Below are 106,489 nucleotides of genomic sequence, written 5' to 3' on the forward strand. Positions count from 1 at the left end.
TTCTTTTGTAGATCCATTTACACCCTATTGGAACAATTCCATCGGGAGGATCCACTAAAGACCAGACTTGGTTAGTATGCATCGAATCCAATTCTGATTGCATAGCTTCAAGCCATAAATTCGAATCCGCATCAGAAATTGCTTCCTTGAAGCTTCTTGGATCACATCCAATGTCGGGTTCATCTTGACCCTCTTCAAGAAGAAGACCATATCGAACTGGAGGTCTAGAAGTCCTCTCGGATCTTCTAGGTGCAGGCGTGTCCAGCAATGGTTCCTGAGGTGTGGGATCGTTATTTTGTATTTCGGGTTCTTCTCGAACTTCTTCGAGTTCCATCATCTCGCCTTTCTTATCCAATAAGAACTCCTTCTCCAAGAAGGTGGCATTCCGTGAAACAAACACCTTTGTTTCAGCAGGATAATAGAAATAATATCCGATTGAATTCTTCGGATACCCCACAAAATAACACAAGCTGGATCGACTATCCAACTTATCTCCCACTGTCCGCTTCACGTAAGCAGGACATCCCCAAATCCTCAAGTATGAATACTTAGGAGCTTTGCCATTCCATAACTCGTATGGTGTTTTGTCCACTGCTTTAGTGTGGACGTTATTCAACAACAATACCGCCGTTTCAAGCGCATAGCCCCAAAACGAAGGTGGAAGCTCAGTGAAGCTCATCATGGATCGAACCATGTCCAACAAAGTTCGATTACGACGCTCCGATACACCATTAAGCTGTGGTGTCATAGGAGGAGTCCACTGAGAGAGAATCCCATTCTCTTTTAGATAGTCCAAAAAACTCGGTACTCAAGTATTCTCCACCTCGATCCGATCGGAGTGCTTTAATGCTTTTACCTAGCTTGTTTTCTACTTCAGCCCTGAATTCTTTGAACTTTTCAAATGCTTCAGACTTATATTTCATTAAATATAAATACCCATACCTTGAATAATCATCAGTAAAGGTAATGAAGTAGGTGTGGCCATGTTGAGTCCCTACTCTAAATGGACCACAAACATCTGTATGGATCAAATCCAACAGATTCTGACTACGCTCAGGTTTCCCCTTAAAAGGAGATTTAGTCATTTTTCCTTTTAGGCAGGATTCACAAGTAGGTAGAGAATTAATATCAGACATATCAAACATGCCCTCTCCCACTAGCTTGTTCATCCTCCTTGAGGAAATATGACCTAGCCTAGCATGCCAAAGGTTTGCCGGGTTTTGACTATCGATTTTCCTTTTGTTTGTTGTCGCCGGTTTATCAACATAATTCACTGGAACGTCTTTTAGTTTTAAGTTGTATAGATCGTTTTCAAGTTGTCCATTTCCAATTAAACATTCATTCTTGTAAATATTGCAAATCTCATTCACAAAATTGCAAGAATAACCATCTCTATCAAGCATAGAAATAGAAATAATGTTTTAATTAAATCTGGAACAAATAAAACATCTATCAAAAGTAACTTAAAACCGTTCTGCAAAAATAAATATTTCCCATAGCTATGGATTTAACTCTGGAACCATTCCCGAGCCTTGACTGGGTCTCACCCATCCTTATCCTATTACTTCTTGTTATCATTTGCAACTCATTGCGAATATGAGATCTACATCTGGTATCCAATACCCAAGAAGTAGTATTAAGAAAAACATTTATTTCAATGTAAAACATACCCTTTGCAGTTCGCAACTGCTTGGGGTATTCCTTGCAGTTACGTTTCCAATTACCGGGTTTCTTGCAGTGATGGCAAACTTGTTTAGACTTGTCCAATTTTTCATGTAACATTTGGCCTTGAGATCATGGTCCAACCATTTCTCTAATTCGGCCAACCTTTCGGCAGTTACATTAGCCGGGGCTGTTTTCGGAGAAGCCTTTTCTAACACTTAGAAAATCTTTTTCCGAACTTAGGACAATCTTAACTTATGGAATCATTCTGTATTGTTTGCGTCAATAAGTTTGTTTTGTTGGAGAACAGAAACATGTGGATTACTGAGATAAAACAGACAATTATCGATGATTGTTTAAATAATTTACTAAGACATAAAATTGGCGAATTTATTTTATGAATCTCACTCCCACTATTTTAAACGATTTCACCACCCTCTAGTGAAAACGGGAAACTTTTTCCTTAGTGAGAACATGGAGTCCAATTGACAAACTTATGGTCCCGAATAATATCAGCCAACCATAATTCTCAAAGGTAGAGCCCAATTGCTTCCAAAGCAACCCCCATGTGTTTACCTCATGTCCAATAAGGGCCCAATAATATGACGCCGTTTAAAGTGACATGTCAAGATGACCCATCAATATTAAGTTGTGATGGACGGTCGCCATGTGGATCCCCCAATAATATGAGCCGATCCCATGGGAGTTCCACCCAACTTACAACATTTGTCGATCCAATGTACAGCTTTCCGACGGACGGGCCCCCCCAATAATATGAGCCGGACCGTATCCGCGGGTAGCATCACATACATTGACCGTTGATGGAAGGTAGGAACATTTAAACAATATTTAAATTTCCTTTATTTATCTTGATATAAATTTTAAATCATATTTAAAATGAGGGATTTTATTTATAAAAATATTTGTCTCATCATATTTAATTTATTGCATGCATTGCCGGATTCACGCAATTTATGTCTAAACATGCATACAATCATAATATCACATATTATATAGGATGATCGATTCCATTTCTAATTGACCCGTGGTTGCCAATCACGGGTCTTAGTCCAATCCTAGGTAATATGCAGTATGCAAATGCAATCCTATTACATATGCTTCCAATTTACATTTCTTCAGTCTTCATTGTCTGCTGGGCCCACCATCTTCAAATCTTGATCTCCCACTAAATCTAATGTATTTACAATAAATAACAATGACAAGTAGGGGATACATTTTTTAGGGGTGGGAACGGGCTATAAACCAAGCCCACTTTTATTACATATGACATTCATATCGGGCCATAAACCAGGCCCATTAATAAAACCAACAATAAAGACAAAATGTAAATTCCTAACATACACCTACAAAATTGGTCATGGCAATCGATCATCCTTATCCAATAACATTTAATTCAAAATTAATTTATTGGATAACATGCTGTGGCAATTCAAATTTAAACAAGATAAAATCATATTTTATATATAAAATCACATTTCACATATAAAATCATATTTATCTCCATATCAAATAAAATCATATTTTATCTATAAAATCCAATTTTACAAATAAAATCATATTTTATCTAATATATCATAAGATCATATCTTATCATCAATTGTACCAAAATAATTGATTTCAAAATTCAATTTACGGATAAAATATTAAAATTTTCCAAAAATTCAAATTTATCCAAAATCAATTTTAAAATTTACGGACTCGAACAATTCGATCCGAAATCTCGTGAACCAATCAAAAACAATTTTTGACCGGACCAAAAATAAAATTTTAACATATTAAAATTAATTTTTAATAAAATATTAATTTTTCCCGCGGGCCACCCGGGACACTCCCGGGTGGGCCCGCACCCGGGGCGCGGGCCGGGGGCAGCCCGGCTGCCCCCTTAGGGCAGCGCCTGGCGCCGCCCCTGGGCGGCGCCGTGCGCTGCCCTGGGCGGCGCCGAGCGCCGCCCCTGGGCAGCGCCGAGCGCTGCCCTGCGCAGCGCCCAGCGCTGCCCTGCGCAGCGCCCAGCGCTGCGCTGGGCAGCGCACAGCGCTGCCCTGGGCGGCGCCGTGCGCCGCCCGGGGCAGCAACAATTGCTGCCCCACCGGGCAGCGATCCAATCGCTGCCCGGGTTTTGCCCCGAAAAAATTTTTTTTTATTTAAAAATATTTATTTTGTTTCATAAACCGAGACTCAAAAATTTTGTACAATTGATTAATTCAATCGATTGATCTGAGCAACCTGGCTCTGATACCACTGTTGGAAAACTGGCGAGTTCCCAGACCAATTACGATTGATACCCGGTGCAGCGGAAGTTTAAAAATTTTTCATGGAACGTTTCCATGGTATGGGTATCAACCGTTCATCAATTGAATTACGTGTGTGTAAAATTTAAATAACAATTAAATAAATTTTACCTCAAATCTCGCAACGAGATTAATGGACACCAACAGAACAATTCTGCTCTTGTTGTTCTCCCTGGAACCGATGAACGCCTTCAATCAGGTCCACGAACAGAGGTTTAATCCCTCTGATAGATTGCACTAGAAAATCTATCAGAAGTTTTCTGCGAAGAGAATACACGAATTTGATTCGTTATTCCTTACTGCGATTCAAAATCACAGACCGGAATTTCTCGGGCAGAGGGGGAGGGTTCGGCCGATTTGTTGAGAGAGAGGCTAGGGTTCGAATTTTTGCTCTGTCTCAAAAATTATGACCTGTTGTATGTAATTTCTGTACTGAAATAACTTATTTATAATGCAGGCCACTAACACCTTAGGGCCCATTAGTCATAAGCTGGGGCCCGACAAGCAAAGCCCGCTCGTTCAGAAATTAATATAAAATTCATCGTGACTCCGATTGATGAAACGATTTCACCAATGTGCACAGAAACCATTTCTGCACGTTTTAAAGTCAAAATAAATTTTCCTGAATCCGAATTCAGTGGTTTCCAAAAATGTCCATCCCTATGTCATTTTAGGAAATCCTACTCCCTTACTCTTATTTAAGAAGTCCAACTCCTTAGTTCATTAAATTTAACTCTTTAAATTTAACTATCTCAACGGGGATTAAAACTCCATTACACTGTGTGACCCTCAATGGTTCAGGGATACAGCTAGCCGTGGGCTCACAACTCCTTGTGACTCGGAACAACACTTTCCGACTTGCCCAACGAATCATGGTAAAGCGCCTAGCAACATCGCCCCATGATTCCCTAGGTATCACTGATAGTGCCTACAAGAACCAGTAGATTTTGGTTAACGTACAGTACAGTACGGTCCCTTCATCCATATATCCCGATCGAATCAACAACCATTGGTATATCGAGAGTCGCTCAAGATTCGATAACTATGCAATACATCTTGAAGATCAAATTAGTGACATCGCATGTGCTACTAAGAAACCATTTCTTAAATCACATCAATTACTCTGGCCAGAGATTTATCACACTAATATCTCCTCAGATCGCATAGGATATCCACACTCGCAAGTATGTGGTGAATCCTTGACAACAATGCATTGACTCCTATATGTGTCGTAACTGTACCCAATCTCGACACCTGATGACCCCCTCAGAGTCGGTAAACGAGTCAAAGCACAGTACTAGCATATAGAGTCTCCATGATGTTTCAAGTCGTAAGGACTAATGGTGTACAACCAAAACCGCGGACTTTATCCACTCGATAAGTGATAACCACTTGGAAAGTTCGGATAGGGTAGTTCGACTATTCATCCTATGAATATCCATTTGCATGCTTCGAACATCTCCATGTTCCCTACCAATGAAACGTGGTACTCCGCATCGCAAATGCTAGTCTCAAACTCGAGCGATCCTTATCCTTATTATCGGACGGCTCAATCGACTAGGAACGGTTTTAGAATATACAGTGACTATAAGATGTATTTCATGATAGACATCTCCATGTTCTACCACATCTTACATACACTATGGTATATTCAAGGTCTTTATCAAAACAACAATAGTATATCACAATATAACAATATGAAGTAATATAAAGTCATTGCCATAAAAGTGTAAATAATATTAAACAAAAGATTGTTTATACAAAGAGTCATCAAAGCCCATAGCCACACAGTTGGCTCACTGGGCACCCATTCTTACAAGCGCCACCCCCCTTCCGAGCAAGGCAGCAGGTTGCTATCTTGGCCTCACTCGGTCTGCTATTTTTAGCAGACCGAGCGCATCCCCTGTTGAGAAGAACAGTGGGATGCATGGATTAGAGGCGCACGGTCTGCTGTTTTTAGCAGACCGAGCGCACCCCCTTTTAAAAAAAAAATTCTTGCATTGCTTTTAGTCTTGGATCTTGTATGCTTAATTATTGTTTAATCCGAGATTAGTTGTTTAGAACCGAGGTCTCACAGATTTTGTCTTCGGTTTTTGGTGTCTCCTTACCATGTAAATGTGTTATTTTGATCTTAGGAACAGCTAAACAATCTCTTGGATTTCATCTTCCTTCAGCTACCTTTTTTGCATTTCTCAATTCCGTTTGAGTAAGGCCAGGTCTCTACAAGTCCATGTTGATTCCGTTCTTCTGAGATCAAAGACAAGTGCAAGTTTTTAAAGCTTTTGAAATCCATTCAAGCTATTATATATTTTGATAGAAATTGATGCATCGTGATTTTATGAAGAGAATATTGTGTGATTGTAGTGACCCAGCATTGAATCACCTACTAACTGGCAACTATGGCATGCATTAAACTTTATTAAAGCATAATTACTAAACAGGGAAAAACGTGCAGAAACATAACCCATAATTTACATAACAGCTTAGTACAAAAGTTCAAGGCTTAATACTGTAGTGATACAACCATATCGAAATAACTTAAAGTAAACATAATACAGCTATATTGAAATCCTGCTGCATAAAATATCCCCTGTAGGCTCCAGCTCCCTAGTCCTGCCTCGAACTACCAGCTCCGTCCATCCTGCGACCTGCCCCGTGGAATGAGATGTCCAAGATAACAACTAGGATGCTGACGCCCAGTACATAAACATGAGTAAACAATTGAATATGATGCATGCAATCGTGATGACTGGTAAAGGGTCATCTGATAAGTCATGCTCAGTACAGGCGCCACATGAGTGATGTAACCTCGCGGATCAACCTCTAGTTACAACTACACTCGTCTAGCACACCAGATTAGTCAGACATACATGTCCCCGCCGTCGCGGTACTCTCAGTGACAGACTAACAAGTATAGAGCTGAGCGGGTCTATAATCAGGTATAATAAGTTATAGGCTCAAAGTGTATATGCACATGACATATGAATATGGAAAGCGGTAAATCATATATCATGCCATATAATAATGCCAAATAAATGCAACACATAAACTTGTATACTTGCTGGCAATCACAGTCAATGTGTACGTACCTCTAGCTAGTTCAAGTCTAGTAGGATCCTAGGTTCCAATCCTATATTCAAAAGTTCACTGTATCACTACACAAGTTCTATAAGCCTTAAATAAGCTAATAAATACTCCCAAAAGTTAAATAGATTCTCGGGCCATACCTTCATCCGTAGTAAGCCCTTTGGAGTCGCTAGTCCCGGATGACTATAACCACGCCTTGGTTATTTCAGAACTTCTATAATAATCGATAGGGTCCTCAAGTGTATATCTCACACTATAAAGCTGAAGAAGGAAACTCGGAATTTGTAATCAGAATTGAATCTGAAGGCCCCTATTTATAGGCAAAATTCCTGGCCACGTTCGGATCTTCCGAACTCGAGTTTGGATCGTCCGATCCAGCTCAATACCTGCATGCAAACACGTCGAGTTCGGACCGTCCGATCTCCACTTCGGACCGTCCAAAGTGTTCAAAGTTCAACACTTGTCAAACTCCATGGCTGAGTAATCCTGCCTGCTTGGCATAAGGGAGTTCGGATCGTCCAAACGGGCCTTAAATCCGAAGTCAACAATCCCTCTTTGGAGATCCCAAACTACTGAGTTCGGATCGTCCAAAGTCCTCTTCGGACCGTCCGAACTGGCCCAAACATTGGAAGCCCAAATTCTTAATTCTGAAGTCCGTTTAAGCCCCGGAATCAATTAATTACCAATCTCTAATTATGTTTAACATATTATTTCCTTAAAATGGAATCTGGGTTACTAAATTTTCCCCACCTTTAGATATTTCGTCCGCAAAATAAAATCTAAAGACAAAATTAAGATAACAATATGAAACATCAAACCATGTTTTATTACAACAACTGTAATTACATCTTTACTGAAAGAGTGGGTGCCCGGTGAGCCAACTTGTGGCTAAGGGCTTTGATAACTCTTTGTATAAACAATCTTATGTTTAATATAATTTACACTTTTATTAATGGCAATGACTTTATCTTTTTTCATATTGTTATATTGTGATATACTATTGTTGTTTTGATAAAGACCTTGAATATACTATAGTGTATGTAAGATGTGGTAGTACATGGGGATGTCTATCATGAAACACATCTTATAGTCACTGTATATTCTAAACTGTTCCTAGTCGATTGAGCCATCCGATAATAAGGATAAGGATCGCTCGAGTTTGAGACTAGCATTTGCGATGCAGAGTACCACGTTTCATTGGTAAGGAACATAAAGATGTTCGAAGCATGCAAATGGATATTCATACGATGAATGATCGAACTACCTTATCCGGCCTTTCCAAGTGGTTATCACTTATCGAGTGGATTAAGTCAGTGGTTTTGGTTGTACACCATTAGTCCTTACTACTTGAAACATCATTGAGACTCTATATGCTAGTACTGTGCTTTGACTCGTTTACCGACTCTATTGGGGTCATCAGGTGTCGGGATTGGGTACAGTTACAACACATATAGGAGTCGATGCTTTGTTGTCAAGGATTCACCACATACTTGCGAGTGTGGATATCCTATGCGATCTGAGGAGATATTAGTGTGACAAATATCTGGCCAGAGTACATGATGTGTTTTAAGAAATGGTTTCTTAGTAGCACATGCGATGTCACTATTTGATCTTCAAGATGTATTGCATAGTTATCGAATCTCGAACGACTCTCGATTTACCAATGGTTGTTGATTCGATCAGGATATATGGATGAAGGGACCGTACTGTACGCTAACCAAAATCTATTGGTTCTTGTAGGCACTATCAGTGATACCTAGGGAATCATGGGGCGATGTTGCTAGGCGCTCTTACCATGATTCGATGGGCAAGTCGGAAATTGTTGTTCCGAGTCACAAGGAGTTGTGAGCCCACGGCTAGCTGTATCTCTAAACCATTGAGGGTCACACAGAGTAATGGATTTTTAATCCCCGTTGAGATAGTTAAATTTAAAGAGTTAAATTTAATGAACAAAGAAGTTGGACTTCTTATTTAAGAGTAGAGGAGTAAGATTTCCTAAAATGACATAGGGATGGGCATTTTTGGAAATCACTGAATTCGGATTTAGAAAAATTTATCTTGACTTTAAAAGGTGCAGAAATGGTTTCTGTGCACATTGGTGAAATCGGTTTATCAATCGGAGTCATGATGAATTTTATATTGCAGTACAGAAATTACACACAACAGGTCACAAATTTTCGAAAAACCTAGTATTTTTCTCTGACAGTGGCCGCCCCCTCCCCTCTGCTCGGAAAATCCAGTCTGTGAATTTTGAATTACAGTCTGGTTTAACGGATCAAATTCGTTAACTCTCTTCGTAGAAACTTCTGATAGATTTTCTAGTGCAATCTATCAGAGGGATTAATTATCCGTTCGTGGACCTGATTGAAGAACAGTTCGTCCATCAGTTCCAGGGATATACAACAAGAGCAGAGCAATCTGTTGGTGTCCATAATCTCGATTCGAGATTGGAGGTAAAAATTTATAATTGTTATTTAATTTTTACACACACAATTTAATCGTTAAGTTTTGATACCCATTATGGAATCGTTCCATATAAAATTTTTAAACTTCCGCTGCACCGGGTATCAATTCTGATTGATCTGATCGCCGCGTTCTCCAACAGTGGTATCAGAGACAGGTTGCTCAGATCAAGCAATTAAATTAATCGATTGTACAAAAATTTTTAAGCCTCGGTTTTTGAAACAAAATAAATATTTTAAAAATAAAAAAAAAATTTCGGGCAAAACCCGGGCAGCGATTGGATCGCTGCCCGGGGGAGCAGCGATGGTCGCTGCCCCGGGCAGCGCAGGGCAGCGACGTGATCGCTGCCCTAGGGGCAGCCGGGCTGCCCGGTCCGAGCCCCTTTGGGGCGCGGGCAGCCCGGGAGTGTCCCGGACGGCCCGCGAAAAATTATTTTTAAATTAAAATTTTAATATGTTAAAATTCTATTTTTGGTCCGATCGAAAATTGTTTTTGATTGGTCCACGAGGCTTCGGATCGAATTGTTCGAGTTCGAAAATTTTAAAATTGATTTTTGGATAAATTTAAATTTTTGGAAAATTTAAATATTTTATCCGTTAAATTGAATTTTGAAATTAATTATTTTTGGTACAATTGATGATAAGATATGATCTTATGGATATACTGAGTAAAATATGATTTTATGTATAAAATTGGATTTTATAGATAAAATATGATTTTATTTGATAGAAAGATAAAATATGATTTTGTATGTAAAATAAGATTTTATTTATGGAATATGATTTTATCCTTTTAAATTTAAATTGTCATTGCATGTTATCCAATAAATTAATTTTGAATTAAATGTTATTGGATAAGGATGATCGATTGCCATGACCAATTTTGTAGGTGTATGTTAGGAATTTACATTTGTTTTTATTGTTGTTGGATTTATTAATGGGCCTGGTTTATGGCCCAATATGAATTGTCATATGTAATAAAAGTGGGCTTGGTTTATGGCCCGTTCCCACCCCTCAAAAATGTATCCCCTACTTGTCATTGTTATTTATTGTAAATACATTAGATTTAGTGGGAGATGAAGATTTGAATACGGAGGTGGGCCCAGCAGACAATAAAGACAGAAGAAATGTAAATTGGAAGCACAATGTAATAGGATTGCATTGCATACTGCATATTACCTAGGATTGGACTAAGACTCGTGATTGGCAACCACGGGTCGATTAGAAATGGAATCGATCATCCTATATAATATGTGATATTATTGTTGTATGCATGTTTTAGACAAAATTGTGTGAATCCGACAAACATACAAAAATTTTAAAAAATGATGAGACAAATTTTCAAAATTAAAATCCCTCATTTTAAATATGATTTAAAATTGATATCAAGATAAATAAAGGAAATTTAAATTTGTTTAAATGTTCCTACCTTCCATCAACGATCAATGTATGAGATGCTACCCGCGGATACGGTCCGGCTCATATTATTGGGGGGGCCCGTTTGTCGGAAAGCTGTACATTGGATCGACACATGTTGTAAGTTGGGTGGAACTCCCATGGGATTGGCTCATATTATTGGGGATCCACATGGCGACCGTCCATAACAACTTAATATTGATTGTTATATTGACATGTCACAATAAACGGCGTCATATTATTGGGCCCTTATTGGACATGAGGTAAAAACGTGGAGGTTGCTTTGGGAGCAATTGGGCTCTACTTTTTGAAAATTGTGGTTGGCTGATATTATTCGGGACCATAGTTTGTCAATTGGACTCCATGTTCTCACTAAGGAAAACAGTTTCCCGTTTTCACTAGAGGGTAGTGAAATCGTTAAAATAGTGGGAGTGAGATTGTCTTGACTTCGGAGAAGATGCTCTACGTGTTAGAAAAATCTCCTCCGAAGGAAGCACCAGCTGACATAAGTCCGGAAGAGTTAGCCAAACTTGATACATGGTGGGACCATGATATCAACGCCAAATGCTATATGCAAGCCTCGATGTCTGATGAACTCCAGAGGCGATTTGAGGACACCGTGAATGCTGCTGACATTCACGTACAACTCAAGGAACTTTTTGGGGCTCAATCGAGGGCTGAAAGGTTCGCTACTGTAAAGGAGCTAATGACGTGTCGCATGCGTGAAGGGACTTCGGTCCGTGATCATGGGGTACAAGTGATTTGGCTCATACAGAAGTTGGTAACCCTTGATTTGGTGTTGGAGCATGAACTCAACGTGGACTTGTTGGAAAACTGGCGGTCTGATCAATCACGATTGATACCCGGTGCAGCGGAAGTTTAAAAATTTTATTATGGAACAATTCCATAGTGTGGGTATCAACCGTTCAACGATTAAATTATTAGTGTGTGTAAAATTAAATAACAATTATTAAATTTTACCTTCAATCTCGAAGCGAGATTATTGGACACCACACAGATTTCTCTGCGCTTCTTGTATCTCCCAGGAACTGATGAACTCCTTCAATCAGGTCCACGAATGGGGTTTAAATCCCTCTGACAGATTGCACTAGAAAATCTATCAGAAGTTTTTCTGCGAAGAGATTAAACGAATCTGATTCGTTATTCCTGACTGCAATTAAAAAATCACAGACCGGAATTTCTCAGACAGAGGGGAGGGTTCGGCCGATTTCTTTTGAGAGGAGGCTAGGGTTTCGAAAATCTGTCTCAAAAATTATGACCTGTTGTGTGTAATTTCTGTACTGCAATAACTTATTTATAATGCAGGCCACTAACACCTTAGGGCCCATTAGTCATAAGCTAGGGCCCGACAAGCAAAGCCCGCACGTTCAGAAATTAATATAAAATTCATCGTGACTCCGATCGATGAACCAATTTCACCAATGTGCACAGAAACCATTTCTGCACATTTTAAAGTCAAAATAAATTTTCCTGAATCCGAATTCAGTGGTTTCCAAAAATGTCCATCCCTATGTCATTTTAGGAAATCCTACTCCCTTACTCTTATTTAAGAAGTCCAACTCCTTAGTTCATTAAATTTAACTCTTTAAATTTAACTATCTCAACGGGGATTAAAACTCCATTACACTGTGTGACCCTCAATGGTTCAGGGATACAGCTAGCCGTGGGCTCACAACTCCTTGTGACTCGGAACAACACTTTCCGACTTGCCCAACGAATCAAGGTAAAGCGCCTAGCAACATCGCCCCATGATTCCCTAGGTATCACTGATAGTGCCTACAAGAACCAGTAGATTTTGGTTAGCGTACAGTACGGTCCCTTCATCCATATATCCCGATCGAATCAACAACCATTGGTATATCGAGAGTCGCTCAAGATTCGATAACTATGCAATACATCTTGAAGATCAAATTAGTGACATCGCATGTGCTACTAAGAAACCATTTCTTAAATCACATCAAGTACTCTGGCCAGAGATTTGTCACACTAATATCTCCTCAGATCGCATAGGATATCCACACTCGCAAGTATGTGGTGAATCCTTGACAACAATGCATCGACTCCTATATGTGTTGTAACTGTACCCAATCTCGACACCTGATGACCCCCTCAGAGTCGGTAAACGAGTCAAAGCACAGTACTAGCATATAGAGTCTCCATGATGTTTCAAGTCGTAAGGACTAATGGTGTACAACCAAAACCGCGGACTTCATCCACTCGATAAGTGATAACCACTTGGAAAGTCCGGATAGGGTAGTTCGATTATTCATCCTATGAATATCCATTTGCATGCTTCGAACATCTCCATGTTCCCTACCAATGAAACGTGGTACTCCGCATCGCAAATGCTAGTCTCAAACTCGAGCGATCCTTATCCTTATTATCGGACGGCTCAATCGACTAGGAACGGTTTTAGAATATACAGTGACTATAAGATGTATTTCATGATAGACATCCCCATGTTCTACCACATCTTACATACACTATGGTATATTCAAGGTCTTTATCAAAACAACAATAGTATATCACAATATAACAATATGAAGTAATATAAAGTCATTGTCATTAATAAAAGTGTAAATAATATTAAACAAAAGATTGTTTATACAAAGAGTCATCAAAGCCCATAGCCACACAGTTGGCTCACTGGGCACCTACTCTTACAATCTCCCACTTGCCCTATAGCCAACTAGTCATACTACGTAGACCCATTGCTTCGCGATGTTTGTCAAACAATGGTCCTGGCAAGGGCTTAGTAAGCGGATCAGCGATATTGTCTGCAGAGGCCACTCGTTCGACAATGATGTCTCCTCTTTCACAATCTCCCGGATTATGTGGTATTTCCTCAGTACGTGTTTGGATCTTTGATGAGACCTTGGTTCCTTTGCTTGAGCAACGGCACCCGTGTTGTCACAGTACACCGGGACTGGACCAACAAATTCAGGAATGACGCCCAACTCTTGGACGAACTTCCTCATCCAAACGGCCTCTTTAGCAGCAGCTGATGCTGCAATGTATTCAGCCTCAGTGGTGGAATCCGCTGTGGTGTCCTGCTTGGAACTCTTCCAAGAGACAAGCACCGCCATTGAGCATGAACACAAATCCAGAGGTTGACTTCGAGTCATCCACATCACTTTGGAAGCTAGAGTCGGTATAGCCTTCCAATGTGAGATCTCGTCCTCCATACACCATGAAACATATTCTTAGTCCTTCGCAAGTACTTAAGAATGTCCTTCACGGCTTTCCAATGCATTTGACCAGGATTAGACTGATATCTGCTCGTGACACTCAGAGCAAATGCTACATCCGGTCTGGTAGATATCATCCCATACATGATACTACCTATAGCTGACGCATATGGTACATGTGTCATATTCTCTATCTCTTCATCAGTCTTGGGACACATAGACTTGGATAGAGAAACTCCATGACACATGGGTAGATGTCCTCTCTTGGACCCATCCATTGAAAACCGTTTCAATATGGTATCGATGTAGGTTGATTGAGTGAGTCCTATCATTCTCTTAGATCTATCTCTATAGATCTGTATCCCAAGAATGTAGGATGCCTCACCCAAATCCTTCATCGAGAATCTACCTGATAACCATATCTTTGTTGACTGCAACATCCCTACGTCATTCCCAATGAGTAGGATGTCATCAACATAAAGTACTAAGAATGTCACCGCATCCTTAACTACTTTCTTGTACACGCATGGTTCCTCCGGGTTCTTGATGAAACCAAAATCTTTTATTGTTTCATCAAATTTCTGGTTCCAACTTCTTGATGCTTGTTTTAGACCATAAATTGATCTCTGAAGCTTGCATACCTTATGCTCGCTTCCCATGGATGTGAACCCTTCAGGCTGCTTCATATAGATTTCCTCCTTAATGTCTCCATTAAGAAAAGCAGTCTTCACATCCATTTGCCATATCTCATAGTCATACCATGCAGCTATGGCAATTAGGATTCTTATGGACTTGAACATTGCAACTGGTGAAAAGGTTTCATCATAGTCAACTCCTTGCCTTTGAGTATAACCTTTAGCCACCAATCGCGCCTTGTAGGTCAATACCTTACCATCAGGCCCAAGCTTTCTCTTGTAGATCCATTTACACCCTATTGGAACAATTCCGTCGGGAGGATCTACCAAAGACCAGACTTGGTTTGTATGCATCGAATCCAATTCAGACTGCATAGCTTCAAGCCATAAATTTGAATCCGCATCAGAAATTGCTTCCTTGAAGTTTCTTGGATCACATCCAATGTCGGGTTCATCTTGATCCCCTTCAAGAAGAAGACCATATCGAACAGGAGGTCTAGAAGTCCTCTCGGATCTTCTAGGTTCAGGCGTGTCCAGTAATGGTTCCTGAGGCGTAGGATCGTTATTTTGTATTTCGGGTTCTTCTCGAACTTCTTCGAGTTCCATCATCTCGCCTTTCTTATCCAATAAGAACTCCTTCTCCAAGAAGGTGGCATTCCTAGAAACAAACACCTTTGTTTCAGCAGGATAATAGAAATAATATCCGATTGAATTCTTCGGATACCCTACAAAATAACATAAGCTGGATCGACTATCCAACTTATCTCCCACTGTCCGCTTCACGTAAGCAGGACATCCCCAAATCCTCAAGTACAAATACTTAGGAGCTTTGCCATTCCATAACTCGTATGGTGTTTTGTCCACTGCTTTAGTGTGGACGTTGTTCAACAACAATACCGCCGTTTCAAGCGCATAGCCCCAAAACGAAGGTGGAAGCTCAGTGAAGCTCATCATGGATCGAACCATGTCCAACAAAGTTCGATTACGACGCTCCGATACACCATTCAGCTGTGGTGTCATAGGAGGAGTCCACTGAGAGAGAATCCCATTCTCTTTTAGATAGTCTAAAAACTCGGTACTTAAGTATTCTCCACCTCGATCCAATCGAAAGTGCTTTAATACTTTTACCTAGCTTGTTTTCTACTTCAGCCTTGAATTCTTTGAACTTTTCAAATGCTTCATACTTATATTTCATTAAATATAAATACCCATACCTTGAATAATCATCAGTAAAGGTAATGAAGTAGGTGTGGCCATGTTGAGTCCCAACTCTAAATGGACCACAAACATCTGTATGGATCAAATCCAACAGATTTTGACTACGCTCAGGTTTCCCCTTAAAAGGAGATTTAGTCATTTTCCCTTTTAGGCAGGATTCACAAGTAGGTAGAGAGTTAATATCAGACATATCAAACATGTCCTCTCCCACTAGCTTGTTCATCCTCCTTGAGGAAATATGACCTAGTCTAGCGTGCCAAAGGTTTGCCGGGTTTTGACTATCGATTTTCCTTTTGTTTGTTGTCGCCGGTTTATCAACATAATTTATTGGAACGACTTTTAGTTTTAAGTTGTATAGATCGTTTTTCAAGTTGTCCATTTCCAATCAAACATTCATTCTTGTAAATATTGCAAATCCCATTCACAAAATTGCAAGAATAACCATCTCTATCTAGCATAGAAACAGAAATAATGTTTTTAATTAAATCCGGAACAAATAAAACATCTCTTAAAAATAACTTAAAACCGTTCTGCAAAAATGTCTCCTATAGCTTTGGATTTATCTCTGGAACCATTCCCGAGCCTTGACTGGGTCTCACCCATCCTTAGCCTATTACTTCTTGTCATCATTTGCAACTCATTGCAAATATGAGATCTACATCTGGTATCCAATACCCAAGAAGTAGTATTAAGAAACATTTTAATGTAAAACATACCCTTTGCAGTTCGCAACTGCTTGAGGTATTCCTTGCAGTTACGTTTCCAATGACCGGGTTTCTTGCAATGATGGCAAACTTGTTTAGACTTGTCCAATTTTGCATGTAACATTTGGCCTTGAGATCATGGTCCAACCATTTCTCTAGTTCGGCCAACCTTTCGGCAGTTACATCAGCCGGGGCTGTTTTCGGAGAAGCCTTTTCTAACACTTTAGAAAATCTTTTCCGAACTTAGGACAATCTTAACTTATGGAATCATTCTGTATTGTTTGCGCCAATAAGTTTGTTTTGTTGGAGAATAGAAACATGTGGATTACTGAGATGAAACAGACAATTATCGATGATTGTTTAAGCAATTTACTAAGACATAAAATAGGCGAATTTAATTTTATGAATCTCACTCCCACTATTTTAACGATTTCACTACCTCTATGTGAAAACGGGAAACTTTTCCTTAGTGAGAACATGGAGTCCAATTGACAAACTTATGGTCCCGAATAATATCAGCCAACCATAATTCTCAAAAGGTAGAGCCCAATTGCTTCCAAAGCAACCCCCATGTATTTACCTCATGTCCAATAAGGGCCCAATAATATGACGCCGTTTATAGTGACATGTCAAGATGACCCATCAATATTAAGTTGTGGACGGTCGCCATGTGGATCCGCCAATAATATGAGCCGATCCCATGGGAGTTCCACCCAACTTACAACATTTGTCGATCCAATGTACAGCTTTCCGACGAACGGGCCCCCCCAATAATATGAGCCGGACCGTATCCGCGGGTAGCATCACATACATTGACCGTTGATGGAAGGTGGGAACATTTAAACAAATTTAAATTTCCTTTATTTATCTTGATAAATTTTAAATCATATTTAAAATGAGGGATTTTTAATTATAAAAATATTTGTCTCATCATATTCATTTTATTGCATGCTTGCCGGATTCACGCAATTATGTCTAAACATGCATACAATCATAATATCAAATATTATATAGGATGATCGATTCCATTTCTAATTGACCCGTGGTTGCCAATCAGGGTCTTAGTCCAATCCTAGGTAATATGCAGTATGCAATGCAATCCTATTACATGTGCTTCCAATTTACATTTCTTCAGTCTTTATTGTCTGCTGGGCCCACCATCTTCAAATCTTGATCTCCCACTAAATCTAATGCATTTACAATAAATAACAATGACAAGTAGGGGATACATTTTTAGGGGTGGGAACGGGCTATAAACCAAGCCCACTTTTATTACATATTACATTCATATCGGGCCATAAACCAGGCCCATTAATAAAACCAACAACAATAAAAACAAAATGTAAATTCCTAACATACACCTACAAAATTGGTCATGGCAATCGATCATCCTTATCCAATAACATTTAATTCAAAATTAATGTATTGGATAACATGCAGTGGCAATTCAAATTTAAACAAGATAAAATCATATTTTATATATAAAATCTCATTTCACATATAAAATCATATTTTATCTCTATATCAAATAAAATCATATTTTATCTATAAAATCCAATTTTACAAATAAAATCATATTTTACTCAATATATCATAAGATCATATCTTATCATCAATGGTCCCAAAATAATTGATTTCAAACTTCAATTTACGGATAAAACATTAAAATTTCCAAAAATTCAAATTTATCCAAAAATCAATTTTAAAATTTACGGACTCGAACAATTCGATCCGAAATCTCGTGAACCAATCAAAAACAATTTTTGACCGGACCAAAAATAAAATTTTATCACATTAAAATTAATTTTTAAATAAAAATTTAATTTTTCCCGCGGGCCGCCCGGGACACTCCCGGGCCGGCCCGCACCCGGGGCGCGGGCCGGGGGCAGCCCGGCTGCCCCCTTAGGGCAGCAACAATTGCTGCCCTGCGGCGCTTGGTGCCGCCGCTGGGCGGCGCCGTGCGTCGCCCTGGGCGGCGCCGAGCGCCCCCTTTGGGCGGCGACGGTCGCCGCCCTGGGCGGCGCCGTGCGCCCCCTTTGGGCGGCGCCGTGCGCCTCCCCCGGGGGCAGCGACCATCGCCGCCCCCTCCGGGCAGCGATCCAATCGCTGCCCGGGTTTTGCCCCGGAAAAAAAAAATTTATTTAAAAATATTTATTTTGTTTCAAAAACCGAGACTCAAAAATTTTGTACAATTGATTAATTCAATCGTTTGATCTGAGCAACCTGGCTCTGATACCACTGTTGGAAAACTGGCGGTCTGATCAATCACGATTGATACCCGGTGCAGCGGAAGTTTAAAAATTTTATTATGGAACAATTCCATAGTGTGGGTATCAACCGTTCAACGATTAAATTATTAGTGTGTGTAAAATTAAATAACAATTATTAAATTTTACCTTCAATCTCGAAGCGAGATTATTGGACACCACACAGATTTCTCTACGCTTCTTGTATCTCCCAGGAACTGATGAACTCCTTCAATCAGGTCCACGAATGGGGTTTAAATCCCTCTGACAGATTGCACTAGAAAATCTATCAGAAGTTTTTCTGCGAAGAGATTAAACGAATCTGATTCGTTATTCCTGACTGCAATTAAAAATCACAGACCGGAATTTCTCAGACAGAGGGGGAGGGTTCGGCCGATTTCTTTTGAGAGGAGGCTAGGGTTTCAAAAATCCTGTCTCAAAAATTATGACCTGTTGTGTGTAATTTCTGTACTGCAATAACTTATTTATAATGCAGGCCACTAACACCTTAGGGCCCATTAGTCATAAGCTAGGGCCCGACAAGCAAAGCCCGCACGTTCAGAAATTAATATAAATTCATCGTGACTCCGATCGATGAACCAATTTCACCAATGTGCACAGAAACCATTTCTGCACATTTTAAAGTCAAAATAAATTTTCCTGAATCCGAATTCAGTGGTTTCCAAAAATGTCCATCCCTATGTCATTTTAGGAAATCCTACTCCCTTACTCTTATTTAAGAAGTCCAACTCCTTAGTTCATTAAATTTAACTCTTTAAATTTAACTATCTCAACGGGGATTAAAACTCCATTACACTGTGTGACCCTCAATGGTTCAGGGATACAGCTAGGTCGTGGGCTCACAACTCCTTGTGACTCGGAACAACACTTTCCGACTTGCCCAACGAATCAAGGTAAAGCGCCTAGCAACATCGCCCCATGATTCCCTAGGTATCACTGATAGTGCCTACAAGAACCAGTAGATTTTGGTTAGCGTACAGTACGGTCCCTTCATCCATATATCCCGATCGAATCAACAACCATTGGTATATCGAGAGTCGCTCAAGATTCGATAACTATGCAATACATCTTGAAGATCAAATTAGTGACATCGCATGTGCTACTAAGAAACCATTTCTTAAATCACATCAAGTACTCTGGCCAGAGATTTGTCACACTAATATCTCCTCAGATCGCATAGGATATCCACACTCGCAAGTATGTGGTGAATCCTTGACAACAATGCATCGACTCCTATATGTGTTGTAACTGTACCCAATCTCGACACCTGATGACCCCCTCAGAGTCGGTAAACGAGTCAAAGCACAGTACTAGCATATAGAGTCTCCATGATGTTTCAAGTCGTAAGGACTAATGGTGTACAACCAAAACCGCGGACTTCATCCACTCGATAAGTGATAACCACTTGGAAAGTCCGGATAGGGTAGTTCGATTATTCATCCTATGAATATCCATTTGCATGCTTCGAACATCTCCATGTTCCCTACCAATGAAACGTGGTACTCCGCATCGCAAATGCTAGTCTCAAACTCGAGCGATCCTTATCCTTATTATCGGACGGCTCAATCGACTAGGAACGGTTTTAGAATATACAGTGACTATAAGATGTATTTCATGATAGACATCCCCATGTTCTACCACATCTTACATACACTATGGTATATTCAAGGTCTTTATCAAAACAACAATAGTATATCACAATATAACAATATGAAGTAATATAAAGTCATTGCCATTAAAAGTGTAAATAATATTAAACAAAAGATTGTTTATACAAAGAGTCATCAAAGCCCATAGCCACACAGTTGGCTCACTGGGCACCTACTCTTACAGGTGATCAAGTTCAAGATATGAAAATTCCAGACATTCTATGTTCCATCCTCATATATCTTACGTGCCGACGTTACTTTGCTTCCTCGCACGTGTGTTATTTTCACTGTAAAAAAACAGTTATGGTATATGAAATAGACTGGTCCATATTGCAAGATTTGTACTATGAGGAATGTTGTTTCAATGTTAAATTGTTAAACCGAGAACGCCGATTGTCAGCCTAGGCCCGGTTCCGGGGCGTGACAGAAAATTTCAGATGGATTTTTTGTCCTCTCCAAAAGCATATGCAACAAGTTTCTGCTAGATCGTCTTTCGTGAATGGGGGAGTCTAAGGCAGTTACATCCTCCTATGAAACCTTGCTTGATGTTAACCAAAGAATGGAGGGAAAATATTGGAAAGATAGCCAACAGTTTTTCGACACGTTGTTGGAGAGTTTTATTTTATTCAACTAGCACAAGGCCTGACAACTCCGTATTCCTGTGGGAGTTTGTTTCTCAGTTTATGAGCAAACCATGCGGAGAGTCACCTTCATTGCAGCAAAGAGGATTCTGCGCTACATAAAAGGAACTCTAAATGTTAGTTTATTGTACAAGAAAAATTCATCATTCCCTTTTGACTGGTTTTGTAGATTGTAGATTGGGCTGATTACGTGAATGATAGAACCTCCACAACAGGTTATTGCGTTTAATACCGGATCAGCAGCTATAAGCGATGGTGTAGTAAAAAGCAAAGTACGGTTGCTCTTTCAAGTTGTGAAGCGGAATCTCGTAGATGCTACCATGTGCCACGTCAAGAGTGGTTTTGGCTCAAAAGACTCATTTAAGAAATATTTTCTATCCTGGATTATCCGGTTCCCATTCATTTGTGACAATGAAAGATTGCGATCAAGCTTGCTGGAAATCCAGTATTTTATGCACGTACAAAACATAGTGAAACAACACATCACGCATTTGTATGTCTCTCGATAAAAGATTTTGACCCAGGACATTGCAGCTGAAAGGGGAAGAAAAAGAATGGAAAGGTCAAGTTGCCGATATATTTGTCAAGGCACTTAGCAAACAAAAGTATTGAGATGAGTTTCTAAGTGACCTTGGTGGTCATTGACAGTAAGCTTGCACTAAGTGGGAGTAATGAAAATTAGTGAAACTTACTGTCAATCTAATTGTTGAATCGGTCTTTCCAAATAATTTTAGTTTGTTATTTATTTTCATTTATATGAACTATTTCCTTTTATTTAGGATTTAATGGATTGAGTGCTCTAATATGCACGTTAGAATTTGTTGAGATTTTCCTTAGGATATCTTTTGAACTATTAAAGTGCAGTTTTTGGTTTGTATGTTCACAGAATAAAAAAGTTTTAGACTCATCAATCTTTTTCACAGGCGTTCTCTCAATGATTTTCTACTTCCGTCCATAAGTTATTTCACATTGCACTAAAAACACACACGCATATATATCCTCCAATTACTCATCACAAAATCATTTTCCCAAGAAACTTCGCAAGCGCTGTTCCCGTCCCTATTCTGCAAACGTACTATACCACAAAACAATGTTATCGATTCCATTTTATTTAAAGGGAATCCATTCGTAAAATATATAGCAAGCTCACCTCCAAAATCCAGCAAATGCTCTGAGGCACATGAAAATGGTGAGCGCAATCCAAATTTCCCCCACAAATCCATTACTCCACTCACAGAAGGAACAAAAACACTATGCTCGTTTATTGCTACTTTCACCTGCGCCCCCCGATTGCTTTAGCTGCTTCAATCATAAATTTTGTATGCAGTTGAATATAACGCACTGGAAAACCACGATCGAGTATGCAGAATATGCACAAATCAAGAAGCCACCCACGCTTTACACCATGCCAATACGGATGCTAAGGCGTTGATCGGTACTTGTGTTGCCGCCACAAACTGACCTTGTTTTATATATAATTCTACAAACAATGTAATGTGTTGGAGAGAAATCATCATATAGCTACGGTAATTTAATAATACTGTACCGGGATTCCAACACCAATAAGACAGAATAACGTCAGACATCATTCGTGAACAATCTTGCTCCGAAATGTAGACCAATTCCAAGAAATGCAGCTAGAAACAATCCAAGAACTAGTCCCAACTGCGTACGTGTAACAATATATTTTAGTTATGGCTCTAGAATTTTGTTGGAGGACGCGTGGGTTTGATTATTACCTGCAAGACTCTTGATACAGTGACAGTTGCACAATTGTAATTATTTCTTGCGAATGCACTTGCAAGAATTGCCTGGAAGAATTAAGACGGCCACTTGCTCAACGTTAGTTTCTTATTTACATGAAATTAATGTATGTTTTTCTATATGAAAGTTGCAGCATCACCTGTCCAGCAACCGCCAAGCCGTCGGCTACAAGAGACGCGGCTAGCCAGATCTGCAAGCATACTTGAAATGCTGCCATTTGAGTCGATCCCATTCTTGCAGCCATTGATGCAGCCAGAGTTACACAGAATGTAACAGCTATGACCCTTGTGAGTAACAAGAATCCTATGTTGTAAATTAATACAAGATCGAATGTTGTAAGAACATGAAACCATGTGCCTTAATACCAAGCCTGAAGCAACAAAAGATCACACCCTTTACCATTTTTTAAGAAAACGACCAAATGGAAGGTACTTGAGATTCGGTGGGATAAGATCCACTTGTTCTTTGAGTCTCCAGAAGAGTATCAAGGAAATTAAATACCTGAAAAAATAGTCACGTTGTATGTGTTAGCCAAGACTGAGAAAATCGAATCACAAAAATTTATTTTATGTGATTCCAATAATATCATAAAAACAGGATCATGATTGTTTCATGTATTTAACACGAATTAATTAATTTACACACAAAGAAATTGAGATTACCCTTGAAGCGTACTTTACGTTGTCTTGTCTGAAACAGAGCTTGCAACTCAAAGCTTCAAACCTTCAAGCCTTCTCCGGTGTTCTCTCAAACTCAATCGTAGGAAAATTGTACGTGGTATACAACTTTTTGCCAGACTACGTTATATCAAATAGTCTAGAAAGATAAGATAAATTCAAAATGAAGTTATCTCTTTTCCATAAATTAAAAAATTATCAACCGTATCAAATCTTATCGTATCGGTAAAGTTTTAATTCAAACTTTCCATAGATAAAGATACTATAATCATATTAATTTATTCCTACGAGTTCCATAAATTATAACTCATATAATTTATTTGAGTTTATATTTGAGCCACCAAAGGGACCTGATCGGACCCAATTAAATTAAGCTCCAATAAATTAATTTGATCTAATCAACTCATGATTAATCAAGATAATTTATTAATCTTATTCTACTCCACTAAAAGAACAAGATTGCACTCTTAATTTAATTGAAATTACTGAAGCATAAAATCAATAATTACATCCTCAGATTGATCGACCCAAATATATCACCCCCGTCGATCAACTAAAACATCTAAAATAGGATACCATGACCATGTTGCCTATATTAGATATTCATAACCACTCACCCTCATCTTCTATTTGACAGCCACATGTGATCGCATCACATAATTAATTCAACAAATAATATTGAATTACTGAGCTCAGATTTTACTGTCTTTTAGAAGAACTCGTGAGTTCATGATCATGTAGGTGACGGATTTCATCTTGCGAATATATGTTCTTTGTTATTTTACTTTGATTCCCAAAACATCGATATATTGATCAATGGTCTGATCTCACTCATTGATGTCTCAAAGAACTTCAAGTTAGTAATCAAAGTTCGTTACCCGCTCAGGATTAAGGTGCTATGTACGATAACCTAGTGGATTTGAATTAGTATGGTCAATTCAAATTCAAATCTCACGTGGTCCAGTCCAATACATCAAAAAATATCTCCAATTTTAGTACCAAGTCAAAGATAGACTTCAATAAAATTGAAAACGATCTTGTCAAAATAATTTGTCCCTATTTATTTTCCGATCGTGGACATTAAAAATATGAATTGAATTATAAATTGAATCTTTCTGTGTTTAACAACATAAACACTCAATTTATAATAATACAACAATTCAATGGACATATGCATTGATCAAAACAATTTATTTAAGAATAAATAAATAAAACATTATTATAATTTCAAAATGTCATAATACATGAGAAATTACTCGATGGGCAAATACTGTTAAACATTCTTCTCCCACTTGCCCTAGAGTAAATGAGACATGTCCAACACTCCCATATTTTGAATATGTTCCTCAAAAGCTCTAGCAGGTAAGCTTTTAGTAAAACGGATCAGCAAGATTTTCAGCAGATGCTATCTTGCACACTGTCACATCCCCTCGTTGAACGATATCTCTCACTAAGTGATACTTTCGTTCAATGTGTTTTCCACGTTGATGGTTTCTGGGTTCTTTTGCATTTGCCACTGCACCACTGTTATCACAGTATAAAGTAATGGCATTTGATGCAGAAGGAACAACCTCGAGGCTGAGCAAAAACTTTTTCAGCCAAACGGCTTCTTTTGCTGCTTCACAAGCCGCCACATACTCCGCTTCCATAGTGGAATCACAATGCAAGATTGCTTGATACTCCTCCAAATAACGGCACCACCACCCAATGTGAACACAGATCCTGATGTAGACTTACGAGAGTCTCTGTCAGCTTGAAAGTCAGAATCAGTATATCCCACAGGTTCCAACTCAGAAGCTGTATAAACAAGCATATTCCCTTTAGTTCGACGAAGATACTTGAGAATATGCTTTACAGCAGTCCAATGCTCTGGTCCTGGGTTTGACTGATATCTACTAACAATCCCAACAGCATAACAAATATCTGGTCGAGTGCATAGCATAGCATACATAAGACTTCCTACAGCCGAAGCATATGGAACTCTTTTCATGTATTCTATTTCACTTTGAGTCTTAGGATTGTGGTCCTTGGACAAGTGAATTCCATGTCTAAAATGTGTTTGACCTTTCTTGGAATTTTCCATTGCATATCTCACCAATATTTTATCAATGTATGAAGCTTGAGATTAAGGCAATCCACCTGTTCTTCCTATCCCGAAGGATCTGGATACCTAGAACAAAATTTGCTTCTCCCAAGTATTTCATATCAAAATGTTGAGCCAACCATCTCTTAGCAAATGTCATCACCCCCACATCATTTCCAATCAGTAGGATGTCATCCACATATAACACGAGAAAAATCACCTTGTCATCTAAAACTTTCTTATAGACACAAGGCTCATCAAGATTTTGATCGAAACCATAATCCTTCACAGTTTGATCAAATCTGATATTCCAAGATCTAGACGCTTGCTTAAGTCCATAAATAGACCTTTTAAGTTTGCATACTTTATGCTCTTGACCGTTTTGGATAAAACCATCTGGTTGCATCATATAAATGCTTTCCTCAAGATTTCCATTTAGAAATGCTGCCTTGACGTCCATTTGCCACACCTCATAATCAAAATGAGCTGCAATGGATAAGAGAATCCGAATAGACTTTACCATAGCCACAGGTGAGAAGGTTTCTTCATAATCGATTCCTTCTCGTTGGCTAAAACCTTTAGCTACCAATCTAGCCTTAAAGGTTTCTACTTTTCCATCTATTCCTCTCTTTCTCTTGTAGACCCACTTACACCAATAGGTTTTACCCCTTCAGGCATATCTACAAGATCCCAGACAGAGTTAGTGTACATGGATCGCATTTTCGAGTCCATAGAACTCCTCCATTGGTCAGCGTCTATATCCTCCATAACTTCTTTGTACGTAATGGGATCCTCCTCTTGTTCTATAGAGACTGCCTCTAAGGACTCTCCATAGAGCAAGTATCTAGAAGGTGGTCGGATGACCCTTTCACTACGTCTAAGTCGTGGAGGTTCTTGGTTGATTGGATTTGATTGTTGGTTCCTTGAGTTTGCTTCTTCACCATGTACCTCATTCTCCATGTCGGTACGGTGAGGTGAATTAACATTAGAAACATTATCTTCCACCATATCAGTTGTTCTAAAAACAGTGATTAATGGTGGTATAGATGTGAAATCAAACTGAGTAGGTTCAGTGCAGATCTCTGGAGTAGATGATGTTTCAACAATCTCTTCCAAAAGAATCTTACTCTTTGATTCACGATCTTCTATGTATCTGTCCTCTAAGAAGGTTGCATTTGTACTCACAAATACCTTCTTATCCTGAGGACTATAGAAGTAGTATCCTCTCGTTCCCTTAGGATATCCAACAAACACACATGCTTCTGATCTAGATTCCATTTTATCCATCTTTCTCTTGAGCACATACGCAGGACATCCCCATATCCGAATATGTCTTAGATTGGGTATACGCCCATTCCACATTTCTAGGGGTGTCTTAGAGATAGACTTAGAAGGAACCATGTTCAATAAGTATATTGCAGTTTGAATAGCATATCCCCAAAAGGATGTACTGAGCGTAGAGAAACCTAACATGGATCTAACCATGTCCAACAAAGTCCTATTTCTCCTTTTCGAGACACCATTTTGTTGAGGAGTATATGGTGCACTCAATTGGGATAAAATCCCATTATCTGATAAGTATGCTCTAAAGTCACTGGATAGATACTCACCACCTCGATCTGATCGAAGTATTTTTATGCTCTTACCTAATTGTTTCTCCACTTCATTTCTGAATTCTTTGAACTTTTCAAAAGCTTCAGATTTGTGGGACATTAGGTAAACATAACCGTATCTAGAGTAGTCATCGATGAAGGTGATGAAGTACTGAAATCCGCCTCTAGCTTGAACACTAATTGGTCCACATACATCAGTGCGCACTAATTCCAAAACTTCATTGGCTCTATGTTCTTTAGATTTGAAGGACCTCTTAGTCATTTTACCCTTCAAACAAGATTCGCATATAGGCAAGAATTCCACCTTTAAATCACTTAAAGGACCATCCTTTGCCAACTTTTGAATCCTATTAAGGTTGATATGACCAAGCCTCAAATGCCACAAATAAGTTTCATTAGTGGGAGATAATTTTATTCGTTTGTTGGATTGAGTGTGATACAAAGAGCTGTCAACGGGTTTTAAGACATACAAATCATTATTCAAATATCCTTTGCATATAGGAGCTTTATTTAAGGAAATATCAACCACCATTTGTGAAAAATGGACGAAATATCCTTGTCTAAACAATAAAGCAACAGAAATCAAATTTCTAGTAATTTCAGGAACATAATAACAATTTCTCAAAATCAAATGTTTATTATTCTGAAAATAAAGATAAACGACTCCAACAGCTCTTACAGATACCACAGCTCTTGTGCCAACTCTAAGAGTATGTTCCCCTTCATTGAGCTCCTTGGTTACTTGGAACCCCTGCAATGAATTGCGTATATGATTAGTGGCTCCAGAATCTACAATTCAAGTATCAATAGAATCAACCACTAAACAAGACTCAATAAATGATAACTCACCACCACCTTGCTTTTTGGAAGCTAGGTATCCTTGGCAGTTCCTCTTCCAATGACCCTTCTCTCCACAATGAAAACATTTTCCTTTGGGTTTGCCATCTATTTTGACTTTTTTTGCTTTTTGTTGTGGACCCTTCTTGTTGGGCTTCTTCCTCTTATTATTTCCAAATTTACCTTTCGATTTGGAATAGGATGGTCCAACAGAAGCAACAGCAAGTGCATCACCACTTTGAGTTTTAAGAACACTTTCAGCATTTTGGAGTTTCTTCATCAATTCAGTCAGGGACATGTTTAGCTTATTCATATTATAGCTAACCTTGAATTGTGAGAACATCTCAGGGAGAGTCTCAAGTGTCATGTCAACCTGAGTCTATGATTTGATTTCAGCCCCTAAAACCTCAGCCACATTGAATTGACCGATCAATGCAAGCATATGATCCCTCACTGGAATCCCAGGTTTCATGCGCATGTTCATAATACTCCTAATGGCCGCTTGACGTGCCTGGCGTCCCTGATGCTCAAACATTTCCTGAAGGCTTTCCATGATTTTTACCGCGGTTTCCAAATTCTGATGTTTTTGTTGCAACATATTTGAGATGGATCCCAAAATGTAGCAACGAGCCATCTCATCAGAACGGACCCACTTATCATAAGCCTGCTTTTGGGCAGCAGTGGACTCCGCCGTAGGCACCGAGGGACATTGTTCAGTAAGCACATATTTATGTTTCTCCACAGTTAAGACAATCATCAAATTGCGTTTCCAATCAATGTAATTTTTTCCAACTAGTTGGTTGTTTGTTAAAAGCATGGACAGTGATAGTGAGTTTGAAGACATTTTTCTGAAATTAAAATAAATTAAATGAGCAACACATACAATAATTAAAATGACATGTGTTATGCAAAAAAAATGCATTAGTAGACCCAAAACTACTTACAACACAGCAATGACCTAAAAATCCAAAATCAAATTATACTCTTCTTTAGGAAAAGTAAACACGATTTATAGCTAGCTAGGCTGGGACCCTCCCACTAAATTCAATATATCTAGCATCTCATGCAATATTAATTTTGTATTGCTTGATTTTTGGCCATCAAAAATACATTGTTTGACTATTCTATAGGAATATCTCACAATGTTATTGACTTAAGTGTATACCCTTATATTGATTATTTTTCAAGTACTTAATTAATTATGTCACCTATAGGATGATCAAAATTAATTTTACTTTAAAAAATTATCACCATGTCGGGTCCAATCAAGTAACCGAAACAGTGCAGCCCTCCTATACTCCACCAATGAAAATTGGCACGAGGCATACACAAATTCTTACTAATTGACTAATAAGGGAGACCATGGGCTCATATAAAATACACCCATCACACTTAATATTTTTAAAAAATAATTTTGGGTTTTATCCGATTAATAATATCCTAACTATTTTAACTCATAAAATAGTTCAATTATTAATCAAAAATTTATTTTCTATATAAAAATAGAAAATAAATAAAATTTTGAGTTTAGTCCAATTAATAATATCCTAACTATTTTAACTCATAAAATAGTTCAATTATTAATCAATAATTTATTTTCTATATATAAAAATAAAAAATAAATAAAATCTTATTTTTATGCATGACAATGTAGTATCTAAAGCGGTGTTTATCCAATCTACATGGCATGATACATGAATGACATATAATGCACATAATAATTAAAGCAATAAGCAATAATTAAACAAAAACAAATTTATGGCTCATCCTGGACACAAAAGTACAAATAAATTAATTGAATCACAAACTGGCCCAATCCTTCAATTTAAATATTTGTGTCCAGCCCGGTCTTTATTTGGCCCAAAACAATGATCAAGGCCCAAAGTAGAAATCCATGAGTTACGACCCGGTTATATCCCACGACCCGATAGTCCATGAACCAAACCCGCAACCCGACCCGGATCTCTCCTTTAACCCTAACCACGCCGCCTTCCTCTTAGCCGCTGCCGCCTTGGGAATTCGCCGGAAACATTGTGAACATCACGCAGCGACGCACACAGAGAAGATCACCATGACTTCTCTGCCGATTCGAAAATGAAACAGCAGCCAAAAATTTTCTCCGATCCAGCGAAATTGAAGGTCGCGTCGCCATCTTTCAGGCCACGCCGTCGAGTTTATGCAGTCGTGCAAAGTCTTCCCGAGGTAGAGTAACGGCTTGGCTTGCTTCTGCGTTCAGATCTGGAGCTTCCATGGAGAATTCCGAAATTGCAGAACAGGTCCTTGAATTGTTGAAGAAGATGCACTCTGGTCCCTAGTTGCTTTGGACGAAATTGCAGAATGACCAGTTTGAAACAATAGGAGAAAATTCCAATTTCGAAAATTACAATAAAAATTGCAATAAAATAAACAAGGGGAAACATGGAGTCGTAATCCACCCCCTTGGTTACAGACTCGATAATTACGAAGTACAATTTCACCAAAATCTAGGGCCATAAATTGTTCAAAAAAAAATATTCATTCAACCAAACCATAATCATATAAATCTAACACCTCTTTAAACTAAAACATGCATACAAAATTAATTAATTCGAAATACGCAAAACACTATCAAAATCCGTGGCTCTGATACCATATGTTAGCCAAGACTGAGAAAATCGAATCACAAAAATTAATTTTATGTGATTCCAATAATCTCTTAAAACAGGATCATGATTGTTTCACGTATTTAACACGAATTAATTAATTTACACACAAAGGAATTGAGATTACCCTTGAAGCGTACTTTACGTTGTCTTGTCTGCAACAGAGCTGCAACTCAAAGCTTCAAACCTTCAAGCCTTCTCCGGTGTTCTCTCAAACTCAATCGTAGGAAAATTGTACGTGGTATACAACTTTCTGTCAGACTACGTTATATCAAATAGTCTAGAAAGATAAGATAAATTCAAGAATGAAATTATCTCTTTTCCATAAATTAAAAGATTATCAATCGTATCAAATCTTATCGTATCGGTAAAGTTTTAATTCAAACTTTCCATAGATAAAGATACTATAATCATATTAATTTATTCCTACGAGTTTCATAAATTATAACTCATATAATTTATTTGAGTTTATATTTGAATCATCAAAGGGACCTGATCGGACCCAATTAAATTAAGCTCCAATAAATTAATTTGATCTAATCAACTCATGATTAATCAAGATAATTTATTAATTTTATTCTACTCCACTAAAAGAACAAGATTGCACTCTTAATTTAATTGAAATTACCGAAGCATAAAAACAATAATTACATCCTCAGATTGATCGACCCAACAGTATGATTATCATTCAGTTTCTAGAGCCGCCAACACCCGAATAACCCGTTCTTGAGGTTGGTTTGAAGGGACAGTACTTACTGAGAGATAACATGCGAAATGGCTGCACCTCTAACGCCCATTTTGAATACGAACATGAATATGGGGTCCAACATTATGTTAGTGATATCTCCTGCCACTGTTTTACATCCAAAATTCGAGCATGATTCAAGATTGATAAAACCAGAGTCTGTGATCTTGTAATACATCTGTTTTATGCTTATAATATGCTTGCCTAGCATAAAGTGGAGTTTTTGTGTCCTTGAATCCCCGAAAAACGCCTTGCATAGCCAAAGACAGTAGCACAGCAGGAGCACCTAGTGACCTTAGTTTTAAGTACTGTTGGGCAGGGTACGACATTTTTGAATCCTAAATAGGAAACGTGAATATATTCTTCAAAATAAAGTTTAAGGGAACGTGAAACGAAGACATAAATCAGATTGATATTATTTAAATTGTGTACAATTTTTTGAAGTATCTTGATTTCATTTTAACTTACAGACTTGACTCCCATGAAGCTCCATAAAGGTTTTGCTGCAACAATGAGAAATGCAGCTTGAATGAAACCTAGAGCACCACCAATAATCAATGCTGAAGAAGCCGAGGGTATCCGCTTCTTTTGATGCTCTATTTGTATTGCAGCTTCAAAGTTGTTGTCAACTGGTTGCATCTTGTACATTCTCTCATCCAAATCTAAGTGCGGAAACGTGCTACAAAAAAATTATAAAATGTGGGGAAAGAATGTGATCTTTAGTAATCTAGTTTAGTACCTTTCCGTGGTATCAAGATTTTATTTTCAGCATCAAGATTGGACATTAATCCATTAATCTCCGAGATGTCACAATTATCATCCGTGTCTTGAATGGCTTTTGTTATTGTATCTTCCTCGGCTACAAAAGAGGTGGTCACGCTGACAAGAGGGAAAATAGCGATTCTTGATACTTGATTGAATAAAGCAATGGAAACTCCCACAGCAGCAAGCTCAACTGGACCTGTACACAAGGGGGATCGGAGAAACATTTAATTTGGAGGGACGACTAGACTCTCTAGCTATAGGGACCATTTAATTTAATCTTTCAAGTTGTTACCTATTTGGCCGATGAATGCTGTATCTATAAGTGATGCAATAGGATCAGCTGTCAAAGCTAGTGCAGCAGGGACAGCGATTCTTGCTATTTCTGTACCGATATCATCCAATTTAAACACTGATCTGCTCCAAAAACATGCAAACCCCCAAAAAATCATATTCCAAGATTAATGAAGAAAAATTAGCATCCAAATTCATTCTCAGGAGTACTAGTAGCTAGCTTTTCTGCTTCCACATGAAACTCATCCGCTCATATGACCATGCATGCTTAATTATATATAGTGTGAACAAAATCTAGCTTGACTTCTTTCCCCCTTATACCGGATTAGAACTCATGATCATTTACAAATTCATAGAACTTGAAAGATCACAAGGGAAGATTAAAGAATTAGTAAATACCTCGCGCCATCGAAGAATATTGAGAGATGTATTCTCCAATTCTTTTTGTCATCCATTATATACCCAACTTGATCGAACAAATCAATGGCTGGCTTCAAGTACTGTGGGAAAGTTCAAAAGGCTTCTAAAAGTTAGCCCAAATTAAAGGCTTTCTCTCTTCGATTATATATATCAGTTTCCAGACTTTCGAAGTGCTACCATATATAGTTTAATAAGTTTCAACAATATATTACTTTCCAATGACAAAAGATGTATTCAATTCAAGTTCAAGAATAATATAAAAAAGTGCCACCAGTACCCCACTAAATGAACAAAAATTGAAGGTGCAAAAATTTACTTGTTTTTGCGATTCTTTGTGTCTGCTCCGTGATAATGAAATAACATACAAATCTAGTTTCACGTATATATACATATATATTGTTATATTAATTGTTCCTTCTTGTACAATCCCATTCGGAACATGGTTCAGGCCAACTTTTCATTAGTGGTCTCCAGACAGTACATGCATGGGAGTTTTTTTTTTTTTTTACCAACTTTAATGGTGATAATTTTCTTGAAATCTTGAGTGACATATGTCGTTTTGTACTGAATTAAAGAGGAAAGCGAAATTGATTGATGACAGCCTCACCTAATTTTAATTTATATATTGAAATATTGTTCAATAATAAATATTTGATTCTCCGCAAAATTAAATGTGCAATTTACATGATTTATTTATTGGATTGTTCTAATTTTTAATTTCATCTTTTCTTGACATCTCCCTAATTGGTATAAATATACTATATATATGTTATGTTAATTAAAGTACAACCCCTCTATTGGTGAAATCGTAATTAAAATTACAATTGTATTCATCTATATACACAACATATTAAGAATGTTAAGGGGATTAGTTTAATTAAATTATTTGCAATTTTATTACATTTCTTATTTACTTTTTCATTCCGAATCAATTGCAAAAGACGTTAATTTCAATCATAAATAAACGCATCAATTCCGCTTCCGACTTGGAAATTCTGTCGTCTTCTTACAAGCTCAATTGCGTAATTTTACCAACTTCAGTTTTAAACGTAATCAATATTTTCTAATACATCCTTACATTATTTTAAAATTCCTAAAATACCCATTTTTAGTTTCTACTAATTTCCTAGCTAGAAATTGGTAAATTTTATTCCATTCTATATTTTTCCGTTTGATAAATGCATAAAAATAAAAAATACAATAACAAGTAGGTCTATACTTTTGCCGTTCCGATTGGTAAATGCATAAAAAATAAAAAAATAAAATACACATATATACTAGTAGGTCTCTTGTGAAACAATCTCACGGGTTTTATCCGTGATCCGGATCAACCTTACTCATATTTACAATAACAAGTATTAATACTTTTGCCATAAAAAATAATATTTTTTTTCCGTTTCGATTGGTAAATGCATAAAAATAAAAAATACACATCTATACTAGTAGGTCTCTTGTGAAACAGTCTCACATGTCTTTATCCGTGAGCCGGATAGACCCTACCCATATTTACAGTAACAAATATTAATATTTTTGCCATAAAAAATAATATTTTTTTCCGTTCCGATTGGTAAATGCATAAAAATAAAAAAATACACATCTATACTAGTGGGTCTCTTGTGAAACAGTCTCACAGGTCTTTATCCGTGAGTCGGATCAACCCTACCCATATTTACAATAACAAGTATTAATATTTTTGCCATAAAAAATAATATTTTTTTTCCGTTTCCGATTGGTAAATGCATAAAAATAAAAAAATACACATCTATAATAGTAGGTTTCTTTTGAAACATCACGGGTCTTTATCCGTGAGTCAGATCAACCTACACATATTTACAATAACAAGTATTAATATTTTTGTCATTAAAAATAATATTTTTTCATAGATAATCCAAATAATCTAGAGATTAGTCTCACCAAATTAACCTGTAAGACCGTCTAACAAGAGTTTTTGTTATATACTTTATATATATAAGGCTCAACCCACTAGACCTATAGGCTATAATTGCGCTCACATAAAAGTTCATGTGAGACGGTTTTTTGGATCAATTTTAAGACAGATCTCCTATTTGAGTCAACCATAAAAAATATTATTTTTTATATCAAAAATATATTTTATTATAAATATCGAAAGGATTATCTGGTCAATTGCATAATATCCTTGGTGATCAATTTTATAGTTGTGATATGACCTATAGTTTAATATAAATTAAACTAATTACAAGAAAATTTATTACTCAAAAAATAAATAAAACTATACAAGAACGTAATATATACACGAGACACTAGTTCATGATTAATTATAGTATGGGCAATATCTGCCGTAATAGCCTTATCATCCACTTAATTAACTCAATTTCAAAATATCTAAATTAAAGAAAATTTAATGGGAGAAAATGAAAATATCCTTGTCAAATCAAAACAAAACAAAGGTAAAGAAATGAGAATTCGTGAATAAAACGAAGCGCTAAAAAAATCAAAATCAAAATAAAAATAAAAATAAAATTAAAATGAAAATGTTTGATGAAAATATCGATGTTTAGAGTTTTCTCATGCCAAAAATGATGGGAGAATAAACTAACTAGCATTTTGAAATGGAGAAATGATGGTGAAAAAAGGAAAATGTTTTAAAGGATAGATTTGGAATTTGACGTAATTAGAAAATTTTTATAGTAGATTTCCCATCTTTTATTTTTTATTTTTTTGAAAGACCATCTTTTATATTAAATTCACCAAATATTACAACATTCATCCTTAATATTCGTTATTTTTAAAAAGTATTATTAATAATATAAATAAATATTATCAAAATATAATCAAATTGTAAAAGTCATCTCATAAAATATTTATGAATTTAATTTAATCAAAATTTACAATTTTTATGATTGTTAAAAAAATGTGCACATCAAACCGAGAAATATAATCAATTGAAATTGTAGTATGACTCTTCATTTTTTTTTTCAATTATGATATTACCTCAATTTGAATTTAAATCAAATTAATGGTAATAAAAAAACTATGATATATATTAGACTCCTTGGTCATGATGCTCCTCCCAAGAGGAAGACGGAGTGTGGATATAAGTCATTGAGTCATGATGGCCCTCCACTAGACGAAGTGTGGATGTAGGCTCTCAGGTCATGATGCATATCTCATGAGAAAGACGGAGTGTGGACTACGCATTTGAATCATGATGCCCCTTCAAAACTTAAAAGAAAGATGAAATTTTCTGACCCACATGTCAAAAGAAAAGGAAAGTATTTTGAGGTGTGTAAGGCCCCAAAAATATTTATATGTCAGGAAATAATTAATTTAAGAATTATTGGGATTGAAATTTAAATTCCAATAGTTTAAATTAATTATAGTTGCAAGATGACATGACGAATTTACAGAATTGAAAATATAATTTCCGAAGTGAAATTATAAAGTTTTGAGATTATTTAATTTTAATTCAAGCATATTTAATTTGAGAATTTTGGAGTTTTGATTTAAATTCTAATATTCTTAAATTATTTAGGATTAAAATTGAATTAAAAAGATTTGCCGAGGACTGAATTATAAATAAGCAAGACTTGAGGGGTCAAATTACAAATAATAGAAAATTACATGGACACATGGCTTTTAAATGAGTTTATACGTGTATTATATGCATACATATCAGAATTTCAAACCCAAAAATCAGCAGCTTGTCGAGAGCTTATCTTTCTCTTTGAATTTTCATCTTCAATCTTGAATAACTTTTGCTCCGGTTGTCTGAATTCAATTCCGAAAAGAGTTCCGGATTTCTTGTGAGAAGGGCTATCTTTTGATGTAAGTATTATCTTGATCTAGATGATTTCGAAATTATGTTATGGGGCAGAAGTCAGAAGTGAGCTTGGTTTTGTGTTCTTGTGCTTATATTGATTGATATATTGAAACCGGTTCGAAGAACGGATGTTGTTTGCATTTGATATGAATTTCCAGTTAATATTTCGAGATTATCACCTCTGATTATGCTGGTTTTTATTGATATCCTGTTGGTATGAGGTTTATTGGAAGTTAATATGGTGTGTAGAAATGATATGTATTACGGTATCGAAGTTAACTCAAAGAATAAGTGTCGTTCGTAATTGCTATGAATTTTCAGAAGTTGGATTCGATCCTATGCTTCTGATTGAGCTGATATATGAGGATATTCAGCTGATATAATATGTATATGAAGTTGATAAGAATGATAGAATTGTTGGAAATGAGTTGCGATTGCCGACTTGTAATCGTTATGCCGTTGAGTCAAGAATTGACTAGTTTTGGATTCTCTTTGATTGAGCTGAACATGGTTTGAGTTTTTGCTGATGTTCTTTAATATATATGATGTATTTCAAATTGAAAACAGGGGACATCAAGCTCGGAAAGTTCAGCTTCGAATCGAAAGGAGTTTGATCAATGTTTGCTTTGAGGATTAGCTTGCAAGACCTAGTTGTTGAGCAGATTTTATTGAGCTTTGTAAGAGCAGAATTTATCAAGAGTTCAAGAGCAGAATTGTATAAGTTCATGAAGATGGTGAGTGGCTCGAATCGAACACGTCAAACCAAGAATGAGGTAAAAGTTGATATCGATTGAAAGGGCTTGTATACTCGAGATTGTTATGATCTTCGAGTCCCTAAAATCACATACTTGTATGCTTAATTGAATTTGATAGTATTTAAAATATACTTGATGAATTTACTTGAGTTTATTGTTTAATTGGTTGTTTGTTGTTGAATAGCAACTATCTTCATGATTGTTGAATACTAAACTTGATGAATAGCATGAGAATGATGAGTTGGTTTGTTGATGATTGTCACTTAGTGTTATTCTTGATATTGAAGCTATAAGTGACAGAAATGAGATTTGAAAGAATGATGGCTCGGATTGTTATTCAATATATGCTTTGATTTGATATAATGAATGTTTTCTTAAACTAATTTGCATTCATCTTGAGCCTATCTTCCTTGATTTGAAACTGGACTGAATTGTCCAAAAGTCGAAAGGGACTAAAGTGTTCAATTCGATATAGACGATTTGAGGAACTATAATCGAGTGGCTTAAGGTGTTGATGTACCCTATTGCCGGAATAATCCTTATGGTGGCTTCAAAGTCTAGAGGACTAAGAAACGTAACCCCACCTCGATCGGGGAAGTTGGTGGTAAGTTATGTGATCTTATCCCGGGATCCCAACCAAATAACCGAGAGATTGATTGATTAGTAGATTGCCAAACCTGTTTTAAATCATGCATTTCATTTATTTTATGTCATGAACTTGATAGTATATTGATTTGCATGTATGTCGCTTTTACTGGGAAATATATTTCTCACCGGAGTTATCCGGTTGTTGTCGTGTTGTATGTATCATGGCAACAGATGGGACATGAACAGGGCAAAGATTAGCGTGATAGACGAACTTGAAGAATAGAGGTTGAGAGATTAGAGTGGTGATCCGGAGTAGATAATGAAGTGCTGTCAAGAACATGATGTTTAGCTTATGATAGTTGTTGATATGAACTTTAGCTAGATCATGTAATTGTTAAACTTGATTGTATGTTTAGAGGTCTTACTACTTGAACATGTAAGCACAATTGATCATATTGTATCCACTTTTGCAAAATGTTGAATATTATGATGTTGATGCATTGACAATATATGAGAGTTGATAGCACATATTGAGATTCATATTGATGTCTTAAATCATGCATACAACTTAGTGAAGATTTGACATGAAGTGCTTTGATGATGGTATGCTTGAGAAATATGATATTTGACAGCAAAATGAAGAGCAGATTTTCTGCAAGCTCTGGCTCGCTCGATCCGCTATTTCCAACCGATCGAGCGAGAGGTTGAGAGCTTGTTTTCTGTTTTGAGAAAACCTGTTCTCGCTCGATCGGTCATAAATGACAGATCGAGCGAGGCACAGTCTTTGAAAAAAAAAATTCTTTTGGATTTTGAGGCTTTGGTTGCTTGATTGATTATTTGTTTTTTAATTTCTGAAATTGGATTAGATATTTTGATTTGAGAAATTAAGATCCGGGTCCCCACAACATGTGGTATCAAAGCGAGAAAATTCTGGACTAAGATAGAAGATTAGTGAGCGGGTAGATCGAGTCTTCTTCCTTTCTTATTTGTGTACTAGTATGAGATGATTTATTTACATGTTGAATTACATGTTTTAATTTCTAGTATGATACGTGTTTTCTTATTTGCGAAGATATAACATGATTTTGTGTTTTTAATTGAAAAGCATGTTTTATTATTGAATCATCACATGCTTACCTGAATCTCTGAAGCGAGTGGAAGCATGTGGAATTGTTATAGTTAAAATTGAATTGTTTTCAATATTTGATCAGAGGTAAGCTGATCAAAGGAGGACTGAGATAGAATTGAGGAATTGCATGTTTTTTTTTAATTATGTTGTATTGATTTGATTATATGAAACGCAAGTGTGATTTAAAATTAAGGACCATGAGCATCAGTGCAATGGCTAGACAGCCTAGGAGATGAATTGAGCTTAGACTCCTGATGATTTGATTTGTTGTATTACCGTAGAAGAACAAATATGCTAATATGTTAGGCGATAAAATGAATGATTTTGAATTTTAGAACCTGACTAGATGATATTACTCTAGACTATAATCTGACTTGTTATGAGATTGTGGATCTTTGTTTGAGATTGACTGCAGGGTTAGCTTTATTGAGGGATGATGCATTGTTTTACATCTTGAACAAAAAGTAGTAGAGCCATAGCAAACTTGATGTGTTTGGCTATTAATGTCATGAGATTGAGATGACAATAACGCTACTTCTTATCAAGGGAATTGATCTATCAGCGCATAGAGTGTATTGAATCTGGGATGGAGGTAAGATATGGTGAATCGACTTATTTCTTCTTGATGAGAGCATGAAGTTTGATTGAGATATATCCAGGTAAGGCATTGATTTTACGATGTCCTTGGGGTTATGATTGATGCTCATAGCAGTCGGATTGTAGCAATATAGATTTTATTCGATCACCTAGATCTCCAATGATATGATTGTGCTTGAAGCGGAAATCTCAAGAATTGACTTCAGTATGCACTACATGTGAAAATTATGTGAACTGTATTGAGATTTACTGAATGATGAGATATAGCTTTTGCAAAAATAATACTATGATTGAGTGTTATAAGAAAATGTATTAACTGAATGGACTTGATTAAAGACGGAAGGACATGGGCGAATGAATCTGATATATTTCTCTCTAATTCTCAAGTGTAAGAACATGAACTTGGATGTCCTTATAAGAAATGAAGATTGATGGGAAGAGAAGTAGGAAATTCAGTTACAGTTGAGCCTTCTTTTGATTCTTTTACAGATATTGATGCATGCAATTTCTTTTATTCGCGTGTTATTGGCTCATTGCTGATTTGCATGATCCTAATCTTGAAGCTTCTTACTATTCGGTATCGATTAATAAACTTATACTTTCAGCTTTCTTGACATATGAATTTTAATTCTGGACCTTCATATGAATTGGAGTAAGTTTGAAGTCTTTGTATTTTTCCTTGTGATCTTAAGGTCCTGTTGTACTATCTGAATATACTTTAGGAAGGTGTCCTAATTAATTAGCATGTGTAGATATCTCATCGTAAAACCACGCTATTAACCTTGATTTGGGGTTTATTGAGAATAGTGCTGATATGGACTTGGATCACTGATATGATTACTCTTATGTGACTTGTATCTTTTGATTATTCGAGCCTTGTTTTAATTCCTTCACCTCGAGTTTTAGAATGAAATGCAAGTGAGTTCTTTTCACGTTGCACTGATTATGGTCCAGATTATTGCCTCTTTTAATGATTTGTAATTGAGCAATATCCTTCAGTATTGAATTGTGAATAGCAAGTTATTGGCGATTTATGGTCTATCTTAAATTTTTCTTGAGATATCGATTTAAATCTATTATTCATACTAGCTCGTAACTGATAGAGATTGATAGTACTGATCGACGTTAGTGTTTGAGGAATATCAGGTAGAAGCTTGAACTAGCTATGATAATGGATTTATGAGATGTTGAGTGAAATTTTGAAGTAAAGTTGCAGGAAATTCGAATAGATGCATTATATTTGTATTGCAAGCATGAACAGAGTCAAAGACGGTGAATAGCTATTGCAGATTTTCAGAATTGGTTGCTATAGTTTACACATGGGGATGTAAAATAATGTGATATTATGAATTCTGAATGAGAAAATGAAATGAAGTAATCAGCCACATGTGTTTCGTTTGCTTTCTTTACTGACACTTGAAGTCTCGTTTGCTTTCTATACTGACACTTGGAATCAGAGGATGTGCATGATGGTTACAGATATTGAAATGACTAATATTGATTCAGAGAGAAATGATAGTGCATATCAATTTCTACATCTGGTATAGCGGATACATATTTCTAATGCACAAAGATTAAATTGGATTTGAGGAATGTGTTACAACTCCGACATGATGAGTTAAATTGGAAGTTGCAAGAAAAATTTGATATTCATGTAAAGAAATGGGTCCTGATATTGAAATTGATGCAGTAGAGGAACAGTTGAGTATTTTCAAACCAAAAATGGAAACATATCATACTCGTTTTATTGAAAAAACTACCGCAATTATTGAATACAAGACGGTTTATGAAGGTAATTGTTGACAACTGAATAAAGTCTGCATGCATAATTCCCTATGGAATGATGTCCTGATATGGCCATGTGATCAATGGTTTGCCTGTAACGTGTACGATTGCACGGTGTGTCAAAGTTCTTGTGTCAAATTGAATCATTTTTCACTTTTGGCACCATTGCACGAAGCAATCCAGTACTCGTTTGAGTTAGAATCCAAGATATCTGAGTCTGATTATCCAAAATTTAAGGGATAGAGTGAACCTTCTATGTGATCCTTTGCAATAAAAGAATCTTACTGCTGAGTATTGTGAGTGTATTCTGACATGAATACAAAGACTCAGAAGTGCATTATTGATGTATGATAGAACTAGTGCGGAAATTGATACGGTTAGCATTTTAACCGGGGTTATAGAAGTGAAATTGATACGGTTAGCATCTTAATTGAAGTCAGCAAGGAGAACTGGAGATTCATCGTTGATAATCTTGAGACAGAATCTTTATTCTGAATCAAATTTGTGTTTTATGCCGCTATCAAGAGAGCACTGATAGAGATTTATTTGACACCTTATGCAGTAAGAAAGACAGAATTTTCTAATTCTGAGACGATATTTTGAGAAATGATTGATTGAACCACGTCAGATCCTGAAGAATAAGGATTGAGATGCAATGAATTCATGCTCGAGAACAAGCAGAGTTAGATCAACAAGCGGATGTAACTGAAATAAATTGAAATGATGTATAAGGTTGAGATTTATATATAGGCTACCGTATTATTGGAACAGAATAATACGCTCCAGCTATACGGAGAAAGTTGAATTAAATTCTCCTTTCATACTTGAGTTAGTTGAGACAGAACTGAGTAAGATTTTGAGTTGGAAGAACCGATTATGGATAGCAGAGTAATTATGAAGTACTGTGATCCAAAGCTACTACACGGAAGTGAGGCTATTGAAAACGAGTATCAACTTTAGTCAATGATTCATTTCATAGCTTTTATCGTTCAAGGTAATGCTATACGATTTCGAGGACGAAATCTATTCTTAGAGGGGGAGAATTGTAAGGTCCCAAAAATATTTATATGTCAGGAAATAATTAATTTAAGAATTATTGGGATTGAGATTTAAATTCCAATAGTTTAAATTAATTATAGTTTCAAGATGACATGACGAATTTACAGAATTGAAAATATAATTTTCGAAGTGAAATTATAAAGTCTTGAGATTATTTAATTTTAATTCAAGCATATTTAATTTGAGGATTTTGGAGTTTTGATTTAAATTCTAATATTCTTAAATTATTTAGGATTGAAATTGAATTAAAAAGATTTGTCGAGGACTGAATTGCAAATAAGCAAGACTTGAGGGGCCAAATTGTAAATAATGGAAAATTACATGGACACATGGATTTTAAATGAGTTTATACATGTATTATATGCATACATATCAGAATTTCATACCCAAAAATCAGCAGTTTGTCGAGAGCTCATCTTCCTCTTTGAATTTTCATCTTCAATCTTCAATAACTTTTGCTCCGGTTGTCCGAATTCAATTCCGAAAAGAGTTTCGAACTCCTTGTGAGAAGGGCTATCTTTTGATGTAAGTATTATCTTGATCTAGATGATTTCGAAATTATGTTATGGGGCAGAAGTCAGAAGTGAGCTTGGTTTTGTGTTCTTGTGCTTATATTGATTGATATATTGAAATCGGTTCGAAGAACGGATGCTGTTTGCATTTGATATGAATTTCCAGTTAATATTTCGAGATTATCACCTCTGATTATGCTGGTTTTTATTGATATCCTGCTGGTATGAGGTTTATTGGAAGTTAATATGGTGTGTAGAAATGATATGTATTACGGTATCGAAGTTAACTCAAAGAATAAGTGTCGTTCGTAATTGCTATGAATTTTCAGAAGTTGGATTCGATCCTATGCTTCTGATTGAGCTGATATATGAGGATATTCAGCTGATATAATATGTATATGAAGTTGATAAGAATGATAGAATTGTTGGAAATGAGTTGCGATTGCCGACTTTTAATCGTTATGTCGTTGAGTCAAGAATTGACTAGTTTTGGATTTTCTTTGATTGAGCTGAACATGGTTTGAGTTTTTGCTGATGTTCTTGAATATATATGATGTATTTTAAAATTGAAAACAGGGGACATCAAGCTCGGAAAGTTCAGCTTCGAATCGAAAGGAGTTTGATCAATGTTTGCTTTGAGGATTAGCTTGCAAGACCTAGTTGTTGAGCAGATTTTATTGAGCTTTGTAAGAGCAGAATTTATCAAGAGTTCAAGAGCAGAATTTTATAAGTTCATGAAGATGGTGAGTGGCTCGAATCGAACACGTCAAACCAAGAATGAGGTAAAAGTTGATATCGATTGAAAGGGCTTGTATAATCGAGATTGTTATGATCTTCGAGTCCCTAAAATCACATACTTGTATGCTTTTAATTGAATTTGATAGTATTTGAAATATACTTGATGAATTTACTTGAGTTTATTGTTTAATTGGTTGTTTGTTGTTGAATAGCAACTATCTTCATGATTGTTGAATACTAAACTTGATGAATAGCATGAGAATGATGAGCTGGTTTGTTGATGATTGTCACTTAGTGTTATTCTTGATATTGAAGCTATAAGTGACAGAAATGAGATTTGAAAGAATGATGGCTCGGATTGTTATTCAATATATGCTTTGATTTGATATAATGAATGTTTTCTTGAACTAATTTGCATTCATCTTGAGCCTATCTTCCTTGATTTGAAACTGGACTGAATTGTCCAAAAGTCGAAAGGGACTGAAGTGTTCAATTCGATATAGACGATTTGAGGAACTATAATCGAGTGGCTTAAGGTGTTGATGTACCCTATTGCCGGAATACTCCTTATGGTGGCTTCAAAGTCTAGAGGACTAAGAAACGTAACCCCACCTCGATCGGGAAAGTTGGTGGTAAGTTTTGTGATCTTATCCTCGGGATCCCAACCAAATAACCGAGAGATTGATTGATTAGTAGATTGTCAAACCTGTTTTAAATCATGCATCTCATTTCTTTTATGTCATGAACTTGATAGTATATTGATTTGCATGTATGTCGCTTTTACTGGGAAATATATTTCTCACCGGAGTTATCCGGTTGTTGTCGTGTTGTATGTGTCATGGCAACAGGTGGGACAGGAACAGGGCAAAGAATAGCGTGATAGACGAAATTGAAGAATAGAGGTTGAGAGATTAGAGTGGTGATCCGGAGTAGATAATGAAGTGCTGTCAAGAACATGATGTTTAGCTTATGATAGTTGTTGATATGAACTTTAGCTAGATCATGTAATTGTTAAACTTGATTGTATGTTTAGAGGTCTTACTACTTGAACATGTAAGCACAATTGATCATATTGTATCCACTTTTGCAAAGTGTTGAATATTATGATGTTGATGCATTGACAATATATGAGAGTTGATAGCACATATTGAGATTCATATTGATGTCTTAAAGCATGCATACAACTTAGTGAAGATTTGACATGAAGTGCTTTGATGATGGTATGCTTGAGAAATATGATATTTGACAGCAAAATGAAGAGCAGATTTTCTGCAAGCTCTGGCTCGCTCGATCCGCTATTTCCAACCGATCGAGCAAGAGGTTGAGAGCTTGTTTTCTGTTTTGAGAAAACATGTTCTCGCTCGATCGGTCATAAATGACAGATCGAGCGAGGCACAGTCTTTGAAAAAAAAAATTCTTTTGGATTTTGAGGCTTTGGTTGCTTGATTGATTATTTGTTTTTTAATTCCTGAAATTGGATTAGATATTTTGATTTGAGAAATTAAGATCCGGGTCCCCACAAGGTGTGTGATGAGGTATAAGAAAGTTGAGGTGTCAAGAGTAAAATGTATTTTTTTTAAAAAAAAAAAAAAAAGTGGAGGTTTGTGTGTGTGTGCATGCTTAAAGTAATATAAGTTTTAAAGAATTTAAGTTGATGTTTAAAGGGTTATGTTAAAAGTTTATAGAGTTATTTATTCTTGTTATGTTCGGATATATATTTCTTGTTGAGCCATTAGGCTCACTAGACTTTATCGATGCAGGTAATGATGATTAGGTGGTGCAGTCTGGCGAGTGGCAGTGGTCGTGTGGCGGTGCAATCGTGATCATACTATTTACGCAATTATTTTTAAGAAATATTTTTAAGAACAAGTTATGTTTTTTTAGTTGTTTGAGAATTAATCAGAATATTTATTTTATTATGTGTCAGTTACTTTTCTTGGTTGTCGGTTTATTTTTAAAGATCACTTGGGAGGTTTATTTAACATAAGCAATATTTAAAGTTTATTGAGTTAAGTTACTGGATTTTTGCCAGTTATTTTTAAATTTTCATGTATTTCCCTACCTCAATTATTATTATTATTAATATCTATTATTTTATCTTAAAAAAATATAGTCAGCAATTTTAATTATTTATTACTTTTAAGTTAAGAAATTAGAGGATGTCACATTCATGATGGCATAAGTGACCATGTAATCGTGGATGTGAATTATCTTCCATCATTCAAGGAAATTCCTGATGATGTTGCAACCCGACCTATAGGAATACTTTGAAGAAAGAGATAGTTTCGAAGAAAAAAAGTAACTAATTTTATCATTGTTATATATGTATATACTAGCTAGTTTGTTGGAGAATTCATATCTTGTTTTGGATCTTCAAACTTTTTTGTTTTGATATAATGAAAAAACAATTATTGTTATTAATTTTGTGTATGGATTAGACTTAAACATGCACTAAATTTGTTGTAAAAATTTAGTTTATCGTTTTTGTGAATAATTTTTTTAAAAAAACGAATTTGTTTTATCAGCTTGTAAATGTATGCTGTAGATAAGAACATCAACAGCGCGCCTTTGTGTGCTGCGGATATTGCGGAAGCGCGGAGGTGGCTGTGAAATGTATTTTCCGCAGCACGCAAATGCCCGCTGTCGATACTATGATACTTTCAACAGCGTGAAATCCACAGCCTGCGTTTGCACGCTGTGGAATGTATTTTCCGCAGCACACAAATGCCCGCTGTCGATACCCATAGACTTTCAACAGCCTGCGTCTGCACGCTGTGGAATGTATTTTTCGCAGCACACAAATGCGCGCTGTCGATACCCTGCACAAATGCGCGCTGTCGATACCCTGAGACTTTCAACAGTAGTCGGTTGTGCAGCGTGTGATCCGCAGCGTGCGGCTGCGCGCTGTGGAATATATTTTCCGCAGCACTGAAATGCACGCTGTCGATACCCTGAAACTTTCAACAGCTGTTAATTATGCAGCGTGCATTAGCGAATTTGCACGCTGCGAATGCCGTTTTGTTGTAGTTAAATGAATATTGTTATATAGATTAAAATAATATTACATGATTTCTTTAATTTCAGATCCTCTCTGTTAATATTTATAAGTTGACAATTGTTTTTTTTACTATACATATAAGTAGTACTCATAATATAATACTCCCAGGTATCGTTTGGTTTGAGTGATGAGATAATTAATATATGTATAAGTAATATTGTATTGTAATAATAAATAAATAAAAAATTATAGTTATTATATTATTGGATTTGATTGATTGATTATAGTATATTTGATTTGATTGATTAAATATTATATTAAAAAATTAAATTACTATTTTATCCTTTTAAAAATATATAAAATATAAAATAATATTATTTATAAGGGATAAGATAGTAATTTAAATTAAATAATTTGATTGATGATTTTATTGATGTAAAATTAATAATTAATAGATTGATAAATAATATGTCGAGAAGAACGCGAGATTGGATGAGATAAGTTATACATAGATTGATAATAATGACTACAAACGGTGCCCCAACGTTGTAACGCCCGGAAATTCGATTACGTAAATCCACATGTATTATTAAGAAAATAATTATTTAAAAATTAAAATTTTGGGTTAAATGATTTTATGTGAATTATATGCATGATTTAAAGTTTTTTTTTAACATTTAACCAGCAATTATGAAATTTTTATATTTAGTAAATGATTAATTTTATCGCGTAGACGGGACTGTGAACGGACGAAATATTAGTTTTTCATCCAAAATATTTTATGAGATTTTTTAGGAGCCTTAAAATATTATTTTAAGGTATTATTTCATGAAAAATTATAGTATTTATTATTATATAAATATATGTGCCCATTTTTACCCAAAATAAGTCATTTTATGACTTTTATTAGCTTTTAAAAATTCCTTATTATGTAATTTCGGGATTTGGGTTAAGTTTTATCAGAATTATATTTTTATTATTAGTGTTAAATGTATTAGTGTTAAATGCACTAGTGTCTACCCTAAATCCCTCCCTATCTTACGTTTCTCCTTCTAGTCGCCTCCTCCATCTTCTTCCACCTTCCCCCACGTTTTTTCAGCAGAAACACAAGACTCCATAGCCTACTTCAAGAAATTTTATTGAGTTTTCGTAGATTCGTCGTTTTGGAGTCCGTACACTCGTTAAAGCATCAAATAAAAACCAAAGGCATGTTTGAATTCTCTTTTTGCTCACCATATAAGTGTATTATACTGATTTTACCATGTTTTGAATGATCTTGCATTGAGTATGTGTTTTAGATGAAGAAAAGATGCCACATGCATGAGCAGTTCACGTTTTTGCCTTCTTAATGGCTTAATATTCACGTTTTTTTTATATGGCTCGTCCAAGGTTGCTGTTCCATGGCTCAGGGGTTGTCTTAGGGTCCCTAGGGTTGAGCTTGATCAGGGTTTGGGGATGGAATGGGTTGGAACCGAAGCCATAGCTTCTGATGCACAGCAGATCGCGCAGGTTGAGCGAGGTTGGGATATTGACTCGTTCTCGGTCCACAGAGCATGTTTTGGGGTGATTCCAGTTGGGTTAGAACCATAAGACATAGGGGAAGGTTTTATTGGTGGTTTCCTAGCCAGTGATGGCCGGAGCTGGGCGGCCGAATGGCCGGAATGTGAGGGTCGCGCATAGCGCGCAGCTAGGACTAGGGTTCTTGGAAGATTGGTTCTTGGTTTTGGGCTGGGCTCGGGCTTGGGTGGTCCGGGTCGGTCTAAACTATGTCGGGTCAAGTTAGTTGGGTCTGGGTCCGGGTTATGTTAGTCGGCCTTGGGTATTTTTATTTTTAAGTAATTATTAGATTAAGTATTATTTTTGGGCTAAGTTAATTATTATAAATATTATTTGGGCTTTTAAAATATTTATTTCAGCCTTGAAATATTAATTTAAGTGAGTCCAATAATTTTTACGGGATTGGGAGCCCATGTGAATTATTGGATCAGTCTGTGAATATTTGGGTCTGTCAGTGGTTTATATTGGGCTTGTGCTAGTTATTGAGCCAAGAATTTTATATTGGACTTAAATATGCTATTTGGGCTTAAACTAAGCTAATGGGGTCAGTCTTAGAACTTATGGACTTAGGTTTAGGGGACCAGCAGTCTGGACAATCCCATGAAAAATAACTAAGTCCGGAATATATATTTAATTTATTTTATGCATGAAGTTTATTTTAAGTATAAGTATTTTTATTATGAAAAATCAATTAAATATATATTACGAACATCTTTTCAGTGCATGCATACGTGAAATATTCAGATATATATGATCATGATTAAGAGTTGAACAATAAAATATTTTTTTTATGATGAAAGTTGAAGTGGTGTGACAGCACAATTCAGAGGTGGTGTACCACCAACACAGTTCAAGAGGTAGTTTACTACCGACATAGAGGTGACTTGTCACCAGCACGTACGTTGGTTTAAGAGACTGATCAGTCGGCACAGATTTAGTCACGCTCACAGATATAACCATAGACTGTTTAGAAAATAATTTGCTCAACTATATTCAGTAAGCTTAGTATGTTCAGTTATGATTATGTTCAGTCAGATACCCATGTTATTTTATCATGCATGCATTTTCATGTAAGTATATGTATTAGTATGATTGTGTGATTACATGATTTTAAACCTTGTTATTATGAGATAAAATATGTTGGGCCTTTAGGCTCACTACGCTTATATGGTGCAGGTGAGTATGATGATTTTGTTGATGACATGGTTGCTCGGACCGACGGTGAGGGTCTATGAGTTCACACGCAGACGGCACCCGTGATCGATGCTATTAGTGTTTTTATGTCATGAGATTTTATCAGTTCTTTAAACAAGTTTTCCGCATTTACATATTTATGATGATATCAAAATATTATTATTATTTTTATTATGTATGCATGGCGTATGGATTATTATTTTTGGGATTTTATTTTTAGTATTGCATGTTGCAAGAGTTTTACTATATATTTTGACAGTAGAAATATTTCCGTAATATTTATTTAAATTAGTTGTCAAATTTTAAATTAAATGTTTATTTTAAATGTTGGGCATATATGTATGTGCATATATGTATTATTATTATTATTTACAAAAAAAAAATTCTAATATTTTATTAGATCGAGTTGTTTCAAACGTGATCTCTAGTACTACCAAATTAATCTTATATCGAGTATCACTTAATTGATTAATTATAACATGGAAATGGCCAGGTCATTTCATACAAAAATATACATGCACAAAGATTATTAATAAAGACGGAGAATATATATGAAATATATATATATATATATATATATATATATATATATGATCACCATCTCATTCAATAGGGGCTAGCTTTATTTTTATTACAAATTACAACAAGTACTAGCTAATTAACATCCCAAATAGGCGCGAGCTGTGGTGATATTTTCTTATGTTTAATTGGATTAAATTGATATGATTAGATGCATTTAGAGTAATTAAATTGATTTTATAATTGTTAATCATTGTTTGCGCTTTGAGATAAGTAAAAACGTAAAGAAGTATTGGCGCTCGAGCATGCAAATCTTATCGCTCGAGCGCGCAAAAAGAAAAAGTTTTTATGCTAGACAGTAGTATTCGAGCTCGAGCCGCCAAATATTTCTGCTCGAGCGCGCCTATGTGAAGGAAAAGAAGAAATAGGGCAACGCCCCCTGCGCTGCCGAGAGGCGCGCACCGCTACGCTGCGAAGAAGAAACAAAAGACAGCTTCCCTACGCTTGAAGAAGGGCGTAGCTGGGCCCTGGGAAAGAGATGATGTGTTGCTAAGTGGCGCAACCGCGCTGCTGTGCGAGAAAAAAATACTTGGGCAGAAAGTTCCGTGCTCGAGTGAAAACTTTTACCCTCTCGAGCACGCCGCGATGAATAAATTACCCACTCGAGCATGCCGCGATAAATAAAATTTTTAAAAGGAAAGAAAGATTGGAAAGACTCTAAACTATAAAATTAGGATCATTTCAACCTACTTATACAAGTATTATCTCAATGATAAATATAAGGGTGATCATTTATCAATACTTGTGGGGTCCATTAAAAAATAATGGACCCCGCATTTATTGATAAATGTCAATCATTAGATGTATGTCAAGGTAGTGTCTGTATATGTATGATCTAACTGACCAATTAATTGAAAACACGGAAATCAGAGGTTTTTGGACGGCATAAAACATGCATATATATATATACAAGCTTAATTGGTGGCTAGGTTTCTCTCCTTGTTCTTATATTTTTATCGTTCTTCAACTTTTAAATTTTTCATGGCCTCTCGTGACTAAGTTTTAATTGTTGGTTGAGTTAGAAGGATCGTTGAAGTTTTATTTTCCTTAATTGTGAGATTTTGATACGTTCATTGTTTGATTTTTTTATTTGAATATCAATAGTTTTTTGAATATTATTATCATGTTTGTGTGTTTGATTATTAGCTTGATCACCTAATAATTTTTCATACAATCTAAAACTAAATTAGATATCAATTATATAATTTTTTGATCCCTCTAATTTGCGATACAACTATGATTGATAATTTGGACGCGACACAAAGCTAAACGGCGCTATATATCTTAACTGATTATTTTGGAAACATGCACATTATAATTAGGCTCAGGAAAAATATCACATGCAGGCACTACAACAAATATAGTCATACACAACACTATAAAGACAACGGTTTTCAGCAAAAACCGTTGTTGTTTACTCTTTAACAACAATTTTATTTAAAACCGTTGTAATATGTCCAAAAAGCACGCTCATACACAACGGTTTTATGAAAACCGTTGTCTTTAATAGGTCAAAGACAACAGTTTTAATTAAACGTTGTCTATGAGCGGGTTTTTTTAGTCTACGACAACGGTTTTTATTAACCGTTGTCTATGAGCGGGTTTTTTCAACCTACAACAACGGTTTTTATTAACCGTTGTCTATAAAAATTTATTGTGTGGTATACGACAACGATTTTTCCACACTTTACTAATCCGTTGTGGTTTGGTTTTAATATTAATATTAAATTAAGGTTTGGTTTTAATATTAATATTAATTAAAAATTAAATACACTGATTTTCTCTCACTCTCATGACTCTCACTCTCACGCTTAGTCTTCGCCGCCCCGCTTTGAAACCCAACCCTAGCTTCTCCTCACAGCTCACCGCCCTCTTCTCCGCCCCGCTCCTTCCAGCTCCTCCACCCACCTCCGCCCCTTACCCGAGCTAAAATACCACCCACCCATCACCGCCAACTACCTCCCTGGCATTCACCGCCTTCCCTTGAATTATCCCCCTCCTGTCTGTGCTTGCGGTTCATCGTTAAATTTTTGAAGTAAAATTACGCTTCGGTTGTCCTAACCATCGCGTTGACTCCAATGTAGCGAGGAATTTCGACCTGAATCTTCAAAGTGGTCCCCCTGTTCGATCGTAATTGCGTGAGAAGTTTGATTTTTAATTTTTTTTTTTCATTTCTACTTTTATGTTCGACCGTAGTTGCATTTGATGAAATTTCGACCTGAATCTTCAAAGGGTGCAGTGTTTGTGCGAACATGACTTTTTCCTTTTCACGTTTTTGGCTTTTGGGGGAATCGGTTTTTGAAGTTTTGAAAGATCTTTCTTTATTTAATTTTTTTTATATATTCAATCTCATTTTGTTTTTTTTTTGGTGTTCCTGTCTCGTTCTTGCTTACTTTATTCCTGTGTATTGGGCGGCACACATCTCAAATTATTCAAATTCCTGTGCGTTTTTTTTTTTGGTGTAATAATGTAATGTGTCCGTTTTCCGTTTTCCACATGGTAATGAGCTTGGTGTTGTTCAGGAGTTGACATATCTGCATTTCGTCTGGGCATTTTTCAATGTGAGGTAAACAAAGATATTTTATAGGAGTGTTTTTGTTAGTTTCTTGAAGAAAATGTCAGTCAGGATCTGTGCATTTTTTCGGTTCTTGGTTGGGTTTTCTCGCCTTTTTTGCAAGATCCTGGGTTTTGTTTGTGGTGAGTTGATCTTCACAATGCGGTAGAGGTAGTTGATTGTTTTGACGTTTAGATGTTATGTGCGGTTTGGGTTTTGTGTTTTTGAGATTCTTGAACTGTTTATTGAAGGGTATTTCATACCTATATGCTATCAGGTGAGTGTTTCAGTGACTGCAGACGTTTCAGATTTGTAAACTTATTTTCTAATTTTCTTGGTATGAAGATGGTAGCCTCAAATGAGTAATGTAGCATTTTTTTTGGAGGACATTTCGTTTTTTTGCGGTTCATGTGTTGTTTTTTCCCCCTTAGTCCTTAAATTGTGCTTGATGAGGTTCTGTTTGTCATTTCTGCTTTCTTGGGCTGATATTGCGTGACAATGTTTCCTATACCTTCTCTGTTGATTTTTGACAATAAATATGCTAATCGATTATATTTGTCTTTAGTAGGTGGATTTGGATTACGATATTCCGAGAGATATCATTAAGTAGCAGCTTGAAACTTGGAAGTGTATAAAATGGAAAACTATGATATATTGGAGCAGATCGGCAAAGGATCTTTCGGTTCTGTACTACTTGTCAGGCATAAACAAGAGAAAAAGAAGTAAGGGAACTTTCTAAGCCTTGAGATTACTTTGAATTAAGCAGACGATGATGCATTTTAGATCAACTGTTAGGTTTATGATTGCAATATATGTAATGTTATTCATTGGTGATTTTCGTGTTTTGTAATCAGATTGGTGCAATTATTATGTGAATTTGAATGTATCAGATTTTACTGTCGGAACACGCCGGACAGGAGAAATTTGGTGGCCTTAGAGATGGATACTAGTAAGTGAATTTTGATCTTATGAACTGTTCCTATAGTTGCTATAATTCTTGTGATTTTGCTTCTAGGTCATGGTGCATCATGAGTAACTTGGTTGATGAGAAAAACCAATGTAAAATTTTTTAACTCAACTTGGTTGGATGTGGGTATAATTTAGGATTCTTAGAGTATGACATCACATGGTGCATCATGAGTAACTTGGTTGATGAGAAAAATCAGTGTCCATTTTGTTAACTCAACTCGGTTGGATGTGGGTATACTTTAGGCTTCGTAGAGTATGGTATCGCTATTTGTCTTGTTTTTGGCTGATCATTTGAATATATAAGAATGATGTTTATATTGTGTTGTTGGACTGTTGCAGCATCCATGGACAGTGTTCCATCATCATGTTTGATGTAACAGCTCAACTTACATACAAAAATGTCCCCACATTGCACCGTGATCTTTGTCGGTATGTTGTATTCTTTATTTAAATTGTGTTATGTTTGGATTAAAAATTCTGGTGGCATAATAACATATGCGATTTTCTGCTACCCATATTCATGGTTTGTGAGAATATTTCTATGATAATGCTCAAGGCTCTACTTGAAACGACGGCGATTTGCTTGGGTTTTCCCCTTTGGTTGTAATCTTATACTGTTATTTTGTTTTGGAAAATCGATTTGCTGCATCTGGAGATTTGCTTAGGGCTGTTATTGCGATAAACGTTGCTGCTCTAAATTGATTTCCTGCTTGGGCTCTGGTTTGACCGTGAGTTTCACTTGATTATAGGAGTGTTGTTGCTGGGTTTTTGATCTTTTTTGAGGCTGCTAACTTCCTACTCTTCTCCTGATTGGGTTGCTTACTTCTTCCCACCGTGTGTTTGATATTTTGCTGCAACCAGCGTTTTTGCCACTTCCACTACTACTTTGAGGTAATTTGCTTGAAACTCTACTGGTTTTTAGTTCTTATTTGTGATGTGTGTGCCTCTTCTCCTCCTTGCCTGCTGTTCTTGTGGTGTATTGAAGGGGAGTGGTGAATGTAATGGGATTTATGTGGTTATTTAGGCTGATACAATGAGTACCAATAGCTTGGATCAAGCTTCGGCCATTGGGGCTTCTTCGAGCAATGCGTAAGTCTTCTTTGACTAACCAGAGAGCCTTCCTTTGCAAGGCATTGAAGTAATCATTGTCGAAAGTATTTCTTGTTGAATCCAAAATTTGCTCTGCGTTGTCACCTGCACTGCATGTTTTTGAAAGTGCCCTTGCAAACTGTGCATTCAAATTGGGATCTGAATCATGAGTAGAGTCGAAGTTACTCAATCGACTCTTGAATGATGAACACTTTGCCATTCCCAGTGTGTGCCCCTGCCAGATGGTATGATAAAAAATGATTTAATTAATGTTTCAGTGTGCCGTCTGGATGACGATCATTGTCCCAACTAGCATGACAGCATATCTGTATCTTTATTCTCATGGAGAAGTTACTTTGGCTGCATCCCAACCAGTGTAATAGATGATTCATTTCCTAGATATTATTTTAACGTGTTCTCCATTTCAGAATTTCTTGCTAATGATTTTATAGGCCCGAACAAATGATGTGGATTGAGGAGTTCGGTTGTTTCTTTAACATATTCTCTCGTTATGCCCTCTTGTGGAATGTAGCTTCTTCCACTACAGTGTGCCCGAACAAAACATTATCAGAATTTCTTGCTAATGATTTTTATTAAGGACCCTCTGGCGTATACTGTTGCCACTACAGGTTAGATTGATCTAATGTTCAGTTACATTTATTTTTCTACCCAGGGAATCATAGATTCCATTATCTAAAGTAGTTTTACATGCCTCGGGAAGTGGAGGACCTTAGGTGATTTTCTTTCCATTGTACGTGAATTTTGACAGTTATGAATCCAGTGTGGGAATGGTTGTTATGTTGTTTCTTCTATCGTCCTAGAGAACTAGAGAGAAAAATTGAACTTTGGAAGCAATCAATTGGGGGCCAGCGACCCCTGTTTCTTGCCTTTCTGTCATGGAATCTGACAATGTTCAATTTTTTCTCATTATATTCTTTCTAATGGTGGGGAGTTGCATAAGATATTCTTTTAGTAATTGGTTGCCATGTCTTGTTTTTCTTTCAAGTTTGGTTGTCCAAAAACTCAGATCTAACACAAAATCACTTTGTCATTATCGGTCATGGGTCAGATTAAAAGTTTCTTCTAGGCTCTTTTTCTCCTTGCATCTGAAACAGAGATCTATGAATGTTAGGGTTTTATTGTTTAAGCAGCGGGTTTCTTGTTTTTTCCCTTATGCAGTTTTACTTTCTGAAACAGGCAATCACATTTGCTGATTTCTTTTTAGCTGATATACTGACCTCTATGTCAAAGGTAGACATCTTCTTGTTGCTCATTGTTTCTTGACAAAGTTATCTGTAGTACAGGAAATCTGTACCTTTGTATGTGATTTATCTGTGTTTCATTTATACAAGTGGTAACTACTGTTCTCTTAACACACAGATTTCTGGTTAAATTTTTTGTCATGGTATCTCTTGTAAGCTGTTTTAACTTTGGTAGTGTTATGCCTGCCTATCCATGCAGGTTTTCTCAGATTTGGAGCGTTCTGTATGTCGAATGGTCCATCGTCAGGTTAGCTTTTCTTTGATCATCCAAACTTTTCATCTTTTAATGTTGAATATAGCTTACAGGATTCTTCTAGTTTCCTGTTTCTTGTGGCCGCTTAGATGTGGTTTATAAGGCTCAGATTTCTAATGTGGTCAACAGAATTTCATTGCTGATTTAAATTTGATTTCTTAGAATTTCAACCCGCTACATCTGTCTTTGCCTCTCTGAGTTCTTGAATTTATTTTTCGCATGTTTGATGATGGAATTTTGTTGAAATTCGATTTGAAATTTTTGAGTACATATTTTACCTTTTGCTTTCTTTTTCCTTGAAAGCTTACCCCATTTCTTAGACATGGCCATCAATTACAGGTTGCTACTATTGCATGGTTTGAGGCTGATTCAGTCTGTGGAAGTCACTCTGTTGCAATACCTATAATTATAGGTTCATAGAAAAATAGATTTTCCCTAGCTAGCAGTCCTCTACTTGTTTCCCTTTTTTGTAGCACTTGTTTTGGTTTTTCTTGTAGTGTAATTACTGTGGGATAGAATGTTGATATAATAACGCTTGCATATGCTTTTATGTGATATTTTTGTTCTTGTGCTTTCATGGCAGATTGGAGCAATACAGGCTGTGTCCCGGAAAGCTTATTTTATAGCTGTAGAAAGTGAGATCCAACCGAATCGGTTTGTTTTGAAGGAACAAGTGAATTTTTGTAAGGTGACAAGAAGTTGCCGTACATCAAGGCTTGGGAGGAAAAATAAAAAAGCAAAGTGGAGAACATGTAAGGCTCTGATTTCTCCGGATATCACTTCTAAATTTCTTGTGAACAATTGTAAGAACTCGTGTTTCAGCTATGAAATGTGGGGAAGAATGGATTCCGATGGGGTGAATTCTTGACTTTGAGAGATTTATGTAAATTTTTTTGTATGAATTTACTTGGAAGTGTTTGAGATTGTGATCACAATTTAGTGTGATGGAACATGGCTCAAAAGAAGGTAGCAGATGTAGCTTCAGGATTCCATTGTAAAGTTTGTTGCTTTGATATGATGTTTTGTAATACTGAAAAATTGTATATTAAATTTTATTTTAAAAATTTTAAATTTTGATTGATTTATAGTATTGAAAATTTGTATATTAATTTTTTTTTAATTTAAGAAACGACAATGGATTTAACCAGTTGCAAAACTGTTGTCGTAAGCCTCAAAAGACAACGGATTTAAACTGTTGCAGAACTGTTGTCGTACCTACATAAGACAACGGGTTATAACTGTCATAAAAGGCAGCTTAAGACAACGGTTATAAACCGTGGTCAAATAGTATGTACGACAACATATATTCACTATTGCAAATTCGTTGTCGTATGTTGGAATTCACAACGGATATAAACCGTTGTCGTATGTTACAAACCATTGTCAAAGAATGTGTACGACAACAGATATTTACTGTTGCATATCCGTTGTCGTATGTTGGAATTCACAACGGATAAAAACCGTTGTCGTATGTTATACATACCACAACACCTAAAAGTACAACGGTTTTTCGACCCCTATATATCCGTTGTTGTATCCGTTTTTTCTTGTAGTGAGGTCTCTATTCGATGAAGAAACCGGGAAAGCAAAAATTAATTGACCCTAGCTAGTTATATAATTGATTTTTACGAGGATACACAAATAAGGGAATTTAAGAGTGTGTATGGAAAATTAGAACAATATATTAAAATGGGAATTAATTAAGTGAAGAAAAGGATTAAGAGAAGTCTTTCATCATCAAATTAATATTCCTCCAGTACTGCTCAACTATATATGTTGTTCACATTATTATTGACAAGAAGCTAGCCCATGATGCATGATTATTATCATTTTGATACTTAAGGACAAATTCTTGCATTTCCCTAGCTACCTCGTATTATTAATATGATCAAAATTCATATATTATATATCAAATAGGTCAACGTCCATGCAGCTAGCCAATGACTTCCCCACCAAATATTATGATCTGTTATATGAATAAATGAATATTTGTCCAATTTGTGTGTAAAGGTTATTGAGATGAGATGGGACTTTAATGAAATTAAGGTTTGATGAAGAGGTTTGTACTGATGCTTGCATGATTTCTACTTATAACTGATTGCAAATTTTATAATTAACCTCATTAGAGATTCAGACATTCAGTGTACGTGTGTGTGTGTATATATATCCCTCGATTATATTTATATAGGGATGGAATATATAGATGTGGAAAACTGCCAAGGCCTATTTTATACATGGGTGGAGTCCACTAAATTGTACATTTTTTTATCCAATTACGATTGGGCCTCGCTTTACTTTCAGTTCTATTTTTTTTCCCGTTTGTTGGGCTTTAAACAAAAGCCCAAACGTATTATTAGTCCTATAATGATCATCCTGTTAGAAACCTTTGAATGGAGCTTCGTTGTCCAATATGCTCTTGAGAAGTACACTTCCCTTCCCTCTCTACTCCCTTCCAACTAAGCCATACCGCCGCCGTATATTCACCTCCTCCGCCGCTCTTCTCCGGCGAATAATTGTTTCTTTATCCTCCAGCTCAGAATCTTTGTCTTCATCACTAATTACACCATGTGCTCGGAATCCCACGACCATTGTCCCCGGATACCTGTCGTGTTCCTTACCCGACAACAAACCGCTCAATGTGGCCGTACTTCTCAGTGGGGGCGTCGACAGTAGCGTCGCCCTCCGCCTCCTCCACGCTGCCGGTCATTCCTGCACGGCTTTCTATCTTAAAATTTGGTTCCAGGTCTTCTCCCTCTCTCTTTTTTATGCTGCTTTGCTCGTGTTCCTGGTTGGCCACCTAATTCAGTATTGTGGTAATTGATATGGTGTCAGGCTTTGTTAACTATATTGTTAAGGTATTGTAATATTAAAGACTTCAAATGAGTTTGCCATGTTCTTCAACAACTACCCATTATTAAGTATTAATGAATGACCAGAAAATTTCTTATTTTCTTTCACAACTCTTGTAACACTGAATGGTAAGAGTTGGTTTATGATGTAGCATCATAATGAAGGCAGCATCCAGCGAAATTGGAACTTATGTACGAGTATAAAACTTGCTGATAGTATGCAGATATCTTAACAGAAGCTTAGATGAAACCTGTTATGAATTTCAGTGTTACTGCTGCTCACTTGTGTTATATTCATTAAAGAAAACAAATTTATTTGTTTTCCGTTTGTAAATGATATGCCCATGAATTGTTGGTCCGTCAAGAATGATCTCTTGATGGTCTCAAACATCTGAAGGACGAACAGGCTTTTTCTGACAGGAAGAAACCGTCTAAATTCTACATTAGAACTTTTTAATGCAGATTCCAGAAAAGCATGTAATCATAAGTTCTCTTTGGGTCTTGTATTTTAACACTAAACACTGTAAACTCTAATTATCTCGTGGTAACTGCATTCTCGTAGGAAGACTTTGAGAACTTTTGGTCTGAATGCCCATGGGAAGAAGATTTAAAGTATGCAAAAGCTGTTTGTGATCAGGTTATACCTTTTCCACTCGTGTATATTTGCCGTTTGTGCATCTTCCGATTTTTCTGAAGTTTCCAATAAAATGAATTTGTCCTTCGATTGCCGGAAAATAATTTTGTTCATCTTTGAATACTCTGCTTGTGGCTACAATTCTGAAATAGTTGACCATTCCTGGATAGTTCCTTGTTCGTAGTGAGATGTATTCCAGCAGCTACATGAACAATTCAATATGCTACTTGACCTATAAAATGTGTATTTATGTTAATAGGAAATGACGGAATAGCTTTTCAGTAGTTATCTAGTAAGTTCATTATGCTAAATGTGAATCGTGGTGTTGAAATTGAAAACATTCCATTGGGGCCCAAAAACTCACAATTTGGTATTCCTTTAAGTCTGTTATCAATCTATGTCAACAAATCCCATCAGTATTTTTGATATAATCTGAGGTCGATTGTTTCAACTCCATATTTTTATTTAGGAGGACATTATTTTTATCATTTAGTTTATTGCAGGTTGATATACCTCTGGAAATTGTGCATTTAACAGACGAATACTGGAGTAATGTGGTAACTATTTTTTCGCTTTCAGCAGCTCAACTGAATGTCATATCAAATATGTCCGAAGCATCTAAACACTTCAATCTTTATTTTGATTAATTTTTGTCCTAGATATCCACTTTTTTTAAAAAAAAAATAATCTTGGAAGTGAGACATACCCAAAACGCAGCTGATCTTTTTGCTCAGCTTGGGGCTGGTTGAAGGTAGTTGGAAGGGAAAAAATTAAATTAGAAAAGTGTTATGAACAAATGCAATATTTTACACCATGCACTTCTCATTATCCCACCTGCAGCTCATCAAATTGGTTTTGTTTTCTTTTCCTTTGACTGGTGACATGCCTGACTTTACCAGATTGTCTGGTACCTGTCCAATTAATGAAACAACAGCCTCATACGTTTCTGATTCTAAAATTTTATGCGTAGTCGTGCTTCCAAACTAGTTCTTGGGCTCGCCTTTATCCGTGGATGTAATAAAAACAATATAAATGAAAGTTATCATTTATCTAATCATTTCTGTTCGAAAGTGATCATTACGGTAACAGATGCTGTATATGCCAATGAAACTGGGATTGTCATAATCTACTTGCAGTTGTTTTATCCACCCATCATAAATTCAAATTTCTCTCGAGTCCTTTGTGCACTTGCCACCTCTCACCTTCAAACGTTTCTATCTCCCAGACAACAGGAAAAATATAAACTTAAGATATAGATATGTAAGGCAAATTGATCTCCAGCCAAAGGAATTTTATGATTTTTGGTTCGATGTTGCAGGTATCATATATCATCGAGGAGTACCGGCAGGGTCGAACTCCAAATCCGGATGTCCTTTGCAATACGAGAATCAAATTTGGTCAGTGATTTAAATCCTCGCCAGATATTCTCTTTGGCTGTATTGTGGAAATCATATATATGATGTCTGTGTTTTGGTGATAGGTGCATTTGTGGATGCCGTAGTTGGCAGGAAATTTGACTTTGTTGCCTCTGGACACTATGCAAAGGTTGTTCATCCAGATAGTGGTAGTAAAGACGAGCCTTCTACTTTGGAATTGTCAAAAGATATGGTACATAAACAGCGTCACTTTTTCTCTTATGTTTTTGACATTTTGAATATTATTTTGTTATTCTTAATGCTCTTTGAATAACCATGAAACCCTATTACGATGTTTCAGGTCAAGGATCAAACTTATTTTCTTTCTCACCTTTCTCAGTCCCAGCTTAAAGGACTCATTTTCCCCCTTGGGTGTATTTCAAAGGTCAGCTGGGGATTTTGTATAATTTAATGCAAGAGCACCAAGCCGGTGCTTTTTTTTTTTTTTTTTTTTTTGCCTGCAGCTGTGTATACTTATCCATGTTATTGGAAAATATGATATAATGGATATTAGTGTCTATAGATCAGATTTGCCATGATTCCTTCCATTACTTTAGTATAGAATATGTATATTCAGGTCTTAATTCATTTCAATGTCAACTTTTCAGGAAGAAGTCCGCAGACTCGCGAAAATGTTTGAATTACCAAATCAAGATAGAAAGGATTCACAGGGGATATGCTTTCTTGGAAAGGTTCGTTTTGCCACCACCACCATGGCAATGAATGATGACATGTAAAATAACTTCAGAACTATCGGGCTTTAAATTTTCCGAGTTTTGACCATTCATCTCATCAAATTCTGACAAAACTTCTTGCTATATTTCTATATCAGACTTGTTGTTTTGACTCTTTTGACAGATCTTAAATTTCTGGCATCTAAAGATCCATATGTGTTTTGGTTACAGATAAAGTTTAGTGAATTTGTTGCTAGACATATAGGGGAAGAAGAAGGTGTGATATTGGAAGCAGAGACAGGAGATTTCCTTGGGAAACACCGAGGTTTTTGGTTCTACACAATTGGCCAACGTCAAGGATTACGACTTCCTGGTGGACCTTGGTACAATTTTTCTGTGATATTGTACTACTTTCATGTCCTAGATTAGTGCTAGTGATCATACTTATGTATTGTGCTTACATTGTAACCCAGTACACCATATTCCTTTCACTTGCAAAGTTTGTACGCCTGAAAATTGTCTTGGTTATTTATATAGGTATGTTGTGGAGAAAGACATAAAAAATAATGTGGTATTTGTGTCGAGAAATTACTTTTCAGTTGACAAAAGAAGGCGCATATTTCGTGTAGGATCCTTAAGATGGTTTAATGGTTCTCCTTCAAGACAGATCCCTCAACTCAGATGCAAGGTACCGTACAATGTTCCGTCAGTTTTGTGGACACTTTTATCTGCATTATGTTCCAAGTCCTCTTCATAGAACATCAAAGATCAGCCATGAGTGTGTCATTGTTTTATGAGCTGGACTACTTTTTAAGAATTAACAAAAATCATCTAGAACTATAATTCGTATCAAACTTAGAGATTTTACTATTGATTTGACAACTGGCCCGTTGAATACCATTTCTGGTGATCAAGGCCTATTGAGAATCAGCCCTTGCGCCTAGACATGAGCCAAGGCATAGCTCTTCAATAACCTTGTGAATTTCTGTTATGTGATGAAATATTCTGGAATTATATAGATTCTAGCATATCATCCAAGGGTTGTCGCATCACCTGTAATAACTATAGTTGAAAATAAAACTCACAATTTTATTTTATATTTACTCAAATATTTGTTTTTAATCCTTGCATGATGTGATTTTCTTAATTCCTTTTTATTGGCAAACTAGTTGCCGTTGGCCGCATGGTTTTCTTAGTTGATTATAGTGTATCTCCCATTACACATGCGTAGTTCTGGCTAGACACTTAGTTTGGCAGTGTCTTTTGCATCATTTCAGGTCCGACATGGTCCTGGTTTTTACAATTGTGGTTTGGCAATAGAAATTGACGAAAATGGCCATGAAATTGCCGTGGTCAAATTATCTGAAGATGATCAAGGTCTGGCAGCAGGGCAATTCGCTGCCTTTTACCAAGATTCAACCTGCATCGGATCTGGTGTGATCTTGGAGTCATGGAATGGCCAAGGCTTTCCTGTTTGTGTTAGAGCACTCGAGATTTCTAGAATGAAAGACAAATCGAAACTTGGGAAACCTGTCAAGATTAAAGAGAGAGCAACAGAGAGCATGAACGAGGAATCTGAGTTGAAAGAACGCGCGAAGCTTAATGTTATATCACACCATGCTGAGACAGGAGTCTCCAATGAAGGCATGGTGTCTCAAGGCTCAAGAAAGTCATTCTATCTTCTAAAATGGGTGCGACTGCTTCAGGAAAACATTTTTAGGGCATTCAAGGAATCATCAAGTTGATTTGGTTTGAATACGAATGAAGTGCGCTGCTAGGAAGTGGTAAGTGTCAATATGGTTATTTCAATCGAGAAATGCAATGCACTAGAGTAAACATGCCTTCTTGGAACAACACCGGGAGAAATCAGTGATTGATGACCCCATGTTAGCTGACGGGCAGTTTTTGGCACGATCTCAGTCACACCTCATGTGGTATGCGTTGTGTAAGAACAGCTAGGTGTATTTTTTGTTTCTCAAGCCTTGGTAATGTCACTGAAATCAAGAAACACCGCGGCATGAAACATGGAGAGAAGAAATGGAAATGTGAGAAATACTCCAAGAATTATGCAATCTGATTGGAAAGCTGAGCAAATAACATGTCGCGCTTAGGAATACTAATGGAACCATTTCCTCAAGCTATGATTGGCTTTTAATGCATTTGTTCATCTTGAGTTCTGAGAGTGTTTATCAAACTTTTAGTTGGAAGATCTCGTGATTTCATATATGTTGCCATAAGAATGTCATTCAGCATTGTGTTTGCATGAGCATTTGTGAATAATATATTTTGAGAATAAACTCGAATATTTTAAACCGACAAAATGAAATGAATTGATTATTTATCGGATTCTTTCTAATCGAATCAAAATTTGTGTGACATGTTTATTTCCACGAGTTTGGTATTGTTTGACCTATTTGTTTTGAAAATCGAATGATCTACATTTGCAGAACTCAATAATCCATTTTAAATCAAATTAACCACAAAACTCATTCCCTCAAGAAGCCCATACCATCTAATCCGTAAGTTGGTGTGGTATCCAATTTCCACGTTATAAAAGCCTCAATCGGTCCTAACAAAACATTGTTTAATTTGTTTATCTTATCGTCAAATTAAAGTTTTGGTAGTTGGAAGTTGGATATAATTCTGGTTGGGTGAAGGTTATTAGTTGCACATCAATGCCACTAAATTAATTATTTGCATAGCACATACTTCCACCTTACGTGTGTGTGCCTCCACTCCAATACAATCAAAATTATTATTATTATTATTATTATTATTATTATTATTATTATTATTATTATTATTATTATTATTATTATTATTATTATTATTATTATTTTATGAAGTATTTACATATTTTTTGTACACAACACTTATTTTTATTGTTATCCAAGCTCATAGCCATAACTTTGGCAACAAGGCAGCTTTCGTTTTTAATATTATCAGTTTCAAATCCAATACAATAATTTTTTTTTTTAAAATAGGCTTCAAATATCTCAATAGTGATGACTTTTCTCACGCCTTTGGTTTCATACATTGCAAGTTGCAACCACGTGCTAGTTCAAGTTTCATTCCATGGAATTGTGTTCTTTATTTTGTGCGATATGCGGCAAAACATGCATTGAGACGTGTCACTAATTTAACTCTCATTCCATGGAATTGTGTTCTTTATTTTGTGCGATATTTCCTCTCTGTAATTAACCTTAATTTACAGTGGATTATTTACATGATTAAAATTAGAGTAAAAATTATTTTGGTACATGAACTATGGATAAAATGTCAGATTGGTACATGAACTATTGAAAATGGTTTAATTGGTATATGATCAAACTCAAACGTCAATTTTACCCTTTACTTAAATTACTTTTAAATTGAATATTGTTATTAAATTGATTAATTGAACTATAAACATATTTTTATCTTTTAAATTATTATATTAATTACAATTGTTAATATAAATTCATATTTATTAATTAATATAATATAAAAAATATTATATATCATTATACGAAAAAATACTCAACATAAAATTTATAGATTATAAATGAAAGACACACACATATATATAATTTTTAATTTGATTAATATAAATAATAATATTATAACATAGATAAACAGAAAAATATATATTTTTTATTATATATTTTTAATATATATTATTTTTGAATATATAATTTATCAATTGTTATATATGTGTGTATGTGCATGTTTGAATTAATTAATATTTACAATGTTTCGTACAATGAGTACGATCTCTTTTCTATAATATAAAATTTAAATAAATATAAATTTATGTTTATAATTGTATTAATAAAATAATTTTTAAAAATAAATTGTGTATCTATTTTAATTTATAAAAAATATTAGACTTTAAAATAAGGGGTAATTATTTTAAAATCCCTAAACCTAAACATAAATTTCTCCTAACTCCCTACATTCAAATTTTTTTAGTTTGCACTCTCTAGTGGTCCCCAATTTTGATTAAACAAGTATTTAACTAATCTTTTGTACTTTGGCATTGTTTTACCTATTGAACCAGTTCATGTTGTGAAGAACTATTGGTTGCGCAAGGTTTCCAGCCTATATACTTTAGATTAGGGTCCAACATGCTTCCGTAAAGTAAATCAAATTTAAATACCTCTTTGACCATAATGTCGTCGGGTCATACCTGCCGAGTTTTACGAAGTGCTCCTCACACTTCAACCACGCAGTCGCAACAGATGGTTTCTGCACAAGCTCCTTCAACGACACCCAGCACAGCCTTAATTCGTTTTCTACCGTAAGGCGTATGGTATATAAATTTAATTATAAAATATGAACATGAAAGAACAAGAGACTTTAGAAAAATTATTCAGACATAATATTATTACATAAATCAACTCATTTGAAGAGGAGAAGACAACTTGTTTAGCTACTCATAGTAGCCTCGTTCTTGAAATACATAAACGAAAACTTATTACAATAGAAAGAGAAATATTACAATAATTTTATTCGTAAAAAAACTGAAGGGAATGATTGATGTCTTCATCTTCCTCAAATGCCTGTATTTATAGCTGTAGTTTCACTCGTTTTACCGAGAAACTTCAGGGAATCTTACAGCTGTCTTGTATTTCTTTATGTCATTATTGATGACATCTTTTACTAGTGGAGGAGGCAGCTGTCTTGAATTTTTTATGCCATTATTGATGACATCTTTTACTAGTGGAGGAATCACATGCCTGCCACTTTCTTTTGGCTTTATTCTCCTCACATGCCTGTTTTATTGTTGTCGGGGCATCTTTTGCTTTTGAAGTAGACCCCTGTGAAAACGCATCTTTGGTGGTCCTTGTCCACCTTTGCTTGTCTCGGAAAAATCCTTTCGATCCGTTCGGGGTCTAAAGATTTTTCCAAATTCTGGCTCCTTCTGATTTGGGCATTCTGGGCAGATATTCTCTGACCATCGTCCAATATGAGTCATGCTACAAAATTTTCGGCGAGTTTCTTTACTCCCCGGCAGCTTGTTGTTTCACAAAAGATTTCTCTTCTTTTCGAAGAGTTCTTCCGCAAATGCTGTAGTTTTTCCTGTCATTGTGTTCAACAGGAACGATCCGTTCACAGAATTCTGATAAAATTTGAATGGAAACTTGACTTTGTCCATCTCAGTAAGACAGACCCAAATACCCCATGCCCTTCTGGTTGAGATCTCATTTTCCCCGAAAGTGGACACCAAGGGTATTTCTTCAGTTTTAGGATCCTTGATAAATTTATGACTGTTTATATCAGGTCTCCTCAGCTTGATAAAATGAAAGGGTTCGTGTGATCCTTTCACTGTTAGTTCTGGAGCTGCACTGAAAAAATATAACTCAAGCACATCTCCTCTGGTCAAATGATCATTATTTGCCCATGTTTCTTGGACTGCTTCCTGAATCCATTTTGGTAACTGTGATATCTCCAGAAAACTTGGTGACGTTGTATAAACTGAGGCCAAAGCCCCAAATTCATACCAGAGTTTTACATCTTTAGGATTGACATTGTTTTTTAGCCAAACCCTTGGATATATTCCTGCAACATCAACCCTGCAAGTGTTCGGGTTGATTTCATTCCTTGTATTCAATTTCTCCCACTTCTGTTGATAAACCTGGAATGGAGAAATAATAGATGGATTAGTATCAATCTTAGATTTGCCCTTGTCAGTGTTGGGCCTAAGATTGATCTCTTCCTCTTTTACCCCAGAGGCGGAGGGATGACTTGATGAGTTATCCTCATCAATTGTTGCTTCATCCAGATCATCAAAGGCTGATGATAGATTAGCTCTTGTGTCTTGAGTTTTAGATTCCTCAACATCTTGTTTCACAATCGGTGGTTGTATTTCTTGTTCTTGTAAAACCAATGGTTTTAGTATATCTTGTTTATGAGAAACCAATGGTTTCTCTATAGCCTTCACAATTGGCCCTTGAATAGCAGCCCATAGTTGTGTTTGAGCTTGCATACATCCTGTAATTCGATTAGATACTTTGATCCGATCAGCTTGTTGTAACCTGCCGGCCATTTCAGCATTAATGGCTAACTGGTTGAACTCGTTTTGAAGCAACCCAAGGTGTTCCCTGAGATGCCTCTGCATTTTCAAGATGGAATCCACGTCACTGCCTTCCATCTCTTGTTAAAAAATCTGCAAGAATATTTTCATGAGATTTAATAATAACAATATCAAAAATATAATTTTGACATAATGCTTGCCATCTTAATAACCTAGCTTTCTCAGGTTTAGATTCAATCTTATTCTTTAGGAAAGCTTTTACCTGGGTGTTATCAACCTTCAGAGTGAATTTTTTAGCAAGTAAAAATAATGGCCATTTTTCAAAAGCCCTTTTAACCGCATAAAATTCCTTCTCGTTGATATGCCATCTAATGGCCTCAGATTCTGAAAAAAGACCGCTACAGTATCTGCATGGTATTTTCCCATCTGGAGTGATTTTGGTAAGGACTGCCGCCCACCAATCGTCGCTGGCATCCATAAATAATACCAGATCATCTTCATCTACGGGTATAGCCATTTTTGGGAGATTCTTACATATCTCTTTTAATTGGTTTACCCCTTTAGTATGGTCATCGGTCCATATAAACCTAGCATTCTTTTTTAACAAATGACTGAACACCTTTCTGTACATTGCTAGATTGTTAATGAACATCCCTGCAAAATTAACTACTCCAAGAAAACTCTGGAGTATTTTTACATCTTTGAGTTTATCTGGAAAATTCTTTACCTTTTCCATAATATGGGGTTGTAGAATTATTCCAGTTTCATCAATCTCAATACCGAGGAATTCAATTTTCCTTGTTGCTATGACTGCTTTCTTTTCAGATAACACCAGTCCTTCTTGTTTACAAATTTTAGAGAAAATCTCTAAGTGTTTAACGTGTTCGCCTATATTTTTTGATGCTATAAGAATATCATCAATATAAACAAACATAAAGTTGAAATAATCTTTAAAAAGGTTATCCATCTTTTTTTGAAATATCTGGGGTGCATTAGCCAATCCCATAGGCATAACTTCCCAAATATAGTGTCCTTGTGGAGTAGAGAAGGCTGTGAATTTCTTGCTGCCTTCTTCCATTCTTATCTGGTAGAATCCAGACTTACAATCAAATTTTGAGAACACTCTAGCATTTCGTACACAGCTAATTAGATGTTCTCTACTAGGTATGAAGTACCCGTCAAACTCCAGGATTTTATTAATACCTTGGTAGTTAATAACTAACCTGGGTTTCCCTCTTTTTATTTCACCATGATTTCTGACCAGAAAACCTGGGCTACTATATGGTGAAACTCCTTCTTTGATTAGACCAAGGTCCAAATGTTCCTTGATAATCATTCTCATATCCCTTTGATCTGTTATGTTCATCGGGATAGGCTTATATCTGACGAATTCATACTCTTTGCTTTCCTTTAGAGTAAGACTGGCTTTGAGTTGATTTCTATCCGACCATGCCAAAGGATGCTCATTATAACTTTCTTTGAGCCTCTTTTTGACATCTTCAAGGGATATATTATTTTTTAACTCTATATCTCTATGATTTAGAGTTACCTTGAGAAGCTCCATATCCTCTGTTTAGAGTTCTTGTTCTGTTGTTATTTTCAACATGGTTTCTCAAAACCTTCTTGGATCTTTCATTTTTTGGTGAAAACGTTGTCCCTTATCACCACGCTGGCTGCGAAATATTATAGGCAATTGTCGATAAAAAGCAACTTTGAGTCTTTGAACGATAATTTTATGATCACAAATTGTAGTGAACATAAGTCTTCTTGACTCATTGTCTTGTGTGTACTTCTTAAACATTTGTAAGAAGTTATTTCCTAATAGGATATCAGCTCCTGTATCATGGAAATAGATTGGTGGTGTCTTTACCTTGTACCAAAGTGTCTGACCTGCTCCTCCTATAAGGATCTCTGCTTGTTTTATTCCTTTGCAAAGAATTAAAATTTTTCGAGAGAAATCTCGTCCAGCAATTTTTGGCAAATCTTCTTCACATTTTTCAGGGAAAACTCATCTTTTTGCTGTACAAATTCCTGCTCCCGAATCAATATAAGCTGCAAAGTATTCAGCCTTATATTGTTCATACAACATCCCTATCGGAATGTATATGGAGAAAGGACTTGTTGTCATTTTTTAAAGGGATTACTAAATGGCCCTGCCATTTTTAACAGATTGTGTTGTAACTCAATAATCCGATTAAGACTATTCACCTTTAGTCTTCCTAAGGCTTTAGAAGGTAGAGTATGGTTACTCCTTTCTACATCTTCAATGCGATCTAGTAAATCATGTTCATGACTTACTAATTTCAACAGCTGCTTCTTCCTCTGTTTGTAAACAGAGTTCTCGAATCTGATTAAGGGATTGTCCCTTATCCAATTCTCTTGGTTTTCCATCTCGTAGAATTCTTATTGAATCCTCCAAGTCTTTTCTTCTGCCATGAATTCTATTCCTTTTTCAAGGCGTTTCCATGGTTTATGGTCTTCCAGAAACTCTAGGCCAAGAATGAGCTGATCCACTTCTTTTCCTGGAATTCCACATATTTGAACTTCCAATTCTCCAATATTTATCAATCCTTGGTAAGTTCCTTTTTCATGTTGTTCCAAATAGTAAATCGAGTTACAAGGGAACTGGTTCCGATGACTTGTAATATCGAATACTATTTTCACTTCTTTCCATCCTTCTGGAGATCTAAGTTTTCCTATTATAGAAAACTCTTTTTCTTCTGGTGGAATTTCTTGAATAGGAGATTTGTCCCATCTCCTACTTGTCATTCGATTTCCTTGAAAAGATAACCTTCGAGGTTCTATTTTAAGGTCTCTGTATAGAACCGGTCTGTCTTGAATTTGAATGTATGTTTCCTGAATTAAAGGAAACTCGATTCTTTCTGGGTATATTGCATGAGCAACTTTCCCAAAGATCTCTGGAATTTCAATGAACTCATTTCTAATAAATAATTCAGAATGATGAGTATTAGAAAGAGCATATGAAATTTGATATGTAATAGAATATGGTCTATTATTACCTTCCTTCATTAGTCTCTTTTCCTTGAAGTTTTGATGCAACATCAAGGCTCGACTAAAGTCCCTGTCAGCTAAATTGTAGGCTATTCTTGGATAGATAACTCCTACAATTTTTCCTGCACAAAGATTTCCTGAGATAGTACCCAGGACAGCATCTTGAATATTCTCCATTCTTTTATCGCATACTACGATATCTATGGGTGAATCTATTTCTTCTTTAAAAGTTGCCTTGATCATTATTTGGATTGCTCCAATATGAATCCAAGACATCGTCCTTGCTACCTCACCTTTCAACTTTTGCAATTCCTCTCTTATTTCTTCAAAAGGAATTAACTGCATCTCTATTTGATTACTTGTTAACTCCATGGGGATTGCCATTTCCCTTCTGGATACTTTGTAAATCAAATTATGTCTTCTTTGTCTAAGCCCTAGGTTGCCTAAGACTCTTTCTACTTGTCCTGCCGAAAATCCCTGGTACTTTTGTAACGTTGGATTTTCTCTCATAATCCTTTGGATCATATTATGAGATATCGTGGTTTGGCTAAAGAATCCAGTCAAACTTTCATGTGTTTCATGCCGAAACACTTCTTCTTTATTCTGATTCTGATTCTGATCCATCCTCAGAATCTTCTTGACTAAACAATATCTCTTCTTCGTATATGCTTTCATCTGAGGGGATATCCTCAAATTGATATACTTGGACTAGATCTTGAAAGAAGACCGCATCATCCATATCTGGTATTGCTTCAAAGAGTTTAACTCATTTTTTCTCGTTTTCTGGACAATTTGTAGATATATGTCCTCTTGCTCCACATGTCCAGCAGTTGCAATCCTTGAAACTTTCACTTTCTCTTGTATGAGTTCTTCTGAAAGTTCTTCTTGATGGTGTTCTTCCCCTGCTTTGTGATGAGCTTGTTACTGGGGATGTTCTTGTAGGTCCACTTCTTCTTCCTGACCTATAAGATCTGGCCTTTTGTTTGGACCAAAATGTTCTTGGTTTCCAAGAACTTCTCATTCTTTTATTGTAGGGATTACTTCTGAATTTTTTTCTTTTAAATCCCTGTGATCTGTTTCCAATGATCGTTGGAAGATCATTATATTTACAACATAAATGTGTACGTTTATTTATACCCCTTATTTTCTTGTAGTTCTTCTGTAATGCTGTCATATGGCACCATTCTGCCAATTTTCCTTTCAAAAAGGACGCGCGTCTTGCCAAAGTGTCAAGATGACCTGGAACGTATTCTTTAATCAGCATTTCTCTCCAGGGACTTGGCATTTTTGCGAAAAATAGTTGAATAGCTACATTTTCCTCGACTCCTGAATTCCATCTGTATTTAGTGAATAACATAATGTATTCATCAACTAAACAGATATCATGTAACTCGAGGCTATACAGAGCTTGAGTATATCTTCTTTTTTTCTCTGTATCTTGATTGTTGAAATAGTCTACCCCTATGAATTGTGCTTTAAATAGGGTGGCCATTCTTTCTCCAATTTCGCTGAGGGATTCTCCTGCTAAGATTGATTCCTTCGTATCTGGCATAGTCATCTCCCAAGCAATATTGACAGATCCCATTAGACTCATTTCTAAAAATTTAATGAATCCTTCTTTATTGGGATCTAATGTCCCGGCTGCAATTCTCATAGCTGACGTCCAATCATCTATAAGATCTTCTCTGTTTTTGAAGTCCAAAACATCAAGGTTTAACATAACCCCGTAAGGATGTATTGGATCTAAAATAGTTTTTTCGTAAGGAGTTTGATGGAGTGAGATTTTACTCCTTCTTGATCTGGTTCCTGCTGGATGTGAATTTTTTCCAACCTGAAACTCACTATGTGGTTCTTCTGTTTTAACCGCATATCTTGGGGGATTTCCTATGGGTTATTCACCCTCAGGGGAGTTCATTTTTAGATCTACTACTTTGAGATTCGCAAAAAAATCCGCGAGATCTTGTAGATCCTCGAGATTTAATCTCTCTAAAGTAGTCATCAGATAGTGTTTTTCTCTGATACTGCTTTTATAAGATTAATCATCCTTTCATCATCAGTTAAAGGTTTTTGAACTATTTTGATTTTACCTTTCTGATGTAACAACGGTTCGGTACCAAATAAGAGTGGTAACCTTCCTCCTGTATTTCCTTTTCTAGAACTTAAAGTTTGTTCTAGATTTGTGATTTTAGTTTGAAGATCTTTTAGGGTTACAAGAATTTCTTCTTGTTTCTTAAGGATTCCTTCAATCTGCCGAGGTATTTCATACAGCTGATTGCTGTAATATTGTACCGTCTTTTGAATTTCTCTAAGATCTCTGGAGAGTTTAGAGGAATCTGGGGTAATTTCTAAAAATTGAGAGTTAGAAATCATCTTTCTGTCGTAAGTAATCTATTGTGAACAGATTAACTTGTTTATAGGATTTCATATAAATAAAATCCTCTTGATTCAAACCTTCGTTTGAAGTCATCTTTTGTAAAAAATCTTCTCCTCAACAAAGAAAAGTATGAGTTAACGAATAATATTAAGTCTGAATATTTATCCTAAAGCTCTGATACCATTTTTTGCACATAATTCTTTGTTCCAAAATAGCATTAAAACATGAGATATAAGCACAGAGGTCTTTAGATATAAGTATAAAACCTTCAGATCTAAGCACAAAACAATCCATATTGAGTACAAGAATTAAATATTAAAATAATCAAGTTTTGTGGTTCTTAGGGAGTGCAAAGAAAGAATCTTTAAGGGAGGGAGTTGGGAGAAAGAAAGGTTTGGGTTTGGGGATTTATTCATAATTGACTCTTAAAATAATGTAAGATTTTAAAATAATATATGTGAAGGGTAAAATTGACTTTATAAGTTGATTATGTACCAATTAAACCATTTTCAATAGTTCATGTACCAATTTGACATTTTACCAATAATTCATGTATCAAAATAAATTTTACTCATTAAAATTATTATACTTGAGCTCGGGCAAGTTGCCCCAGTAGTTGAGCTCATCTCAATGCATCAATTGGCGCTTGTTCGATGCGGCCCCCCACCCCTTTAGACTAGGATTTTTTAAAAAAAATTATTATACTTACATTTTATATAGTATAAAACGTACACCAGAATTCCGTTCCCTAAAAAATCAAAATAAAATCCAGACTAGGAAGATTCTGACAATATGTAGAGTGGAATAAATCCCAATAGTATGTTAATGTGGGAGCTAATCAGACGGGTTTTCATTGTACTTCTTGTCTGACTACAATAAATAAAATCCAGTGCGTTATAGGGGTGTCCAAGTTGGTGGAGTAGGAGAACTCTTGGCCAGAGGTCAGGAGTTCGATTCCCTCTGCCAACACCTTCTTGGACTATACTGTCACACAGGGCTTGTCTAGTGTGGTTTACCTGGCTAACGTAGTTTGCAGGCTATTGCGTTAGTCCGAAGGTTTACTCAGTGCGCACCGAAGGTAGCGACTGCGGGTTTCCACGTCACAAAAAAAAAAATAAAAAAATAAAGTCTAGTTTAAATTTAAAATAAATTGAAGTCCATTTTCCAATTATATTTCAATATAATATGTTTTTTGCATTAAAGTTATATATATGGAGGGAAAGGGAAACTTGAGACAAAATTTGGGTGCTGATTGGTAGACATAATAAATGCATCAGTTGAATGATAGTGATAGACCACAAATGCATACTAGTTAATATTATTAGAGGCAAATCAGAATCGATTTACCGAGATTAATATTCGGGATTGGATAACAACTTTGTGGAACCTTAATATTTTTAAGACTAATTAATTGTGGGATTGATGAAGATTTTCGATAAGCATCAAAATCGTAAAATTGGAGCTGATGAGCTTGCGAGACACGGACATTTCTTTTATGCATTGATTCAGTAATTAAATTGCTGGCATGGATTTGTAGATGAATTAATGGAGAAATCAAATGCGAGAAGGGGAAAAAAAAAGGTAGGAATTCATGCACGTGCATCTCATTGGAATAATAAGGCCTTTCGAAATTGAAACTAAAAATACTGGCCCCCCAAATAAGGGAAGATTACAAGAATAGGAATTTTGTACCATCTTTAATTCCCTTCAATTAAAACCAAACAGCACTTGTGATTTTTTTTCTATTACTAATAAACAGCACGTCCGATGCACGTGGTGACACTTTGTTTATATAATATATCTATTTATTATTTTTTTAATAATTATTGAGATTTTTACGGCCTTATAATAAAAATCATATAAACTTTAATTATTTATTATGAAAATCAACTGAAATAATACAATGATCATTTTTTTCTTCAATTTTAGTCATGTTAATGGTGAATTTGTAGTTTCAATCCTGTAACTTGAATGTTTTCATTTTTGGTCATATTACTATGCATTTTTATTTTTAATCATGTCACTTGTATATTGTTTTTATTTTGATCATTTAACTCGCATGTTTTTTTTTGTTCTGTTTTGGTATATGCATTTTCATTTATAGTCATGTAACTTGCATATTATTTTTATTATTTGGTCATTTAACTTGTATTATATTCCTATATATTTTTATATGACCTTACTTATAGTGTAAATAAAATTGAAAATTTGTTATTTCACAATGATAAAATTTTACCTTTTTATTCATACTTTTAGATAGGTTATAGATAATAGATAGATAGATTTCACAATGATAAAATTTTAGATTTTTTATTCACATTTTTAGGTAGGTAATAAATTTAATTTATACTTCTACATTAATTTCGTAAATATATGTTTTTAACTCTAACTTTTAATATTATTACCGTAAATTTTAGTTTTTTGTTTTGTTTTTTTCAAGATTTATATTCTTATATTTTTTAATTTTTAATTTTTATATTAATACCGTAAGTTTTAATTTTTTTTCTTTTCTTTTTTTAAAAAATTATTTATCTATTTGATTAACTTCAACTTAAGTAAGTCACAAACTAAAATTTAGCTTATTCTTATATATTTTTATATTGCCTAACATTACATAAGGTGTAAAATAAATAAAAACAAATTGTGAAAAATGAAAAATAGTTTTTCAGAAAATAATAATTAAAAATGAATTATGTAATGGTATTAATGAACGCATTAGTTGAAATTTAATGAAAGTGTATGATATATTTATGGATATTAATATTTACATATAATATAATAAAAATATTTATTTACTTTTATGCCCTAACTAAAATGTTGTTTTTACTTTTATATCTCTATATATTTTTATATGATATTACTTATAGTGTAAATAAAACAGAAAATTTGTTATTTCACAATGGTAAAATTTTATATTTTTATCCACACTTTTAGATAGGTAAGGTAATAGATTATTAAATATACATGATTTTCTTTTAATAATTTCGGTGAAAATATTTTTTATTTGTCAAACACACACACACACACACACACATACACACATATATATATATATATATATATATTCACTTTATATATCATTTTTTATATTTTTAAAGCATTATGTAGAAAATTTCAATACAATTAATCGAAATAATACACAATCTAAGGACAAAATAGAAAATTTAGAGTGAAAATAATTATTATGTTAATTGTTTTAGATTGAAATAATACACAATATAATAAAATAAATATTTATTATCTTTAATAATTTTAATAAATAGATATTTTTTTCCAACATCTAATCATTTTTATGTTATCGAAATAATACACAATCTAATAAAATAAATATTTATTATCTTTAATAATTTTAATGAATATATATTTTTTCCCAACATCTAATAAATTTTATTTTAATTTTTTAGATTTTTCTATGAATTATGTACGATAAAATTTTATTTCTCTAATTTATTATAATTATCAAATTTTTATTCAATTTTGATGTATTGTTGTTTTCAAATTTTCTTAAAAGTATTTTGTAATCAAATTTTATTTTTCTGTTATATATTTTTTCAGAAAAAATCACTTTGATGCTCACGCGTTTTAAATTTTGTTTTATTAAATTTATAGCAAATAGTTCAAACCAATTCACTAAAGATGAAGTTTTATAATTAAATAGGATGCGAATTAACACAGTGTATTTTAATAACAAATAAATTATATGAAAATAATTTATTCGTTGATTACATTTATATTCTAATAGTATATGATTAACTTTATAAATGTAGTATGATATTTAGAAAATCAATTAACACGTATCTCGCACGTTAGATACGTGAAAATGTATTAGATATAACATAAGACAAATCATAAATTTTAATTTATACACCTTTAAAATAAAATTAAAATAAGTAATAATTAAAATTTCGAATAATATTGCATTTGTTTTATTTTTTTAAAGATATAGTAAATTTCTAATATTTGATAAAGTCTTATGTTTGAGTCTTAAATTTATTTAGATAAATGTGCATGGATTATATTTTGACATTTATTTTTGGAAAAATTGCTTTTTTTGATTCTATAAGTTTCTTTATTTGTAATTTTGATACTCTGTGTTATCAGATTTCAAAGTCTGTTGTATTTGTTTTTTTTTTTTATGATTTTAGAGTCTTTTTTTCGATGTGATACTTTTGTAGCGTAAACTTTTATTGTATTGCATCAGCATTTTTGATGAAAAATAACTAAAATTTACGCAAGAAAAACTGAAACTGAAATTTCGATATCGCTGAAAACCATATATATCTGTTAAGTCCTTGTGTTTCAAATTTTGGATACGAACGCCTTCAAAAACACGTATAGATAAGGGATGCGCTCAAACTTGAAAATATTGGGATATAAGTGCTCAAGGTTTGAAAACAAAAAGACTTAATAGATAATTTATTTTTCATAATGGGTTTTTAAAAATCATGAGATTTCAAAGGCGTAATTATCTGATATGAAAATATAGACCCAAAATCATAATTTGCAAATATTAGCGGACCAAAATTACAATTTTTTCTTTATTTTTCCATAATTATATTTGATTTATTAATATTTATGAATGAGATTTATAATATTTAATTTTATTTAAATTCCAATTATCCATAAATTTTATATTATATTTTTCTTTAATTTTTTACATTCATTTTCCACCAAATGTTCATGCAATTATTTATTGAAAAATTCTGTAATGAAATATTTTTTTTTCTATTCACACTTTTAAAGATAAAATTATTAAATATACATGATTTTTTTTTAAAAATAATTTCAGTTAAAATATATTTTATTTTTCAAACATATATTCACTTTATACAACAATTTTTATATTTTTAAAACATTGTGTAGAAAATTTCATATCAATACAATTAATCGAATGAATATACAATCTAAGGGCAAAATAAAAAATCCATAGTGAAAAACTTAGTCATTCTATTTACACTTTTATAGTTATAATAAAATAAATATATATTATCTTTAATAATTTTAAAGAATACATGCAAATTTTTATTTTCTAACATCTAAATCATTTTTATGTTAATTTTTTTTAGATTTTTCTAAGAATTATGTTTTGCTAAAATTTTATTTCTCTAATTTATTTTTATGATCATATTCTATTGATTATGACATATCATTATTTTTAAATATTTTTATAAGTATGTCGTAACCAAATTTTATTTTTTTATTAGAATTATTTTCAAAAAATGTGTTTTAAATTTTGTATTCTTAAATTGATAGAAAATAATTCAAACCAATATTTCATTGAAGATGAATTTTGATAATCTATTTCTATTTTTATCTACTATAATCTAATATAAAAGGGTGAATGGAGGGCAAAGTTTTTTTATTGTGTATTGTCATAATTGTCCAGATTTTGTTCATTGGCGTGTTAAATGCAATGGGTGTTTTGAGAATTGCATGAAAATTATAAGGACATTTGAGGAAGCACAATAACTCCTCTCTCTTCCTACATGAATTAATGGGTTAATAATTGAGTTTGTATTTATTGTTAATAATTGAGTTTGTTTTTATTACCTTAAAATTAATTATTGATAAACTATGTATACTATATAATATAAAATTTCACACACAATAGTTGGCTAATATTTTTATAATGTAAAATATTTTACTTTTGGAAGGTAAAAAAAAAATCCAAATATTTATTGACTACTAAATGACAAAAACCGGATGTCTAATTGTTACACACCATAAAAAAATTGAGTAGCAATATTGTTAAAAATTAAATATAAATTATTTTTATTTAAATTAATTGACTCTTAATATCTGTTTTTTTTAGTGAGTGTAATTTTTTTGGATTTTTTTAATTGGATCTATATATTGAGTTTGTTTGTTTTATTGCATCTTATTTTTATTGGGTTTTTAATTGACTCTTAATATATGAGTTTTTTTAGTGAGTTTTTTTTTTGGTTTTTTTAATTGGGTTTCTCTGGTGGATTTATGTTTTAAGTGAATCATTTTTATTTTTATTTTTAATATTAATATTTATGAGTAATAATGATTTTTTATCTTGAAAAATTATGGTTTAATATTATTACAAAATTTTATATTGGAATATTAAAAATGTATGGATGAAATGAAAAAAAAATCATATAATAACATATGAAATTTATGTATAACAAAATTTTGACAATTTGACACAATTAATAGTAGAAAGGGAGTAAAATGGAAGTTATAGGCTAATGAACAAATTTAAAATGTGAAAAAATAAATTAAAATAAAATAGGCTAATGAACAAATTAATTAAAAAAACTCTTAATTATTCTCATTATTAATTGAAATAAAAATAATTTATATTTAATTTTTAACAATATTGTTGCTCAATTTTTTTGGTGTGTTACAGTTAGACATTCGGTTTGTTATAGGCTAATGAACAAATTTAAAATGTGAAAAACAATTAAAAGAAAATAGGCTAATGAACAAATTAATTAAAAAAACTCTTAATTATTCTCATTATTAATTTAAATAAAAATAAGTTATATTTAATTTTTAACAGTATTGTTGTCAATTTTTTTGGTATGTAACAGTTAGACATTCGGTTTGTGTCATTTAGTAGTCAATAAACATTTAAATTTTTATTTCTACTATAAAAAGGGTGAATGAAAAGCAATAGAAAAATTGACATATTTTTGTACTATGACAATAAAATAACTGATCATTTAAAATATTTAACAATATTTACACTTCTACAAAATTTGTGTTTAATATAATATATAGATATATATATCACCATAAATTTTATGAAGAATAAGTTTCATAATGTGATAATCTGTTAATTAAAGCATGCTATATTAGAAAAAAAATAAAAAATAATATAAATTGAACTCTTTAAACACAACATTTTAATTGGTTTTTAAAATATCATATTGCATTTGTAAAATTAATCATTATTTTCAAATATTTTTATAAGTATGTCATAACCAAATTTTATTTTTTTTTATTAGAATTGATTTTAAAAAAATGTGTTTTAAATTTTGTATTCTTAAATTGATAGAAAATAATTCAAACCAATATTTCATTGAAGGTGAATTTTTATAATTAAATAAAAAGTGAATAGACACAATGTATTTGTAATAACAAAGAAACTATATGAAATAATTTATTTTTTGATTTCACTTATGTTGCTATAGTATATAATTAACTTTACAAATGCAATATGATATTTTAAAAACAATTAAAATGTTGTGTTTAAAGAGTTCAATTTATATTATTTTTTATTTTCTTTATAATATAACATGATTTAATTAACAAATTATCACATTATGAAACTTATTCTTCATAAAATTTATGGTGATGTTATATATCTATATATTATATTAAACACAAATTTTGTAAAAGTGTAAATATTGCTTAAATATTTTAAATGATCAGTTATTTTATTGTCATAGTACAAAAAGTATGTCAATTTTTCTATTTCCCTTCATTCACCCATTTATAGTAGAAATAAAAATCCAAATGTTTATTGACTACTAAATGACACAAATCGAATGTCTAACTGTTACACACCAAAAAAATTGAGCAACAATATTGTTAAAAATTAAAAATAAATTATTTTTATTTAACATTCAAATGAACAAAATTTGGGCAATTATGAGAATCTGGATGTTTTACAAATAAGATTATAAGATAGGATGTAGCATGAAGACACTTGGCTATTTCATAGTATGCACCGAGTAATTTCTTCTTTTTGTTGGTTAATAAAATTTGGTAACAGAATACAGAATTATTTACAAATTATTATGCATAAATTTTAAGATTTGCACTTTAATTATCTTAATTAACATGCTACAAATATTTTGAATATTTTTTTTTTCGATCAGAAAGATATGTTGAATAAATAAAATTAAAAAAAATAAAACTTGATTTTAACATATTCGATCCTAAATAAAATTTAAGAAATTTATTTTTAAAAAAATATTTGAAAAAAAAATGTCTCCTTTAAAAATCTATTAACGCTATTGTTGGGTTTTTGTCATATTATTAAATAAATTAGTAGAAATAGATTACTATTACGTTGCATTTTTTATTTTATTTTAAAGTAAACAAAATGCATTATTTCATAATGTCTTGATTTACAATTATTACTACAATACAAGTTAACCTTGCAAGATGGTAGAACGCCATTACACACTGCAACACAAGAAGAAGAAAAGAATCGTATCAGAGGCTACACGTGCTAGTAGTTGAGTTACAAGAGTTGCCGTTCTCGTCATATGTTTTTAAGCAGAATTCTTGGCAGCAAAATTCCATATATATATATATATATAACTCCGCTCATTTCACCGTCCGTCCCGGGATGGCGACTTTTACACAATACAAAGAAAGCACCCCTGATCACTAGAGATGGACACAACTTGTTTCTAACTCCGTCAACATCTAATTAATCTCAGCTTGTAGGGGCTGGTGCATGGAGTCCATAATTGTATTTGTGCCAATGTCTTTTTAGGATCGATCTGTTCTTGTGGAGCATATATGCCTTACCAATCTCAGCTTAATTGCATTTATTAAAATCGGTGAGTTGGTGAAGCGTTCATTCAAACATTTAAAGATAGATGTTTATGATTTTTTTTCGAGAAAAATAAATATTGGATTAATGGGAATTTGGGGTGAACGTACAAGAAAATAGGAAACGAGTGATTATTTTGTGGATTCGGATTTTTGGAGCTTATGCAAGCTTTTGGCCCTATAGTTAACTCAACTGAATATATGGATTGGGGAGAAAGAAAAAGTTTTGGGACTAAATTGACACGCTAACATATTTTTTATTTTATTTTATTTTACTTTACTGAAGCAAGAATATTGACTCCAAACGAGTCCTAAGGGATGCCCGTAGATTAGATAAGCTATTGACAAATGATTTATGACTTGCGATTTATCTGTTTAGCATTGCTAGCTAGTTTAATTTGCAACTATTACATTAGCCGGAAGATCTATTTAACGTGAGCGGTTCTCATTTCATTAAAAAAAATAAAGGAGAAGAAGAAGAAAAGAATGATCCTAAAATTAAACCGAGAAATATTCCCACGACTCGACTCGAGCTACATGATGACATGAAATACTTGACAAACATGTACATACGACTCGTGGCTCATGTCTAGATCCAGATTTGAGACGAAACTTTGAGCTAAAAATTGATCGTAGTAATAAAAAAGAAAGAAGGAAAACACATAACGAACTAATTATTGGGCCATTGAATAAAAACTTTAAAAGCGCGCGCCTGAAGCCAGCCACAACGATTTTGGAAGTAGCATGCACCGCTCGGACGCGAATTACACATATTGCCTGTTATTATACCAAACTAACTAAATACACCAAGGGGTGGGCCTGGGGATGGAAATCGTGTTCCTCGCTCTATTAAATGCAGTAGATTTATTATTACAAGTGGAAACAAATTGAATAAATCTCCACTGAATGTTCGCAAGTGAAAAAAGCGTGGCTTCTAATTATAATTAATATTGATCGTAACTGAATGCTCTGTTCCATTGGCCATTGGCCATTGGTAAAAGAACGCGTGCATGTTGGTTTCCATGTCCCAATCTGAGGCCAAACTAATGGCAGAAATGGCACGGCACTCATCCATGTTTTAATGAAGCTAGCTGACGCAACAAGTACAATTAAAATACCCAACAAACTTTCACGATTTCTGTGATGGAGGAGGTGATCACTGAGTTGAGGGAAGCATTTGACTCTGGGAGGACCAAGGATGAATCTTGGAGGAGGTCGCAGCTACACAACTTGCTCTCTCTGCTGGAACACAGAGAGGATGATATAACTCAAGCTCTTAAACAAGATTTAGGGAAGCATCCAATCGAATCTTATAGAGATGAGGTTTCTTTTCTCCCACCCACCCACTTAATAATATTGGATACTTTTCACGGTTAATTAAAGAAACTTGTTGTTCCCAGATTGGACCTTTGATCAAGTCTGTGAATTATGCGTTGAATGGGTTGAAGAAATGGATGTCAGGCAGGAAGGTCGTGTTCCTTTTCTTTAAGTCTCCAAAATATTTACTTTATTCACACTTCAAAATTCATCATTTTCTATGCTACTACAGGCTGATTTGCCGCTTGCTGCATTCCCAGCTAGTGCTGCGTTAGTCCCTGAGCCCCTTGGAGTTGTTCTCATCATATCATCTTGGAATTTCCCTTTTGGTACGACAAGTTTCTCCAGTAAAAGAGCTATTTTCTTGCCATTTAATTTCTTCCCCAGAACGCAGAACCCTTCTCTCTATCACTCAGAAATGAATGGTTTTGAATGTCTTCGTGTTTATTTCTGTTTCAATTGCAGGAATATCTTTGGAACCATTGATCGGAGCAATTTGTGCCGGAAATGCAGTTGTTTTGAAGCCGTCGGAGCTTGCTCCTGCATCTGCCTCGGTTTTAGCCGACTTGATTCACACTTACTTGGATCCTAAAGCTATAAAAGTCATTCAAGGTGGTGTTTCAGTTGGTGAGCAGCTATTACAACTTAAATGGGACAAGATTTTCTTCACAGGTATACACTTTACTCGATGGAGACAGATGTTCTGCTTAGGGGGCACAAAGCTAAAACTTGAAAAATTTTGGTGGCAAGATTATATTTTTGTTCATATATATATATGTTGGATGAAAATACGTAGTCTGTGGGAAACTTTAAGATGCAGGAAGCAGCTTTCCAATCCCAGCCAAGCCACCGCACATCCACATGGCCATGAAGAACTGTTTTCATTCTTTACCATTGTATGGCTGCAATCAAGATCGATACTCTTTTGATGAAAAACCTGAGAGAAAGGGGGAGATGTGTGCTTTTGAGCCCTTGTGTTTCTCAGAATGGCACTGGGAGAGTTACTTGAATTTGTTTGAAAAACTTTTATTTCATGTAATTTTGTTCTGTTTCCCCGATAGGTAGTGCACCGGTAGCACGAATAGTCATGACTGCTGCAGCCAAGAATCTCACTCCTGTTACGATAGAGTTAGGAGGAAAATGCCCTGCACTTGTTGATTCTCTTTCAAGTTCTTGGGATAAAACGGTAATTGCTCATCTGATGCTCTATTTCCACATGTTGGATTCATTGCCTTGTGTGGAAAAGGTTGTTCCTGAAATATAAATTTTTATTGAGATGTGTTGATGTTCTTAGATTGCGATAAAACGTATCCTTGCTGCAAAATTCGGGATTTGTGCTGGACAAGCCTGTATAGCCATTGATTACATTCTCGTGGAAAAGAAGTTTGCATCCACTCTGGTATCACCTCAACATTTCTACAGTTTATTCATAACTCTTTAACACTTTCTTGATTATTTTCTGTCTCAAGAACAATCTCATTTGGGGCATAAATTCTTTCAGGTAGAGTTAATGAAGGCTGCTACGCTGAGTATGTTTGGAGAAGATCCGAAAGAAACCAACAGCATCTCAAGGATCATAAACAAAAATCACTTTACGCGACTAAAGAATCTATTAAATGAGCCCTCAGTCAAAGCTTCTGTGGTCTATGGCGGTTTGCTAGATGAAGACAATCTGTAAGTTTTTCATAATTAATTTGCAAGTACATGAGTTGGACTGGTGATGAGTATCAAGGGACATAACACATGGCATGATGCAGGTTCATCGAACCAACTATATTGGTGGATCCACCATTGGAAACTGGAGTCATGACTGAAGAAATCTTTGGTCCACTCCTTCCTATAATCACGGTGAGGAAAAATATAACAATATATATATTCAGTGTATGAATCACAAATGGTGTATATTACAATGGAAAACGAATTTGTTTTGTGCAGTTGGAAAAGATGGAAGATAGTATTAAGTTGATCAAATCGAAGCCAAAACCGCTTGTAATATATGCATTCACAAAAAATGAAGGACTAAAGAAGAGGTTGTCTTCAGAGACATCCTCAGGAAGTGTGGTCTTTAATGATGCAATAGTACAAGTAAGTTGATGATGAGTTGGAACAAGCAAGTTGATATATAGTAAATGGTAATGTTTGTTTGGATGGGAAATTGCAGTATGCGGCGGACTCTCTTCCATTCGGAGGAGTTGGGGAGAGCGGTTTTGGAAGATATCACGGAAAATTCTCGTTCCAAGAGTTTTCATATGAGAAGGCAATTGTGAGACGTAGCTATCTGGTGGATTTTTGGTTCCGGTATCCTCCCTGGAACAATCATAAGTTGCAGCTCTTTAAATCTGCTTACAGATTTGATTATCTTGGAATTCTTCTAATTATGCTGGGCTTGAAGAAGTCTTGATTGAGACAAACATATATTATATACAACTCAGCAACTTCTTTTCATTCAAACCACAATCTATTATTTGTTTGTCCTCCAACCAAGTAAACTTATTGTATACTTGAATATTTATTTTGCATCATCATCATTTCATCCTATATAATTTTTTTTTTTTATATTAAAGTTGAGATATATATAATACTAGTAAACAGCACGTGCGATGCACGTAGTGACATTTTGTTTATATAATATATCTATTTATTATTTTTTATAATTATTGAGATTTTCACGGCTTTATAATAAAAAACATATAAACTTTAATTATTTATTATGAAAATCAACTAAAATAATACAATGATCATTTTTTTTTCATTTTTAGTCATGTTAATGGTGAATTTGTATTTTCAATCATGTAACGTGAATGTTTTCATTTTTAGTCATATTACTATGCATTTTTATTTTTAATCATGTCACTTGTATATTGTTTTTATTTTGATCATTTAACTCGCATGTTTTTTTTTGTTCTCTTTTGGTATATAAATTTTCATTTATAGTCATGTAACTTGCATATTATTTTTATTATTTTTCATTTAACTTGTATTATATTCCTATATATTTTTATATGACCTTGTGTAAATAAAATTGCAAATTTGTTATTTCACAATGATAAAAATTTACCCTTTTATTCAAACTTTTAGATAGGTAATAGATAGATAGATTTTACAATGATAAAATTTTACCTTTTTAATATTCACATTTTTAGGTAGGTAATAGATTTAATTTATACTCCTACATTAATTTCATAAATATATATTTTTAACTCTAACTTTTAATATTATTACCGTAAATTTTAGTTTTAGTTTTGTTCTTTTCAAGATTTATATTATTATATTTTTTTAATTCTAACTTTTTATATTAATACCGTAAGTTTTAATTTTTTTTTTATTTTGTTCTTTTAAAAATTTATTTATCTCTTTGATTAATTGCAACTCAATTAAGCCACAAACTAAAATTTAGCTTATTCTTATATATTTTTATATTGTCTAACATTACATAAGGTGTAAAATAAATAAAAAAAAATTGTGAAAAATGAAAAAAATACTTCTTTTTAGAAAATAATAATTAAAAAATAAATTATTTAATCGTATTAATGGACGCATTAGTTGCAATTTAATGAAAGTGTATAATATATTTATGGATATTAATATTTAAATATAATATAATAAAATATTTATTTATTTTTATGTTCTAACTAAAATGTTGTTTTTACTTTTATATCTCTATATATTTTTATATGACATTACTTATAGTGTAAATAAAACATCAAAAATGTTATTTCACAATGGTAAAATTTTATCCTTTTATTCACACTTTTAAATAGGTAAAGCAATAGATTATTAAATATACATGATTTTCTTTTAAAAATTTCGGTGAAAATATTTTTTATTTGTCAAACAAATATATATATATATATTCACTTTATATATCATTTTTTTATATTTTTAAAGCATTATGTAGAAAATTTCAATACAATTAATCGAAATAATACACAATCTAAGGACAAAATAGAAAATTTAGAGTGAAAATATTTATTATGTTAATTATTTTAGATTGAAATAATAAACACTTTAATAAAATAAATATTTATTATCTTTAATAATTTTAATAAATAGACATTTTTATTTTCCATCATCTAATAATTTTTATGTTATCGAAATAATACACAATCTAATAAAATAAATATTTATTATTTTTAATAATTTTAATTAATAGATATTTTTTTCCAACATCTAATCATTTTTATTTTAAATTTTTTTAGATTTTTCTAATAATTATGTACGATAAAATCTTATTTCTCTAATTTATTTTTATTATCAAATTTTTATTCAATTTTGATGTATTGATGTTTTCAAATTTTTTTAAAAGTATGTTGTAACCAAATTTTATTTTTTTGTTATATATATATTTTTTAAAAAATCACTTTGATGCTCACGTGTTTTAAATTTTGTTTTCTTAAATTTATAAAAAATAATTCAAACCAATTCACTTAAGGTGAAGTTTTATAATTAAATAAGATGTGAATTAGCACAATGTATTTTTAATAACAAATAAATTATATAAAAATAATTTATTCTTTGATTGCATTTATATTCTAATAGTATATGATTAATTTATAAATGTAGTATGATATTTAGAAAATCAATAACACGTGTCTCGTACGTTAGACACGTGAAAATATATTAGATATAACATAAGACAAATCATAAATTTAAATTTATTCACCTTTTAAAAAAATTAAAATTAGTAATTATTAAATTTTCGAATAATATTCATTTGTTTTATTTTATTAAAGATATAGTAAATTTTTAATATTTGATAAAGTCTTATGTTTGAGTCTCAAATTTATTTAGATAAATGTTCATGGATTACATTTTGACATTTATTTTTGGAAAAATTGCTTTTTTGATTCTATAAGTTTCTTTGTTTGTAATTTTGATACTATGTGTTATCAGATTTCAAAGTCTATTGTATTTGTTTTGTTTTGTTTTATTTTTTATTTTTTATGATTTAAAGTCTTTTTTCGATGTGATATTTTGTAGTGTAGACGTTTATAATATTGCATTAGCATTTTTGATGAAAAATAACTAAAATTGCCAAAAATCGAAATACGCAAGACGAACTGAAACTCAGATTTCGATCACGCTAAAAATCATCTATATCTGTTAAGTTCTTGTGTTTCAAATTTTGGATATAAACGCCTACAAAAACACGTATAGATAAGGGGATGTGCTTAAACTTGAAAACATGAAGATATAAGTGCTCAAGATTTGAAAGCACAAAGAGTTAATAGATAATTCATTTTTCATCCATGTCTTTAAGAATCTTGAGAGTTCATAGGGGTAATTATCTGATATGAAAATATAGACCCAAAATCATAATTTGCAAATATTAGCGGACCAAAATTACAAATTTTTCTTTATTTTTCCATAATTATCTTTGATTTATTAATATTTATGAATGAAATTTATAATATTTATTTTTATTTAAATTTCAAATTATCCATAAATTTTATATTATATTTTTCTTTAATTTTTTACATTCATTTTTCACCAAATGTTCATGCAATTATCTATCGAAAAATTCTCTAATGAAATTTTTTTTATTTCTATTCACAATTTTAAAGTTAAAATTATTAAATATACATGGTTTTTTAAAAATAATTTCAGTTAAAATAAATTTTATTTTTCAAACATATATTCACTTTATACATCAATTTTTATATTTTTAAAATTCTGTGTAGAAAATTTCATATCAATACAATTAATCGAATTAATATACAATCTAAAGACAAAATAAAAAATCCAGTGTGAAAAACTTAATCATTTTATTTACACTTTTATAGTCATAATAAATAAATATATATTGTCTTTAATAATTTTAAAGAATTCATGCATATTTTTATTTTCCAACATCTGAATCATTTTTATGTTAATTGTTTTTAGATTTTTCTAAGAATTATGTTTCGATAAAATTTTATTTCTCTAATTTATTTTTATGATCATATATCTATTGAATCATGACGTATCATTATTTTCAAATATTTTTATAAGTATGTCGTAACTAAATTTTATTATTTTTATTAGATTTTTTTAAAAAAATGTGTTTTAAATTTTGTATTCTTAAATTGATAGAAAATAATTCAAACCAATTCATTGAAGGTGAATTTTTATAATTAAATAAGAGGTGAATAAACACAATTTATTTGTAATAACAAAGAAACTATATGAAATAATTTATTTTTTGATTTCACTTTGTTGGGAAATTTAGTTTTGGTATTTACAAAACAAAGCCAAACTACTTAAGCATCTACAGAAAACCAAACTGATATACAGAGGTTGATGACGTCATGATGACCTACAGATACCTCGACTAAACTGAATCTATCAGTCACGCTAAAGGAACACAATTCAGTTTACCTTGCTAAACTGAATTCATCAGTACATCCTTACTCAACTGATTATCTCAGAGATACAAAGCAGTTTACCTTGCTAAACTGAATTCATCAGTCCATCCTTACTCAACTGATTATCTCAGAGATACAAAGCAGTTTACCCTGCTAAACTGAATCTATCAGTGTACCATTTCCCAACTGATTGCGCAAATAAATTCACAGTACTTCCGGATAAGATCGTCCGTACTCTGACATATCTGCAGAATGTAGTGTCGCGATACTAAGGGAATGTCGGCGTCAGAGATCGTTGATGATAGTGACAAATCCAACAGGAATAATTTGAATCCTATATGAAGAACACTTTGAAATTATGACCATTGCAAACCAAAGCTTATAAATAGGGATCTTGATCAAAGTTCAAAGGGGCTGATTGAAAGAGTGGGTGCCCGGTTAGCCAACTTGTGGCTAAGGACTTTTATGACTCTATGTATAAACAATCTTTGTTTAATATAATTTACATTCATTAATGACATTTTCTTTGTCTTTCTTCATATTGTTATATTGTGATATACTATTGTTGTTTTGATAAAGACCTTGAATATACTATAGTGTAAGTAAGATGAGATAGTAAATAAAAAGAGATCACTATTATGAAACACATCTTATAGTCACTGTATATTCTAAACAGTTCCTACTCAATTGAGCCGTCCGCTTAATAAGGATAAGGATCGCTCGAGATTGAGACTAGCATTTGTGATGCCTAGTACCACGTTTCATTGGTATGGAACATAGAGATGTTCAAAGCATGCAAATGGATATTCATATGATGAATGATCGAACTACCCTATCCAGACTTTCCAAGTGGTTATCACTTATCGAGTGGATAAAGTCCGCGGTTTTGGTTGTACACCATTAGTCCTTACTACTTGAAACATCATTGAGACTCTATATGCTAGTACTGTACTTTGACTCGTTTACCGACTCTATTGGGGTCATCAGGTGTCGGGATTGGGTACAGTTACGACACATATAGGAGTCGATGCTTATTGTCAAGGATTCACCACATACTTGCGAGTGTGGATATCTTATGCGATCTGAGGAGATATTAGTGTGACGAATCTCTGGCCAGAGTACATGATGTGTTTTAGGTTACTCGGTTTTCCTAGTAACACATGCGATGTCACTATTTGATCTCCAAGATGTAATGCATAGTTATCGAATCTCTAACGACTCTCGATACACCAATGGTTGTTGATTCGATCGAGATATATGGATGAAGGGACCGTACTGTACGCTAACCAAAATCTACTGGTTCTTGCAGGCACTATCAGTGATACCTAGGGAATCATAGGGCGATGTTGCTAGGCTCTCTTACCATGATTCGATGGGTAAGTCGGAAATTGTTGTTCCAAGTCACAAGGAGTTGTGAGCCCACGGCTAGCTGTATCCCTGAACCATTGAGGGTCACACAAGTAATGGATTACTAAACCCCGTTGAGATATTTAAATTTAAAGAGTTAAATTTAATTAAAGAGAAGTTGGACTTCTTAACTAAAGGGAGTGAAATTTCCTAAAATGACATAGAGATGGGCATTTTTGGAAATCACTGAATTCGGATTCAGAAAAATTATCTTGACTTCTAAAGATGCAGAAATGGTTTTTGTGCACATTGGTAAAATCAGTTTATCAATCGGAGTCACGATGAATTTTATATTAATTTCTATAATAACAAGCTTGGCTTGTTGGGTTTAAGTTATGGATTGTGACCCTAAGGAGTTAAAGTCCTAATACAATTATAACTTAATCTAGTCTAGAAATTATCTATAAATACATGTGTAGTGTTCAAAAATTATACACAATTCCTCTTGCAATTTTCGAATTACACACATATATTTTCAAGGGGATTTTTCGAAAATCCTCTACTCCTTTTTGAGATAATTCAGTCTGTGATTTTTCTAAAAAATTACATTATAAATTGACAGATCAAATCTGTTTAATCTCATCGATAAACATCTGATTGATTTCTAGTGCAATCAATCAGAGGGTTTAAGTTTTCTGTTCGTGGACCTAATTTCGAAGATTGATCGAGTAAGTCATCGGTTCCCGGGATTTACAAGAAGAGCAGATTAAATTCTGTTGGAGTCCATAATCAAGCCTTAACTTGAAGAGGTAAAATATTTAACTGTGTTTATTATTTTACTTGCAACAATTTTAATCGTTAGGATTTGATACCCACGATATGGAATCGTTCCATATCAAAAAATAAAATTTTTTTAAACTTCCGCTGCTCCGGGTATCACATCCGTGTGATCAGAGAACGCGTGTTCCAACAGTGGTATCAGAGCCAGGTCGTAAACTTTGATCAAACGATTAAAATTAATCGATTTTACAAAATTTTTAGCCTCGGTTTTTGAAACAAAACGAAAAATTTTTAAAATTAAATTTGAAGTGAAACAAGGGCAATCGGGCAGCGAGCGTCGCTGCCCACCTCCACGTGGGCAGCCCTGTCCCACGTGGAGGCGGGGCTGCCCGGGAATGTCCCAGGCAGTTCAGAAATTTTAAAATTTGATTTTTTGGATTTTTTGAAATTTTTGAAATTTTAGTTTTTGGTCCGATCGAAAATTGTTTTTGAAATTTTTAAAATTGATTTTTGGATAAATTTGAATTTTTGAAAAATTTATAAATTTTATCCGTTAAATTAGATTTTATAAAATTAATTATTTTGATACAATTGATGATAAGATATGATCTTATGAAAGGATGAGATAAAATTTGATTTTATCTTTTTTAATTATGATGCTATTGCATGTTATCCAATTATTTAATTATTAAATTAATTATTGGATAAAAAGGATGATCGATTTCCATGACCAATATTATAGGTGTATGTTAGGTTGTTTACATTTGGTTTTATTGTTGTTGGGTTTTATTAATGGGCTTGGTTTATGGCCCAATTTGAATTGTCATTTGTAATAAAAAGTGGGCCTGGTTTATGGCCCGTTTCCACCCTTAAATATGTATCCCCTACTTGTCATCGAAATTTATTGTAAATTTATTAGACGTAGCGGGAGATAAAGATTTGAAAACAGTGGTGGGCCCAGCAGATAATAAAGACAGAAGAAATATAAATTGGAAGCTCAATGTAATAGGATTGCATTGCATACCTGCATATCACCTAGGATTGGACTTAGACTCATGATTGGCAATCACGGGTTGATTAGTGATTGGGATCGATCATCCTTTAAATAATATATGATATTATTGTTGTATGCATGCTTAGACTAAATTGTATGAATCCCGCAAGCATACAAACTTTAAAAGATGAGACGAATTTTCAAAATTAAAAATCCCTCATTTTAAATATGATTTAAAATTGATATCAAGATTTATAAAAGGGAATTTAAATATTGTTTAAATGTTCCTACCTTCCATCAACGATCAATGTATGAGATGCTACCCGCGGGCACGGTCCGGCTCATATTATTGGGGGGGCCCGTTCGTCGGAAAGCTGTGCATTGGATCGACACATGTTGTAAGTTGGGTGGAACTCTCATGGGATTGACTCATATTATTGGGGATCCACATGGCGACCGTCCATCACAACTTAATATTGATGGGTCATCTTGACATGTCACATTAAACGACGTCATATTATTGGGCTCTTATTGGACATGAGGTAAAAACATGGGGGTTGCTTTGGAAGCAATTGAGCTCTACCTTTTGAAAATTATGGTTGGCTGATATTATTCGGGACTATAGTTTGTCAATTGGACTCCATGTTCCCACTAAGGAAACCAGTTTCCCGTTTTCACTAGAGGGTAGTGAAATCGTTAAAATAGTGGGAGTGAAATTCATAAAATAAATTTTGCCATATTTTATGTCTTAGTAAATTAATTAAGCAATCATCGATTATTGTCTGTTTCATCTCAGTATATCATTATGATGAATCTTCGTAATCCACATGTTTCAATTCTCGAACAAAACAAACTTTCTGGCGCAAACTATACGGAATGGTTCCATAAGTTAAGATTGTCCTGAGCTCAGAAAAGATTTTCTAAGTGTTAGAAAAGGCTCCTCCGAAAACAGCCCCGACTGATGTAACTTCGGAAAGGTTGGCCGAACTAGAGAAATGGTAGGACCATGATCTCAAGGCCAAATGTTACATGCAAAGATGGACAAGTCTAAATAAGTTTGCCATCACTGCAAGAAACCCGGTTACTAGAAGTGCAACTGCAAAGAATGTATATCGAGTAGTTACGAACTACAAAGGATATATTTTATAAATGTTTCACTTAATACTATTTCTTGGGTATTGGATACCAGATGTAGATCTCACATTTTCAATGAGTTGCAGATGATGACAAGAAGTCGTAAGCTTAGGATGGGTGAGACCCAGTTAAGGCTCGGGAATGGTTACAGAGTTGAATCCAAAAGCTATGGGAAATATTTGTTTAATTTTGCAAAAAAATTTTAAGCTATATTTTGAGAGAGATGTTTTTTATTTGTACCAAGATTTTATTAAAACATTATTTCTTTTTCTATTCTTGATAGAGAAGATATTTCTTGAAAATTTGCGAATGAGATTTGCAATATTTACAAGAATGAATGTTTGATTTGAAATGAACAATTTAAAAACGATCTATATAACTTAAAATTAAAAGACGTTCCAGTCGATTATGTTGATAAACCGGTAACAACAAACAAAAGGAAAATCGACAGTCAAAACCCGGCAAGCCTTTGGCATGCTAGACTAGGTCATATTTCCTCAAGGAGGATGAACAAGCTAGTGGGAGAGGGCATGTTTGATATGTCTGATATTAACTCTCTACCTACTTGTGAGTCCTGCCTAAAAGGAAAAATGACTAAATCTCATTTCAAAGGGAAACCTGAGCGTAGTCAAAATCTGTTGGATTTGATCCATACGGATGTTTGCGGCCCATTTAGTATTGGTACTAAATTTGGTCACACCTACTTCATTACCTTTACTGATGATCAATCTAGGTATGGGTATTTATATTTAATGAAATATAAGTCTGAATCATTTGAAAAGTTCAAAGAATTCAAGACTGAACTAGAAAACAAACTAGGTAGAAGTATTAAAGCACTTCGATCAGATCGAGGTGGAGAATACTTAAGTACCGAGTTTTTGAGCTATCTAAAAGAGAATGGGATTCTCTCTCAGTGGACTCCTCCTATGACACCTCAGGTGAATGGTGTCTCAGAGCGTCGCAATCGAACTTTGTTAGACATGGTTCGATCTATGATGAGCTTCACTGAGCTCCCTCCTTCATTTTGGGGCTATGCACTTGAAACGACGGTATTATTGTTGAACAATGTTCACACCAAAGCAGTGAATAAAACTCCATACGAGTTATGGAATGACAAAGCTCCTAAGTATTCGTACTTGAGGATTTGGGGATGTTCTGCTTACGTGAAGCAGACAGTGGGAGATAAGTTGGATAGTCGATCCACCTTATGTTATTTTGTAGGATATCCGAAGAATTCAATCGGATATTATTTCTATCATCCTACTGAAACAAAAGTGTTTGTTTCGAGGAATGCCACCTTCATGGAGGAGTTCTTATTAGATAAGAAATGCAAGATGATGGAACTCGAAGAAATTCGAGAAGAACCCGAGATACAAAATAACGATCCCACACCTCAAGAACCTTCAGTGGACACGCTTACACCTAGGAGATCCGAGAGGACTTCTAGACCTCCTATTAGATATGGTCTTCTTCTTGAAAGGGATCAAAGTGAACCCGACATTGGATGTGATTCAAGAAACTTCAAGGAAGCAATTTCTGATGCGGATTCGAATTTATGGCTTGAAGCTATGCAGTCGGAAATAGACTCGATGCATACAAACCAAGTTTGGTTTTTAGTAGATCCTCCCGATGGAATTGTTCCAATAGGGTGTAAATGGATCTACAAGAGAAAACTTGGGCCTGATGGTAAGGTACTAACCTACAAGGCACGATTGATAGCAAAATGTTATACTCAAAGACAAGGAGTTGACTATGATGAAACCTTTTCATCAGTCATAATATTCAAGTCCATAAGAATCCTTATTGCCATAGCAGCATGGTATGACTATGAGATATGACAAATGGATGTGAAGACTGCATTTCTTAATGGAAACATTAAGGAAGAAATCTATATGATGCAGCCCGAGAGATTCACATCCATGGGAAGTGAGCATAAGGTATGCAAGCTTCAGAGATCAATTTATGGTCTCAAACAAGAAAACAATAAAGGACTTTGGTTTCATCAAAAACCAGGAGGAACCGTGCGTGTACAAGAAAGTAGTTAAGGATGCGGTGACGTTCTTAGTGCTTTATGTTGATGACATCCTACTCATTGGGAATGACGTAGGGATGTTGCAGTCAACAAAGATATGGTTATCAGGTAGATTCTCTGTAACACCCGAAAATTTTTAATACGTAAATTTACATGCATAATTAAGAAAAATAATTATTTAAAATTTATATTTGGGTTGAATGACAATTATGTGTTATTATATGAATTATATGCATGATTTAAATTTATTTTATCATTTAACCCGCAGTTATTGTATTTTTAGATTTTTGAGAATTTTATTGAGTTGATCGCGTAGACGAGACCGTGGACGGACGAGATACCAAAATTTTTAGCCAAAAATATTTTATGAGTTTTATGAGTCTTAAAATAATATTTTAAGGTATTTTGTCAAGAAAATTTTAGTATTTAGTTATATATTTATTTAAGGGTTGATTTTTAGCCAAAATAAGTCATTTTAATGACTTTATTTAAAATTTAAAAATCCCTTAATTTATAATTTCGGGATTTATGCTTTTACATCAGATTATTATTATTATAAGAGAGTTTTAATTATATTTTTTTTAGGTATATTATCTAGATACATATTATTTTTAATTAGTAACCTATTATTAAACCTAAACCTACCCCAAACCCCACCACTATCTCACTTAGCCGACAACCTTTCTTCCACCCCCTTCCTCACGTTCCCACAGCAGCAACTCAAGCCTCCATAGCCGATTTCTCCAAGGAAAATTTGAGTTCTTCGTAGGTCCGTCGTCCCAGAGTCGTTCACACGGTCTAGCTTCGTATTAAATCAAAGGCATGTTTAACTCTTTTTTTTGACACCATATAAGCTACATAATCGCATATGTACCAGAAAATTTTTGATTTGGCTAGGTATATCACGAATTGGAATGAAGATCTTGTATGTTTGCCTTGAATGTTCATGGTTGCATGTATAATCCTCACGTTTTCTGCCATGGTGAGGGGCTGGGCTGCTGATGCTTAGTTCAAAGGGTGCCTTGGGGTCTCTAGATTCGAGTAGGCAGTCTGGTTAGAGGCTTGAATGATCGGGTTCAAGGCTGGATCAGAGAAGGGCCTGGTGCATGCAAGCCTAAGGTTGATGGAAAGGGGGGCTCGTGTGGGCATGCAGGGCCAAGAGGGGGATCGGGGCTGCCTAGGTTAGGACCGGCAGGACCCTGGGAAGGTCCTTCCGGTGGCACTCCGGCCGGTCGTGGCGCTGCTGCTCGCGCAGCCAAGGGGTTAGGGAGAAGGGTTCGGGTTTGGGCTTTGGGTGGTGTTGGATCGGGTCCTGGGGGTCTGGGTCGGGTCTAGGTCATAGTGGGTCGGGTCAGTAGGGTTAGGGTCTAGGTCCGGGTTAGGTGGGCCGGGCTCGGGTATTTTAATTTTTAATTAATTATGTTTTAATTGATTTTTGGGCTTTAATAAATAGTTAGAAAATTATTTGGGCCTCCAAATAATTTTATTTGGGCCTCAAATAATTTATTTAAGTTATCCCAATGATTTTTATGGGCTTGGGAGCCCATGAATATTTTTGGGCCAGTCAGTGGATTTTTGGGCCAGTCTAGAATTTTATTGGGTTTAATTAAGTTAATGGGCTTAAATATTTTTATTTAGGCCCAGTTAAGTTAATCAAGTTATTTGGGCTAAGATATGATTATTGGGCTTTAATTTAAGTTTAATGGGCTTAGATTGAGTGACCAGCAGTCTGGACCAACCCATGAAAAATAACTAAGTCTGAAATATATATTTAATTATTTTTAAGCATGAAGTTTATATTTTAAGTATTAGTATATTTATTATGAAAATAAATTAAATATATATTACGGACATATTTTCAGTGCATGCATTCATGAAAAATTTACATGTTATGATTATGATCAAGTGTTGAGCAAAATATTTTTATGATCAAAATTGAAGTAGTGTGACAGCACAGAGGTGGTTATCCACTATTTATGTTAAGAGGTAGTTTACTACCAGCACAGAGGTGATTTATCACCGCCACATACGTTGGTTCAGGAGACTGATCAGTCGGCACAGATTTAGTCACACTTACGGATAGGACCATATTATGTTTCAAAATTTCGTGCTCAACTATATTATGTATGCTTATGTTCAAGAATAAAATCAGTGATGTTTATGGCAAGATAATGAAATATTTTATTCATGCATGCATGTACACATATATGTATTAGTATGATTATGTGTTGCATTATTTTTAACCTTGCTATAAAAGGTTAGACATGTTGAGCCCCTAGGCTCACTACGCTTATATGGTGCAGGTGAGTCAGATGAATATTATGTTGCTCCTACCGGTGGCGAGGACGTATGAGCAAGCTGGCAGTGAACCCCGTGACCGTCGCAGATTTTAGTTGATGTTTAAAAAATATTTATTTTATTATGCTGAGTTTTTAAACAAGTTCTTCTTTTTATTATTTTATTTATGGGAATTTTGAATTATCAAACTTAGTATTTTTATTTCTTGCATAAGGATATTTTCAGCAATTAATTAAGTTATTTTTATGTAGTAATATTATTTCTTTTATGTTTATACATATATGTATGGGCGTATATGTATAGTATTATTTTTTTAAAAAAAAATAAAAAAATTTTCGCATTTATTAGTAGTAGACGTTTCATTCTCGATGAAGGATTTGGGTGAGGCCACCTATATTCTAGGGATACAGATCTATAGAGATAGATCTAAGAGAATGATAGGACTCACTCAAGCAACCTACATCGACACCATATTGAAAAGGTTTTCTATGGATAAGTCCAAGAGAGGACATCTACCTATGTGTCATGGAGTTTCTCTATCCAAGTCTATGTGTCCCAAGACTGACGAAGAGATAGAGAAAATGACACACATACCATATGCGTCAGCCATAGGTAGTATTATGTATGAGATGATATCAACCAGACCGGATGTAGCCTTTGCTCTGAGTGTCACAAGCAGATATCAGGCCAACCCCGGTCAAATGCATTGGAAAGCCGTGAAGGATATTCTTAAGTACTTGAGAAGGACTAAGAATATATTCATGATTTATGGAGGAAGAGAATTGAAATTGGAACGCTATGAAAGAGTGGGTGCCCGGTGAGCCAACTTGTGGCTAAGAGCACTGTTGGAAAACGCGGCGATCAGATCAATCAGGATTGATACCCGGTGCAGCGGAAGTTTAAAAATTTTATATGGAACGATTCCATAATGGGTATCAACCTTACGATTAAATTGTGTGTGTGTAAAAATTAAATAACGATTATAAATTTTTACCTCAATCTCGAATCGAGATTATGGACACCAACAGATTTCTCTGCTCTTGTTGTATATCCCTGGAACTGATGGACCAACTGTTCTTCAATCAGGTCCACAAACGGATATTTAATCCCTCTGATAGATTGCACTAGAAAATCTATCAGAAGTTTCTACGAAGAGATTAACGAATTTGATCCGTTAAACCAGACTGCAATTCAAAATTCACAGACTGGATTTTACCGAGCAGAGGGGAGAGGGGGTCGGCCACTTCAGAGAGAAAAATAGGGTTTTTTCGAAAATTGTGACCTTGTTGTGTGTAATTTCTGTACTGCAATAACTTATTTATAATGTAGGCCGCTAACAGCTTAGGGCCCATTAGTCATAAGTTCAAGCCCGACAATCAAAGCCCGCATGTTCAGAAATTAATATAAAATTCATCGTGACTCCGATTGATAAACCGATTTCACCAATGTGCACAGAAACCATTTCTGCACCTTTTAAAGTCAAGATAAATTTTTCTGAATCCGAATTCAGTGGTTTCCAAAAATGTCCATCTCTATGTCATTTTAGGAAATCTTACTCCTTTACTCATAATTAAGAAGTTCAACTTCTTTGTTCATTAAATTTAACTCTTTAAATTTAACTATCTCAACGGGGATTAAAAATCCATTACACTGTGTGACCCTCAATGGTTCAGGGATACAGCTAGCCGTGGGCTCACAACTCCTTGTGACTCGGAACAACAATTTCCGACTTGCCCATCGAATCATGGTAAGAGCGCCTAGCAACATCGCCCCATGATTCCCTAGGTATCACTGATAGTGCCTACAAGAACCAATAGATTTTGGTTAGCGTACAGTACGGTCCCTTCATCCATATATCCCGATCGAATCAACAACCATTGGTATATCGAGAGCGTTCGAGATTCGATAACTATGCAATACATCTTGAAGATCAAATAGTGACATCGCATGTGCTACTAAGAAACCATTTCTTAAACCACATCATGTACTCTGGCCAGAGATTCGTCACACTAATATCTCCTCAGATCGCATAGGATATCCACACTCGCAAGTATGTGGTGAATCCTTGACAACAAAGCATCGACTCTTATATGTGTTGTAACTGTACCCAATCCCGACACCTGATGACCCCAATAGAGTCGGTAAACGAGTCAAAGCACAGTACTAGCATATAGAGTCTCAATGATGTTTCAAGTAGTAAGGACTAATGGTGTACAACCAAAACCGCGGACTATATCCACTCGATAAGTGATAACCACTTGGAAAGTCCGGATAGGGTAGTTCGATCATTCATCATATGAATATCCATTTGCATGCTTCGAACATCTCTATGTTCCTTACCAATGAAACGTGGTACTCTGCATCGCAAATGCTAGTCTCAAACTCGAGCGATCCTTATCCTTATTATCGGACGGCTCAATCGACTAGGAACAGTTTAGAATATACAGTGACTATAAGATGTGTTTCATGATAGACATCCCCATGTTCTACCACATCTTACATACACTATAGTATATTCAAGGTCTTTATCAAAACAACAATAGTATATCACAATATAACAATATGAAGAAAGATAAAGTCATTGCCATTAATAAAAGTGTAAATTATATTAAACAAAGGTGTTTGTTTCAAGGAATGCCACCTTCTTGGAGAAGGAGTTCTTATTGGATAAGAAAGGCGAGATGATGGAACTCGAAGAAATTCGAGAAGAACCCGAAATACAAAATAACGATCCTACACCTCAGGAACCATTGATAGACACGCCTGTACCTAGAAGATCCGAGAGGACTTCTAGACCTCCTATTCGATATGGTCTTCTTCTTGAAGGGGATCAAGATGAACCCGATGTTGGATGTGATCCAAGAAACTTCAAGGAAGCAATTTCTGATGCGAATTCAAATTTATGGCTTGAAGCTATGCAGTCGGAAATAGATTCGATGCATACAAACCAAGTTTGGTCTTTAGTAGATCCTCCCGATGGAATTGTTCCAATAGGGTGTAAATGGATCTACAAGAGAAAGCTTGGGCCTGATGGTAAGGTATTGACCTACAAGGCGCGATTGGTGGCAAAAGGTTATACTCAAAGACAAGGAGTTGACTATGATGAAACCTTTTCACCAGTTGCAATGTTCAAGTCCATAAGAATCCTTATTGACATAGCAGCATGGTATGACTATGAGATATGGCAAATGGATGTGAAGACTGCTTTTCTTAATGGAGACATTAAGGAAGAAATCTATATGAAGCAGCCTGAGGGGTACACATCCATGAGAAGCGAGCATAAGGTATGCAAGCTTCAGAGATCAATTTATGGTCTAAAACAAGCATCAAGAAGTTGGAACCAAAAATTTGATGAAACAATAAAAGATTTTGGTTTCATCAAGAATCCGGAGGAACCATGCGTGTACAAGAAAGTAGTTAAGGATGCTGTGACATTCTTAGTACTTTATGTTGATGACATCCTACTCATTGGGAATGATGTAGGGATGTTGCAGTCAACAAAGATATGGTTATCAGGTAGATTCTCGATGAAGGATTTGGGTGAGGCATCCTATATTCTAGGGATACAGATCTATAGAGATAGATCTAAGAGAATGATAGGACTCACTCAGTCAACCTACATCGACACCATATTGAAACGGTTTTCAATGGATGGGTCCAAGAGAGGACATCTACCCATGTGTCATGGAGTTTCTCTATCCAAGTCTATGTGTCCCAAGACGGATGAAGAGATAGAGAAAATGACACATGTACCATATGCGTCAGCCATAGGTAGTATCATGTATGGGATGATATCTACCAGACCGGATGTAGCATTTGCTCTGAGTGTCACGAGCAGATATCAAGCTAATCCCGGTCAAATGAATTGGAAAGCCGTGAAGGACATTCTTAAGTACTTACGAAGGACTAAGAATATGTTCATGGTATATGGAGGAAGAGAACTAAAATTTGAAGGCTATACCGACTCTAGCTTCCAAAGTGACGTGGATGACTCGAAGTCAACCTCTGGATTTGTGTTCATGCTCAATGGCGGTGCTGTCTCTTGGAAGAGTTCCAAGCAGGACACCACAGCGGATTCCACCACTGAAGCAGAATACATTGCAGCATCAGCTGCTGCTAAAGAGGCCGTTTGGATGAGAAATTTCGTCCAAGAGTTGGGAGTCATTCCTGAAGTTGTTGGTCCAGTCCCGGTGTACTGTGACAACACGGGTGCCGTTGCTCAGGCAAAGGAACCAAGGTCTCATCAAAGATCCAAACACGTACTGAGGAAATACCACATCATCCGGGAGATTGTGGAAAGAGGAGACATCACTGTCGAAAGAGTGGCCTCTGCAGACAATATCGCTGATCCACTTACTAAGCCCTTGTCAGGACCATTATTTGACAAACATCGTGAAGCAATGGGTCTACGTAGTATGACTAGTTGGCTTTAGGGCAAGTGGGAGATTGAAAGAGAGGGTGCCCGGTGAGCCAACTTGTGGCTAAGGGCTTTGATGACTCTTTGTATAAACAATCTTTTGTTTAATATAATTTACACTTTTATTAATGGCAATGACTTTATCTTTCTTCATATTGTTATATTGTGATATACTATTGTTGTTTTGATAAAGACCTTGAATATACTATAGTGTATGTAAGATGTGGTAGAACATGGGGATGTCTATCATGAAACACATCTTATAGTCACTGTATATTCTAAACTGTTCCTAGTCGATTGAGCCGTCCGATAATAAGGATAAGGATCGCTCGAGTTTGAGACTAGCATTTGCGATGCAGAGTACCACGTTTCATTGGTAAGGAACATAGAGATGTTCGAAGCATGCAAATGGATATTCATATGATGAATGATCGAACTACCCTATCCGGACTTTCCAAGTGGTTATCACTTATCGAGTGGATAAAGTCCGCGGTTTTTTGTTGTACACCATTAGTCCTTACTACTTGAAACATCATTGAGACTCTATATGCTAGTACTGTGCTTTGACTCGTTTACCGACTCTATTGGGGTCATCAGGTGTCGGGATTGGGTACAGTTACAACACATATAGGAGTCGATGCTTTGTTGTCAAGGATTCACCACATACTTGCGAGTGTGGATATCCTATGCGATCTGAGGAGATATTAGTGTGACGAATCTCTGGCCAGAGTACATGATGTGATTTAAGAAATGGTTTCTTAGTAGCACATGCGATGTCACTATTTGATCTTCAAGATGTATTGCATAGTTATCGAATCTCGAACGACTCTCGATATACCAATGGTTGTTGATTCGATCGGGATATATGGATGAAGGGACCGTACTGTACGCTAACCAAAATCTATTGGTTCTTGTAGGCACTATCAGTGATACCTAGGGAATCATGGGGCGATGTTGCTAGGCGCTCTTACCATGATTCGATGGGCAAGTCGGAAATTGTTGTTCCGAGTCACAAGGAGTTGTGAGCCCACGGCTAGCTGTATCCCTGAACCATTGAGGGTCACACAGAGTAATGAATTTTTAATCCCCGTTGAGATAGTTAAATTTAAAGAGTTAAATTTAATGAACAAAGAAGTTGGACTTCTTAATTATGAGTAGAGGAGTAAGATTTTCTAAAATGACATAGGGATGGACATTTTTGGAAATCACTGAATTTGGATTCAGAAAAATTTATCTTGACTTTAAAAGGTGCAGAAATGGTTTCTGTGCACATTGGTGAAATCGGTTTATCAATCGGAGTCACGATGAATTTTATATTAATTTCTGAACATGCGGGCTTTGCTTGTCGGGCTTGAACTTATGACTAATGAGCCCTAAGCTGTTAGTGGCCTATATTATAAATAAGTAATTGCAGTACAGAAATAATAGAGAACATGCATAATTTTCGAAATTAACTAGGGTTTTGAAACCTAGTGGCCGCCGCCCCCCTCTCCCCTCTCTGCTCGAAAAACCCAGCTTGTGAATTTTGAATTTGCAGTCTGGTTTAACGGATCAAATTCGTTAATCTCTTCGTAGAAACTTCTGATAGATTTTCTAGTGCAATCTATCAGAGGGATTAAATATCCGTTCGTGGACCTGATTGAAGAACAGTTCGTCCATCAGTTCCAGGGATATACAACAAGAGCAGAGCAATCTGTTGGTGTCCAAAATCTCGATTCGAGATTAAAGGTAAAAATTTTATAATCGTTATTTAATTTTTACACACACACACAATTTAATCGTAAGGTTGATACCTATTATGGAATCGTTCCATATAAAATTTTTTAAACTTCCGCTGCACCGGGTATCAATCCAAATTGATCTGATCGCCGCGTTCTCCAACAGTGGTATCAGAGCCAGGTTGCTCAGATCAAGCGATTAAATTAATCGATTGTACAAAAATTTTTTAGGCCTCGGTTTTTGAAACAAAATAAATATTTTAAAAATAAAATTTTTTTTTTCGGGCAAAAACCCAGGCAGCGATTGGATCGCTGCCCGGGGGGGCATCGAAGGTCGCTGCCCCGGGCAGCGATGTGATCGCTGCCCAGGGCAGCGATCGTCGCTGCCCGGCCCGACCCCATTAGGGCGCGGGCAGCCCGGGAATGTCCCGGGCGGCCCGCGGGAAAAATTAATTTTTTTAATTTTTAAATTAAATTTTAATATGTTAAAATTCTATTTTTGGTCCGATCGAAAATTGTTTTTGATTGGTCCACGAGGCGTCGAATCGAATTGTTCGAGTCCGAAAATTTTAAAATTGATTTTTGGATAAATTTGAATTTTTGGAAAATTTAAATATTTTATCCGTTAAATTGAATTTTGAAATTAATTATTTTTGGTACAATTGATGATAAGATATGATCTTATGGATATATTGAGTAAAATATGATTTTATGTATAAAATTGGATTTTATAGATAAAATATGATTTTATTTGATAAAAAGATAAAATATGATTTTGTATATAAAATAAGATTTTATGTATGAAATATGATTTTATCCTTTTAAATTTAAATTGTCATTGCATGTTATCCAATAAATTAATTTTGAATTAAATGTTATTGGATAAGGATGATCGATTGCCATGACCAATTTTGTAAGTGTATGTTAGGAATTTACATTTGTTTTTATTGTTGTTGGTTTTATTAATGGGCCTGGTTTATGGCCCAATATGAATTGTCATATGTAATAAAAGTGGGCTTGGTTTATGGCCCGTTCCCACCCCTTAAAAATGTATCCCCTACTTGTCATTGTTATTTATTGTAAATACATTAGATTTAGTGTGAGATCAAGATTTGAAGACGGTGGTGGGCCCAGCAGACAATAAAGACAGAAGAAATGTAAATTGGAAGCTCAATGTAGTAGGATTGCATTGCATACTGCATATTATCTAGGATTGGACTAAGACTCGTGATTGGCAACCACGGGTCGATTAGAAATGGAATCGATCATCCTATATAATATGTGATATTATAGTTGTATGCATGTTTTAGACAAAATTGTGTGAATCCGACAAGCATACAAAATTTTAAAAATGATGAGACAAATTTTTATAATTAAAATTCCTCATTTTAAATATGATTTAAAATTGATATCAAGATAAATAAAGGAAATTTAAATTTGTTTAAATGTTCCTACCTTCCATCAACGATCAATGTATGAGATGCTACCCGCGGATACTGTAGTAGCCCGTACCCTAATTGAGTAATTAAAGGATTAATGCTAATTAATTGAATTGGGTATCGGACGGATCGGAAGCTCCGAAGGGACGATCGGAAGCTCCGATCGGGATCGGAATCTCCGATGAGGATCGGAGGCACCGATGATATTACGTCATCTATGACGTGTGGCTGGATCGGATGCTCCGATCAGGATCGGACGTTCCGATCACCCCTATCCGAAGTCAACAAATGATATTTTGACACGTGGCAGATCAGGATCTTCGGAAGCTCCGATGGCAGGATCGGACGTTCCGATCGAGGTTCGGACGTTCCGATCAGAGATCGGAAGTTCCGATCGTTGTCTATAAATAGAAGGCCGAGGCTTCATTTCTCTTTGCCAATTCCGGATTTCCTCTCTATTTCTAGTCATATTCGAGTTGTTCTAGCCTTCCTAGGCTTGAACCGGGAGTCATCTAGACGTTCGGTAGTCGTAGCGGAGTTGTGCCCAAGTTCTGGAGGCATCGACATCAAAGGGCTAACGACGGACGAAGGTATAGCTTTTGCTCCCTATAAATATTTAGGAGTATGCAATAGCTTAGTTA

General features: G+C 34.7%; 3 protein-coding genes and 1 pseudogene across 14 annotated transcripts; 3 read left to right on the plus strand and 1 right to left on the minus strand.

Moving 5' to 3' along the window:
• Nucleotides 1-22,271: 22,271 nt before the first annotated feature.
• LOC140888751 (protein DETOXIFICATION 42-like) lies at nucleotides 22,272-33,425 on the minus strand (annotated as a pseudogene).
• Nucleotides 33,426-52,193: 18,768 nt separating this feature from the next.
• On the plus strand, nucleotides 52,194-57,577 carry LOC140891473 (uncharacterized). 12 transcript variants are annotated; one of them, XM_073299976.1, is made up of 11 exons: nucleotides 52,194-52,527; nucleotides 52,912-52,955; nucleotides 53,509-53,665; nucleotides 53,798-53,892; nucleotides 54,252-54,341; nucleotides 54,662-54,803; nucleotides 54,937-55,001; nucleotides 55,454-55,630; nucleotides 56,199-56,252; nucleotides 56,463-56,510; nucleotides 57,100-57,577. In XM_073299976.1, the coding sequence occupies exons 9-11, from the start codon at nucleotides 56,244-56,246 to the stop codon at nucleotides 57,382-57,384; spliced, it is 342 nt and encodes a 113-aa protein (XP_073156077.1). In that variant the 5' UTR covers nucleotides 52,194-52,527; nucleotides 52,912-52,955; nucleotides 53,509-53,665; nucleotides 53,798-53,892; nucleotides 54,252-54,341; nucleotides 54,662-54,803; nucleotides 54,937-55,001; nucleotides 55,454-55,630; nucleotides 56,199-56,243; the 3' UTR covers nucleotides 57,385-57,577. The 12 variants fall into 12 exon arrangements, with proteins under 12 accessions (XP_073156077.1, XP_073156076.1, XP_073156085.1 ...); XM_073299975.1 differs by having other exon boundaries at nucleotides 53,512-53,665; XM_073299984.1 differs by lacking the exon at nucleotides 52,912-52,955 and adding an exon at nucleotides 55,280-55,377.
• Nucleotides 57,578-58,835: 1,258 nt separating this feature from the next.
• On the plus strand, nucleotides 58,836-64,308 carry LOC140887085 (uncharacterized). Its single transcript, XM_073294114.1, has 10 exons — nucleotides 58,836-59,259; nucleotides 59,928-60,002; nucleotides 60,503-60,556; nucleotides 61,318-61,396; nucleotides 61,480-61,607; nucleotides 61,716-61,799; nucleotides 62,023-62,106; nucleotides 62,320-62,471; nucleotides 62,626-62,776; nucleotides 63,366-64,308. The coding sequence occupies exons 1-10, from the start codon at nucleotides 58,927-58,929 to the stop codon at nucleotides 63,831-63,833; spliced, it is 1,608 nt and encodes a 535-aa protein (XP_073150215.1). The 5' UTR covers nucleotides 58,836-58,926; the 3' UTR covers nucleotides 63,834-64,308.
• Nucleotides 64,309-82,954: 18,646 nt separating this feature from the next.
• On the plus strand, nucleotides 82,955-85,899 carry LOC140891274 (aldehyde dehydrogenase family 3 member F1-like). Its single transcript, XM_073299688.1, has 10 exons — nucleotides 82,955-83,351; nucleotides 83,429-83,497; nucleotides 83,578-83,674; nucleotides 83,811-84,017; nucleotides 84,407-84,531; nucleotides 84,640-84,744; nucleotides 84,847-85,019; nucleotides 85,103-85,193; nucleotides 85,281-85,430; nucleotides 85,507-85,899. Exons 1-10 carry the CDS (start codon nucleotides 83,172-83,174, stop codon nucleotides 85,744-85,746), a joined length of 1,437 nt encoding a protein of 478 aa, XP_073155789.1. The 5' UTR covers nucleotides 82,955-83,171; the 3' UTR covers nucleotides 85,747-85,899.
• The last annotated feature ends 20,590 nt before the right edge of the window (nucleotides 85,900-106,489 follow it).

The sequence above is a fragment of the Henckelia pumila genome, chromosome 3 (genome assembly GCF_033568475.1).
Source record: "Henckelia pumila isolate YLH828 chromosome 3, ASM3356847v2, whole genome shotgun sequence".
Lineage (NCBI taxonomy): Eukaryota > Viridiplantae > Streptophyta > Magnoliopsida > Lamiales > Gesneriaceae > Henckelia > Henckelia pumila.

Coding starts and splice junctions, on each gene's coding strand:
- LOC140891274 (XM_073299688.1), top strand. CDS start 83,172: ATGGAGGAGGTGATCACTGAGTTGAGGGAAGCATTTGACTCTGGGAGG. Junction 83,675..83,810: donor ATCTTGGAATTTCCCTTTTG/GTACGACAAGTT, acceptor TTTCAATTGCAG/GAATATCTTTGGAACCATTG. Junction 84,018..84,406: donor GGACAAGATTTTCTTCACAG/GTATACACTTTA, acceptor TTTCCCCGATAG/GTAGTGCACCGGTAGCACGA.
- LOC140891473 (XM_073299977.1), top strand. Junction 56,511..57,099: donor GTCGAATGGTCCATCGTCAG/GTTAGCTTTTCT, acceptor CTTTCATGGCAG/ATTGGAGCAATACAGGCTGT.
- LOC140887085 (XM_073294114.1), top strand. CDS start 58,927: ATGCTCTTGAGAAGTACACTTCCCTTCCCTCTCTACTCCCTTCCAACT. Junction 59,260..59,927: donor ATCTTAAAATTTGGTTCCAG/GTCTTCTCCCTC, acceptor GCATTCTCGTAG/GAAGACTTTGAGAACTTTTG. Junction 61,608..61,715: donor TGGAATTGTCAAAAGATATG/GTACATAAACAG, acceptor ACGATGTTTCAG/GTCAAGGATCAAACTTATTT.